Source organism: Lagenorhynchus albirostris, chromosome 1 (assembly GCF_949774975.1).
Source record: "Lagenorhynchus albirostris chromosome 1, mLagAlb1.1, whole genome shotgun sequence".
In the NCBI taxonomy this organism is placed as follows: domain Eukaryota; kingdom Metazoa; phylum Chordata; class Mammalia; order Artiodactyla; family Delphinidae; genus Lagenorhynchus; species Lagenorhynchus albirostris.
In genome coordinates this window covers 116,666,317-116,810,495 of record NC_083095.1, presented here as the reverse complement: position 1 = coordinate 116,810,495, position 144,179 = coordinate 116,666,317, and the positions used below count along the sequence as shown (strand labels likewise).

Genomic DNA, 144,179 nt, shown 5'->3' with positions numbered 1-144,179 from the left:
TTAGTTTTTTAAGGAACCTCCATACTGTTCTCCATAGTGGCTGTATCAATTTCCATTCCCACCAACAGTGCAAGAGGGTTCCCTTTTCTCCACACCTTCTCCAGCATTTATTGTTTGTAGATGTTTTGATGATGGCCATTCTGACGGGTGTGAGATGATATCTCATTGTAATTTTGATTTGCATTTCTCGAATGATTAATGATGGTGAGCATTCGTTCCTGTGTTTGTTGGCAACCTGCATATCTTCTTTGGAGAAATATCTATTTAGATCTTCTGCCCATTTTTGGACTGGGTTTTGTTTCTTTTTTATATTGAGCTGCATGACCTGCTTGTAAATTTAGGAGGTTAATCCTTTGTAAGTTACTTCATTTGCAAATATTTTCTCCCATTCTGAGGGTTGTCTTTTCGTCTTGTTTTTGGTTTCCTTTGCTGTGCAAAAGCTTTTAAGTTTCATTAGGTCCCATTTGCTTATTTTTGTTATTCTTTCACTTTCTCTAGGAGGTGGGTCAAAAAGGATCTTGCTGATTTACGTCACAGAGTGTTCTGCCTATGTTTTCCACTAAGAGTTTTATACTGTCCAGTCTTACATTTAGGTCTCTAATCCATTCTGAGTTTATTTTTGTGTATGTTGTTAGGGAGTATTCTAATTTCATTCTTTTACATGTAGCTGTCCAGTTTTCCCAGCACCACTTATTGAAGAGGCTGTCTTTTCTCCATTGTTGTATTATTGCCCCTTTATCAAAGATAAGGTGACCATAAGTGTGTGGGTTTATCTTTCTTTGGGCTTTCTATCTGGTTCCATTGATCTATATTTCTTTTTTTGTGCCAGTACCATACTGTCTTGACTACTGTAGCTTTGTAGTATAGTCTGAAGTCAGGGAGCCTGATTTCTCCATTTCCGGTTTACTTTCTCAAGATTGCTTTGGCTATTGGGGTCTTTTGTGTTTCCATACGGATTGTGAAATATTTTATTCTAGTTATGTGAAAAATGCCAGTGGTAGTTTGATAGGGATTGCATTGAATCTGTAGATTGCTTTGGGTAGTGGAGTCATTTTCACAATGTTGATTTTTCCAATCCAAGAACATGGTATATCTCTCCATCTGTTTGTATCATCTTTGTTTCATCAGTGTCTTATAGTTTTCTGCATACAGGTCTTTTCTCTCCTTAGGTGGTTTATTCCTAGGTATTTTATTCTTTTTGTTGCAATGGTCAATGGGAGTGTTTCCTTAATTTCACTTTCAGGTTTTTCATCATTAGTGTATACGAATGCAAGAGATTTCGGTGCATTAATTTTGTATCCTGCTACTTTACCAAATTCATTGTTTAGCTCTAGTAGTTTTCTGGTAGCGTCTTTAGGATTCTCTATGTATAGTATCATGTCATCTGCAAACAGTGATAGCTTTACTTCTCTTCCAATTTGTATTCCTTTTATTTCTTTTTCTTCTCTGAATGCTGTGGCTAAAACTTCTGAAAGAATGTTGAATAATAGTGGTGAGAGTGGGTAACCTTGTCTTATTCCTGATCTTAGTGGAAATGTTTTCAGTTTTTCACCATTGAGGACGATGTTGCTGTGGGTTTGTCATATATGGCCTTTATTATGTTGAGATAAGTTCCTTCTTTGCCTACTTTCTGGAGGGTTTTTAGCATAAATGGGTGTTGAATTGTGTTGGATGCTTTTTCTGCATCTATTGAGATGATCATACGGTTTTTCTCCTTCAGTTTGTTAATATGGTGTATCACGTTGATTGATTTGTGTATATTTAAGAATCCTTGCATTCCTGGGATAAACCCCATTTGATCATGGTGTATGATCCTTTTGATATGCCGCTGGATTCTGTTTGTCAGTATTTTGTGGAGTAGTTTTGCATCTGTGTTCAAAAGTGATATTGACCTGTAGTATTCTCTCTTTTTTGCATCTTTGTCTGGTTTTGGTATCAGAGTGATGGTGGCCTCATAGAATGAGTTTGGGAGTGTTCCTCACTCTGCTATATTTTGGAAGAGTTTGAGAAGGATAGGTGTTAGCTATTCTCTAAATGTTTGATAGAATTCACCTGTGAAGCCATCTGGTCCTGGGCTTTTGTTTGTTGGAAGATTTTTAACCGCAGTCTCAATTTTAGTGCTTGTGATTGGTCTGTTTATATTTTCTATTTCTTCCTGTTTCAGTCTCAGAAGGTTGTGCTTTCCTAAGAATTTGTCCATTTCTTCCAGGTTGTCCATTTTATTGGCATATAGTTGCTTATAGTAATCTCTCATGATCCTTTGTATTTCTGCAGTGTCATTTTTTACATCTCCTTTTTCATTTCTAATTCTATTGATTTGAGTCTTCTCCCTTTTTTTCTTGATATGTCTGGCTAATGGTTTATCAATTTTGTTTATCTTCTCAAAGAACCAGCTTTTTGTTTTATTGATCTTTGCTATTTTTTCCTTCTTTTCTTTTTCATTTATTTCTGATCTGATCTTTATGATTTCTCTCCTTCTGCTATCTTTGGCATTTTTTTGTTCTCCTTCTCTGAATGCTTTAGGTGTAAGGTTAGGTTGTTTACTTGAGATGTTTCTTGTTTCTTGAGGTAGGATTCTTTTGCTATAAACTTTCCTCTTAGAACTGCTTTTGCTGCATCCCATAGGTTTTGGGTCATCGTGTTTTCATTGTCATTTGTTTCTAGGTATTTTTTGATTTCCTCTTTTATTTCTTCAGTGATCTCTTGGTTATTTAGTAGTATATTGTTTACCCTCCATTTGTTTGTATTTTTTACAGATTTTTCCCTCTTATTGATATCTAGTTTCATAGCGTTGTGGTCAGAAAAGATACTTGATACGATTTCAATTTTCTTAAATTTACCAAGGCTTGATTTGTTACCCAAGATACGATCTATCCTGGAGAATGTTCCATAAGCACTTTAGAAGTGTAATCTGTTTTTTTTTTGGATGGAATGTCCTATAAATATCAATGAAGTCCTTCTTGTTTAATGTATCATTTAAAGCTTGTGTTATTTATTTTCAGTTTATATGATCTGTCCATTGGTGAAAGTGGGATGTTAAATTCCCCTACTTTGATTGTGTTACTGTTGATTTCCCCTTTTATGGCTGTTAGTATTTGCCTTATGTATTGAGGTGCTCCTATGTTGGATGCATAGATATTTACAATTGTTGTATCTTCTTCTTGGATTGATCCCTTGATCATTATGAAGTGTTCTTCTTTGTCTCCTGTAATAGTCTTTGTTTTAACATCTATTTTGTCTGATGTGAGAGTTGCTACTCCAGCTTGTTTTTGATTTGCATTTGCGTGGAGTATCTTTTTCCATTCCCTCACTTTCACTCTGTATGTGAACCTAGATCTTAAGTGGGTCTCTTGTAGACAGCATATATACAGGTCTTGTTTTTGTATCCATTCAGCCAGTCTGTGTCTTTTGGTTGGAGCACTTAATCCATTTACATTTAAGGTAATTATCGATATGTATGTTCCTATTACCATTTTCTTATTTGTTTTGGGTTAGTTATTGTACGTCTTTTCCTTCTCTTGTGTTTCCTGCCTAGAGAAGTTCCTTTAGCATTTGTTGTAAAGCTGGTTTGGTGGTGCTGAATTCTCTTAGCTTCTGCTTGTCTGTAAAGGTTTTGATTTCTCCATCGAATCTGAATGAGATCCTTGCTGGGTAGAGTAATCTTGGTTGGAGGTTTTTCCCTTTCATCACTTTAAATATGTCCTGCCACTCCTTTCAGTCTTGCAGAGTTTCTGCTGAATGATCAGCTGTTAACCTTATGGGGATTCCCTTGTATGTTATTTGTTGTTTTTCCCTTGCTGCTTTTAATATGTTTTCTTTGTATTTAATTTTTGATAGTTTGATTAATATGTGTCTTGGCATGTTTCTCCTTGGATTTATCCTGTATGAGACTCTCTGTGCTTCCTGAAGTTGTTTAACTATTTCCTTTACCATATTAGGGAAATTTTCAACTATAATGTCCTCAAATTTTTTCTCAGTCCGTTTTTCTCTTCTTCCTATAATTCTCATGTTGGTGCATTTAATGTTGTCCCAGAGGTCTCTGAGACTGTCCTCAATTCTTTTCATTCTTTTTTCTTTATTCTGCTCTGCGATAGTTATGTCCACTATTTTATCTTCCAGGTCACTTATCCGTTCTTCTGCCTCAGTTATTCTGCTATTGATTCCTTCTAGAGAATTTTTAATTTTCTTTATTATGATTTTCATCATTGTTTGTTTGCTCTTTAGTTCTTCTAGGTCCTTTTTAAACATTTCTTGTATTTTCTCCTTTCTATTTCCATGATTTTGAATCATCTTTACTATCATTTTTCTGAATTCTTCTTCAGGTAGACTGCCTATTTCCTCCTCATTTTTTGGTCTCATGGGTTTTTACCTTGATTCTTCATCTGCTGTGTGTTTCTCTGTGTTCTCCTTTTGCTTAACTTACTGTGTTTGGCGTCTCCTTTTTGCAGGCTGCATGTTCATAGTTCCTGTTGTTTGTTTTTGTCTCTCCCCGGTGGCTAAGGGTGGTTCAGTGGGTTGTGTAGACTTTCTATTGGAGGGGACTGGTGCCTGTGTTCTGGTGGATGAGGCTGGATCTTGTCTTTCTGGTGGCTGCGTCTGGTGGTATGTTTTGTGGTGTCTGTGACCTTACTGTGAATTTAGGCAGCCTGTCTGCTAATGGGTGGGGTTGTGTTCCTCTCTTGCTTGTTGTTTGGCGTAAGGTGTTCAGCACTGTAGCTTGCTGGTTGTTGAGTGGAGCTGGGTCTTGGCGTTGAGATGGATATCTCTGGGAGATTTTTGCCGTTTGATATTACGTGGAGCTGGGACGTCTCTAGTGGACCAATATCCTGAACTAGGCTTTGCCACCTCAGAGGCACAGCCCCGATGTCCGGCCAGAGTACTAAGACCCTGTCATCCACACAGCTCAGAATAAAAAGGAGAAAAAAAGAAAGAAAGAAAGAGAAAAATAAAATAAAGTTGTTAAAATAAAAATTAATGATTAAAAATAAAAAAATATTTAAGGAATAAAAAAAGAAAGAATAGAGCAACCAAACCAAAAAAACAAATCCACCAGTGATAACAAGCGCTAAAAACTATACTAAAACAAAAAACGGACAGACAGAACCTTAGGACAAGTGGTAAAAGCAAAGCTATACAGATGAAATCGCACACAGAAGCATACACATACACACTCACAAAAGTGAAAAAGGGGAAAAAATATATATATGTCATTGCTCCCAAAATCCACCACCTCAATTTAGGACGATTCGTTGCCTCTTCAAGTATTCCACAGATGCAGGGTACATCAAGTTGATTGTGGAGATTTAATCCGCTGCTCCTGAGGCTGCTGGGAGAGATTTCCCTTTCTCTTCTTTGTTCGCACAGCTCCTGGGGTTCAGCTTTGGATTTGGCCCCTCCTCTTCATGAGGGTCACCTGAGGGCACCTTTGTTCCCGCTCGGACAGGGCGGGGTTAAAGGAGCAGCTGATTCGGGGGCTCTGGCTCACTCTGGCCGGGGGGAGGGAGGGGTACCGATAGCGGGGTGAGTCTGCAGCAGCAGAAGCCTGCGTGATGTTGCAACAGCCTGTGGCACTGTGTGTTCTCCTGGCGACTTTATCCCTGGATCACGGGACCCTGGCAGTGGTGAGTTGCACAGGCTCTCGGAAGGGGAGGTGTTGAGAGTGACCTGTGCTTCCACACAGGCTTCTTGCTGGCTGCAGCAGCTGCCTTAGTGATTCATGCCTGTCTCTGGGGGCCACGCTGATAGCCGCGGCTTGTGCCCATCTCTGGAGCTTGTTTAGGCGGTGCTCTTAATCCCCTCTCCTCGCATACCACAAAACAATGGTCTCTTGCCTCTTAGTCAGGTCCAGACGTTTTCCCAGGCACACTCCCAGCTAGCTCTGACCCACTAGCCCCCTTCAGGCTGTGTTCATGCAGCCAACCCTAGTACTCTCCCTGGGATCTGACCTCCTCCGAAGCTGGAGCCTCAGCTCCCAGCCCCTGCCCACCCCGGCGGGTGAGCAGACAAGCCTCTTGGGCTGGTCGGCACCGATCCTCTGTGCGGGAATCTCTCTGCTTTGCCTTGCGCACCCCTGTTGCTGTGCTCTCCTCTGTGGCTCTGAAGCTTCCCCCTTCCTCCACCCGCAATCTCCGCCCAAGAAGGGGCTTGCTAGTGTATGGAAACCTTTCCTTCTTCACAGCTCCCTCCTACTGGTGCAGGTCCTGTCCCTATTCTTTTGTCTCTGTTTTTCTTTTCCCCTACCCAGGTATGTGGGGAGTTTCTTGCCTTTTGGGATGTCTGAGGTCTTCTGCCAGCGTTCAGTAGGTGTTCTGTAGGGGTTGTTCCACATGTAGATGTATTTCTGATGTATTTGTGGGGAGAAAGTTGATCTCCACATCTTACTCTTCCACCATCTTGAATCTCCCCCCTCCTTGTTTTTTTATTTGTTTTTGTCATCCTTTGGTCACATCCGTACTTGCATGCCCCAAGAGTGTGTGAAACTCTCCACGCCCCAAACTGAGTTCAGTCTCTTCGCTGTAAAGTCTTTTCTCCCTCCTGTGTCCCTATGTCTATGAATGGTATTACCATCTACCCAGTCACTTCATCCAGAAACATCCTTCAACTCTCTCTCTCCTGAAAATCCTATTTGTAATCCATCATCATATTCACTGAATCCTATCTCTTTTATTCTTCTAGAATTTGTTCTCTTCTCTCCAGCCCCACTGACACAGATTTAATCCAGGCTGTCATACTTTCTTGTCTGGGTTACCCAAGAGTTTTCTAATGGATCCTGCTTTTCCTCTTGTCTTATTCTGCTCCAGCCCATCCTCCACATTGCTGCAAGAGTGGCTTCCGAAAATGCAGACTGGGTCATATAATTCTCCTACTGCCAGCCTTCCACTGGTTGAATCAGGCTGTGTCTCAGTTGAGGGATCAGGCCAAGTAGGTAGGAATGGAATCTCTGGGTGACTGTTTTCCAGCCCTTTCCAGGTGGAATGTATCACTTCCTCCATTATATGTCTTCTCACATATACCCTGTGTATTTTTGTGCCATAGCACATAACGCTGGCACATACAGTTTGTTCACATGCCTATCTCTTCCTATGCAAAGAAACCCTCTTGAAAGCCAGGACTGCACAGCAGATGATGTTAATGCCTTGCCACATGTCCCCTTTGCTGACTTTGAGCTCCCCTGCAGCTGCAGCTGACAGCTCTTGTACATACTGTTACCTTCTTAGCTCACATGTTATGTTGATCTACTTTGCTACCTGAGAGCTTTCTTCTATGCCATTTGCTCTGCATGGCTGCAAAGCAGCTCAAAAGTGCCAAAGATGTAATGCTTCTGGGGCAAACTTCAACCAATGAGGGACAGAAATCTGTGGATGAATGACCAAGCTTTGTGGCCCTTGATAGAACAATTCTGACATATGTTCTACAGGGTTCCAAAGAGAATCCCCAGAAGGATTGGGCCTCAATTGTCCAGAGTTATGACTCACTCATTAATGCACACTTTACTGGCTTTTATCCCTTCCCTGTCATGCTTTCCCCATTCCTCCCCTTTAACTTCCTGGGATCACCCCCCTAATTAACCAGCTGCACCCTAATCCTTGTCTCAGCATCTACGTTAGGAGAGGATTTCAAACTAACAGAATTTCTTATTCATCTTTTGGGCACATTTTAAGTACTTAACAAGTTTAATATATGAACAAAGGAATAAATTAGTAAGACCTGTAATGATTCCACTGGCCAGGTGGGAAGTTGTCCTAGAGTCAGGGCTGATGAGCAGGGATGGGACAGTGGGAAGTGAGCAGAGTTGTCCCAAATGGAAGCAGTGATCATAAAAAGGCTGGGGTCAGAGGGTGTGCAGAAGTCAGGGCAAAATCTGAAAAATGAACCCATAAACTAGTTTGATAGCCCATGACTAAGAGGGACCACAGGGGCTTATTTATTTAGACTTGGAAGTGGTGGGTAGGAGTCAGTGGTGGGGATCAGAGTTGGAGTGATTTCTCTGAGCAAAAAGGCAGAGCTGGGCATGCTATGAGACAATTACACACAGCTTAATCCTCTCCCACAGCTTACAACCTCAGCCTTCATAAACTGGCCCCATTTACTGTTCTAGGCTCAGATTTCATTATTTCCCCTGAGAACCATGCTCTCTATTTCTACACATCTGTAATTTAACATGTGATACCCAACTATACCATATCATCTCCAGCTTCCACACCTTTGCATGTATAATTTCCTTGATGTAGAACAGCTTCTCTGACTCCATCATCCTAGTTAACTTCCATTTGTCCTTCCAAGCTCAGTTCTAATGTTACCTCTTCAGAAGATTGTCCTTGATCTACTTCCCACTACTCCACAAAGCTAGGTGATTCTTCTTGCACACATGATACGTGTGCACAGAGCCATCAGCACCACACATACTGGTTGTGTTGGCTCCTTTGCCTACTTCATTGAACTGTGAGCTCTTTGATAGTAGAAGCTGCAACTTACTCCTCTCGATTCCCACCCCTCTCTTGGGACCCTGGCACAAAATCTAGCACATTTAAAGTAGCTCTGGCAGCATAGCTTTTATCTCCCCAATTCACCCTATAAAAACAGAGTGACTAGATAGCAAAACCAAAAATCCATGATCAGCGGTTATGACAGAAGTAAGTGACACAGTCCCACCATGACTTCCAAAATACAAACAGCTGAGAAGAAACCACTGACAGCTGTAAAACCTGAGTTTTTTAGGCTTCTGCAAAGGGAGAAGCAGAAAGAAGCAAGAAGATGTCTAACAGATCTGAGAACAGGAAAACCCTGAAACAGCCAATAAGTATTCAATCACTGGAAAGCATGGGGTGGGGGGGGAGGGGTGGGCAATGTAAAAACAGCTGCTAACACTAGGAGAGCTCTGGCTATCTCTAATAGCAAGTGAGTGCAAGGGGGGAGTGGTCCAGCCCAAAGGGACTAGAGGAGTGTAGCCCCTCATAAACTCTCCAAACCGACCCACGAGAGCTCCGTTTCTGTTCAAGGTCAGACTCCCAGGAGTGAAATCAAAATGGAGATGAAGGGAAGAGAAGGTACAGCTAAAAATGGGGGAGGGGAACTGAGTCAGTATTTCAGAAAGCAAATCTCCTTATCTTTTAACACCAACTGAAAACAACAGAAGAGGGAGCTCTGTGGAGTTTGAAGAGCTACTTGAACATCTGAATCAAACTTCCTTCTAAAAATTCAGGAAAACAAAATTGGAAAACTGCATTCTCATATGAAAATTAGTAACAGAAAACTATCAAGGTCGAATTTTACACAAAATTACAATAAGAAAAAGAGCTGCCTGTTTATTACAAGGAGAAGACAGTAGCTCTGCAGTGGAGAAATCTGCTTTGAATCAAGTGATCAAAGTTAACATAACCAGTAATAAGACATATCAACAGCACATATTCCCTGATACGATGCACTAAGAAGGACACAACATCACTTCTCTGATATTCTTACCAAAAATGCATAACCTTAGTTTAAGCTGAAAGAACATCAGGCTAACCCAAATTGAGGGAAAATAGAAAATAGCTATCTCTTCAAAAGTGTCAAGGTCATGAAAAATGTGAAAGAGTGAAAGAGGAGACAAAGGAGAGAAGACAACTAAATGCAATGTGGGGTCATGAACTGGATCTTGGACCAGAAAAAGGCATTAGAGAGGAAGCTAGCAGAATTTGAATGAGGTCTGTATTACTGGTTAATAATATTGCACTAGTGTCAATTTCCTAGTTTCTATAGTAATACTATGGTTTGTAAGATGTTAGCATCAGAGAAAGGTGAGTGAAGTGTATACGGGACTCTCTGTACTACTCTTGTAACTTTTCTGCAAGTCTAATACTGTTTCCCAAAAAAAGTTTTTAAAAATTGTATGTTAGGAGAGGGGGAAGATGGCAGAAGAGTAAGACGTGGAGATCATCTCCCTCCCCACAGATACATCAGAAATACATCTACATGTGGAACAACTCCTACAGAACACCTACTGAACGCTGGCAGAAGACCTCAGACATCCCAAAAGGCAAGAAACCCCCCACGTACCTGGGTAGGGCAAAAGAAAAAAGAAAAAGCAGAGACAAAAGAATAGGGATGGGACCTGCACCAGTGGGAGGGAGCTGTGAAGGAGGAAAGGTTTCCACACACTAGGAAGCCCCTTTACGGGCGGAGACTGCGGGTGGCGGAGGGGGGAAGCTTCGGAGCCAGAGGAGAGCACACCAACAGGGGTGCAGAGGGCAAAGCGGAGAGATTCCTGCACAGAGGATCGGTGCCTGTGCCTTTCCAATCGGTGCCTTGCCTTTTCACTTACAGGAAAAGATCTGTAAAAAATACAAACACATGGAGGCTAAACAATACACTACTTAATAATGAAATGATCACTGAAGAAATCAAAGAGGAAATCAAAAATTATCTGGAAACAAATGACAATGGAGACACGATGACCCAAAACCTATGGGATGCAGCAAAAGCAGTTCTAAGATTGAAGTTTATTGCAATACAATCCTACCTTAAGAAACAGGAAACATCTCTAATAAACAACCTAACCTTGCACCTAAAGCAATTAGAGAAAGAAGAACAAAAAAACCCCCAAAGCTAGCAGAAGGAAAGAAATCATAAAGATTGGATCAGAAATAAATGAAAAAGAAATGAAGGAAACGATAGCAAAGATCAATAAAACTAAAAGCTGGTTCTTTGAGAAGATAAACAAAATTGATAAGCTGTTAGCCACACTCATCAAGAAAAAAAGGGAGAAGACTCAAATCAATAGAATTAGAAATGAAAAAGGAGAAGTAACAACTGACACTGCAGAAATACAAAGGATCATGAGAGATTACTACAAACTCTATGCCAATAACATGGACAACCTGGAAGAAATGGACAAATTCTTAGAAATGCACAATCTTCCAAGACTGAAGCAGGAAGAAATAGAAAATATGAACAGACCAGTCACAAGCACTGAAATTGAAACTGTGATTAAAAATCTTCCAACAAACAAAAGCCCAGGACCAGATGGCTTCACAGGCAAATTCTATCAAACATTTAGCGAAGAGCTAACACCTATCCTTCTCAAACTCTTCCAAAATATAGCAGAGGGAGGAACACTCCCAAACTCATTCTACGAGGCCACCATCACCCTGATACCAAAACCAGACAAGGATGTCACAAAGAAAACTAAAGGCCAATATCACTGATGAACATAGATGCAAACATCCTCAACAAAATACTAGCAAATAGAATCCAACAGCACATTAAAAGGATCATACACCATGATCAAGTGGGGTTTATTCCAGGATGCAAGGATTCTTCAATATATGCAAATCAGTCATTGTGATACACCATATTAACAAACTGAAGGAGAAAAACCATATGGTCATCTCAATAGATGCAGAGAAAGCTTTTGACAAAATTCAAGACCTATTTATGATAAAAACCCTCCAGAAAGTAGGAATAGAGGGAATTTTCCTCCACATAATAAAGGCCATATAAGACAAACCCACAGCCAACATTTTCCTCAATGGTGAAAAACTGAAAGCATTTCCACTAAGATCAGGAACAAGACAAGGTTGCTCACTCTCACCACTATTATTCAACATACATCTGGAAGTTTTAGCCACAGCAATCAAAGAAGAAAAAGAAATACAAGGAATCCAAATCGGAAAAGAAGTAAAGCTGTCACTGTTTGCGGATGACATGATACTATACATAGAGAATCCTAAAGATGCTACCAGAAAACTGCTAGAGCTAATCAATGAATCTGGTAAATTTGCAGGATACAAAATTAATGCACAGAAATTTCTGGCATTCCTGTACACTAATGGTGAAAAATCTGAAAGTGAAATCAAGAAAACACTCCCATTTACCATTGCAACAAAAAGAATAAAACATCTAGGAATAAATCTACCTAAAGAGACAAAAGACCTGTATGCAGAAAATTATTAGACACTGTTGAAAGAAATTAAAGATGATACAAATAGATGGAGAGATATACCATGTTCTTGGATTGGAAGAATCAATATTGTGGAAATGACTCTACTACCCAAAGCAATCTACAGATTCAATGCAATCCCTATCAAACTACCACTGACTTTTTTCACAGAACTAGAACTAAAAATTTCACAATTTGTATGGAAACTCAAAAGTCCCTGAATAGCCAAAGCAATCTTGAGAATGAAAAATGGAGCTGGAGGAATCAGGCTCCCTGACTTCAGACTATACTAAAAATCTACAGTAATCAAGACAGTATGGTACTGGCACAAAAACAGAAAGATAGATCAATGGAACAGGATAGAAAGCCCAGAGATAAACCCACACACATATGGTCACCTTATCTTTGATAAAGGAGGCAGGAATGTACAGTGGAGAATGGACAGCCTCTTTAATAAGTGGTGCTGGGAAAACTGGGCAAGTACATGTAAAAGTATGAGATTAGAACACTCCCTATCACCATACACAAAAATAAGCTCAAAATGGATTAAAGACCTAAATGTAAGGCCAGACACTATCAAACTCTTAGAGGAAAATATAGGCAGAACACTTTATGACTTAAATCACAGCAAGATCCTTTTTTTAAAAAATATATTTTATTTATTTGTTTTTGGCTGTGTTGGGTCTTCATTGCTGCGCGTGGGCTTTCTCTAGTTGCAGAGAGGGCGGGCTACTCTTAGTTGCGGTGTGCGGGCTTCTCAATGTGGTGGCTTCCCTTGTTGTGGAGCAGGGGATCTAGGCACAAGGGCTTCAGTAGTTGTGGCACACAGGCTCAGTAGTTGTGGCTCACGGACTTAGTTGCTCCGTGGCATGTGGAATCTTCCCGGTCAGGGCTCGAACCCATGTCCCCTGCATTGGCAGGCGGATTCTTAACCACTGCACCACCAGGGAAGCCCCACAAGGTCCTTTTTGACCCACCTCCTAGAGAAATGGAAGTAAAAACAAAAATAAACAAATGGGACCTAATGAAACTTCAAAGCTTTTGCACAGCAAAGGAAACCATAAACAAGACCAAAAGACAACCCTCAGAATGGGAGAAAATATTTGCAAATGAAACAACTGACAAAGGATTAATCTCCAAAATTTACAAGCAGCTCATGCAGCTCAATAACAAAAAAACAAACAACCCAGTCCAAAAATGGGCAGAAGACCTAAATAGACATTTCTCCAAAGAAGATATACAGATTGCCAACAAACACATGGAAGAATGGTCAACATCATTAATCATTAGAGAAATGCAAGTCAAAACTACAATGAGATATCATCTCTCACCAGTCAGAATGGCCATCATCAAAAAATCTAGAAACAATAAATGCTGGAGAGAGTGTGTAGAAAAGGGAACACTCTTGCACTGCTGGTGGGAATGTGAATTGGTACAGCCACTATGGAGAACAGTATGGAAGTTCCTTAAAAAACTACAAATAGAACTACCATATGACCCAGCAATCCCACTACTGGGCATATACCCTGAGAAAACCATAATTCAAAAAGAGTCATGTACCAAAATGTTCAAAGCTCGGTGCTTTGTGACCACCTAGAGGGGTGGGATAGGGAGGGTGGGAGGGAGGGAGACGCAAGAGGGAAGAGATATGGGATCATATGTATATGTATAACTGATTCACTTTGTTATAAAGCAGAAACTAACACACCATTGTAAAGCAATTATACTCCAATAAAGATGTAAAAAAAAAAATTGTATGTTATTCCAGTGGAGAGAGGGAAAGGGGAAGGGGCAACACAGGGGTAGGGGATTAAAAGGTACAAACTATTATGTGTAAAATAAACTACAAGGATATATTGTACAACAGAGGGAATATAGCCAATATTTTATAATAACTATAAATGGCATAAACCTTTAAAATTGTGAATCACTATATTGTATACCTGTAACTTATATAATATTGTAGATCAGCTATCCTTCAATTAAAAAATTGCATGTTACTTATAAAGGAAATAGAATGCAATTATCACAGACTTTTGCAACAATGATGCTTAATGCCAGGAAGAAATGGAGTAACATTTAAGATACTGAAGAAAAGCGAATATGAACCAAGGATTTTATATCCTTATTAAAACTCACCTTAAAATATAAAGAACACATGATAATATGCAAGAACTCAGGAAATATTGTTCCCATGAGCCCTTCTTAAGGAATGTACTCAAGAACAAACTTCAGACAACCAGAGTAATTATGGAGACATCGGCATAAGGACTGGTGGTAAGCATTAAGTATATAGTTCTTATAGAACTAAGATTAAGAGGAAGAGATGATGGTATATAACAGATATATATTTCAGTGTACGACATATATATATATATATATAAAACCATAAACATGGGGAAAGAATGGTGATAGCATATGCCCACCATTCCTTTGGTAACTATTTTCAGTAATCATAATTAGTAGTGGTAGTATCAGACTATAGAGTTGTAAATCAGGATAAAGTAAATGAGTGGTTATAGGATATTGTAACTTTAATTCTATCATCGCCTGTGTCCTTGAAAACCAAAATTCTCAGTGTGAAAGAAAGGGGATACAGATTAAATAGAAAGGGGTTAAGTAAAAATTCTGTAGTCTTGAATCTGAATTGGAAACACCAGTATGAATGTGTGTATGTGCATGTGTATATATATGTATACTCTCTACTCACTGAAAAGGCCTAGAAATAATGACCACTTCTTGGAGAAGTGGCTGATTCCAGATCTGGAACAGGAACTGTACCAGAGAAGCATAGAACATCTTGACACACCAAATAGCAAGGATGCTATCAAAGAGTTCTAGAATTTATCAGAAGGACTTAGGCGTAAACTTGAAAAGGTTCCTATCAGCAAAGATTGGAAAAGTTGAGCCTCAGCAAAGATAAGAATTGTAATGGATTGAACTCTATCAAATATGTTTAAATCCATGAATGCAAAACAACTTCAAAAAAACTAATTTACCATCTTCCGAATTTGTTCATTATCTTTAAACCTGGTTAAATAAAAGAAAAAAAATTCAAGAATTTATCCTTCTCACCAATATGAACTACACCACAGGGTAGATAATATATGAGGTGAGTGTCTCCCTATAAGTTTAATCCAGTTAATACATGAAAATAAAGTGATAGAATTAGACTATCACCACTCTGCAACCCCCAGTGAATTAATGGATCTAGGCATAGAGGAACAATGGCTGCTAACATGAAAAAAAAAAGAGTAAAAACTAGACATTATGTGCCTCTTAATGAAAGAACACAATGTCACATGTAACTTTGCCAAAGAGATTCAACTTGGATCTGGTCCAGTTTCTGGATCCAGCAATTTGCAGAAAACACAGAGGACAGAAACAAACTGAACTGCACTGTGAGGATGAGGTTAGCAAAACCCAGACTTTGCGAAACTGCAGGTTGAATGACCCAGGTTCTTTAAAAGATAAATTATAAGGAAAAGAAAGGCATTAAGGGAGAATTTGTAGATTAAAAGAGACCTAAAGTACATAACAGATTTTAAAAATGAGCAAGATTACATGGTACTATCTAGGAACACACAAGTCACAAAATCAAAAGCAAACACAAGGAAGAGATTACTTGTAAAAGTCAAGACAGAGAGAGGGACAGATTGTCATCAGGATGGGCACCTGGAGGGGCTTCTAGGCTAGCTACAAAGGTTCTCTTTCTTGATCTGGGTAATGGTTTAAGAAGTGTTCTGCACTTTGTGTGGTTTTGTGTTCTGTATCTGTGTGGGTTTTTGTAAATTGTTAAAAAATAAATGTTTAACGTGTTCATTTCAATGAGTAAGTGTAAGAATGCCTGCATGAATGAAGAGATGAGAAGTCTAACAAGCTGAGGCCCTAAGAATAGCTTTCATTTCTTTGAGCTTTGGTTCCCAGATTTGTGAAATGAACTGCTTAAACAATAAACTTGAGGCCCTTCCAGTTGTCACGCTAATAGCTAACGCTTCTAATAGCAGACATCTGTTGATTACTTACCAAGTGCTAACTGCCTTATGTATGTTGTCACTGAATCTTCATAAGAGCCAAGGCTTAGAGAGTATGTAACTTGCCCAAAGACACACTGCTGGTAATTGGCTTGAATTCAGGGCCAGCAGATCCCCAAACTTACCTTGCTATGCTGAGATGCTGTGATAGTGGTAGTTGTTTCTGAAATAAGGTATTCTTCCTAGCTATCAAAGTGAAATGGTTAAGAGATCAGATTCTAGAGATTGATCTTGTGAGTTGAAATCCCATCTTCACCACTTAGCAATTGCATGACTTCGGGCAAATAATTTATACTTGCTGTGCCTCAGTTTCTTTGTCTGTAAAATGGAGGTAATTATGGTATCTACCTCAGAGGGATGTTGTGATGATTAAGTAAAGTGCTTAGCATAATGCCTGGCACATCGTAAGCATTAACTGTTTACTATTTTCATTAAATAATCCATTCTTATTAACTGGGCTCACATGTAATTGCTGTTAAGTATGTCAAATTAGACCAGGGCTAAACTTTTCACTTTTAAAAATATCTAATAATTTTATTCTTTACCCAGGTTCACAGATACAAAGTTTTGAAGTAAGTTTTGTATTAGACAGGGTGACTTTAATAGCAACAAGATACTACTTTTGGTTCCACTAGCTGTTTCTTTATGGAAAAAATATTCAACTGGACAGATAAATGCATAAATTGTCCTTTTGCCCCTCTGTTTAATTTTGAACCTTGTATTTTGTAATGCTACTTGGATAGTAAATATTAGCATGATTTACTTAGGCTTTGATCCATTTTGCCTAGCACCTAGATAAGACTTCTGATTGCTTTAGGAGTTTTTCAAAATTTTTTTAATTTTTAAATTTAAATTTTTAAACATTTTATTGAAGTATTGTTGATTTACAATGTTGTGTTAATTTCTTCTATACAGCAAAGTGGCTCAGTTATACACACACATATATATATATGTATATATTCTTTTTCATATTCTTTTTCCATTATGGTTTGTCATAGGATATTGAATATAGTCCCCTGTGCTATACAGTAGGACGTTGTTGTTTATCCATCCTATATATACTAGTTTGCTTCTGCTAATCCCAAACTCCCAATCCTTCCCTCCCCTGCCCCCCTCCCCCTTTGGCAAGAACAAGTCTGTTCTCTATATCTGTGAGTCTGTTTTTGTTCTGTAGATATGTTGATTTGTATCATATTTTAGATTCCACATATAAGTGATATCATATGGTATTTGTCTTTCTCTTTCTGACTTACTTAGTATGATAATATCTAGGTCCATCCATGTTGCTGCAAATGGCATTATTTCATTCTTTTTGATGGCTGAGTAATATGCCATTGTATATACATATCACATCGAGATTTTTTTAAAATGGAATCTACTGATTTATTAACTGTTTACTTATTAACTAATTTATTAACTATTTATAATTTATTAACTATTTACTTATTAACTAATAAGTAAAAAGCAAATGAAACCAGTTTTCTAATTAGAAGAAGCAAATACAAAGCATTTAATTAGCAACACACAAAAAATTGTTCAACTACTAATCAAGAACCTAATTTTATTAGCTTCTGCTTTATACTGAATATAAAAGACCTGTCTCCTTGCTGCTGCCACTGCTGTCAATGTAGACACTTCATGGGGACTCCGCTTCTCTGAGCTAGAGTAGAACTGTCCCCACCAAGCAATTACAACTCTTTTGACCAATTTTAGACTGTCAAACCTTTGAATGACCAGAGAGTTCACTGCTGTTTTACATGAGGAAAGTCAGAGTTTGGCCCCTGCTTTAATCCAGTACTATATAAACTATGATCAGGAGAAATTCTTCTACAATAACTAATATCTGAACATCACCCTTTACAAGTTTCTAGTGCTGAATCACATTTATTTTTTAATGTTTATATCCCATTGATGATCCAATCAGCATCTTACCAGGAGTTCATTTTTATCTTCATATTATTTTTGCCCAGCATAAAGCCAGGCTCTTAGGCCTATAAATGTTGAATGAATAAATGAATGAGTGAATGAATGAATGATGTTTGTAAGTAAATTTGAGGAGTTAACAGGAAGAGAAGAAATGAAAATTATTGTGGGTACTCACTTTTCATTGTTTCTCATTGCTTCATGCCTGTTTTTGTGGAAATTCCACTCAGTCTTAAAGGTGCAGGGAACTTCTAAGTTTCTCAGAAGGATAAATTACTAGACTAAAAAGGGCACTTTGATGGAAATCCATAAAATACTTATTCAGCAGCAAGAGCTGTCGGTGAGGGTATATTAGGGATCAGCTTGAGAAACATAAGATAGTCTGCCTCCTGCTACAAGGAAACATTGGGAGGGGTAGGTGTCAGCACTTTTTCTTAACTTACCCTCCAAACAGAGGCCCTGGCCTGGTTAACTCCTGGCTGCCCTAGCAAAGCTTTCTTCTGCAGTGCATCAGGCACCGGGTCTCTTCCTCTCTTCCCCAGGCTGCTGTATATTTAGAGTAATAAATAGAAACTATGAACATTTAAAATTCTTTATTCTTCCTTTATCTGGGCCTTGAACATTTGTTTGGAGATCCCATACCAATCTCTGCCCAACATATCTCATCTTAATTGTTTGGACCAATATAGGCATCTTTAAAAATAAGTAAATAGAAAGCAATCAAAATAAAATCATCAGGCATATGAAAAGATTTTGCTTTTAAAAAAATTAAAAACACTTTGTGTAATAGGAGCACATTTTTCTTATGAAAAAATTTCCTTCTTATTTTTAAAAAGATAATTTTGGATAATTTTTTTTTAAGCATCATGCTTAATCACCAGTTCAGTTCTGCTTAAGACAGAATTTTTTTTCTCAGTATTTTAGAGCATATTTTTCACTGTAATGGAAGATTTCCCCTACCTTATGCCACCGTAATAATGGGGATTCTAGTCTTTTTAGAAATTCAGATAAATTGTCTCACCAAAGCTCAAGCACTTTTCACAGACTCATTTACTTATGCTTGGCTTTCATAGATAATGTTTTCTCCTATGTCTGACCGCTCCTTTCTGATGGTGACTGAAAAGCCCATCTTGTGAGTAGGCAGGTCCTTATTATAGGATTTCAGGGGTATCTAAAAGTCTTTCTATCTCAAATATATAGTTTGCCTGCTCAGTGATGCCAAAATTCTTTTAAACAAAAAGGGAAAAACATCTTCCCACGGTTGTAATTAAGATTGTGGGAGAATATAACACTGACAAGTCACAGTCACTACAGATTTGTTAGAGGAGGAGGTTTAAACAAAAGCCTGAGGAGTGGGGGTGAAGAAGAAGGATTATCAGGGGAAAGGAAAGGTACAGACATCCACTCAATACTGCCCTGGTCCTTAGGAGAAGGAGAAGTGAATCACCAGGTGTGGCTGAGAAGGAGAAATGGCTACCTGACTGGACCATCTGTGTTTCCATTTCCTATTTTTCCTTCATTTGCTGCTTTCTACCAAAAAAAAAAAAAAAAAAATCAGATTTGGGCCTGGAAACCATGTTGTGGAAATTGACCATATTTTGGGATTTGTGCAAAAAAAAGAAATTCTAGGAAAAAAATGTTCTGAACCTCAGACTTGTAATTCAACATGATATATACATTGGGTTGGCCAAAAAGTTCATTCGGTTTTTGTTGGTTTTTCTTTTTTTTCTTTTAATTAACTTTTATTGGAGTATGGTTGCTTTACAATGTTGTGTTAGTCTCCACTGCACAACAAAGTGAATCAGCCATACACATACAGATATACCCTCCCTTTTGGACTTCCCTCCCATTTAGGTTACCACAGTGCATTAGGTAGAGTTCCCTGTGCTATACAGTATGTTCCCATCAGTTGTGTATTTTATACGTAGTATCAATAATGTATATGTGTCAATCCCCATCTCCCAATTCCTCCCACCCCACCCCTTTCCCCTTGGTATCCATACATTTGTTCTCTACGTCTGTGTCTATTTCTGCTTTGCAAATAAGATCATCTATACCATTTTTCTAGTTTCCACATATATGCATTATCGTAAGATATTTCCTTTTCTCTTTCTGACTTATTTCACTCCGTATGACACTCTCTAGGTCCGTCCATGTCTCTACAAATTACCCAATTTCATTCCCTTTTATGGCTGAGTAATATTCTAGTGTATATATGTAGCACATCTTCTTTATCCATTCCTCTGCTGACAGACATTTAGGTTGCTTCCATGTCCTGGCTATTGTAAATAGTGAAGCTATGAACATTAGGGTGCCTGTGTTTTTTTTGAATTATGATTTTCTCTGGGTATATGCCCAGTAGTGGGATTTTTGGGTCATATGGTAGTTCTATTTTCAGTTTTTTAAGGAACGTCCGTACTGTTTTCCATAGTGGCTGTATCAATTTACATTCCCACCAACAGTGCAAAAGGGTTCCCTTTTCTCCACACTCTCTCCAGCATTTATTATTTGTAGATTTTTTGATGATGGCCATTCTGACTGGTGTTAGGTGATACTTCATTGTAGTTTTGATTTGCATTTCTCTAATAATTAGTGATGTTGAGCAGCTTTTCATGTGCGTCTTGGCCATCCGTTATGTCTTCTTTGGAGAAATGCCTGTTTAGCTCTTCTGCCCATTTTTTTTTATTGCATTGTTTATTTTTTGATACTGAGCCACATGAGCTCTTTGTAAATTTTGGAGACTAATCCCTTGTCGATTGCATCATTTGAAAATATTTTCTCCCATTCTGTGGGTTGTCTTTTTGTTTTCTTTATTGTTTCCTTTGCTGTGCAAAAGCTTTTGAGTTTAATTAGGTCTCATTTGTTTATTTTTGTTTTTATTTCCATTGGGCTAGGAGGTGGGTCACAAAAGATCTTGCTGCAATTTATGTCAAAAAGTGTTCTGCCTACGTTTTCCTCTAAGAGTTTTATAGTGTCTCGCCTTATATTCAGGTCTTTAATCCATTTTGAGTTTATTTTTGTGCATGGTGTTAGGGAGTGTTCTAATTTCATTCTTTTACATGTAGCTGTCTAGTTTTCCCAGCACCATTTATTGAAGAGACTGTCTTTTCTCCATTGTATATTTTTGTCTCCTTTGTCATAGATTAGGTGACCATAGGTACATGGGTTTATCTCTGGACTTTCTATCCTTTAACATCGATCTCTATTTCTGTTTTTGTGCCAGTACCATAGTGTCTTGATTACGGTAGCTTTGTAGTATAGTCTGAAGTCAGGGAGCCTGATTCATCCAGCTCCATTTTTCTTTCTCAAGATTGCTTTGACTATTTGGGGTCTTTTGTGTTTCCATACAAATTTTAAGATTTTTTGCTCTAGTTCTGTGAAAAATGTCAAGGGTAATTTGATAGGGATTGCATTGAATCTGTAGATTGCTTTGGGCAGTATAGTCATTTTCATAGTATTGATTCTTCCAATCCAAGAACATGGTATGTCTCTCCATCTGTTTGTGGCATCTTTGATTTCTTTCATCAGTGTCTTTGTACTTTTCTGAGTACAGGTCTTTTAACTCCTTAGATAGGTTTATTCCGAGGTATTTTATTCTTTTTGTTGCAATGGTGAATGGGATTGTTTCCTTAATTTCTCTTTCTGATCTTTCGTTATTAGTGTATAGGAATGCAAGAGATTTTGGTGCATTAATTTTGTATCCTGCAAATTTACCGGATTCATTGATTAGCTCTAGTAGTTTTCTGGTGGCATCTTTAGGATTCTCTATGTAGAGTGTCATGTCATCTGCAAACTGTGACAGTTTTACTTCTTCTTTTCCAATTTGTATTCCTTTTAGTTCTTTTTCTTTTCTGACTGCTGTAGCTAGGACTTCCAAAACTATGTTGAATAATAGTGGCGAGAATGGACATCCTTGTCTTGTTCCTGATCTTAGAGGAAATACTTTCAGTTTTTCACCATTGAGAATGATGTCTGCTGTAGGTCTGTCATATATGGCCTTTATTATTTTGAGATAGGTTCACTCTGTGCCCACTTATGATAATTTTTATTATAAATGGATGTTGAATTTTGTCAAAAGTGTGTTCTGCATCTATTGAGATGATCATATAGTTTTTATTCTTCAATTTGTTAATATGGTGTATCACATTGATTGATTTGCATATATTGAAGAATCCTTGCATTCCCAGGATAAATCCCACTTGATCGTGGTGTATGATCTTTTTAATGTGTTGTTGGATTCAGTTTGCTAGTGTTTTGTTGAGGATTTTTGCATCTATAGTTCATATCACTATATTGGCCTGTAATTCTTTTTGTGTGTGGTATCCTTGTCCGGTTTTGGTATCAGGGTGATGGTGGGATCATAGAATGTGTTTGGGAGTGTGCCTTCCTCTGCACTTTTAGAATAGTTTCAGAAGGATAGGTGTTAACTCTTCTCTAAATGTTTGATAGAATTCACCTCTGACGCCTTCTGATCTTGCACTTTTGTTTGTTGGAAGATTTTTAATTACAGTTTCAACTTTATTACTTGTGATTGATCTGTTTATATTGTCTAATACGTCCTGGATCAGTCTGGGAAAGTTGTACCTTTCCAAGAATTTGTCCATTTCTTCCACGTTGTCTATTTTATTGGCATATAGCTGCTTGTAGTAGTCGCTTATGATCTCTTGTATTTCTGTGGTGTCCATTGTAACTTCTCCTTTATCATTTGAAATTTTATTGATTTGAGCCTTCTCCCTCTTTTTCTTGATGAGTCAGGCTAAAGGTTTATCAATTTTGTTTATCTTATCGAAGAACCAGCTTTTAATTTTATTGATCTTTGCTATTGTTTTCTTTGTTTCTATTTCATTTACTTCTGTCCTGATCTTTATGATTTCTTTCCTTCTGTTAACTTTAGGTGTTTTTTTTTGTTGTTGTTGTAGTTCTTCTTTTTCTAGCTCCTTTAGATATAAGGTTAGATTGTTAGATTGTTTATTGGGGATTGTTCTTGAGGTAGGATTGTATTGCTATAAACTTCCCTTTTAGAACTGCTTTTGCTGCATCCCATAGATTTTGGGTTGTCCTGTTTTCATTGTCATTTGTTTCTATGGGTTTTTTGTTTTTGGTTTGTTTGGGGTTTTTTTGCGGTACGTGGGCCTCTCACTGCTGTGGCCTCTACCGCTGCAGAGCACAGGCTCCGTACACACAGGCCCAGTGGCCACGGCTCACAGGCCCAGCTGCTCCGCGGCATGTGGGATCCTCCCAGACTGGGGCACAAACCCGCATCCCTTGCATCGGCAGGCGGACTCTCAACCACTGCACCACCAGGGAAGCCCTGTTTCTATTTATTTAGTTTTATTTCCTCTTTGATTTCTCTGGGCTACTTAGTAGCATATTGTTTAGCCTCCGTGTGTTTGTGTTTTTTATGTTTTTTTTTTTTTTTGCTGTAATTGATTCCTAATCTCATAGTGTCAGAAGAGTTGCTTGATATGATTTCAATTTTCTTGAATTTATTGAGGCTTGATTTGTGACCCAAGATGTGATCTATCCTGGAGAATGTTCCGTATGCACTCGAGAAGCAAATGTATTCTGCTGCTTTAGGGTGGAATGTCCTATAAATACCAATTAAGTCTATCTGGTCTAATATGTCATTTAAGGCTTGTGTTTCCATATTAATTTTCTGTCTGGAAGATCTGTCCATTGGTTTAAGTGGAGTGTTAAAGTCCCCCACTATTATAGTGTTACTGTCGATTTCCTCCTTTATAGCTGTTAGCATTTGCTTTATGTATTGAGGTACTCCTGTGCTGGGTTCATGAATATTTACAATTGTTATATCTTCTTCCTGGATTGATCCTTTGATCATTATGTAGTGTCCTTCCTTGTCTCTTGTAACAGTCTTTATTTTAAAGTCTATTTTATCTGATATGAGTATTGCTACTCCAGCTTTCTTTTGATTTCCATTTTCATAGAATATCTTTTTCCATCCCCTCACTTTCAGTCTGTATGTGTCCCTAGGTCTGAAGTGGGTCTCTTGTAGACAGCATATGTACAGGTTTTGTTTTTGTATCCATTCTGCCAGCTTGTATCTTTTGTTTGGCGCATTTAATCCATATTACCATTTCCTTAATTGTTTTGGATTTGTTATTGTAGGTCTTTTCCTTCTCTTGTGTTTCCTGCCTAGAGAAGTTCCTTTAGCATTTGTCATAAAGCTGGTTTGGGGGTGCTGAATTCTGTTAGCATTTGCTTGTCTGTAAAGCTTTTGATTTTGCTATCGAATCTGAATGAGATCCTTGCTAGGTAGAATAATCTTGGTTGTAGGTTTTTCCCTTCCATCATTTTAAACGTATCCTGCCACTCCCTTCTGGCATGCAGAATTTCTGTTGAAAAATCAAGTGATAACCTTATGGAGATTCCCTTGTATGTTATTTGTTGCTTTTCTCTTGCTGCTTTTAATATTTTTTCTTTGTATTTAATTTTAGTTAGTGTGATTAATTTGTGTCTCTGTGTGTTTCTACTTGGGTTTTTCCGGTATGGGAGTCTCTGTGCTTCCTGGACTTGATTGACTATTTCCTTTTCCATTTTAGGGAAGTTTTTGACTATAATCTCTTCAAATATTTTCTCAGACTCTTTGCCTTTCTCTTCTTCTGAGACCCCTATAATTCGAATGTTGGTGCATTTGATGTTGTCCCAGAGGTCTCTGAAACTGTGCTCAATTCTTTTCATTCTTTTTTCTTTATTCTGCTCCATGGCAGTTATTTCCACTGTTCTGTCTTCTAGCTCAATTATCCGTTCTTCTGCCTCAGTTATTCTGCTATTGATTTCTTCTAGTATATTTTTAATTTCAGTTATTGTGTTGTTCATCATTGTTTGTTTGTTCTTTAGTTCTTCTAGGTCCTTGTTAAATGTTTCTTGTATAGTCTCCATTCTATTTCCAATATTTTGGATCATCTTTATTATTATTACTCTGAATTCTTTTTCAGGTAGATTGCCTATTTCCTCTTCATTTATTTGGTCTTGTGGGTTTTTACCTTGCTCCTTCATCTGTAACATAGTTCTCTGTCTTCTCATTTTGTTTAACTTACTGTATTTGGGGTCTCCTTTCTGCAGGCTGCCATGTCATAGTTCCTCTTGCTTCTGGTGTCTGCCCCCAATGGGTCAGGTTGGTCCAATGGCTGTGTAAGCTTCCTGATGGGGGGGACTAGTGCCTGCATTCTGGTGGATAGAGCTGGATCTTGTTCTTCTGATGGGCAGGCCCACATCAGTTGGTGTGTTTTGGGATGTCTGTGAGCTTAGTATGACTTTAGGCAGCTTGTCTGCTAATGGGTGGGGCTGGGTTACTCTTGCTAGTTGTTTGGCATGAGGTGTCCAGCACTGGAGCTTGCTGGCTGTTGGGTGGAACTGGGTCTTTGTGTTGAGACGGAGACCTCTGGGAGAGCTCTTGCTGATTAATATTCCCTGGGGCCAGGAGTTCTCTGCTGGTCCAGCATCCTGGACTTTGCTCTCCCACCTCAGAGGCTCAGGCCTGATCCCTGGTTAGAGAACCAAGACCCCGCAAGCTGCATGGCATGGAATTTTTTTAAAAAAGGAAAACAAACAGACAAACAAAACTCCCAAGACAAATGGTAACAGCAAAATCAAACAGAGAAAAACCCACAAAGAAACACACACACACACACACACACACACACACACACAAAGAGAGAAAACAAGAGAAGAGAGCAACCAAACAAATAAATGAATCCAAAAACAGAACAAACAATAAAAACTAAACTAACAAAAACAAAAAACAAATCAAAAGCAGAAAGCAAACTACAAAAAAAGGCAAAGAAAGCATAAAACACACACACAAAAGTGATACAAAAAAAGATAAAAACGAAAGAAGAAAAAAGGAAAAAACATGAAACAGCAAAAAAGTAATGTAAAATAGAAAATTTAGTTAAAAAAGCGATAGAAACAAAGCAAAACAAAAGAAAAAACAAAAATAAGGAAAAAACACAATATCACAAAACAGTAAAGTAAAAACAGAAAAAGAATAAAATAAAAAATATATTAAAAATAAAAAAACAAATAAAAATAACAAAAGACTAATTTAAAAAGAACAACAATGGAACAAAATGAAACAAAAAAATTATAGTAATAATAATATTTTCCTGGGGCCTCAGGTGTCAGTGTCCTTGCCCCCAATCCCCGCCTCCCCAGGAAGTCCTCCAATACCTCCAGGTAGGTCTCTGGACTTGATGTTGGCACTGTGGGGCCAGCTCAGACTCTGACCTGGCCCAAGTTCCCTCATGTACTTTCCCCCAATGTCTACAGTTGTTAAGGCTAGACCAGCCTCAATTGTGGGAACACTCATTGACTATTCAGATACTCCACAGATGCAGGGTTTCCCAAGCCAGCTGCCAGGAGTTAATCCTCTGCTCCTGCAGCTGCACAGAGAGATTTCCGTTCCTCTTCTTTTGTCACAGCGCCCCTGGGGCTCAGCTTTGGTTTTGACCCCACCTCTGCATGTGGGCCACCCTCAGGCATCTGTTCCCCACCCAGGAGAGAGGGGGCAAAAGCAGTGACTGATTAGGGCTCACTTGCTCTCTCAGGCCGGGGAGAGGGATGGATGTGGCAGCCACAAATGTGATGTGCAGGGAGTGCCTGAGGTGGCAGAGCTCAGCAGGAAGTTGCAACAGCCTGAGGTGCGCCATGCAATCTCCCGGGGTAGTTGGGCCCAGATCGCGGGACCCTCGGCAGTGGCGGGCTGCGCAGGCTCCCAGGAATGTGTGGGCAGTTACCTGCACTTGTTCACAGGACCCTTGGTGGTAGTGGCGGCAGTGGTAGTGGTCTGCGCCCACCTCTGGATCTCATGTAAGCAGTGCCTGGTTGCCTGTGAACACACGGAGTAAGAAGCTCTTATAGTGGGCCCGCCCCTCTCCTTGTGCACCCCCCAACAATGGTCCCTTGTCTCTCTGGTGAGCCCAGGCTTCTTCCTGGACTCCCTCAGCTGTGACACACTAGCCCCCTCAGGCTGTCTTCAAGCAGCCAAACCCAGTCCTCTCCTTGGGGTCTGACCTCCAAAGCCCAAGCCTCAGCACCCAACCCCCACCTGCCCCGGCGGGCGAGCAGACAAGTGTCTCAGGCTGGGAAGTGCCAGTCAGCACCGACCCTCTGTGCAGGACTCTCTGCTTTGCTGTATGCACACCTGTTGCTGCACTCTCCTCTAAGGCTCCAAATCTACCGCCATCCCTGCAAGTGTGGGGGCTTCCTAGTGGAAAACTCACCCTTTTTTTCTTGATGAGTTCTGGCTAAAGGTTTATCAATTTTGTTTATCCTTTCAAAGAACCAGCTTTTAGTTTCATTGATCTTTTCTACTGTTTTCTTTGTTTTCTATTTCACTTATTTCTGCTCTGATCTTTATGTTCTTTCCTTCTACTAACTTTGGGCTTTGTTTGTTCTTCTTTCTGTAGTTGCTTTAGGTGTAAGGTTAGGTTGTTTGAGATTTTCCTTGTTTCCTGAGGTAAACTTGTATCACTATAAACGTCCCTCTTAGAACTGCTTTTGCTGCATCCCATAGGTTTTGGATTGTTGTGCTTTCATTTTCATTTGTCCCTACGTATTTTTTGATTTCTTCAGTGATCCATTGGTTGCTTAGTATCATATTGTTTAGCCTCCATGTGTTTGCATTTTTTACAGTTTTTTTCTTGTAGTTGATTTCTAATCTCATAGCACTGTGGTCAGAAAAGATGCTTCATATGATTTCAGTTTTTAAAAATTTACTGAGGCTAGCTTTGTGGCCCAGCTTGTGATCAATCCTGGAGAATGTTCCTTGTGCACTTGAGAAGAATTTATATTCTGCTGCTTTTGGATGGAATGCTCTATAAATATCAATTAAGTCTATCTGGTCTAATCTGTCATTTAAAGCCTGTGTTTCCTTATTGATCTTCCATCTGGATGATCTTTCCATTGATGAAAGTGGGGTGTAAAAGACCCCAATATTATTGTGTTACTGTCTATTTCTCCTTTTATGACTGTTAGTATTTGCCTTATATATTGAGGTGCTCCTAGTTTGGGTGCGTATAAATTTACAGTTATTATATCTTCTTTCCTTGATCATTATGTAGTGTCCTTCTTTGTCTCTTGTAACAGTTTTTATTTCAAATTCTATTTTATTTGATATAAGTATTGCTACTCCAGCTTTCTTTTGATTTCCATTTGCATGGAGTACCTTTTTCCATCCCTTCATTTTCAGTCTGTATGTGTCCCTAGATCTGAAGTGGGTCTCTTGTAGACAGCATACATATGGGTCTTGCTTTTGTATCCATTCACCCAATCTATGTCTTTTGGCTGGAGCATTTAATCCATTTACATTTAAGGTAATTATCAATATGTATGTTCCTATTGCCACTTTCTTAATTGTTTTGGATTTGTTTCTGTAGGTCTTTTTTCTTCCCTTCCTCTTTTGTTCTCTTCTCTTGTGATTTGATGACTAACTTTAGTGTTGTGTTTGGATTCCTTTTTCTTTTTGTGTGTGTGTGTATTTACTGTAGATTTTAGGTTTGCAGTTACCATGAGGTTTTGATGTAGCAGTCTATATATATACAAGGTTGTTTTAAGTTGCTGGTGTCTTAATTTCAAATGCATTTACAGTATCCTCCGTTTGTGCTCTCCTCTTCTCACAGTTGCTCGTTTTGGTATCATATTTGTGTGCAGATGATTTTCTACCTTTACTTTATGTTTGCCTTTACCTGTGAGCTTTTCCGTTCATAATTTCCTTGTTTCTAGTAGTGGCCTTTTCTTTTCTGCTTAGAGAAGTTCCTTTAGCGTTTGGTGCAAAGCTGGTCTGGTGGTGCTAAATTTCCTTAGCTTATTTTTGTCTGTAAAGCTTTTGATTTTGCTGTTGAATCTGAATGAGAGCCTTGCTGGGTAGAGTATTCTTCACTGTAGGTTCTTCCCTTTCATCACTTTAAATATATCATGCCACTACCTTCTGGCCTATAGAGTTTCTTCTGAGAAATCAGCTGATAACCTTATGAGAATTCCCTTGTATATTATTTTTTGCTTTTTCCTTGTTGCTTTTAATATTTTTTCTTTGTCTTTAATTTTTGTCAGTTTGATTACTATATGTCTTGGCATGTTCCTCCTTGGCTTTATTATATCTGGAACTCTCTGTGCTTCCTGGACTAGGGTGACTCTTTCCTTTCCCATGTTAGGGAAGTTTTCAGCCATTATCTCTTCAAATACTTTCTCAGGTCTTTTCTCTCTCTTCTTCTTCTGGGACCCCCTATAATGTGAATGTTGGTGCATTTAATGTTGTCCTAGAGGTCTCTTAGACTGTCTTCATTTCTATTTGTTCTTTTTTCTTTATTCTGTTCCATGTCAGTGATTTCCACCATTTTGTCTTCCAGCTCACTTATCCATTCTTCTGCCTCAGTTACTCTTCTATTGATTCCTTCTAGTGTATTTTTTCATTTCAGTTGTTTTATTGTTCATCTCCGTTTGTTTGTTCTTTAGTTCTTCCAGGTCTTTGTTAAACATTTCTTGCATCTTCTTGATCTGTGTCTCCATCCTTTTTCCGAGATCTTAGATCATCTTCACTGTCATTACTATGAATTCTTTTTCTGATAGATTGCCTATCTCCACTTCACTTAGTTGTTCTTCTGGGATTTTATCTTGTTCCTTCATCTGGGACATATTCCTCTGCCATCTCATTTTGTCTAAATTTCTATGATTGTGGTTTCTGTTCTGCAGGCTGCAGGATTGTAGTTCTTCTAGCTTCTGCTCTCTGCTCTCTGGTGGATGAGTCTGTCTCAGAGGCTTGTGCAGGCTTCCTGGTGGGAGAGTTCCTGCCCAGTGGTGGGTGGAGTGGGTCTTGTCCCTCTGGTGGGCAGGGCCATGCTCAGGAAGACTTTAAGTAGCCTGTCTGCTGATGGGTGGAGCTGTGTTCTTGCCCTATTGTTTGTTTGGCTTGAGGCATCCCAGCACTGAAGCCTACAGGCTGTTGGGGGGGTTTAGGTCTTGGTGTCTGGGGGTGGGGGGGGGGCGGGGAATGGCAACCTCTGGGAGAGCTCACACTACTGAGTATTCACCAGAACTGTTGCTGCCAGTGTCTTTGTCCCTGCAGTGAGCCACAGCCATGCCCCACCTACACAGGAGACCCTCCAGTACTAACAGGTAGATCTGGCCCAGTCTCTTATGAGGTCATTGCTTTCTTCCCTAGGTCCTAGTGTGAATGGGACCTTGTGTGCGCCCTCCAAGGTGGAGTTTCTGTTTCCCCTAGTCCTGTGGAATTCCTGTGATCAAACTCCACTGGCCTTTACAGCTATATTCCTTGGGGGTTCCTCCTCCTGTTGCCAGACCCCAAGGCTGGGAAGCCTGATGTGGGCCTCAGGACTTTCACTACTGTGGGAAAACTAATGTGGTATAAATATTTTCCATTTTGTGGGTTGCCCACCTGGTGTGTATGGGATTTGATTTTTACACAGTTGTGCCCCTCCTACCATCTTGTTGTGGCTTCTTCTTTGTCTTTGGGTGTAGGGTATCTTTTTGGTAGCTTCCAGCATTTTTTTTTGGTCGATGGTTGTTCAGCAATTAGTTATGATTTTAGTGTTTTTGTAAGAAGGAAGGAGTGAGTTCACATCCTTCTACTCTGCCATCCTGCTGGCCAATCTCCTCCCTTTTCTTTCTGTTCAGGTCCTCTATTGACTTCCTGGAAAAGGCCAAGTATAGCTATTTTTAAGTTTTAACTTTATTTTCAAGTTTATCAAAAACTTTTGAAGTTAACCCACAGAAAATGTTCTGATCAACATTAGCATTTTTCAGCAGATCCACTTTCTGGGTCCCACAGGGTTCTGTGTTGCAAATATGCACAGCAGCCCCTGGCAGGTTGATGACTGGTTGCACATGGGGCCCTCAGAGGTGGCTTTCGTCTCATGTATCTTCGTTTAGAACTCGGCAATCCAACTGAAAGCCCAAGAGGATTTTATAAGCTACCATATTTAAACCACATGTCTATATATGTCTCCTATTACCTGGGACAATATCCTTGGAAATCGTTGGGATTTACATAACTCTAGTGGGGGGACCACAGCTCCTACCCAGTAGACATGTAAATATAATCTAAATAATCACATTAAGGGCTGAATTGTGTCCCCCACATATTAAAGTTTTAAACCTAACCCACCTCCCTCAGAATGTAGCCAATATTTGGAGATAAGGCCTTTAAATGAGGTTATTAAGTTAAAACTGACACCTTGATCTTGAACTTCTAGCATCCAAAAGTGTGAGAAAAGTAAATTTCTGTGTGTAAGCTCCTCAGTCTGTGATATTTTGCTATGGCAGCTCTAGCAAACTAATACAAGACAGCACTTATTTTGATAAGTTATCATTATGATCAAAGAGAGAAAGGGATTTTTCAAGTACCAGACAATGGGAACCCTTAAATCTTGTTTGGAAAATTAGGGGAAAAAAGCAGCTATACACACATCCCCACATACATATACACATAAATGTGTATTGTTAAACTGCCATACTGATTTCATAATTATTTATCGATTGCCTTTAGGTTCCTGGAATTGTGGTAATAATAATAACGATAGTGATAAAAATAATGGCTAATGCTTACATAGCATTTAGCATGTTTCAGGTAATGTTTTAAGTACTTTGTCTATATTAACTCATTTAATCCTAACAACAAACTCACAAGATAGACACTGTTATTATCTGTATTTCAAAGGTGAAGGAACTAAGGCCCAGGGAGGAAGAATAATTGATAAGGATCACAGAACTCACAAGAGACCGATTTAGGATCTGAATCCAAATAGCTTGCTCCAGAATCTGAGATTTTTAAGCACCATGACTGCCTGCCAGATTCTGACAATGTGATAGAGAATGATGGAGATGCTAGGGAAGATGTTCATACAAGGCTAGTGAAAACTTCTACACATGAAAAGGCTTAGCAGTTAAGATTGGAGCATCCACCCACCCTTGTGAGTATCATCTGTCAGTTTGTCACTGTGTGGATAAAAAAAAGTTATATGGCTATAACCAACAAATGCAGTTCGCCTTCAGTTACTGCTGTTGTAAAGATACGGCGTGAGTCCTCCATACTTTCTGGCCCACAGTGAAAAGAATTCTGAATTTGAGCATCAGAATACCTAGCTTCAAGGTCCCACTTTATCACTGTGAGCTATTTAACCTTCAGCATGTCAAATCAGAAAAGTTTTCCTAACTAAAATAGAGGTAAAATACTACTTTGTGGATTTATGTGAGGATTGAGTAAGACAATGAATATTGCTCAATAAAGTAATTCTGAAAAAGCTGAGTCAAAAATCTTACCAAGGTGAATAAAAATCCATGACAGTACATGTAAGATATTATTGCCAACTCCTCCTAGATAGATCTAGAGATGAGCCTAATATTTAGTAGGAAGAATGAAGCAGAGATGAAGTGAAGGAAGAATTTTAATTCACTTTATTTTTAGCTTACATTGCTTTCCTAAATATCTCTTAGACTTTTACATTCTACTATATATGCTAGACAGTGGATAACAGAGAGTCTTGCTCTAAGTGGTGAATGATATTATGCATTTAACACTATACAATCAAACCATCTGTATTAATAAACATGTTACTCCTTCAGTATTTACTATCGTCTTTGGTGGCAAAATAGTATGAAATAGTATACGTCATATAAATCTCATGATTATTTCACTTACCTATGTTAAAAAGGCTAGGATCTACCTCCCCAACGGTTGAGATCATCTTTTCCTCAAACATCTCCTCCCACACCCCCTGTAAGACCCTAAATACTGATGAGCTAGAGGCAAAAGAAACTCTAGGTTATGAGACTGGCACCAGGACCTTCATACTTGGAGAGAAGGCAAGGAGAAGACTCCAGCTAGGAGTGTACTGTTAGCCAGTGGACATCAATAGGGAAGGATGAGGGCACCATGAAAACTGACTCTAAAAGTCCAGGGCCTGGAGATAAGGGAGCAGAGGAAAAGGTTGTGGTAAGGGAGGGTGGGAAAGAATCAGCTCAAGAATTTTGCTGTTCTTACTGGCTCTCACCTTTTGGGTACATAAAAGTAAAAGAGTTCATAAACCAAACTCAGAGTTTTCCTAAGAAATCACAGATACTCTCCTGCCCTATGGTTCCCACTGGCCTGGACAACTGGCATAGCCTTGTTTTCCCAGCCTCTAAGCCACCCTTCCCCCACCGTCCTATTTCCATATTGACACCAGGGCTATCTTTCTAATTCGAAATTCTTTTGCCACTTCCCTGATGAAATACCTTCACTGGTTCCCTGGTGGTGTTTTGTTTTGTTTTTTTAAACATCTTCACTGGAGTATAACTGCCCCACAATGGCGTGTTGGCCCCCGCTCCACAACAAAGTGAATCAGCTATACATATCCACACATCCCCACATCTCCTCCCTCCTGCGTCTCCCCACCATCCCACCCTCCCCAGGGGGTCACAAAACACCGAGCCAATCTCCCCGCGCCACGCGGCTGCCTCCCACCAGCTATCCACCCCACGTTTGGTAGTGTACACACATCCATGCCACTCCCCCACTCCATCCCAGCCCACCCCTCCCCCTCCCCGCATCCCTAAGTCCATTCCCTAGTAGGTCTGCATCCCCACTCCCATCCTGCCCCTAGGCTCTTCACGACCATCCCTTTTTAGATTCCACACACACGTGCCAGCATACGGTACCTGTCTTTCCCTCTCTGACCCACTTCACCCTGCACGACAGACTCTAGGTCCATCCACCTCACCACAAACAACTCAACGTTGCCTCTTTCCATGGCTGAGCAACATTCCATTGCATATATGTGCCACATCCTCTTCATCCATCCGTTGATGGACACTTAGGTTGCTTCCATGTCCTGGCTATTGTAAATAGAGCTGCAATGAACATTTTGGTACATGACTCTTTTTGAATTATGGTTTTCTTATTCCCTGGTGTTTTTAAGATAGAATGCAATTCCTTGGCATGACTGTATCCGTTATCTACTGCTGCATAAAAAATTACCCCCAAACCTAGTGGCTTAAAACAACAATAATCACTAATTGTCTCTCATTGTTACTGTGGGTATAAATTCAGGCAGAATATAGCAAGAGTGGTCTGTTCTGCAGTATCCAGGGCCCTGCAAAGAGACTCACTGGCTAAAATCATCTGAAGTCCTGTTCATCCCACGTCTGATGGCTGATGCTGGGGCCAGGAGCCAGAACATCTACACCAGGCCTCTCCTTTTGACCTGGCTTTCCTCACAACATGCTGACTTCTAAAGACAAGGGTCCAGAGAGAGAGGGAGAGAGGCAGGAGGAGAAGGGGAGGAGGAGGAAGAAGAAGAAGAAGCACACTGGACAGAAGCCATATTGTCTTTTATGACCCAGCCTTGGGAGTCATGCAGCATCACTCCTGCCATGTCCTGTTGGTCAAGAGGTTATAGAGGCAGCCCAGGTTCACAAAGAGGGAACAGAGACCCTGCTTCCAGATGGAGGAAAGCAAGATCCTGTGGAATGGGATATATAATTGTGAGGTCACCTTTGAAAAATACAATCTGCCATATGGCTTAACCTGACCCTTCGTCTCCAGCTTACCTTTCCAGCCTCATTTCCCTCTACTCCTTGCCACTCACCCTACACTTTCCATACTGATTTATTTTGTTTAGTTTTTTTCTTTGATGATGACAAAATTTTCCATGCCTCTGAACCCTTGTATATGGTACTCCTTATGCTTGGAATGTCCTTCCTTCTCCCTGTTAACTCCCTAGTGAAAACCTTCTCATGATTCAAGTCCAAGTTCAAGTTCAAGCTGTATCCCTGTAAAGCCTTCTTGTTCCGCCCAAAGAAGGTTAACTATTCTCTTCCCTAGGCTTCTATATATGGTATGTACCTCTCTGTCTTACAGTATTATCTGGTTGAATTTTTATCCTCAACAGACTATGAGCAACTCAGAGAAAAGGACCAAGACTTGTTCTTTTCCTTTTGTTGTTCTTTTTTTTTTTTTCACATTTCCCTTGTTCTCTCCTGAATGCCAGATATTTAACACGGTGCTTAACACAAGGTCCTCGCTCATTAAATGTGACTTGAATGGCAGAACAAAACTTTAAGGCAAACTTTAGAAAATTGCCATTTCAAGGGCAAGGTGGCTCCCTTGAACTTCTATTGCAAATATTTTTTTCCATTTCTACTATTGCCTGAAATAGTTTACTTTTTTTTTTTTTCCAATAACAAAAGAGTTTATTCATGGGATCTTAAGAATTCCAATTGGGAAGACACAGATTTGGGAAACCCCAAAGGAGTGTTTGGGGGAAGAGAAAGAATTAGGGGCTTATAAGAGAAAACGTCACAAAGTTGTTAAAAGTTGCCTAGTGATGAAATAGTTTACTTTTTTAAGCTTTACATTTATGAACGAGAGAGAGAGAGAGAGAGAGAGAGAGAGAGAGAGAGGAGGGGGAGAGAGAAAGCTGAGTAGAAAGTAGAGAATGCTGTTCAAGGCAAAACACTGTCTCAGTCAAAGTGTGAATGAAGACAACAAAGCCATTTCTATGCATCTAGGGAAGAAAGAGTTTAGAACAAGAACACACTGGCAGGATGAAGGAGTGAGGACACCAACAAGGAGGGCAAGAAAGCAAAAAAGAAAGGCCGTGAACACCACAGCAAATTCTGCTTCACTCACAATTTTGCTGTCAAGCAAATCTTGCTCTTCTTCAGCTGTTTCTGGAGGACTAGAAGCCTGGGGCAAAAGTACTCCATGTTCTGCCTGGTTCCTCAGCAGGAACATAGCCCAGGACTTTTCACCCTCTCTCGCCCTTCCACTGCCCCCTCCAGCCCTGCTGTTGTGCCCACAGGGCTGATGAGGGTGGCGGGGAGGCCCTCCCTGCATGATCACTTACCCCCAGGAGCCCCCAGGTGGCCCTTAATATCTGGCTCTAGCATGAGATTGCCATGAGGTCTGCAGTCCCATTTACAGCTACCTTCCTTTCTGGTCCCTCCATTCTGGTCCTGGCCCTCATTTTCTGGGCTTCTGCAACCAATGTGTCTCTTTGGACTTAAGTTTCTTCATCAGGCCCCCAAACCACCTGAACACGATAATGCTCTGGGGAAGCCCAAGTTTTTAATCACACAGACTCTGGACCCTTCCTTGGGAGACAATCCAGCAAGCCTGGGAGGAAACTAGGAATCTCTTATATTTACAACTGATGAGAAGAGTTTAGAAAAGCCTAGACTAGATGACCGCCAATTCCCTTGTTGGGCTTCAATAAATGGTCTTCATCTAAATTATCTCTTCTGTAACACATGGTTATACGATTAACCCTCCAAAGTCACAGCTCTGATCAAGGAGTTTGGGCTTCATCCTGTAGGCATTGGGAAGTCACTATGAGAAGAGTACCATGATCAGACTTAAGATGTGGAAAGGCCACTCTATGTAATGTAAAGGGTGTTACAAAAGGAGAAGCAGTAAGGACAAAAGCATTACAATAGTCCAGAAATCCTCTTTTCCAATTAGTGGCTTGGAGCAATCCTGCTTCCCTTATACCACAGGAACTCATCTGGTATCACTTAATTTTAACTGAAATTCTTTGTTATCATGCACAGCTACATATGCTATTCAAGAGGTGGGGAGGACTGGGACCAAAGCAGCAGCACTAGAGGTGGAGAGAAGGGGCAGGACAGGGGAATGATAGTGAGATAGAAGATATAGAACTTGGTGAAGAAAGGATTAACACAGAGACCAGTCTGTGCCTTGTAAGGTATTGTAGCCAGTGGAGTGAGAGTGAGAGCTTACCTCTTTTTTAGTAGCACCTTCAGGCATCTCACCACTCTTTCTTTTTCATCATCTTGTTTCCTCCTGCAATGGCCCTAGGAATTTCTCCCATTCCTGGGAATCCTTTGATTCATGCATAGACCTTTTGGACCTTTCTCTCCTTTTTCCTGGCTATTTTCAATGTTGAATAGCAATAACTTGCATATCACATTTCTCTAGGGCTTGCTACCACCTAACCCGTATAATATCCCACAGTAAAAAGGCAAGATAGAAAGCTGGTTTATTCTAGCTCCCCATTCTACTAAATCAATTTCTTAGCTTATCATCTAGGCTATGTCCTAAGCCTTCCTTTACAGGCATGTTAGACTTTTCTTTTCCACGATTTACTTCATTCTTCCTGCCACCGTGCTAGTCTAGGTACAGCTCAAATGCCATCCTTCTGATTCCCGTGGAGACATAACCACTCTCTCTTCTGATCTCTATAGCTCTGTACACCTGTTAGAGCATAATGCCTCAACTATGCTCCCTGCTGGCCTGAACATAGAGCTCCTTGTTGTGAGACACTGGTTTATGTACTTTTATAGTCCTCAGTTCCTAGGAGTTCTATGCTTGTTTTTGTTGGATTATGAAGATGTAATGACCACATTTTACTGAAACCACAACTTGTTTAGCTCAACCGTGCCCTAGTTCTTTATTCCACAGTTGTGAGAATAGCTTTGTAACATAGATTAAAAATTGGAATTGTTTTCCTTTTGTAGTTAAAAAAATAACAATGCAGATCTCCTAATTCGAAGTTTGGCACTTTTCATGAGGATACAGTCACATTAGCATGGACATTTTCTATTGGAGGAAGTAGGGGACATTTCAGTGGCTCAACACAGTGAGTAAGGGAATAATCAGGACTAGAATTTGGGTTTCCTGAATCCGGATCCAGTGCCTTTTTCATATTGAAATAAGGTAACCAAACAGAAAATTATTACAGTATAGAGAAGACTCTAACAACCTCGACTCAACCTGTTAACAGTACATGAAAACCACTTTACAATGAACAGCCAATTAATGTATTGAGTTCAAATTAAAACAGTGTTTCTGGAAATAATTTACATACCTTTTTCAGAGAAAACTTTAAAAATATGCAGGAGGATTATCATAGCACAATGAACAATAAGAGAGCAGTGCAAACCAACCAAGTGTCTCTGCAAAGTCCCATAGAATCAGAACAGAAAGAAACAGTGATCTCATAAGCCCATAGAGAAAAGCAGCTCCCTGTATCTGGACCCACCCCTAACATTTGTGGGGTCCATATAAAGAAGAGAAATGAAGACCCAACCACTGTACATTTAAATATTTTACAATTTTTAACTAGACTTATAAATCCTTAAATATAAGGTTCTCTTCTGCTTTAACCAATAGACCTTCATGATGGCAAAATGTTTAAATATGTAAAGTTATACTTTTTATTTGACTGAAAGTCAGCAAAATATCAAGACTACTGAATTTCATTATTATTGGATATGTCTTAGTGTTCTGTTGATGTGCCAGCAGTGTTTGGGTAAGTAATACAATAAAGACATACATGACTCATAATTATATATTTATTCCACAAAAATGCACCTTTTGCCTTTATTTCATCAAAATCACTATATTGTTATAACCAAGATTTTCACGTAATTTGGTGATGTTGACAGAAATAATTTAAAAGTTTCTTTTAAAAAAGAATTTGAAGTCTACACATTTGAATATATTTCATCAAAAATGTTAATTAAATGAAAATAGAAACATTAAAGTATTTCTTATATTTTCAAAAAAGTTATTTTTTCTAAAATATTTAAATTTTTTAATTAAAATTAAAAGGCAAAATAGAAATTAAAATTAATGAGTATCAAACAGTAAAATTATTGTTTTAAAATATATAATTATATCTCATAAAATATTTTTATAGAAATAAAACTATTAGAAATTCTAGAGTATAATGTCCGTCTAGTTGCCAAGTTAAAGCAGCACTATCATACTTAATGCATGTTATGTCTAGACCTACATATTATACAAATTTTAGAGTATTATAAATTATTTAATGTTGCAAAATATTCCTCAGTTCATAGAACTGTTAAGAATACCTACCATGTTCATTTGTGACAACCTTAAAAACCAACAATTGGAGCACAAAGAGAAGCAAGAAAACGGACACTTGGCACTCTTGGGAAACAATACTTCCACTTTCAAAGAATCTACTGCATTCATGCTCTCTGAGAGAAAGGATCTGGTAAGTGAATTCATTTGTCTTTGCTCTCATCTCTGTGTTGCACTGATCAAATCTGCCTGCACTCTAATGATGACAGCCACTTAACACACTAATCTTCCAGCATGCGAATGCTGTCTTTTGTAAGAGATGAGGAAGAGCATTTCCTCGGGACCTGAATGGTGTTAGTTGTGATTGTGGGTATTTAGGTTTATGAACACTGAGAGTCAGATCCTGAATGACAGAGCTGCTCGTGTATTCTTTACTGAATTTGTTTTTTGTGTATTCGTAACTGCGGCCCCTCTACAGCATGAGTACCAGGGCAGACATTCCTCTTACTCAGATATTGCTTATATGGTCTCCTCTCAGTCCCGCTGAGCACATGAGGTGAACTTTTTCCCCCTTCTGTCTTTTTTTGTGCTCCTTACATCACTGAGAATAGTGTAGGGAAGAGTTACTCACATTGGCACTGTTTTTCAGATACTGAAAAGTGTTAACTGCCCTTGAAACACATTAAATCTTGTGGACCTAAGTACATTTGTTGTCAGTTTTGAAGATTTTCTTTACAAGGATCAAGTTGTGAATTTCTTGAGGTGTGACCTTATTATGGTTTTCTTTTTCATACTCCCAGGGAGTCTTGCCAGTGCTGGGTACATAAGAGGCCATCAATATTAGACATGCGAATATTGCAGCGGCTCATTTTTAGAATATTTGATTAGTGTGCACTTGATACTCTAACAGGGATATCGGGACTTTGCATTTGTATAATTGAAAGTAAGAAATAAGGTCCTTTAATAGTCCAAGTGTCAGCTTGAATATAAGGAGTAAAATGGAAGGAAAAAAAAAAGACTTTTAAGGCTCCAGTAGAGTAGCACACACATGTCTTGAAATACTCTTACCTGCAGACATAGGTCCAAAGTCACTTGTTTAATTCTTGCTTTGACATGGAAGATATCACATGCTTTAGAAGTGATTTCTGATTATTTTCCTCACATTCTTGCCACCTCTAATTCAAGTGAATTCTAGCTCTCACCCACCTTTCCTGAAACTCACGTTTTTTTAAAAAATTACTAAAAATGCCTATTCCTGCATAGCCAGAGAAGTAAAAACCGAATTTTAATAACTGGAAATATTGTGGAAATTCATTTTAGATTTCTGAATCATCTAGAATCCAAATATAACGGACAGGGACTTCCCTGGCGGTCCAGTGGTTAAGACTTAGCCTTCCAATGCGGGGGATGTGAGTTCAATCCCTGGTCAGGGAGCTAAGATCCCACGTGCCTTGCAGCCAAAAAACCAAAACATAAAAAAAAAAAAAAAAGCAATATCATAACAAATTCAATAAAGACAAAAAAAAAAAAAGGTCCATATCAAAAGCAACAATTACAACAACAAATATAACTGACTATTGGAACATCTAGTTCCCAAAATAATGTCTGGCCATATCTTTAAATATATAAAATCACATGAATTTGGGATGATCCTAAAGTATATTATAGTAAATTAAAGGTTTTGTTTAATTTGCAATATTAATTTTCTCATTGAGATCATTATCTTAGGCATTTTTAATGAAAAACACAGGTTAGAAAAACAATAATTTGAGATTACAATCTAGACATGTAATTTTCATATTGAAACGTATATTTGGATATGTATTTCTTTTGCAATTCTGATTTCCATATTTCTCTGGAAAGGCAGCTATCTCTGGACAGCATATTGCTTTTGGTAGGTTAGCAGGCCCATAAAACTCCTTAAGAGCATTATAGTATGCAGAAATGTTAAAACTGAAAGCTCCAGCTGTTTTAGTTATATAACAGACACTTTTCTTTTTTCGTAGTAGAAAAGTTTGCATCTTTTCAACTGGCAAGCAGATGTTACCCTGGTGCTGCCTCCATATTCATTAGCCTGTAATGAATCTATTAATTGAATATGTAAGTTTGGCTAATTAGATGTAAGACATTTCTTCAGATTTAAAGGGTAGTAATAAAAAATTTAAACTGCAACACCAGATCAAGCATTTAAGGGTTGATAAATGTGAACTGGAAAGTGCACAGTTCCAATATAAATTAGTTAATTGCCTCTGTTAATTTAGGTGAATTACATTAGCAGAAATGTCAATCCATTTGAGGCTTGATGTGTTTTTCAAATAGTAAATTAAAAATAGCAAATCAAAGAGCACTACAAAGTGAGAAGCATGGAGTCCACTTTTCCAATCCAGGGGCTGCAGAGTGGACTCAAGTAACCCCACAGAGTTAACATTCTGTGGGTTAACCAGTGGTTCTCTAGCTGGGCTGTGTCTTATAGACACCAGAAAGCTTTGTTAAAGATATCAATGCCTTGGGCCCCACCTCAGACTAATTGAAATCTCTGGAGATTGGACCGGGCATTCGTATTTTTAAAAGCTCCCTAAATTATTATAATTGGAAACTGGGCTGAAAACCATTCGACTATTCCATGAATGTAATAGCAGGAGTAAAGTGGCAGGTCGATGGCAGGTATGTAAGCATTAGTAGTGTCAAACTTAATGCTCTTTTGTTCTTAAGTGGGGAAAAAAATAAACTGCCCTTAGTCCCTAGTGTGTTTTCTCTTCTGGCTAGGCCTGTGCCAGTCTCTTACTTGAGAACATATAACTAGGATTTGGGAAGTGGGAGGCAATCCAGGTATTTGCTTTTGGGAGTTCCAGTTCTACAAGTAGTTACTTACTGGATAACATTAGTTATCTTCACACTAAAAAATGTCAAAGGAGTTCTTTGTTGGGCCATGTTTTGGAAAATGTTACCTTTATCACTTGTGTCTTATGTCCCTCATAGCACCTGGAAGAGTATTAGGCCTATGGAAAGCCCCAGCAAAATTATTTGTAATAGGTTGTCTCCTTTCTGATATCACTTTCTTTCACTCTCATTCTGCACTGCATATTCTCACTTCTTTCCTGTCTCATATGGCCCTTGAATTATTTCACATATGCAGTTACTGTCATTCCACACACTTCTTTTTTGTTCTTCACAGACTCTATGTCAGTGCTTGGCTCATAATGTATCATCAATGAATATTTGTGCAATTGAAGCTATTTGATTGATAGGGGGAGAAAAAAAGTCCTGGTTTAGCAATGTAGTCAAGGAGTCACAGATGCTCTGAAAGGGGGAGTATGTATATCTGAAGCAAGAGACCCTTCCTTTGTAGTCTGGGGCTCCATGTCCAAATTGGATGTCTATATCCTGGCTCTGAATGCCTCCCATTCTTGCCCTGTGCCTTTCACAGATTGAACTGTGGGGTTGAGAAGAAAGATGCTGGCATTCCCCCTCTATTGTCAAGACATCTAAAGTGTTCCTCATTATCTTTTCAATGGCTCATTCCAGCAAGTAAAGGAGAACAATGACTGTTCATTTAGCCTCGTTTTCTAATGAACCTGAACATGGATCCCTGCCCCAAGTATCACCAAAGTTCATATGAGGATTACTTATGCCCAAAGACCCTCTGGGTAAATGACTGTGTAAGGGCAGAGAGAGTTGGGGAAGAAGTTTATATTTTAGAACGGGAGAGTCTTAAAGTGAGTAGTAGTAATGGTTAAGAATTAGTTATGTGTAGACTTGAAGAATTTTTAAAGTAAAAAGAAAAATGCAAACTAAGGAACACAAAAGAGAAACAGAAGAGCAAACTTAGTTACATGCCAACGACTTATCTGGGTGAGGAAAAAAATAAATTCTGGGGCTTGCCTATTAGTAACTCTTCCTCACTCATGATGATAAAAATAGTTGTTTCCAATCTGAGACACACCCATGTGACTTGCTCTGTGATATTACCTTCTCTTAACTATAATGTGAACGGGACTGTAGGGTTCTAAGTACTGCACCTTTTATGGTAAATTTGGCTAATGAACCCTATCTTTTCTTAAAAGTCACAAAGTCTTTTAATGAAAGTCCCTCTCCTAAACTAACTGCAGTGTAAAATTTGTCTGGATCTTGAGGGGTTTTTTTCCTCTAAAGTAATTCAGACTAAAACTGTAACATCTAACAAAGATTTATCAGTATTAGACATGTACATTGAATCCAAGCTGTTGCTTTTTAAATGACAATATTCACTTGCACATACATACCATCAACTGCAGAGGGAGCTAATGCCTTTTTCCTCAGGCTCATAAGAAAAGGTTGCAGAGCTGGGATTTTAATTTCTCCCTACGCCTGTTAAGCGTGATTATTGATAATGTACTGAGCTCATCTCTGCACCCAAAATTAAGCCTCTAAAACATATATGAGGTGGAACTGGGCTTTACAACAAAGAGGAATCTAGTTTCCACTTTTAAAATAGTCTCCCGAGGCTCTGAAAAGATGGAGGATATATTTTAAAAGGAAAGAATTGTGTTTTGTAACAAAACATGATTTTTGGAGTCATGACCAATTAGGAATCTACTCCCTGCAACCATAAATACTCTTTTTCATAGAATATAGTGACCAGAGGCCACATTGGGCATGGGTACTTAATATGTAGAGAATTTTTATGGTTAATAAATGCCACAATCTCAGCCTCTTTTCTTCTAGATATTGGAAGGAAAAGAATAATTAAGTGAGCATTTAGATCCCAATAAAAAGTTAACATTCACATTAAATTAAAAATATAAGTGAATTTATTTTATAGAAGTTTTCATAATGGGTCGAAAATACTTCGTTAAGCATTTCTGGATAAAAATATGTAAAGCTCTTATAAGCTTTTGTTAATATATTAAATACCATTTCTCTATAAATATACCTTACATTAAGCTTTCCTGTTAGAGTTTTCAGGAAACATTTCAAATAAAGTAGCCAGGCATATCCCATTTGAGATGAATGAGATCGTTAGGAAACACTTATATCTGAAATAAGCACTGAGATCATTCTGCATACAACCCAAGGGCCCTAATTTTTAAAATATGTCAAACACCATGCCTCTTTCAAATCATTAGACTTAGAGACATTTAAGGAACTGGTTCAATTAACTCAGAAGAAGGCAATGCTATAATGTGTGATTTATTTTTGCAGATAAATTAAAATGCAAGTGTATCTGTTAGAAAAGGTAGGCTGTCATCATGGTTAGTGATGGGAACAGGATGGCAATTAAGCAGGGCCACCTGAGGCTGAAATAGCCCCTAAACACGAAAGATTGAAGTTCAAGCTGGACATTCAGTTATTGTCAAAACCAAAAGTGTTCCTTCGTTGGAAGGAGTCTTTGTGCTCTACTTAGTTTCCCTCATTGACTTCTAAAACATGTTCCTCAGTTTAACAAATACTTTTCCCCTTTAACTGTAATCTGAAGAGAAGCCTAAATTTCTATGGTTTCATACCTAAAGTCAAGCTTCATCACATAAAGCTGATGCCTGAAAATTACAACTTTGCAATTCTACTATTTAGGTGAGGAAATATGAAGCAAGAATTTATTTTTCTCCCTACAACCCCAAGATATTGGCTCCACCAGGCCTAATAAAATATTTTCACAAGGAAATAAATAAAGCATGCTGTAGCTTATGTTCCCTTGTGCAGGGGGTTTTAAACAAATGTATCCTAAAAAATAGATAATTACAAGTGGGGGAGGGTGGGAGAAGGAAACATTATAAGGGTGGGCAAAAAATACGTTTCTTGGCCAAATCACGGAAAAGACTGAAATTCAAAATGTTAGAAACCTGAAGATAAAGACTGCTACTTCAACCATTGTTGAAATCTATGGAGGAAATGAGAGGACAACAAAACAGGATGATAAAAGAGAGAGAAAAGGAAAGAAGAATGTGAGAAGAGATTTTAAGGCAGCTTTGAAAGTAACAGCAGAATAAATTCTACTAATAGAAACCAAGAAGACTGAAGTAGTTATAATTCACTATTCTTTTCTGCTAAATCTTGTCCTGCATCTTGAATTAGAGTTTGCACAAAAAAATGGCCACAATCATGAGCTGAAGATAGGGGGAAAAGAGAATGATCATGCAAAGAAAAAAAATCTTAGAAATCTATGAACAGAAAAGCTTATAGTAAAAGATGGGGAAAAGTGAAACAAAACTTAAGATCAGGAAGAGAAAATGTCCCTCAGTCAGAGAGCTTAGGAAAGTTACATTCATTTACGGTTGAAGTAGTCAGCGGAAATGGAAATGTTTAGGAGAAGAAATGTTTTGGATATGTTTAGGAGAAGAAGCCAAGAGGTCCTCACTTTCTTGCCTGAACAAGAAGGGAATCTCTTATTATTCTTCCTCACTGTGTAAAAAACGCTAATAATTCTATCATCCTATTCCTTCCAGCCATGGTGATGGAACTGGAGTTAGCACACCAGAGTTAGGTCAAGGGTGAACACACCCTGTCATATACTTTGTGGAGAATATAAATCAATGGTTTCTGGTTTGTGATAGTCTTCCTTTTTTTTTTTTTTTAGTTTGTTTTAAACTTTATTCTATAAATTTATTTATTTATGACTGCGTTGGGTCTTCGTTGCTGTGCACAGGCTTTCTCTAGTTGTGGTGAATGGGGGTTACTCTTTGCTGCAGTGCGTGGCCTTCTCATTGCGGTGGCTTCTCTTGCTGTGGAGCAAGGGCTCTAGGCGCGCGGGCTTCAGTAGCTGTGGCACACAGGCTCAGTAGTTGTGCTACACAAGCTTAGTTGCTCTGTGCCATGTGGGATCTTCCCAGACCAGGGCTCGAACTCATGTCCCCTGCATTGGCAGGCGGATTCTTAACCACTGCGCCACCAGGGAAGTCCCTGTGATAGTCTTTCTTGACAATATTCATTTATCAGTTTAATTTATACAGGTTTCCCTTTTCTCTTCCTCAGACTCTTTTGATGACTTGTCCTTCTCAGTGCCTCAAGAATAAAGGCCCTTACAACCTTGAGTCATCTGCCTTGCCAGCCTCATCTGCTGCTCCCCCAGCACCACTGATGTCCTGTAAAAAGCATTCTCACATCTCTGCACCTTTGCTTTTGTGGACTCTTCTTCCTATACTGTCCTTCTCTCCCTTGTTGAAGCCTGACCTTTTAAGGCCTAGCTCAAAGATCAGCGTCCCCAGAGAGCTGGCCTCTTCCTTGATGGGGCACCCAGATCATGTTGTTGATGCTCTTTTGTAACTTTTCCCCACAGCCTCTCATAGTCAGTGATCTCCCTCTCCATGGGGAAGGGCTTAAGCTCACTAACGTCCAGGGCTGTCCATCTTGTTTGTAAACAAGTCTCTAGCACCTTGCCTTGCATTGGAAGGTGCAAGCATGTTTGTAGAATTGTTCCACAAGCATCACTGATTTCCCTTGCTATAGACTTCTCCCTCTCCTCACCTAACCTTACTTTTTATCTCTCAGTTGTATCTCTAACCCTATAAGGTTTTCATCTATTTCATGAACATATTAAGGCATAATTTTTGGCCATAGAGATCCCCTGTGAATTGAAATCTTGTAACTGCCTAAGCTAAGGTTCCTAGTTTCTCAAGAAAAACCAAAACAAAACAAAACAAAAACCCAATTCACTCTGGTAACCTTGTGTAGATACTCTGGGTTCTGAGAGGCTGAAAGTTATTTCTTTAGACTTAATACTAAAATGAAATATTTAGGTCTATTTCTACTGTTGTTTAGTATCCAAGCAATGAGCATAGGGCAGTTTTAGTTACTGAAAGTATCTAAGGCAGGATCTTTTCTGGCTGACACTTAACATCCAAAGAATCAGTAGGCCTCCACCAGGCTTACATTGAGAGTTAGGAAGGGAAGCGACCTATCAAGGTCTTTTTATCTGGACCCCAGATTTAGCGCATGGAGCCCAAAGCCCATTCTGACATGGGGTGTCTGTGTTCTTGACGTAGACCTACATACTGACCTCTAGCGTCCCACAAACTAGAAGATCTGTTAGAGCTACAGAAACGCTTAAATTAGGGGGGGTATAGGTATGGGAGCTCAACCCCAAAGGGGCAATTAAGTGAGAAGCCCAGTGTCTGGCGGGATGATAGCTGTTAGCGTGAAGAACAACAGAAAAGCAAAACTGGTGTGTCCTTATGTGTTTGGGGGCGAGGAGAGTACGGGCTGGAAAGAGGGATGCGAGAAAGACCAGAGGGGTCAGTGCAACTTGCAATTCCCCAGAGCGTACCAGGACCAAGGCTCCATCCTCCCAGCGCAGCCCAAACCGCCCGGGGTGGTCCCGGCCAGCAGAGGGCAGCAGCTGGGCGGGAGAGTCCTGGCGAGGGCCGCGCGGCGTCGACAGGCTCGCGGGGATACTTATTTTGAGTGTGGGGCGAGAGACTCGCGCCCATCACTACTCGTACCCTACCCTGTGGCCACTGCGCGCTTCAGCCCGCGTTTCGGGAAGTGCGTGTGCGCGGGGACTGGGGTCGCTGCGGAGGGCCGGGCGCACATGCCCGGGGAAGGAGAGCGGAGGGTGTCCCGCGGGTCCCCGGGAGAGAAGGGGAGACGGGCTTCCGCGGGCGCCGGGCGGTAGGGGATCTCCGCGTCCGCTGCAGCTTCGCTCGCCCCATCCTTTGCCGGGCCCCCTCAGCGCCCCAGGCTTCTCCCGCCGACACCGCGACCCGCTCTCGGGGCCGCGTCCGCACCGGGCCGCTCGGGTCCCCCGCCAGACCCCGCTCTGCTTCCGGGACCCGCGCCCCATATCCACCAAGGTGTGCTTTCCGCTGACACTGCCCCGGCCGGAGCGAGGCCAGTCCACCCAGCTGAGACCCGCGCGGTCGCGGCGCAGGGCGCAGGTTTGCGCTCCCGCCGTCGAGGACTGCGGCGGCCGCGTGGGCGTAGGCCGGTCCCTGCGGCCAGGGGGGCCAGGGGTACGGCAGGCGCACTTGACCGTGGGCCCCAAGCGTCCGAGCCGCGCTGCTCCGGCGGCGGGCTTTATGTAAATCGGGGCTGAGCCGGGGCGTCCTAGGTAGGATGGACCAGCCCCCCGCGCCTCGGCCCTCACGTCCAATAAGAAGAGCCCCAGCTTGACACCTGCCTATATACAGGCGAGCGCGCCCCTGGCTCGCGGACCGAGCGCACATCCCGCACAAACCACGCCGCGGGTGAGCGAGACCTCGGCCCGCCTTCATGACTTCCAGTAAGATCGAGATGCCCGGCGAGGTGAAGGCCGACCCCGCCGCCCTCATGGCGTCCCTGCACCTCCTGCCGTCGCCCACGCCCAACCTCGAGATCAAGTACACCAAGGTAAGGCGCCGAGAGGGTCTGCCGTCCACGGAGACTTTCTAGAACCTTCCTTCCTCTCCATGGTCTGTTAGGGGGAGAGGGTGGCGTGACGGGGTCTGGGGCCCGGGTCTCCCGGGCCAGTGTGTCGTCCCCGCGCAGCAGAGGGACAACACCCCATCCTCGGCGTTGGGGCTTCTGAAGTCCTGCTGGGATCTTGGGACGCGTCGGGAACTCGCCCCAGCCTGCCGCGCGGCGCTGAGGGTCGCCGTCAACGGCTCCTTCCCAAACCGCATTTGCCGCTGCCTTCTGGTCGGATTCTCAGCGTCCCGACTGCTGCAGGGAAGGCGTCGGCACCGCTTCCACTCCTCAAAGGGGTAAGAAGGGTTCCCCGCCAGGTCGGCTACGCAGCCTGGCCGTCTCTTCTTGGCCGTCCACCTTCAGGGGCCGCAGGGCTGCTGGCCGCGCTCGGGTCCTCGGCAGTCCGCACGGTGCGCCGCGAGTGGCTTTCGCGTAGGATCGTCCGGCACGCAGCACTCTGGCCGCCTTTGCAGATTTCATGGAAACCTGGCTGCTGAGTACAGTAGATCCGATGTCAGCATTTCATTCGAATTCTGTAGGCAGTGGCAGTTTTCCTGGAAAACTTGAGAAGTCTTTAAATTCGTGCAAATTAACGGGTTCGCTTTTGAACTGAAAAAAAAAATTACTTTTTATAATGAACTCTGACATCTCGGGTTGACCAAGCAGGAATTTTTTGTTGCACCACAACATAAAAAGGAAATGAGTTCGCTACCTTAATGTAAATAGAATTTACTTCCCACAAATTCGACATGGAAAAAAATGCATTGATTACACACACGGTGGGGGGGGGTGCGGTTATGTTATGGCATTGGGGTGGGAGAGAGAGAGAAATAGATGCGATTTAAAATAATGTTTCTTGGAGTTCCTTTTACAGTTGTCCTGTTTGATTTTCTATTCCTTTTAGTTGATTTCTACTACAGACATCGCCCAGTCAACTTAAACACATACTGCACACACACGGTTAAAGTTGTTTTCCATCATGCTTATTACGAGATAAACTAAATTTTGTCCAGAAGTAAATAGTTTGGTTTTGGCTTAAGGGTTGAAAGTGAAATTTATAAAAAATCCATCGGAATATTGAAATTTTACCTGCTAAGTTTTAGGATGAAAATCAGGGTGACTTGTGTTTTGAATGCCAACTTAGATGGATTTAATGTACCTGTTAGCTTTTTAGATGGTGTGACAAATTCTTGAAAGCCATTTTAAGGAGAGGTCGTTAATGGTTACAACCATTTAGGCATTGTTTGCATAACAATGGTGCCAATGTGTGGCAATTCTCCGGGTTTAGGAACAAGCAGGGAAAGCATGCAGCAAAAGAGTTTTGTTTTATGAGGGTCCCTAACCTCTTCAGGCTCTCTTTAAAGGTCTTAGGAGGCAAGAGCTATGCTGGAGAGAGGACTTCAGATTTGGGAGGGTTTGATTTTAGTCTTACTTTGGATTGGATTTTCCTCACAGCCCCTGAAAGGAGTTTTAGGTATCTAGGAATTTAATTTTGAAACTCTTCCAGTTCTCTTTTACTCTGACAACCCTCGCTCTCTTTTTTTCTCTTGTTCTTCCCCAGTAGGAAAGACAACTGATTTATAGCTAATTGAAGCCTTTAATGTGGAGTCTTTTAGCTCAGGGGAGACTTTTATCCAGTATCCACTTTCCCACTTATTACAAAGAAAAACAATCAAAAATGAAATAATGGATTGTAACTTGATTCTTTAATTTGTGGGGAGGAGGCACCTTATTTTAGGCTTGGCAAACAACCCTCGTAAACACTGAGTATTACTAATCTAAAGGCAAGCTCTTTTCACAAAACCTTGTAAAATCAGGTATCTGCGAACATTCCCAGCAGTTTTCCTCCTCAGCTCTTTAGTGAGACTTCTGAATTTTCTGAGACAAGCGGCATGGGCAAGCAGCATCTTTAACATGAAGAGCAGAAGCTGCTCTTTTGGTAGCTGAGGGTAATGGGTAATGATTTTTTTTTACTTAAAAGGAAAGTAAGATTAATGGAGAGTTTAAAAAAATTCACTTATGATCATGAAATTATATTAGTGAGTTTAAGCAGAAGAATGAAGAAGGTACAGTGCACAGTCCTTTAGAGCAGTGATACCACATTCATTAGGAATTTTAAAAAGGGTAATAGCTAAAACATTATTATGCTAGCGTGATTGTTGAATAACATGTAGGAAAGAAATACAGTTATTTGTGTCAGAAAATGGTACAAGACAAATACAGATGGATCCTTAATAATTTTTGTCTTGTTAAATAAAAACTCTTTAGTGAAGGATATATAATGACAGGACTTTAAAATATGACTTGAGGACCAGTATAAAGTCACTACTTTTATGTAAGTGGTGATACTTTGAGTATTTCAAGTAGCATGCATTCAGAAAACTTTGCACTTGTGATGTTGTATTTTTCTGTATTTTTTCACCATTTTCTTTCTTCTTCTAAAAGTATTTTACATTTTTTATAAAAGGGGAATAGGGGAGATCATAAGAAATAAAAGTTACTGCTATTGTCCGTCCATGGAAATGCTCCAAAATTAAAGTTCAATCCCAAAGAACGCTGAAAGGGCTGAACTCGTGGTTTTGTATTGACTCTCGGGCAATTACATTTAGTTTTTCAAATAAGCCTTCCTCTCTGAAGTTCCAACACCCATTTAGAACTGATCATCAATAGCAATATCATTTTTTGGAATATATCTATTTTTATTTTCCTAATACAGCAAGCTAGACCCCAAGTTTTAAAAGTGATTCTTTTTTTAAATAATATGTTTAAACAAAACAAAACAAAAAACTGCAGACTGCCTTAGTCAAGAAAGACTGATAACTCCACCAACATCAAGTAGCGAGGGGACCACTTTGGGGCCGGGAGAATGTGCACTCTCCTCTTTGTATCCTAAGGAGACTGCTTAACAGCTAGCACAGGAGTGTTACTGTTTTTAGCTGTGCTTTTATGAATTAAAGATTTTCTGAGTTGTTCCTATTTTATCAGTCTGGTTTTTAAATTTTTGTATATCTGAATATATTATAGGAGTACACATACTATAAAATCAAGGCTTGCTCTTTGCTGACTGCCCCTAACTACAGGGGAGATCTCTTCCAGATTCCCAGAAGATCTTTGAAAACTTACCGACTTTATCCCACCCCTACCTTCTCTATTGTCTCTATCATCTTTTCTGACTCTACTAGTCCCTCCTCCCCCCACCCCCTATACACACATGCATTGTGCTGTCTCTCTGTTGATCACTCTGTTGATCTCTCTGTTAGTTTATGCCCATAACTAACACTAACATAAAGGATTTTGTTTTCCTCTAGCATTTGATACTGTGAGGAGCTAAGACATAGGGAAGAAGGGGGTAATGGAGAGCTGACCCACTAAACTAGAAGAAAAAAAAATAAAAGGCAATTAACTGAAAATTAGAGCTAATGTGCATTGGGTAACTACCATTTATTCTTTTATTTATTCATTTAACAACCTTTTATTGAACACCTACTGTTTTCTGGGATCAATTTCAGTTCAGTTCGAAGGATTTTTAAGTGGCATCTTCCTAACAACAGTGCTTTTCGTTAAGCTGGTTGGGCTGAGGAAGCATGGGCCTCCTAGGAGCTTAAGGTCTTTTTAGAAAGATGGAATGCCAAAATTTGGTTACCAGTATGGCAGTAATTCAGTTGATCAATGTAATAATAACAATAATGATAATACTTATAATGCCACTTACATTGTGTATGGGACCTAATGGCTTACCTAGCACTTTCATATGTATCTTATTTGATCCTTGCAAAACCTTTTGAAGGAGACAGAGTAGGAAGAAGTAAGAATAATTGATAAGGAAGACCTTGGCCTTGACTTATAAAAAATTGATAAGAGGTTTCTTCACCATACACTTTACTTTTCCTAACAGTCACATACTTTTTTTTGAGAGAGAAAGAGTTTTAAATCTTTATTTTTGTATATTGTTTCTGTTGCAAACATGGAGAGAATATGAACTGGTCTACTTCTTTTAAGAAGGAGCTACGTTTTGTGACTTCTGATTCCCTGGCTTTAAATTACTATATTTGCTATTTCTATGAGTTAGTGGGGGGGGGTTTATAGGTCTGAGGCAAGATTCTTGCCTATACCAGGGATTATTTCTTAAAAGATGGTACAGGTTTGGTTACTTCCAAAGCTCTAATCAAGATTGTCTGCTTGATCATTAGTTGTTAATCAAATTTCACGTTTAATGGGGACCTCAGGTTTTCAAAACTATACTTTTTCATAATTGGACAGCTTTTTGATGTTTGTATCATCTCCATTTAACCCAGGAAAGCTAAACAACTTCACTGTAGGATTTGAATTAGATAACTTTTCGGGGGTCCTGCCTGATGCCTTCTACTATACAGGCAAGAATCATATGGAATCATTTGCTGAGGTGCTTTTGTCCTTTATTTCTATAAAATGAGGAATTATAGTTTCTCTATGTAAGGGTAGAAGCTTCTCTGAGGTGCGTGTTCTGTGAGGTCTGATTTCCTTGCAGCCTGGCTTAAGAGAAGCCAGGCATGCACAAGTTCTCTGTTGCATTAGACGATGATTAGCGTGATGATCAAACCATGACCAAAACAAAAACATCTCAAATATCAACATAGTTCTGTCTCAAGTCTTTCTCAGTTGGATAATAAAATACAAATACTAATGTCTATTTTTATCTTTTTAGTTATTTTAGTGACAGCTTGTAGGGGTCAGCAAACTACAGACTGTCTCTTTGATTTTGTAAATAAAGCTTTATTGTAACACAGCCACACCAATTCACTTACATATTGTCTGTAGCTGTTACTACAGTGGCAGAGTCAGGTAGTTACAACAGGACTGTATGACCCACATTTCAGAAAAGGTTTATAAGCCCTTGACTTACTTAGAAAAAAGAAAGGCTCTGAATAAAAATAGGCCTTTGTTCAAATCTTGGTCAGATTTGTACTTATTAGCTGTGTGCGCAGATAACATTTATTCACCACACAATGCCAGGTATGGTGCCAGATTCTGGAGATGCAATAGTAAGTAAGGTATGGACAGTGTCTCTTCTCAGGGAGTTTCTTCACTGAGTATCAGTTTCTACATCTGTCAAAATTAAAGGTAATAGTAGTACCTACCTTACATGATGGTTATTGTCAGGACTAGGCGAGCAGGTGTGTGAAAGTAAGTGGCATATAATGATAATCAGCTAAGGGCTAGATCCATTTCATTTTTAGGAAGTGATGAATACATTTGTTGTTTCAAATTAATGGGTGCCCATTTTAAGAAAGATCAGAAATGTATGACCAATAAAGTTTTCTGAAACAGGCCATTGTTTACAATTTTAATTAAGTATAAGAGTTTAATATTCTGGGTAGCTGTGGAATCCTTATATGTTTACACTGGATTTTCATCAAATGGGATCCCTTGGAGGTTTCCCTACCAAGGACTTCTCTTTACTAAAAAGTTACTAAAACAATTTCCCAGCCAGTATTTTAATAATCAAATTAGATGTCTGACACTTGTGCCAAAATTGCACATCCATATGCCTCAGTATACCCAATTGGCTGGGCCTAAATGTCAGATGGCAAAGAGTCATTTCTGGTATTTTAAGTAGTTTGAAGAAAGATCTTGCCAAGTCATTGGTGCAAAAATCTGGGAAGTATGGCAGCACAGGAGGACATTTTCAGAAGATACCTTTTGGAAATGGGAAGGTATCTTAGTTTATGAAATTGAAAATTGAAGAGTCTTTCAGTGCCCAATCTGGGGGCACTTCACCCTCCAAAAAGTAAAAGCACGCACGTAGTGACTATTTTGAAAGTTCTCCTAGCGTTTCTTTAATTTCTTTGTTTGCTGTGACAGGTAATTTCAAAGCCAGTCCTTTCCCCTCAAACACCAAACCATTGCAGAGAAATGATTGCCATAGTGTCACCTTGGTTAATTTTTAATTGCCTTTTCAGACATGTCTTTGAGCTTTATTCCATTTTACCTTTCAGATATATGAGATAACCCAAATTGGGAATTTCTTATCTCTGGCATTTCTCTATTGCTAGTCTGTCTGCTTGTAAGATGATGGAGTTATGTGTAAGTTGTTTCCCTTCAAAATCTTAATGAGTTTATTTACAGTAAGTCTCTGTTTTGTCACATGATTTGAAAACACTTCCAGCCTTTGAAAATTCCAGTTGGAATAATAATTGAGTGCTTTCACCATCTAGACTTTTTCGGGGCTCTCAACAAAACTTCCCTGGGGCTAAACATGGGGATTTATTGACTTTTGTAGAATGTGGTTAAAAATTAGAATGTCTGTGAGTGAACATTCTAATTTTTATTATAGAAGGAATCTTTCCTTTTACTGCAGTTCAGCTCTGTTACCTCCAGAAGTAGATACCTGCTCTATTTCCTTTCCTTACCACAATCTGACCTTTGGAGAGCCAAAGTAGCAGTTTCTTTATCCCTAGATCTCTGGAAAGATAAAACCTATTGTCCAGTTGAAACTGGAAACACCTTATTTAGACAGAATTTAGGATATCATGGGTACCAAAACACTTTCCAATATTGATTATCGGGGGGAAATTCAAAATAATTAAAGATTATATTTTTATATATTTTCTTATACATAATTTTAATTTGTCTAGCCTGTCTTCAGATTTCAAGTCCAATGACTCTTAGGATATTTTGCCCTGGGTCATTTCTAGGGATTTCTAAGAGATTAAGCTGAGTCAGAAAATGGTATAAGATGTATGGTTCTTCCCTCAGTAAGGATGGAGCCTACCTCTAGGTAAGTGGATCTACCAAAGTAGTGTGAATTTAGTAAAACCCACTAACAGGCAGAAATCACCTATTTCCCTCCTCCTCCAACCCCCACCATTGACACACACCAAATATATGGATTGAGGTGTGTGTAATGATGGAGGGTGTAGGGTGAAGGAAGAGGGGAAATAAGAAGACCTTCCCTGGGAAGACAAAATGATGAAATGTCTCTACAGATCTGCAGAGGATAACTTAAAGTCTTATTTCCCCAGGTGTGAAAATTGGACTCTCTCACTGAATCCTTTTTGGGAGGAAATTAGGAAATAGTATGAGACTGATTGGTTGAACATGAAACCAGTGAATTCTGCCTTATCTATATTTTAGAGTCTGATAACCAGCATACCAATATAACTTGATTTTCACAGGGAAGGTTATCTAATTGTATTATCTCAGGGTTATTTTTATCTTTAACTTCAGTCAGAGCTACCCTTTTGCTCCCCTGAATTTATTTGCTTGTTTCTTCATCTGATGTTTATTAGAGCCTCTTGTGTACAAAGCATTGTTAATCACTGTCTGGCACAAAAAGATACATAGATGTGTACCCTGTCCTGAAGAGGCTGGAGAGGATTCCTATTTGGGTGTGGGATGAGAACATACACACAGATAACTATGGTGCATGATAGAAGATGCTAAATTCTTGACATGAATGCACTTAAAGCACCATGATGATTCAGAAGGTAAAGAGATGTTTCAGCCTCAGCACAGCAACAGCACATTGTATTGTTAGACATACTTGAGACGAAATCAAATATTTCGATCATACAGCAGAGTATAGACAATATAACAAGCATGCATACATATACCCAGATTTGTTTGTTCTTAACTGTTTGCCCTATTTGCTTCTAATCTTTTTAAAGAAATACACTGTCACTTCCCCTATGAACTTCTCCAGTTCCCCTCTCTCCTCTCCTTCCTTTCTCAGAGGTATTTGGCATTTATCTTTCCCATTGGTGTACGTATTCATACATGTATATGCATTCATAAATGATATATGTTATTTATTTATTTTTACTTAGTAAATATTTATTGAATTAATTCATGCTTTCTTATATTGTCCACGGAGGTTATTCTGCTGGATCCCATTAATAAATAAAATAACCATTTAAACAATTTGTACTTAATAATCACATATTTCCTGGCAAAATAATGAGTCCAGCAGCCAGGCAGCCTGGACTTCAACATTGACTCTGTCACTTGCCTAACTGTGTAACCGTGGGCGAGCAAAAGTGTGCCTCACTTTTACTATCTGTGAGATAAGGAAGGTGTTGTGAAGATTAAATGATTTAATACATGGAAAGCACTTAGAAAAGTACCAGACGGTAATGCCTCAATAAGTTATTATTATTACTACTAGTGCAACTATCAATATTATTATTCCAGAAATAAAACACTCTTTTAAAACAATACTAAATATGCTATATTACTCAGTTTTTTGTTTTTGTTTTTTTTCGAGTTTCTATGTGTTTCTTTTTTAACATCTTTATTGGAGTATAATTGCTTTACAATAGTGTGTTAGTTTCTGCTTTATAACAAAGTGAATCACTTATACATATGTTTCCATATCTCTTCCCTCTTGCGTCTCCCTCCCTCCCACCCTCCCTATCCCACCCCTCTAGGTGGTCACAAACCACCGAGCTGATCTCCCTGTGCTATGCTGCTGCTTCCCACTAGCTATCTACCTGACATTTGGTAGTGTATATATGTCCATGCCACTCTCTTGCTTTGTCACAGCTTACCCTTCCCCCTCCCCATATCCTCAAGTCCATGCTCTAGTAGGTCTGTGTCTTTATTCCCATCTTACCCCTAGGTTCTTCATGACCTTTTTTTTTTCCTTAGATTCCATATATATGTGTTAGCAATGATATATGTTATTGTCTCGCATGCTAAACCTTTTAATATAAATGGTACCATTTATATCTTGGCTAACTAATTCAGTACTATACTTCATCCTGTTAGTTTAGAGAATTTAAATTATTCCTTAGCACCAGGCTTGAAAATAGCATTACTTTGTTTTTTGTTAATATTTGAACTTATTGTGTTTTAAACTCAAAGCTGATGTTATACATTCACCTTCGTATTTGGATTTCGTAAGTTATTTGATATGTGCATGTGTGCCTCTAATTCTAAAGAACCTACCAAAGAATGAAATTCTCCAACCTTAAAACTGAATCTAGCCCTTCTGTGGATGTTACTTATGTAATACCTAACAGATGAACATATTCTCTGAAAGCCCTTGTTACTTGTTTGCACTACTACTAAAATGTGCAATTTTTGCCTTGTATTATATTTTTCTGCGTAATCTTCTACTCCTAAACTGTACTAGATTATAAACTTTCATTCATGTTAGTATTTTGGAAGCATCTAGTTCAGTGTCTTACAGTGTAAATGCTTAGGGCATATTTGTTGAATGAATACTTGTTATATTTTATCATTAATAGCTACTAATAGCAGTGAATTATCTTTTTATTAATACTTTATTAATTAATATATTATCCTTTCATTATTAATGCTATGGTTTCCAAAGTACTTTTCACATATGATTGCTTTTAATAATTGTGGCAGTCCTATTATGTGAATATTATATTAATATCCCCATTTTATAAGTGATACAATCAAGCATATTAAAGTTAATTAATTTTTCCAGGATCAGTAGCTATAGGTGACAATTCCAAGACTCAAATAATCCTTTTCCTTCTCTCCTCATAACAATAAGAACAAGCACAAAAACCACAACAAAGACAAAACATTTTGGATTATTAGCCTAAAGCTCTGCTAAATGTTTTGCAGGATAATCCCAAACCCAGTTCTCTGACTACAAATCCCAACCTTAAGTCCAGTTGGTATTGTAGCTATCATTAGCAACAATTTCAGCCTGACATAAAGATGAGAGTGTGTGTTCAAACAAAAAAAAAAAAGTTGATATAATCAACACTTTAGGTATGAATCACCTGGGTAGGTGTGATTCTTTAGGCTATGGGAAAGAACTGTATTTTTGGATTCTCACTGGTTGGGTAGTCACACATGGCCCTTAATAACACCTGCTTGTTTGTTTTTTCAGTCAAAAAGTGCTTTTCTTTGGTATGGTTATTCAGATTCACTTGGGAGTGAGGATTAATGAGACTGTTGAAAGCGAATATATTTCATAGTCTTTCAGATCTTCCTCTCTCCCCATAGGCCATCATTTTGTGTTATTTGACTATAAATTGTGTGGGAGAGGCACTTGCCAGAAAGAGTTGGGTGGATATGTTCTATCTTGCCTTTATGAGCAACCGTTTCTCACTAAGGCTTAACTACTGTTAGATCCATCTATGACATGTAACCTCAGCGGGGATGCAGAATAGAGAAACAGTGGTCCGCAGGAGTTCATGCAATAACCAAACTTTAACAGAGTTAAAGTGACAGAGCGTGGTGGTGATTGGGATGCACAATTAATGTTTCATTGTAAATGGCTCAAAAATCCTGTCTAAAGAAACTACTGTCAGGTTATTGCCTTTAAGCCAGATTTTATAATCTCCAGATTTCTGTCTTCACTTTTAGAGAGAACACATTGCTCTTTCTCCTCTACTTCCCAGTCAAACATCCCTTCTTCTCACCTTTCCCATCTCCTTTTAAATTTTTACGCACTTGTGCTTCTCTTCTCCTTCCCTAAGTATTTCTCTCAGACAGGCCCTTCCTTGATGACCCTCATTCCTTGGTTAGACTCATTTACCTGTTTTCATAAAGTGGTTAGCTGTGCCTGGGAACCTTTGTAGTCAGCTCTTCCAGCTGTTGGCCCGAATGGTCCCTAGGGAGACCAGAAGCAATGAACCTGGAATAACCACATTTGACTTCTGTGAGCCCTCTTGAGAATTTAGTAATTACTTAATGGATCGAATTGGTGACATATACTATTCCAGATAACAGCCTAGGTTGCATTAAATTAACCTTCACAAATGGGTATTTATTGGGTACTCTTAAAAGACTACATGTGTTGGCTGTAATTGCTCTTCCATGTTTCTCCATGCTGATAGGTATTTGTACCGAGTGAAAAATTTCTCAGATTAAAGCCTGGGTGGTGGTTGTAGCCATTTAGTGATGTGTGTCATTGTGTTCAGCACATTGAGCATAAATCCTGTCTTGTAAACAGCAGGGAGACTAATGAGGTTTGCCCACATTCTGGTATCATTACCAGGAATTCCAACAGAGAAAAAGAGAAGAAAGAAAGAAAATAAGTTTTTTTTTTTCAGAGTGATTTTTGGAACTCCTGATGATCCAAATTAAGGAGAGAGATGATTGCTCAACATTAAGTATAGTCACGTATGTATAAATATGAGTACGTAAACTACATTTAGCTAAAACAGAAACCAAACATTCTGCTTTTATGAACACTGGCAAAGTCAGTGACTTAGTTCTATAGAGAGCTAATGAAGGGCTTATTTATGAGTGTCTTTAATTGTGAGGGTGTAGTGGGACGGCTATTGAAATAATGCAGCTGTTAACATGATAGCACACTTTTTGCTTTCTCAGAATTCCTTATCATTACAGCCAACTAAAATTTCACATTATTTTTTGTCTTACAATTTTTGGAGTGATTCTGCTGTTATTTTTATAGTCACAAATGACTTCTGAACAAACCAACTGTCTTGTGAGGAATCTTTCAAATGTGTTTTTTTAGGTTTATCTAAGGTCTTTCTTATTACTGCTAAATAACTTGTGTGTTTTGATAATGTCACATCAAGGGATTCAATTATTGCTTAATGCCTGGGCTACTTATCTTCCTGGATTCAAACTTTCATGAAAGCTGGTATCATCGCACCTTTGGCACAAAGTGTTTTCCGCACATTTTTGTGTTTGAATAAATGAGTAAATGGATGAATACTAGAAAATAATATTGTCTGATCCATTTGCAGAGTTACTAATAGAATGCTGGGACTAGAAAATGAATTCCAGGGTAAAGTGTTTTGAAATAAATAGCTTTCTCTCTTTAAAGAAAGCGCATGCATATTCTCTCTCTGTCTCTCTCAAGGAGAACTCCCTTCCTCCACTCCCACTTACCCCTTCCTTTGAAATAGAAGCCCTCAGGGTACATTGTAGAGTAGTGAGCAAGGCAGTGGCCTGTGCATTAGAAGACCTGTGTTCTGGTCCCAGCTCTGCCAGGGATGTATGCTCATTTAGCAGTTCCTTGTACATGTAGGCACACGATAAATAGTCACTGAATTAATGAATGAACAAATTACTCGATTGCTTATTTAGTACTTCCTCGTACGCTAGGCTCTCAGGATATGAAAATGCTTTGTGATATTGGGTAACTTACTTAAATTCCTTAGACGTCACTTTTATTACTTATAAAGTGATAGGACAGAGCGAGTTGCTTATTTACTAACCCACCTAGTACTTATAAAAATGACTGGATTAGAAGAGTTGTAAGATTTCTTTATCCCACCCTGACTCGGCAGAACTCTTTAATTTCCTGGGTCCCGACCTGGGATCATGAGATCAGAAGGACAATACCAAACTTGTTTGTATATCTAGTTACAGTTTTTCTGGGACCCAAAATTTTCACTCAGAACAGGGTTTTTTAAAAATATTTTCCCAAGGATGTCCTTATAATTACCAAAAAGTAGTCCACAGAAATCTCTGTTAATGATTCTCCTTATGTAAATGAGTGCTTAGCAGTGTCATAAAGACCCACTGGAAATAAAAATTTTTGTGTTCACTGAACACTTAGAGTACTAGAAATTAGAGCAGTGACTCCCAAGAGAATTCCTCCTTTAAGTCTTAGGGAACATTGATTTTAATACTTGGTGATAGTGGTAGAAAGAAAAGGTTTGTTGGCACTTTTCCTCCAAACCATTTTGGCAGCTTCTTTGTCAACCTAAGCTCATGAAAACCACGGTGGGTCGGGTAAACTCTGTGGAGAGGGAACTTGTCAGAAGCTACGGCTTTTCACTTGAGTCTAATAGAGACTTAGCACTTTGCAGGTCAGTGCCACTGCTATTTGTCTCTGACCCAAGAGATCTGGAGTTCTTCACATCAAAACCACATCTTGCTGAGCAGAGATCAAACGTAGGAAGGTAAGGATTCTGCCAGTGATTTATCATGCCAAGGAGAGTGATCAGGCCATATGGGGCTGCTGCAAATGAAGTTGACATTCCGGCAGTTTCTCTTATAAGTCTCACATATAGTTATGGCTAGTTTTTCTTGTAGAGGAATTCCGGGTCAAGTGGCAGCTTTCAGTGGCATTTCTTAGCAAGCCTTACCCCCAACATGAGGTTTACTTCAAAATCACGTCCTAGCAAGATATTTTCTTATGGTTTATGTAAATAGCAAAAAAGGATTTCTTAACCAAATATTTGAAGGTTAATTTGAGCTTTTCATTTGATGTCTCCTTTTTTTCCCTTTTCTGGGAAGGTAACTATTAAAAAACAAAAGAAAAAGAAGAAAGAAAGAAAGAAAGAAAGGAAAAGAAAAATTAAGGTGATTTGAGGTCTACAAAAAAACACTTTCTTCCTAAATATTAGATGTGACTTTAAGGTAATGAAATTGACTCTATAAGCTATGCTTAATTAGGCTCATTAGTTCATCACATTTTACTAACTCAGGGCTTTAGGAATGAATGACTACGAATATTACAATCCAATTCCTGGGGTAAGGAAGGTATCACGTAGACCTTTCTGTATATTTGTAATGGCCAAGAGCAAAGAGGAAGGATTTAATTATTTAAGTACAAAATAGGTATAATTATGTTTGAAAGTATTTGCTAACATTTAAGTCAAGGACAAAAATTTTAATTTTAATTGATAGAAAAAATTCAATAACCCCCCTGTTCTTTTAACTATTTATATCAACAGATACATGAAAATAGTTGTGCAACATAAAATTCAGCTTGTTGTTTGTTTACTGTCACAAGGAAATGTTTAGTCTCCTGTGGAGAAATCACTCATTTATTGGTTCAAAGGCCTCTTCAACCTTAGGATATGCACTGGGGTGTTTCAGCCCCTCTTTGCACAGGATATTTGCTTTGTAACATCAATGAAAGATGATATTGGCCTTTAAATGTAGTAGTTCATGACATTAACTTCTAATTCAACTGAAGATATCAGTTGTCCCTTTTGTGTTTTACTTTTTCTTAATGAAAAAAATTACTATAAATGGAATGGGCTTCGGTAGTTAGAACTGGGTCTCATCCAGTAGTCAAAATTCACTTGATTTCCTGAGGTGTCAGTATATCTGTTTACTAACTGGGAATTATTATTCTGACTGATGAAGTACTTCAAATCTGCAGGAAGCAAGTTTAAATATAGTAATAAAATGGACTTTCTCCCAGTTTTCAGCCTTGGCATCCTTGGAGTGTGTACAACATCCACAAAAACCTGGTAGGGTTGCCAGGTAAAACATAGGGTGCCTGGTTAAACTTGAATTTTAGGTGAATAATGAATACTTTTTAAATATAAGTATGCCCCATGAGTTGCCAGTGATTTAGGACATACTTATTCTGAAATTTAATTAGCTGTTTTTCTGAAATTCATATTTAACTGGGCATCCTGTATTCTTACTTGCTAAAACTGGCAACCCTAAACTGTTACACACATGGTTTGTGATTTTTATCTGTGACCAGCAAATAAACATCATTTTAATGGAAAATTAATTGGCAATAAAATCAAAGACCAAAGGAATCCTTTAAAATTATTGCACTTGAATAATGAAAAGGCATGTTGTAGAAAGATTTTTTTTTAACCCTATCAGTACTAGTAAATAAATAGGGCAACTAGGCCCATTGTAAGACAGCTTAATCTCCTAAATGAATTGCCCCAACCTTTTAATTCAAAATCATACAAACAAAAACATTGAGATAAGCTGGGTGCTTTTTCAAATGGGGACCCCTGTGGCTTTGAAAATAAACACTTCAGTCTCCTCCCCACCACCAACGCCCACACCCACACTCACTAGCCTTTCTGATGTCTTCCATTTGCAAATGAACAGGCTGAATTCTGAGCAAGAAGACTAATTAAACCTGGGAAAGATAGGCAAAGGAACATTTGTTTCCAAGCAGAAGTCAAAAAGAAATCAAGTCACATTCTGCTTTCTCAAGACTGACAGGAGGGCCTTAAAGTCCTTCCTGAAGTTCCTTCTTCTCCAAGCGTATTTCCCACACCACTGCTCAGACCCTCTCAGGGCCAGGCTACAGTAGTGTGTTTGAACCGACCCGCATTAGTCTGTCTTCATGGCCGAATCAGGCAAGGGTCACAATCAGAAATTCTGAGAGACTTAGTCAGAGTGTGGGATGACCTTCACCATCTTTACCTTCTTTTCCCATCCTTTTGCCCTATGTGTCTCGTGGTTTAGCAAAGGGGTCTTACTGGCAATAGAGAGAAGAATAAATGGAACAAATAAACACAGAACAAGGAGTGTCTAGCTTTTTAAGAGCACTAATAAATTGCCTTGAATTGATGGTTTACATTCAGAATCAGAATCAATTAAGAGTTTGAGTGCACACTATACCAGACTTTTCAGTAATCCAATACTTTAATCCTTACAACCACTGGATGAGGTGATTTTCTTATTTTAGAGTTGAGAAAATTGAGCCACAGAAAGATTAAATGACACACCTAAGTCACACCATTTAGTAATCTTTATACATGTAGAAATTTGATCCGTAAAGAAATAGTTTGAGAGCAATGGGGAGGCAGAATTTGATCTTAGGACACCTAAGAAGACCGAAAAGACCTCCATGATATTCAACATAGGTGCTAGTCAAACCTGGTGATGTGACTGAGGCTGGGAAAGTCACACAGTTTAGGTCTGTGGTAGAGATACCTGCCGTAACCCTTGGGATCCTGAATCACTAGGTCTGCTCTAATCTGTGTCACAGGTTCTTGGAATTACCCCCAGAGCCCTTTAATCTCAGTAATCCTAGCTGCCTCATTCTGGGAAAGAAGGCAGCCCCCTACCCCCCATACTTCGCCTCCTAGTTCATTTGGATGGAGCCTCGTCCCCTGAAGTCTGGCCAAACTGAACTGTCCTCTGGGGGACGTGACTAATGATCTTTTGTCTCTGTACTCTCATCAGTGTCCTTTCACTTTCAGAAACAGACCTTGAGGTTAGATGGATATGTGAGAAGCTGGGTGGATCTTGGCTACCTAACTGCTAATATCCTAACTTATTTCTGTTTACAGCGTTAACACAGTTTGTGTAATCATGGCATGTTAGTGTAATTTGTTGGGCATACAGCATTTATTTTAAAATACTGTGGCACAATCAATTTAGATTAATATTTTAAAGCTATTTTAAAATGTTGCCTCTAGTTTCTCATTTCTTTGACTTTGTGCTATTTTACATACTTTCAAAGTCTAGTTTGCAGTCTTTTCTGTTGAAGGCTTTTCCTTTCTCCTGCCTTTCAGCCTAAGACTCAGGATGAGTGGGATTCAAGGCATACAATATTGAGTCTATTATTTAAAACTGTTAATTGATTAAAATTAAGATTGATAAACTAGTCCTTGTCAAAGCAGGCTTTGTAAAACCATGCTTTTTGCCAGGAAACAATTACACCTATTGAACAAAGGCCACGTCTCGATAATATCAAAACATTGACTTTAAAGCGAAAAATGCAATCAATCATCTAGGTGTTTTCCTATACAATACCATTTGGGTGTTTTTTCACTTTTTAGCCAGATGTTTTGGCGTGAAGCAAAGCGAAGAATGGAAGGCAACAGAACCACTGTTGCTCTCACTACCTTAGATATTTCAATAGGAAGCTTCTCCTCTCACCCCATAAGTGATCTGGACATTTGCTTCTTTGTTTTATTTTATATAGGTGGTCTCTTAATTAGAAGTAAAATAAGGTGGGGATTTTTGTTCATTAAAGTTAAAAATACCTTTATTGCCTTTGATTATAATATTTAAAGGCTACCAGCTTTGCAAGGTAGCATACTGAGGTGATCATCAATATAATTTTTTATAACAGTAGAAATTTAATTTTATATAGGTAGATGATAGTGCTGTCTGTACTTTGTTGTCTGTAAATCTCTTTAAAGTACATCAGCAGAAACAATGGAACAGTCATGTAAAAGGATATAACTAAGGTATGACAAGTCCTCAAACTACTTCTTTCCTTTCTTAATTAAAAGTAATTGAACTTTTCCCTATAAATAGATCAGTCTGGTTATTGATTTGCTGTCTGGTACTCTCCTTTGATGAACCAAAAGCAGTTTAGCGGCAAGCCGAGTAAAATTCAACTCTCCAAGGCATAATCTACTGCAGGATTTAATACAAATCATTTGAAGCATTTACTATTAAAAAAACAAAACATTTTATTACTGAAATAAAACATGGCAGCTTTATGTCAAAGATTCATTGAGGATAGGAAGTTATTTACACCTAACTCCTATTAATGCCTGCTGCTTTGAGAACTCCTCAGGGGTTTAGATTCTCCAATTAGAAAATTCATGGCAGCCTCTCTGTATTGTCACAGCCACTTTGCTGTGGGCTGGAAGTGTGGTGAGCCTGATTTGTCCTTGACTGTTTTCCTGCTGCAGAAGTGGCCAAGTGATGTGGCTTGGCTTGCATGGCTAAGCTTCACTGTTTTGAATCTTTATCCAAGTAACTGCTGAGATTTATAAAACAAATTAAAGCAATTTTTAGAAGAATCAAATTCCTGTTGACAGCCAGTCTGAATTCCTTATCCCACCTTCGCTTCTTTCCCCAGTAACATGATTTATTAAATCTTTTGAAAACTGTCTGCATGTTAAGTGCTGTGTTAGAATGTGGGGGGAATCCAAATGATGCCGGGAGACCTTTCTTCAAGGAACTTAGAAAAGGCAGAAACTTCCGTTTTAGCCAACTAAGCCTTACGCACATTCACATTTTATCTCACCTAATTGTACAATAGCCCCGCAAGGAACAGGCCTTATTTCTGCTTTTATAGAAAAGGAAACAAAGCTCAAAGAGTTTCAAAGTCTATTTTAGATGGCTCAGGATTTACACAAGTGGTAAAAGGAAGACTGATTTTAAATGGAGATTCAACTCTAGTACTTCCATTCTAGTTTGTTCTATAAGGAAGATAAAGAAGTACATGCAAGATTAATCACCTCAGTGCTCAATGAATTTCCTACTTTGTTTTACATACATAGACATGACCCTCATATGACATCTTACCATGACTGTTGAATAATTAAGCAACTTCAGTCTCTCTAGTTGTCTTGGGGAGAACAGACTTGCATGTTACTTTGTTATCCTGGTGGTATGTTTTGAAAAAAATTGTATAAACCAACCTAGTCATCTTGAATTGGCTTTCAAAAAGCCTGCCTTTATCATCTTTACTGTTTAAAGCCAGGGACACAACCATATATTTCATTCATACTTCAGGCCACCTTTCTTGAATGCTATGAGATGTCTGTTCCTTTCAGGTTCGGGAAGGGACACTTCTGTTTGGCAGAAGGCATGTGGAGTATTGTCCTTGTTAGAGTTCTTAAAAGCATTCCACCAGGGAGGGAATAAAATTTGTGAGATGGGGAAATAGATGACATTTCCTGACCAGGTTCTCAGAATTCTAGGATGCTATGAAGTAATTACAGAAGGAAATTGTACTTACAGATTTTTTCCAAATGCCTGTGTGGCATGTCCCTAATTAACTGCCATTATGAATTTTAATTTTAATTCCTTTAGCTGGGTGAGGTAACTGAGAGCCAGGTAGCTGTGATCGTTTCATAAAGACTGGCATTTGATGCCTGTTTTGGTAACTAGATTCTTCAGAGAAAGGAACATATGAAAAAGGAAGCACTTTGATGCAGTGAATTTGTAACCAGCTCCTAAATCAGGCAAGGTTGGCCATTCCCTTTTTCTTCTGCGCATCCAAAACCAACCCTTCTGTGGAAGGTCGTTAGGATAGGGATTGGTTTTGAAGTCCCCTTCCTGGACCCTCAAATATAGCCCTGTGGTTGTAAGAGCACAAAACTTTTCTTTAATAAGCCTAGGAAAATAATTTTCTCTCTGAGGATCACAATATTGTGGCTGCTGTCCTCTGGCAGAAGTTCTTGCTTCTGCATGTGAGGAGAATGCAGAAAATGTCCCAGGACCTCACCTCTGAGTGGAATCCACTAGGAATGTAAATCACTACTGTTTCCATAACACATTTTGCCTTCTAGAAAGAAAATGAAAAAGTATTTTGCTGTCACCCGTGTTGATTGTGCTGAAGGAAAAAAGGACTCAAACAGAATTCCTTGTGCTGAATAATTTTAAAGAGACATTGTGAAAGAGGTGCTCATATTTCCTGGTCGACCATCAAATCTTCTTTCTAAAGAAACATCAACAAAATTTAAATTTAGAAAAAGCCCTGGGATGGGAATCAGGATATTGGGTTCCAGTCCCTATTCAGCCACTAATGGGCTGTATGACCATGGGCAAGTCATTGGACTTCTTTTGACAAGTTTATTTATATAACACTTTCCTTCTGCATAGATTGTATCTAAAGCCCTTTCCAGCTCTTTGAATCTAGCTCTTCTTGATTAAAGCAGGCTTTACTATATTTAGACCAAGAAAAAAGTTATTCATTCATTAGTGCATTTAAAAATAGTACTTTAATAAGGCTTAGCTGTTAAAGTATGAGCTTGGCATCCTGCATAGTTTCAGAATAAGAAACTAAAACCAATTTGGGGGGAGGTGAGCTGTTTCCAGTTGTTCTTGGTGATCACTTTGCATAAGTTTAAACATGTTTGTTCTAGGACTTTTTTCCACCTAAATTTCACTTTTTTCAAATGGTATATTTCTAGCACATTAGTTGCATGTTCAAGTATAAGACATAATTGGAAAAGGAGGCAGTAACTTTTGAACCTGGAGGATGGAGTAGGCTATGGGCATGGAGATATATGATTCAAGTAGTTATGAAACATCAACCTGCACTTAGAAAAGGAACAAAACAAATCTACAGTGTCACAGAACCTCTGATAAACTCTCTTATTGAGCGCCCACTGGTGGTCACATGTGTTCTATACCCAGTACCTCAGACAGGCAGAGTATTAGAACTAGGAAGTCCTTAGAGATGCCATCTTCCATTCAATTGGTAGTAGCTTTCTAACGTGCCATGTTGAGAAGTATTCAAGAGTTTAACTGGAAAGTGTCATGATCAATTATCAATGTCTGTCAAGGGACTGGAAGGAAGATTTGTATCACAGGTGCCATCGATGAGCCTGTCTTCAGCTGCCAAGTCTGGTATTGATATAGATGAAAGAGGGACGGTGGGAGACTTGCCGAACATTTAGTGTGAAACCAAGACCGGAACACAAGCACTTCACCTCCTCCTCCTCCTTTCGCTGTGGAAGAAAATAGAACTGTTAAAGTGGTATCCTCTTATAAATAACCCCCCAGGCATAATCAGCCTAAATAATGAACTATAAAATGGCCAAACTACATAATTGGTAGTGGTCAAAGAAGGACCACTGCCATGCTCCAGTTCCTTTACATAGCTGAGCTTCCACTTCCTCGCCTATGACGTGGAAATGATGACAGTGCCTACCTCATGTGGTAATTTTGAGGATTAAACGAGTTAATACATGTAAAGTGTCTGGAACAGTGCCTGGAACATAGTAAGCACTCACATGTTAACTTTCATCATTATTCTCTTGATCCATTTGGTTTTCAATTCTGACTTTACAGTAAATTTCCTAATTATGTTCTTTCTACTGCCTTTGGCCTAACTGAACACAGATCTTTAACTTACTGTTACAGTTCAGCAGAGAAGAGGGGGGGGAACCAGTAATGTTAAGAGGAATGGAAAAGCTCTATACGTAACTTTGGGAGACCTAGGCTCAAACTTTTGCTCTGTAAGTTATTTGCAGTGTAAATTTGGACTTGTAACATAAATCTTAGTTTACTCATCTGGAAGGAAAATACCTACATCACAGATTTGTTATATAGATTAAGTGAAATAGTGAAAATGCTCAGGAAATGGTGGGTACCTAATAATGTTAATAATCAGAATTATTTTTTGAATGTGTATTATCCATATACTTGGGGTTAAAACGAATTTGGTCTTCATGGTATAGTTGGGCCAGTGTAGATGTGCTCTGATAACACAGCTCTTGGAGAAGGACTTACTTATCAAACAATTCTGTTTTTTCATCTGTGGGTTCAGAGATGTGGTGCTTTCTTTGATGAACCCCAAGTCCTCTCCTCAGAAGGATATTCTCTTGGCTTCTATCAGGCAGGTGTGGTTCTTTGGTTGGATTTCTCCGAGGCACACAAATTACTTGTCTAGTGTTTGATAAAATTAGAATTTAAAATCTATTATCCTTAAAGCATATTCATAGTAGGTATTCAATAATACTTTTGAATGTTGTTACCCCATCATACCATTGGAGCTGTTCCTATGTTGGTCTTTCCCCACTACAGTGCTGAACACTTAGTTCGAGGGCAGGGGCTGACCCTATTTATTTCTGTATCCCTAGTGCCTTGCATAGTGCCTACCATATAGTGATTGTGAATAACAGAAAAATTAATAACTTTATGGGAGACAGGACAAAGACACTCCCTTTCACACAGGACTGTCCTTTTTCTTCTTTTCCCTCTCTTTTCAGCTCCTCCCTTCCTCCCAGTAACTAGTGTCATGAGTCATTTACTAGCCTTAATTCACCTTTTTAGAAGATAATATTTCCTTCATTTCCCCTTTTCACAAAAGTGAAAGGTGACATGTCTTCATATAAGGAAATGGCCTCGGCCAATTCTGGAAAAACTCTGTGGTTAATCAGTTACTTTTAATTTAAATATATATGTTTAATGCTGTATTACATTGTAAACTCCCAGGCTGATTTATGGTCTCAGTCTGCCTTAATTAACATCGATTCTAGGGGAATAGTAAATGGGAATGGCCTTCACAATTGAGGCTGAACAATGAACTCTCTGGGTGTTGTCCAATTTGTAACATGATTTACATGGAAGCCAGCCCTTCCTTTCCTGGGGTTATCCCTTTTTCATCTAGTGTTTAGAACGGGTTATATATAATCCATAGATAGGAACATTTGCTGTCAAATACTTTTGCTGATTTAGAGCTAGGCCACAAAATGGTCACTATTAATAAAGGAGGAGAAAAAAACCTAATCTGAGGCTTTGCAGGGATTCCAGGTTCTTGCTATGTGTCATCGCTTGTCCAGTCTGTGGCATTTTTATGAAGTGACCATAATGAAAGTCAGATTAAACGCACAGGATATATACATTTAATCAACAGCCATTGGAGTCTGTGGTGCTGGAACAGTTATAAGAGCCCCATGAATGCAAATTTATTGCAAAAGAATCCAAGGGGTGGGGAATGAATGTCTGCTGAATGGTACTACCTGACACGGGACACCAAAAAACTTTCCAGAGTGAGTGATTTAAGTGTAAGGTTTGGCTTGTAAAGCTGCCAGCTGCTTGGTTTCAAAACTTGAAACATTTCCAAAACATTGGATGAGGCACTTTATATGTGCACTAGAGTAAATACTCTGGTTTTACTGCCAATTTAAATGTGCTCAGTTTACAGTAATGAGCTTGTATAGGCATTACCTTGTTTATAGAAAGTGGAACAGGAAGAAATGAACATTAACCATTACCAGTAGCAATTCCCGTTGCCTTCTGCCATATCACTGATGGCAAGCAAAGTTTCTTCCAATTTGAGAATATGTCACAACTGACATTGGTGTGTACTTGGCTTTAACGCCGTGTTGCTTCAACATGTAACAGAGTAACAAATGCTGTAATCCACTGTGGCTCTGATAAGGCTGCTCAGACCAGTTGACTGTTGCCTTACTATTTTTCCTAGAACAGATGTGAAAAGCATTCCCAGATACGGGAATCATGGGACAGTAGAGTAGGTAGGTACCCTGACTATACACAATTGAGTTTATTTTAGCCAGGTCTGTTTTCTACAAGCAAAGCAGTAATGTGAGTCATTTATTTTCTCCTAAACAAATTATTTGGATGTGTTTTGGTGCTCTACATGGAAGCATTGGCCTTTGTCTTTTGGGATGACTGGCACAGGAACCCCTTTAGCCCTCTCGTACTCTTGAGGTCATATACTGGAGACAGACAGATATATTTAGCCTGAAAGACATAATTTGCTCAGCCTGGAAAAGAAAGAAAGTATAGAAATCTAAGGAGATGTTAGTGAGCACAGTGCCTAGAAGGGAGTAGGCACTCAATAAACATTGTTGAAGGAGATAAGAAAAGAAGGGAAGAAGGGAAGGGAGGGTGTTCAATAGGAAGAGACCATGGAAACCCATATTTTAAGAGACATATCCTCATGAGTTCAGCTGTGTTTAGAATCGACTTTTTAAAACAAAAAAGTCCCTACTGATCGCCAGAGACTCCTTGTCTTTATTTCTGCGTTTCTTTGCGTGGCTTCTGAGAACCTTTTGGCCCAAGTACGCATACTTATGAATATCTGGATTATGCTACCCAAGGAATACCACACTTCCCCTACAGTATAATTCCTTTTCCATTGTGTGGGATACTAGCGAAATGCAGAAATTGACCAGAACCACGAGCACGGTATATGTCTGCAAATAGTAGGATTCTGATGATGCAAGTATATGGCTATGAAATTGATCTTATGACACAGACTATGCATGTTTTCTAGCTGGTCTTGCCTTAAATGCTTTTTCTAACAGTATTTTCATGGTGCAAAAAGAAAAGAAAGCTAGTCATTCAGCACTGAATAGTTCAAAATATTGAATACCTGAACTTTCATGACAGGTGAGCTCTACCTCTGTCTATTTTCCCTGTCGTACCCTCTACCTTTTCCTCCATCCCCACCTCCCTTCATCCTTGGTTCCCTTCTCAGTTCATTGTTTCTCAGTATGAAATCAATAAGGCTTATTTTTCTTAGTCTCTTCTATTCAAACAGAACTGTATTTTTAAAAATAAATATGTTTTCTAACACTATTTTTCAATATGCATTTCCTTATCTTTTAAAAGTCTCCTCTTCTTGTCTCCTCTACAGTATTTTTCACTCCTTTAATTGCTGCTATTAAATGTGATTAGTTTATATTTTAAAAATTCTTCTCTCTCTTCTCGTGTCTTCCTTCTTTATATGACTCTGTTTGACTAGGTTTATGTTTTTCTGACCTATTTACTCTGACTGAGTTTTCATGGCTTTTTTGGCCCTGCTTGCCTGAAGGTACCCTGCTCACTCTGAAGACAGTGCTGTGGTAGAGGCCAGTACTGAGAGTGCTGGGGTCCTCAGCCACTGGAGCTACTTGTAGCGTCCGGGGACTTTAGGTGGGAAGGAGAGAAGCTACACTTGTATTTCTTCCTTCTCTGTCACACATCTTCAACCCGGGTATCAGATAATCTTTGAGAGGAGCTGAAGTCAAGGAGGAGGGACTGATGAGGCCAGCTGAATAATTTTATTAGGGATAGAGTTTCTTTCTTCTACCTTATCCGTTCCCTACCCCAGGTCATACTCCCTCATTATTTCTTGTTTCCCTGAAGTGTTCTTCTAACATGTCAGCCCACACCAATATCTCCCTTCTCTGAAGCAAACTCCTGCAGTGCTTATCTCTACCATTCATCTTGGCACTAAATCATAGAGTGTCTTAACATTATTTAACTTTCCTGAAAGTAATCTTGTCTTTGAAGCATGATTATAAGCTCAAGGACAGCAGAGTACACATCTTCTGTAGATTTTCAGTGGTACCTATAAACAGCTCCCTGTTTAGAATAGGCCTTTAATGAACATTTTGCAGTTGTTTTCTGTGAAATCAAATTTCTGCTCAGCTATTCCTTTCCCACTTAATTTGAACTCAGGCTGTTTTTGTTCTATCAAACCTGTTTCACAGAGGAGGATTGATAGGGTTTAGCAGCTCCCTCAATTTTATGAAGTGGTTGCATTGCAACTTAGAGCCATTAACTCTTTTTTAGGCTCTTCTTTAGATTATTATTTTTTAATTTACATCATTTAAAAGATTAATAGTTGCTGCCCAGGATTTCCACCTTGGGCATTAAACTATCATACTCTAAAGGATCCTTCAATCTCAATGCAACTAGCTCATGTATGAATTAACGTGTGTGAGTAAATACATGTACTTGAATTTCAGTTTCCAATGATTTGTTGATAGTATATTGATCTTGTATCCTGGGACTTTGCTAAATTATACTTCTAGTACTTTTTTGGTAGATTTCTTAGGAATTTCTACACAATCATGTCGTCTGAAAATAAAAACTTATTTTATTTTCAATCTTTTGGCCTCATAACATCAAATATTATTACAATATTAAATAGAAATAGTGGGAGCAGCTATCCTTGCATATATTATTTTTAATGTATTGCTTACTTAAAAGAACAATGATCTGAAAACAAATCAAGGGGCTGAAGGAAAATGCAAAGGCTGAGTTTTCTCTAGAAGCAAAATGCCAATACAAGTTCTAGGAATAGTAAACTAAACCTCCATCCAGCAACAGCAGAATACACATTCTTCTCAAGTTCACATGAAGCATTCAACCAAGTTAGATCACATTCTGGGCCATAAAGCACACTTTGGCAAAATTGAAAGCATAGAAATCATATAAAAAATATACTCTCAGATTACAGTGAAATTAAGCCATAAATTAATAACAGAAAGATAACCTGGAAAAATCCCAAAATATTTGGAGATTAAACAACACATTTCTAAATAACACATGGATCAAGGAATAAGTCTCAAGATAAATTAAAAATATTTTGAAATAAATGAAAATACAACTTATCAAAATTGGTGAGATGCAATGACAGAAGTATTTAGAGGGGAAGTTATAGCACTGAGTACATATATTAGAAAATAAATATTCTAAGCTTCTACCTTAACAAACGAGAAAAAGAAGAGCAATATAAACCTAAGTCAAGCAGAAGAAAAATAATAATAAATTACACCAGGAATCAGTGAAATTGAAAACAGGAAAACAATAGAGAAAATAAATGAAACCATAGGCTGGTTCTTTGAAAAGATCAATAAAAGTGATAAACATCTAGCCTGGCTAATAAAGAGAAAAAGAGAGAAGACACAAATTACTAATATCAGAAATGAGAGAGAAGTCATCATGGACGTTAAAAGGATAACAGAGGAATATTATGAGCAACTCCATGCTCACAAATTTGATAGCTAATGGACAAATTTTTTAAAAGACATTCTACTAAAACTCACACAAGAAGAAATAGATAATTTGAATAGCTCCGTATTTATTAAAGAAATAGAGTTTGTTGCTAAAAAACTTTCTCACAAAGAAAACTCCAGGCCCAGATGCCTTTGCTGGTGAATTCTACCAAATGTTTAAGGAAAAAATAATGCCACTACTACATAAACTCTTCCAGAAAATTAAAGAGGAGAGAATACTTCCCAGCTTATTCTTTGAGACCAGCATTACCCTGACAGCAAAACCAAAGACATTACCAATATATATTTAAAATCCCAACATCTACCAAATTGGCACCCAGTCCTGAAATAGTCATCACTTCTTGCCTGCCCCTCCATGGTTCTTTTGATTGTAAGTTATCCTGACCCAGGACTTAGAGTTTAAATGGCCTCAAACCATACTGCATGACTTTCTGCTTCCTGGTTCCAGGTGTTTGGACCCAAGGGCAGTCATTTAATTTACATCTGAAGACTGGCTTGAAAAGATGTACTGGAACCCAATCAACTGCTGTTCTCCTGAGATTGACCTAAGAGACACAAAAGGAAGGAATAGTTGATGGTGAGAGCTGAGGATGGAGACTCATGCTGGCTAAGCCTGGATAGACCTATACCTGTTTAAGAAATTGAATCATCCCCCATTAAACATCCATCAGTCCACATGGTTTCAGTGGTGACTTCTACCAAGCATACCAATCCCTATAATCTCTTCCAGAAAATAGAAGCAGAAGAAACACTTTCTAATTCATTTTATAAGGCCGGCATTACTCTAATACTAAAACCAGAAAGACATTACAGGAAAGGAAAACAACAAACTGATGTCTCTCGTTAACATAAATACAAAATCCTCAAAAATAAAATCTAACAATGTTTAAAAAGTATTATATACCACAGCCAACTGGAATTCATTCCATGTGTACAAGACTGGTTCAGTAGTCAAAAATCAACTACTGTAATCTGTCACATCAACAGGCGAATGAAGAAAAATCATGTGGTAATATCTATACATACAAAAATAGCATTTGACAAAATCCAACAACCATTCATGTTAAAACCTCTCAGTAAACCAGGAATAGAAGGGAACTCCTTAACTTGATGAAGAACATCTATATGAAACCTATAGCTAATATCATACTTAATGGTGAGGAACTAGATGCTTTCCCTCTATGACTGGGAACAAGGCAAAATATTCTCTCTTCAATGTTGAGTTCCTATTCAACATTGTACCGGAAGTCCTAGCTAATACAGTTAAGATAAGAAAAAGAAATAAAAGGTATACAGATTGGGAAGGAAGAAATAAAACTGTCTTTGCTTATGACATGGTTTCTATGTAGAAAATCCCTAGAATTGACCAAAAAAAAAAAAAACCCCAGAAAAACAAAAATAGCCTCTGGAATTAATAAGTGATTATAACAAGGTTGCATGACACAAAGTTAATATACAAAAGTCATTTGCTTTCCTATACACCAACAATGAATACTTGGAATTTGAAATAAGAAAAACAGTGCCATTTGTATTGCCACAAAAATGAGAAATACTTAGGTACAAACCTAACAAAATATGTACAAGATCTTTATGAGGAAAAATGTAGAACTCTGATGGAATTAATTAAAGGAAATCTAGATAAATGGGGAGATATCCCATGGATAGGACAACTCAGTATTGTCAAGATGTCAGTTCTTTCCAACTTGATCTGTAGATTAAATGCAATCCCAATCACAATCCTGATAAGTTATTTTGTAGATATCAATAAACAGATTCTAAGGTTTATATGGAAAGGCAGAAGAGCCAATAATATTGAAGCAGAAGAAAAAAGTTGTAGAATCGACAGTACCCAACTTCAAGACTCACTGTGAAGCTACAGTAATCAAGACAATGTACTATTGGTAAAAGAACAGACAAATAGGTCAATGGAATAGAATAGAGAGCCCAGAAGTAAATCCACACAAATATAGTCAATGATCTTTAACAAAGGAGTAAAGGCAGTAATTGAGAAAGGATAGTCTTTTTGACATGGTGCTAGAACTAGACATCCACATGCAAAAATGAATCGAGACACTGACCTTGCACCTTTCACAAAAATTAGCTCAAAATGGATCATAGACCTAATGTAAAATGCAAAACTATAAAAATCTTAGAAGATAGTGTAGGAGAAAATATAGATGACCTTGGGTTTGGCAATGAGTTTTTAGATACAACACTAAAAGCATGATCCATGGAAGGAAAAAATGATATGTTGGACTTCCTTAAAATGAAAAACTGATCTGCAAAACGTACTGCAAAAGAGAAAAGACAAGCCACAAGCTGACAGAAAATATTTGCAAATCACATGTTAGATGAAGGACTTGTGTCCGAATTATATCAAGAACTCTAAAATTCAGCACTAAGAAAACAACTCAATTAAATAATGGGCAAGAGATCTAAGATTCCTCACCCAGGAATATACACAGAGAGCAAATAAGCATATGAAAAAATTCTTAACACCATATGTCAGTGGGGAATTTCAAACTAAAATGAGGTGCCATTGAACATCTATTAAAATGACTAAGATCCAAACAAAGCGAAACAAAACAAACCTGACAACACCAAATGCTGACAAGGATGTGAAGCAACAAGAGCTCTCATTCATTGCTGGTAGGAATGCAAAATGGTACAGTCACTTTGGAAGACAGTTTGGCACTTTCTAACAAAGCTAAGAATAGTCTTGCTATGTGATCCAGCACTCTCCTAGACATTTACCCAAATGAGTTGATAATTTATGTTCACACAAAAACCTGCATATGGCTGTTAATAGCAAATTTATTCTTAATTCCTCCAAACTGGAAGCAACCAAGATGTCCTTTAAAAAGTGAATGGATAAACAGACTGTGGCACATCCATAAATGGAATATTATTCAGCATTAAGAAATAATGAGCTAGTAAGCCATGAAAAAACATGAAGGATGCAATATTTTTTATGCATTGCATCCTTAATGCAAATTACTAAGTGAAAGAAACCAGTCTGAAAAGGCTACCTCCTATATGATTCTAGCTATATGATGTTCTGGAAAAGGCAAAATGAAGGAGACAGTAGAAAGATCAGTGTTTGTCAGGAGTTTAGGGGGAACAGGGAGGGATAAATTGGTGGAGCACAGGATATTTAGGGCAGTGAAGAAACTATTCTGTGCTAAGTGATGGTGGATACATGACATTATGCATTTTTAAAAACCCATAGAACTGTATAACACAAAGAGTGAAGCCTGATATAATCTATGGACTTTATCAATACTGGTCCATCAGTTGTAACAAATGTACAACACTAAAGCAAGATATTAAAAACAGAAGAAACTGAGGAGGGGAATAGCAGGTATATGGAACCTCTCTGTACTGTCTGCTCAGTTTTCTGTAAACCTAAAACTGTTTTAAAAATTAAAGTATTAAGTTTTAATACAAAAACAAAAAGACCACGCAGATTTGAAAAAGAACAAAGCAGAACTTTTAGAAATAAAAATATAAACATTGAAATTAGCAGATTAGACCCTAGTAAAGAGAGCTGAATGATAGATCTGAATAAATTATTCAACTGCCGCACAGAGGAAAAAGGAGAACAGAAACAACTTAAATGTCTTTCAGTAGAGGGCTGATTGAATACATTAAGCTACACCCATGCACACACATGCATGCGTGCACACACGCACCTATATACATACACACAGAAATACGCATTGGAGTCCAAAGAAACCATTAAAAACGTCTATAGCGTATTGTTAACTTTTAAAAAAGCAAATTCTAAAGCTCATGTACAATTGATCTTGTTTCGTAAAATTGTGTGTGTGTGTATATCTGCCTAAAGACATGTCTAGAAGGATGGTCATGAATATGTGAACTTTAGTTATTTCTGGATGATGAAATTTGAGGTGATTTTTTACCTTCTCTTTGCTTTCCTTTATAGTTTGAATTGTTTAGAAGAGTATATTTTCACACATTTACAAACACAACAAAGCTATGTTTACAGAAAATATTTTTAAAAAGAGATGGAAAATATGAATGGTTAAAGACACTGAGGATGGACTAAAAAGGTATAACACTTGGAGTTCCAGAGCAGAGAATAGAAAGAGTGATATTCAAGGAAATGATGATAGTGATTAAGAATATCCAGAAATTATAAGAGACAAAAACTCAGAGATGCTGCAAGCACAATGCTTAACTATCAAAATAAAAAAGAAATTGATACATAGACATATTGTGATGAATCTTAAAACACTGAGACAAAGACAAGATCTGAAAAGCAACCAGACAGAAGAGGCAAATCATCAGCAAAGAAATGATAACCAGAGACTTACAGCAGAGATTTCTTGTAAACACCATTGCAAGATAGAAAATATTGGAATAATATACTTATTATAATAATACTTATTATATCACAATAATAAGTATTGTGAGAAAATGATTGTCTTCCTAGAATTGAGTAACCTTCTGGGAGTATCTTTTGAGTATGAGGGTGCAATAAATATATGTTCAGAATTGAGTCTTTACCCCCAACAAATATTTACTAAATGATATTCTAAGAAATCATGAGGATAAAAATTTTTAAATCTTATTAAATATAAGAAATCCTTCTCTGTATAAAATAATAATTTTATAACATGCCCCTGGAGAAGGGTGATTAGATTTTGTGTTCTAAGGCCCTTGTAATTGTTTGGGAGGAATGTTAAGATATATATTAACTTTATACTTAATTTTCTTAGATATGCATGATAAAATATCATGGATAATCAGTGAAAGAACATGAAAGATGTTCATGTTCTTGAAAGATGTACGTGTTCATGTACATGAAAGATCATGTACAATTTCCAAACCAATAAAAGAGGGAAATTATAAAACAAACAACAAACATTAATCAAGTTGAAAAAAGAGGCAAGATGGGAGAAGACAGGAAGTAAAGTAAAGCAAGACAAATAAAAAGCATTAAGTCCAAATATCACACGGTACATTATTTAACACAAAATATGATCACAATAAATATAAATATATTAAACTTGCCAGTTAAAAGACAGAGATTTTCATATTGAATAAAATAAAACATAGCCATACATCATTTAAAGGGACACATGAAAATAATAAAGATGTAATTGAGAGAGAGTAATATGATGGGAAAAGATCTATCAGGAAAATACTAAAGAAAAGCTTACGTGGCTTTACTAATATTAAACAAAATAGTCTTTAAGACACAAAGCTTCATTAGTAATAAAGAGGGTCACTTCATATTGATAAATGGTTTTGTTTTATCAGAGAATCTTAATAGTTCCATTTAAATTCACTAATAAAATAACCTAAAATTTATAAGTATAAAAATGATAGAGCTAAGGGATCTATTGACAAATCTACCACCAAAGTGGGAGATTTCAACACAGCTTTCTAATTATCAGTAGGACAAGCAGATGAAATGTTAAGAAAGATCAGTTTCTCCCATTACTGGTGATGTTAGCTTTGATCACTTGATTAAGGTGCTGCCTGCCAAGTTTCTCCAATGGTAAGTTACTATTTTCTACTTTGTCATTAGTAAGCATCTTGAGGGGAGATACTTCGAGACTACAAAAACATCCAGTTTTTCATTATACTTTTACCCACTAATTTTACCATCCATTGATGATATTTGCCTGAAGCAATTACAATTGTGGGGTTTGACACATTGGTGGTAATCTAATTCCGTCATTCTTTGTCAGCTATTAGTTTGAATTCTACTGTTAAGAACAGCTTTTCCTTATCCCCCATTTATTTATTCATATCATTTTGGACTCTTGGATGCCTTTTTTATTCTTTGGGTAATAATCCATTACTATCACTATTTGTTTTGTTGCTTAAATTGTCCCAGTATTGGCCATTGGGAGCCCCTTCATGTTGGCTCCTGTGTCCTTTTGATATGTCCCCATCAGTTTCTGAGCATGTACTTGATTTCTGGCACCAAAGTATTCCAGGATCATCTTGTCCTTTCCCTCTAGAGCCTTGAGATATATTGTTTTTTAAGGAGCCCTGGTCAGAGAAGAACACTTTAGACAGCATTCAAAACTTTTGAAATTGCTCAGAGAAGATGAAAACCTTCAAGTATTTTGGAGGAATTTGCTTTCCTTTGTTTTTTAAGTGTCATAAGGCTAGGTCTATAAGAAATAATAGTATAGTAAAACTATCAAATATTTTAATGTTTGGCATACCAGGAAAAATAGTCATCACATTTACCATCTGGGTCCAATGGAGGCTATAAAGTTTTAAAATTAAGTTATTTTATGAAAAATTTAGAAAAGTGAAAGTAAAGAGACAGTGAAAACAACAAAACAAGAATTTAAACATAACAAAACCAATTTTTCTTCCATATTTTCCTGGTATTGGAGGTATATGTACATGAAGTGAGCAATGGCCTTTGAATACAACTAACTACTCATCAGCCATCATGTTTGAAACTGGAAGTATTTATGCCATAAATACTGATTGCAGATTTTAAACACATCTCTTATAGGTTATATCTTACTGTTACTTCTGGTTCTTCTTGCATTTGCATTATCATAATGTAATACTGTTGAAAAGTTTGAAGGCTCATAATTTTGTAAAGGGAGCATGGCCATTTTTGCTCCATAATTACAAAAGCATTTTCATTTTTAGTTTTATAAATGTAAATTAGATTGATCAATCCAATGAACTTTTTTATTTCTACATAATATCTGTACTCCAGTCACCTTGGTGTATACACCTACCTTCAGCATTTGTCCATTTTTGAATCACATCAAGTAAATTTTTACCCACAAATATCATGAAAGATAAAAGAATTCTTACATGTTCTCTTATCAAAACAGGATGGTTTTAAATTATTAAGTCCTTCCTATTAATGACTAGTTGGATTAGACTGTCATATTTCCTTTTTGTGTTGATAAGTATCTTGTTTGATCTCTGATTATTAATTTGGAGAAAATGCATTTATTTATCCTAAAGACTCATAGGCCAAGATTTTGCTTATACAGTCAATTTCACCCTCATCAGCAGTCTCTAGTGTTTCTGTCTCTTTGCCTTCAGCTTCTGACTCATCTAACGGTTATGAAATGTCTTTTTCTATTAGTTTTCTTCTCTTTCTCATTATGGACAGAAATGAAAAATTCTGAATTCTTAACTGTGTTCAGTGAAAGGTAAAAAGAATATGACAAAGATGGTGTCTCCACACTTCTTTATTTATACCCTTTTGAGACATAATGCATTATTTTGGATAGTACAATAATAAAACCAAAGGATGATGAAATAGTGGGGATGTGTTTATTTATTCATTTCTAGACAGTTCCATAATGTTTTTGTTTCCTTATTATTTTAGGGTTTTTTTAAGCATACTTGGAAATAATTGATGAGTGATGAAATAATTCCGAGAATGATGAAATTAGCAATATGTTTCAAGACACAGGAAAAGCTCACTAAGATCCCATAAGGTATTTTAGATTGATAAAATGATCAGTGTATTTAAATGATAACAGTAAGAGAATGAATTTTATTCTATTAAAAAATAAGTAATTTTTCTCTTTGATCTTTGGAAGACCTCTAAGAAACAATAAAAGTCATGAAATATCAATCCTTACATACATTTAGAACTGTTCAACAAAGAAGCTTAAAACTATAATTGGATCTGATGATGTTCCAAGGGTTAAGAAGTTTCAGTCAAATAGTGAATAAAAGGAATAAGGAATATTGGCAAGACCCATTCTCCTTTAAACCTGATAATCTCTAGAAGTGAATCTTTAATGAAACTAACCTCTTAATTTTTTTCTTTTGCTACCTTTGAGATCATATTGTATTTCAAAGGAGTGTGCAGATTTGATGAGCTGTGAAATGATAGGAAATTTGTTAAATGGAGTGAAAAGAGAACTAGATCAGGAGTCCAAGAACTATAGATCTAATTTAGGCTTGGACATAACTAGTTGTGTTTCTTTGGGCTGAGCAGTCCTGGAAACCACGGTGTAGTGGAAAGAGCAGCAGACTTTGAATCAGAGCCACGATGAGAACCTGCTTCTTAGGACTTTTAACCTCTCAATTTTTTCATCTTCAGTTGAGATAATAAAATCCTGCCATTAGGGTTGTTGTGAGTATTTAATGAACTACTAGAGACTGTTGACCCTGGAAGGCTGGAACTCTTAATCATCTTTGCCTCTCCTGTGTCTAGAAATATCTATGCATTTATTGAATACATTATACAAATGAATACAGTATGTTAAGCATGTTTAGACATTCATAGTAAAAACTTTAAAAAATCGTTACTCAATTACAAGGTCACTGTGTTTGTGCTCAATACATTTGTATTAAGTGCTTTACAGGTTTAAGGTCTTCCCCCCCGCCCCGCCTTTATCTTAAAAAGCCTTCAGGAAAAGAAGACTCCTTCAACACAGACTCATTGTTTTATCAAATCAAGGAATAAGCAAAGCTTTGGCATAATCTAGAACTTAATTTTTAAAATTGTAGATCTACACTCAGCCTCGTCTGTGATTATTAAAATGCCAGGCAGTAGCAAATCAGTTTATCATTGTGTTTGTTCTAAACTGACTGACTACTGAATGGTTCATAGGTTCAGAAATTTTCACTGTTGTGCCATAATTTTTTAATTTTATTATTATTATTTTTTTTGCGGTACGCGGGCCTCTCACTGTTGTGGCTTCTCCTGTTGCGGAGCACAGGCTCCGGACGCGCAGGCCGTGGCTCACGGGCCCAGCCGCTCCGCAGCATGTGGGATCTTCCCGGACCGGGGCACGAACCCGTGTCCCCTGCATCGGCAGGCGGACTCTCAACCACTGTGCCACCAGGGAAGCCCCATAAATTTTATAGAGTAAAATATCTTTGTGTATTCTTTGGGCTTTCATAGTCCAAAAATATTAGTTTGGATTTCTCTCTTAATATCAATAAAAATTTTTTAATGTTTTTGCCTATATTCTCCCTCCTTTGTTAATGCATATCTTACAAATCTTTTGAGAAATTGACTTGAATAATTTCTTAAACCATTTCTTTGCCATTTTAATATAATCTTTATTTTCTATATAAAGAAACCAAGGCTCTTAAGAAATCCTAGAGAGACCCATTTGAAAGTTATAGGCCTTTTCCCTTTGCTGAGCCACATAGCCTACCCAGCAAAAGGAAAGAAATCTAACTTGGATTTACACATGTAAGTTGTTTAACTCACCAGTTGGTTTGGTCAGAGTCATTGCTCAGTTCAGGATCTGACTATAAATTAGGCAAATGCTTATTCCAGCACCCTTCAGATTCCCTGTGAAGTCACTTATTTCTCTGACAGAGAAACTAGTAGCTAAGGCCGGATGACTGTCAGTTTGATCCACGATCTACCCTTTTGGGATACTGGCCAGAGCTTGGATTATAGTAAATACTTTCTCAATCTCAGTGTGTGGTTTGTAGGTATGTGAGACGGTCTATCCTTCCTTCCTTGTTTGACTCTCTGAGTAGTTGACAGGTTCACTAAAGGTAAGAATTATATTTAATCTTTGGCTGATGTTGAGTTAAAAATATCACAAAGGAAATTTCTGAATTGGGGGTGAGGCTGGACTGCATAATGGTCTAGGGTTTCTTGTAACACTTCAAATTCTATACTTTAATTATATAGCAGCAAGCATACAGAGCCAGTATTACTACTATGGTACTTCCATATAATACGGCACCATTGACTGACTTCCTGTCACCTGTCTCATGGATCCCATTCTGTTGTCTACTCCCTTAGATTTTTATTAACAACGAGTGGCAGAACTCAGAGAGTGGGAGAGTGTTCCCTGTCTATAATCCAGCCACAGGAGAACAGGTGTGTGAAGTTCAAGAAGCAGACAAGGTATGTTTGTCTTAGAAAAAAATTTCGTATGAAATAACTACCTTCAGACAACAAAGCAATAAACTTATGCTCTCCAGACATCACCACTGACGTTCATTCATCACCTTTTTTGTGAAAGCAGATGGTTCTTCCTTTATTTGTAGCGATCCCTCTCTTCACTTGTGCCTCTTCCTCTCTAACAGGCAGATATAGACAAAGCAGTGCAGGCAGCCCGCCTGGCTTTCTCTCTTGGCTCAGTGTGGAGAAGGATGGATGCTTCAGAAAGAGGACGTCTGTTGGATAAGCTTGCAGACTTGGTGGAACGAGACAGGGCAGTCCTTGCAGTAAGTGACCTAAGAAAGCATCACGTCTTTACCCCAAATTTACCATTCCATTGAAATTTAGATTCCTCAGTCTTTCTGAAAGTATGATGTGAAGCAGACCTGGGGAACAAGCTAAGGAGTACGTAATACACATGAAAAATGGGAGAGGTTTGGCTTTTGGGATCAGATGGGGAAGTGGAGGACCAGCTGAGTGTCTCTTCTTATTGAATTTTGAAGAACAAAACCATAGCTTCCCATGACTGGTAAGGACCTTCCTGCTTTCCTCGTCCCCCTTCCTCCCACCCTCAACAAAAAGAACAAAAACAGTCAAGCAACAGGAGAGTCGCCATGCTCCTTGCAGGAAACCAATACCAAATTACTGTTGGCAGTCAAAAGAGTTTTACCTCTCCAGAGTTAGCTCCTCTTGGCTAAAGAGAATCCTTCAGAAGCAGAGAGCATGATATGGACCTCTCATATCCTTCTGCTCCCTTTGTTCTTTTAGAACTAATAGGAGAGACAGAAGGAGACAGCAACTTTCTTTCACTAAAACAATCATTTTCTCACGTAAGGAATGTCCCCTCTCCTAGTGGTTTATTGTTGTTATTGTTGTTGCTATTTTAAAAATAAAAGTCAGTTTCTTAGAGAATACCAACTTTTTTGGAAATTGGAACCATTTAGGAATGCCTATGCAGTATACCTGTCTTGCAGGGATCTCCACCTGCATGACCCATAGTTGATCATTTAATATTTAGGGCATCCTCGTTGAGTCAGGGCATTAAAGCCATGAATACTATATTCTACCCTCTGCTTGGGAAATCAGATCACTATTGGGTTCGCTTTGGGAGAGGGAAGCATTAGTACTCTTCCTCGGTGTCGTTTCTACCATGACTCTCCCTCCTACCATCCCTTTCGTGCGTCTGTTCATAGTGTGGAAACAAAAATGAATCCTTTATGGAGATGGTTTAGAACTCTTGCTATATATAACATTTATTTATCTATAAAAATATTTTCTAGTTTGGTACTTCAAGGCATACTGTTTCCAATGAGGTGTTTATATATATTGGGAAAAGGTGTTCCATGGAAATTCATAAGACACTTAGCATATTAAAGATTCTGACAAGCCCTACTCAGTGTTTCTCAAACCTGTCGGAGCCTCAACACTATTTTTCTGGCTAACCGGTCAATATCGTACAAAACAGAATTCTTTGGAGTACCTTGGGGGAATGCTGGTCTATATGCTGTCTCTTTGCTGGATTATGATTTCTTTGAGAGTGAAAATTATATTTTACTCCATTTTTTGTAATCCTGGCATAGTTTGTGACACATAAACGGTGAATGGGGGCACATTGGTGGTCTGTAAGTATCTGTTTAATTGAGTTAAATCCATACAATATTTATAACATTAGATTAGCAGTACTTACTAGATGATGATATAGTTAATTTCTGCTGTTATATTTTCATGTCATAAAATTCATATGCCATCCTGTTTCTGACATATGTCTCACTGTGGTCAAGTCCTTTTTCCCATCACACTTAAATGTGATTTCTACTTTTAAACACTCCCAAGCCATGAGGGGAGTGACTTTTGTTAAGAGGTAGCCTCTCGAATATAGGGGGAGCTCCTGACCAGAATACTGAAGTTAATACTGCACCCAGGTAAACACAATTGAAAATAAACTTAGGGCTGGCAACTCTCAGGTAAGTTTAGCTGGTGTCAACAGCTCATAGGGATGGACCATTTAGGTGGCCCAATTCTGGTTATTGACTCTACTTCAGTCTATGCTGTCAGGACCTTGGCTCTCTGCCTGCTGTGTGGAGAATGTAATGCTCATCTCACAGACATATACAAGAACTGGGAAATAACTTGATTTCCTTTAATAAAGGTGAGCCAATATACACTGAATAGGTCAATGATATTTTAAAATGATTTCCATCTTATACACATGGTAAGTGGAAAAATTGCACTGTAAATAATATTTTCATGTCATTGAATGGAAAATATTTCAATTTTAGTTTTGTCAGCACTCAAATAATTTTCGTACCAGTATGTGTTGTAAAATGTCCTTGAAGAGAAGGACATGAGATTACAAACATGTTTTTTTTATTTTATTTGTTAAATATGTAACACCTTTACTATTTCTCAGGTCGAAATACTCTTCTCATTTCATTGTGTTCATTTGTAATTCTTTATGTTACAGATTTACCCTATTTAGGAATGTGTCATTAAAATAATAACATTTATCATCTAAAACTGCCTAATAACTCTAACTCTATTTTTATTAAATGGACCAGATACTTCTCTCTTAATAGATAATGGTTATTAACATAAATATTTATGAAAAAACAGCCCTCAAGTTGTTATAGTATGTGCTTCCCTAGAGGAGATCTTGTTTACTTGGTGGTAATAAATAAACTTGCTGTACACCGTGGCTATTCCATTTCTCAGCAGGGGTCTTGGCAGTGTGGAGAATGTTTTATAGTCTCATCAACTGCATAAAAGCCCATGTCCCTGCCCCTCATTTTGGATTCAGAATACTGGTGTAGACTCCGAAAAATCCCCACGCAGCTCTGATCGTTAATACAACAGAAGCTGGTTTGACAAGCAGAACACTTCTTTATCACCAGTTGTGTTTATATATTGGGATAGTAGTTACTGGAAACACACAGGCACAAGAACACACACATATAAGTTCATTGTGGTTTTTACTGGAAACTAAACTAAACAGATGGTACTAAAAATCTTTTCATTTGGGAAATCAGAGTTGACCAGGTATGCATCATTGTTCAGATTCATTTGTACTCTCTCTATTCCTGTTTTCTTCTGCTGTAGAAGTTACTTAGTGTATCATTGGAAAGTTCTCTCCATTTCTTTTCCTACAGACCATGGAATCCCTAAATGGTGGCAAACCGTTCATGCAAGCTTTTTACGTCGATTTGCAAGGAGTCATCAAAACCCTTCGGTATTACGCAGGCTGGGCTGATAAAATTCACGGGATGACCATTCCTGTAGGTATGTGTAATCTGAGTATGTTGAAAAGGGAAACATGAGGCTTCACCAGAAACACACTTTCACCACCAAACACAAACAGCAGTCACATGGAGTACAGATCTGAGCACACTTTTACAGCAGCTTGAATCGAACAAAGAACTAAACAGATTATGTCACTAATTCTGACAATGTCCTTATTTCAGTATGCAGACAGTCCACACACAGGTGTGGGGGCAAGCCACATCAGTACGTCTCTCAGCTAAGGAACAGGCCTGTGTTTTTCAGCTGCAAAGTGCTTAGCACTGTGGTAGGTTAGGTGCTGGGGGTGTGGAGAGGCGCTAGGTGTGTGGGGAAGCCAGGGAGGATTCTGAGAAGATTAAGACTTGGCCCTTGCTCTCCTGAAACTAAGATCTTGTTTGGAAGGAAATCCTCTAAAATGTTAACAGTTGTTTTTTCCTAGTGGTGAGATTATGGATTATTTATTATTTCTTTTTCATATTTTTCTATATTTTCTGTATTTCCTGTAAGTTACTTTCACAGCCTGTAAAAACAACCACCATCCTGACACTTTGTTTTAAGATCCAGGTTTGGAGACAAAACCAGTAACACAAAACAAAGATCTCTACAGGAGAGTTACAGTTAGGTGCTAAGTCGTGTGGCTTGGCCCGTCAGTGCTGTAGCCCTTTAAAGGAGAGGGAAAGTATCCAAACTACGTTGGGGGAAAGGTCTCGGTCTGAGCATGAATACGAGCTGAGCTGTAGCTAAGGTCAAATGAAATGCTTTCACAGCAGCCCCAAGGGGAAGGCACTGTTATTATTAACATCTTCATTGACAGAGGAGAAAACTGAGGCCTAGAAAGGTTAGTTTTCCTGATTCACCCAGCAAATAAATTGTAGAGCTGAAACTTTGACGTTAGAGCCTGGTGAATCACTTCACTAGAAGATCCATTTTAGATACTGGGTAGAAGAGATATCACGACAGGAAAGGGACCAACTGGAAGAGATAGGATGATATTGGCAGTGGTGAATACATATAAAGAAAGAAAATACATGTCTTTGAGTGGCTTCTGGATGCTGCTGAGTCACGTGCCAGGTACTCTACCCGTGTTCTCTGGAAAACAGCCTGCTTTCCATGTACACACTAGGAAGAGTGGAAAGTGATGCTGGGGGCTCTGGAGTGCCCAGTTCGGGCCTTCCTAGGCTCAGGAGGATTGGTTTACCAGACAAGGGGATGATTGGCTGATACTGTAGCTGACTTAGAGCAGTGCTTCTCAAACTTGAATGTGCATATGTGTCACCTGGAATCTTCTTCAAGTGCAGGTCTAGGACAGGGCCTGAGATTCTGTATTCCTAACAAGCTGCCAGGTGATGCCTATGCTGCCGGGTTCTCTGCCTTGCGTAGTGAGGAGACAATACAGAGACCAGCACCAACCATGTGGCCATTGCGATGCCTCATTTAGCAAGAAGAGAAGAAGTCACAGTGAGACGGGAGAAGGGACAGAGATGAGGCTTCAAAGGACTATTTTAAAATTACCTCTGTGAATGATGGTGACACGTGGAATGTTAGTCTTTAGAAAACGTGTTTCTGGCTATAGGGACTCTTCCCTGCCGTCCAGAAGTTTCCCACGTTCAGCAGACTCAGAAGGATGGAGAAGACTCTTCTTAAGGAACGTCAGAATCTTACTTCACTCCTGCCTCTGGGATATTGCAGACCACTGTTCTCTGGCCTCATTTGTAGGAATGAGGAATGGCCTAAGTGAGGCAGAGTCATTGCCTGGCATAAGCATACCTGTGGGAGGGCCTGGGAACGAAAACCGTTGTCAAGAGCAGGACATGCGCCAGCCTTTTCAGGTTGACCTCTTCTGTTTCAGTGCAGAAAGGAAATTATCAGGATCAAAGGTCCTGGTTGTTTTGCACCCCACCCCACCTGCCATTTCACTAGACAACAAATATGTTTCAGGTATTTAAACATCTTTTCAAATGACTTAGAGATATCTTAGAAATAAGGCGAAGCAGAAGGCTGTACACATTTGACCTGGTATTTCACCTAACGGTATCTTGGTTTTCTTTTGCCTCCTTAGGAGAGAAGACCTTGATTGATTAGATAAAGATTTATTGGAGTTCCTGATAATGTTTGATACTTCACTGTAACTTTATCTGGCAGAGGTGGTTGGTCTATAAGTCTCACTGTTTTCATCTGATGCTCTTTGGGGATTCTGAGTTAGAAATACAGGGCTTAGAAAAGTCTTTCACAGTAGTCTCTCCCACCTTTGCTCATAAACTGGTGTCCAGCCTGTGAAGGAAAAAAAGTGAGGAATTCCCTTAAATGGCAAGTAATTTTTGTTTCCCCAGTTTTTCCTAAAGTGCGTTTAGAGGGATACCAGGATGAGGGACTCTCCAGAGATTCAGGTCATTAAGCAGAGCTCCTAGAAAGCTGAGGGTCTGGGATGTAAGACCTTTTTGCTGTGGTGTCTCAAGCAGTTGAAAGGAAGGATGACAGCAAACGTGAACTTGGCCGCTTTCCCTTCTGTTGCAGTTTTAGATACATTTGGACATGCCTGTAGGCTCCTGAGAATTCATCTCACAACCCCTTTGGCTAGTTCAGTGCTTAGGGAATCTAGTTGGCTAAGCCAGAGGGGTGATAGTGGAGGATCAGGGACAGGGAGCGTCATTATTATTTACTTATTTATTCTCAAATTTGTTCAATCAATCCATTTGTGCTTTATTTGTCATTTGTAACTTTATAACTTAACATCAGCTTGATTTTTGTGTCTGTGTTCTTGGCTTTTTTCAATGAAATCTGGAATATAGGAAAGCCGTTAGCCTTTATCCATGAGGTCTTTATTGTGTTACATACATTTCCCTGTGAAACACCCTAATTTTGTTTGAAATTATAATATAAAGGGATAATGTACTTTATGTTTGCAAAGCACTTGAGCATGTGAAAGTTTCCTTCACATACAGGATCTATGTGATTCTGTGTATGATCCTGTGAAACGGGTCAGACTTTAAAAGGTATTGTACCCATTTTGCAGGTGAGAAAATGAGACGGCGAGGGTTTAGTGTCTTGAACAAGGTCACATGTGAGTAAGTGGCAGGCCTGAGATTTAAACCCAAGTCTCTTTCTGCCTAAGCCATTGTAGACCCTCTTGTGGAGACCTGTACAGCAGGGCGGGAAAAGGAAGAGGCCAGTCACCCTCTTCCGATTTTTAGATTAACATCCAGTTGATTCTCATTATTCATGGTAGTTATGTTCTATAAAGTTGGTGTGGACACTGGGTTAGTAAATACTGAACCATTGCTCCTAGGAGAAATACAAGGACGGAAAGCACAGTTCTGCCTGGTCACCCATAAAAATAAACCTGAAAGGTTTTTTTAATATGAGGCTGCTTTGTTACATTGAATCGTACTCCATAGTTCATCCAGCTTAGTATCCCTGACACTAAAGGATAAGAACCAGAAAGAGTGGGAAGAATTATGCTATTGTCTCTTCGACCCCTTCCCATTTAGGAAGCCTGGGCGTTCTGCCTTGTAATGGGAAGAGCTCTTCCTTCACCTGCTCTACCAGGCTTCAACCTCGGTCTCTCAGGCATCCCCTCATTCCTTCATACATTCATTCATTCAGCAGATTTTTTTTTTTTTTTGAGCACCTGTGTTAAGCACTGGAGTTGCAAAGGTGAACAAGTAAGATGTCCATAGTATAGTAAAGAAAACAAACAGGTAGACAGCCAAGTGCAATACAGAGTGGCTTATTCACATATGGAAGTACAAAGTACAATGGTACTCCATAGAAAAGGCATCTCACCCAGTATTAAGGCTACCTGGAGAAGGAAGTGGGATGTACAAGGTGATGCCTGTACAAGGGCAGGTAAGTGAAGATGGAGATAGGGCCATCACCAGCAGTGATAATAACCTGTGCGAAGTATGGAGAGAGGAGAGTACAGTGTGCTAGTGGATCTGAAAGTATAGCCAGATTTACAAGACAGAGGGGCTCTGGGCCTGGGGAAACCGTGCTGCAAGTTTTAGTCCACAGTAATGGTGAGTCACTGAATTATTTTAAGTAAATGAATGCATTGATCAGAATTGTGTTTTAGAAAGAGATTTTGATTACATAATGGATAATCAGTTGGAGAGAGCAAGTATGTACTTTTTCCCCTCCCCCTGAAGGGTAGCCTCCCTCTAGAATATTTGGGAGGAGGAGAAAAGGGTTATGGCCTGACCACTTTTCAGCCATCCACTGGACAGCTGTTTCTCCCTCTGAATTGAAAGATCCTCCCATCCCTTTCTGTCACATCCCCCTCAAGGCCCACAGTTGGATGTTATCACAGAATCATGCAGTATTAGTTTGATTCACAAGGGTCTTGACGTTCTTCCCTTTACAACATTGTCTATTATTTCCTGCCATGGTACTCGATGGAGCCATTCTTTCTGACCATAAATCCTGTGCTTTGACCCTTCTGTAATAACATCTGCTAATTATGATGATAAATAATTATTATTATGATTTATTGTACACCTTCTTTGTGCCCATTACAATATCTCTAATCTCATAGAAGCCCTCCAGGGGAAGTAGTTTTATCCCCATTTTGATTATTTTTAATCTCTCATGGCCACAAACTCCTTGTGATGGGGGAAGGAACAAAGATTGTTTTTAGTTCACTGAAGGAAAAATAGAGGATAATTGATTTACATTACTTAGATTTTTCTCTTTAACAGTATTGATTTTATTTATTTTGTGATACGTAAGCAGAGAAAATGTGGTCCAGCTTTAAGCTGAATTCTGACATAAAAATGACCTTATGATACATTAGCGTATAGAAAAGTTTAAAAAGCTACTCAGGCCATCTGTAATTATTTATCTACTTCACCTCCTTTCAGTTTTACCTGTTGAACTAAATAGGCTAAAAATGTGCAGAAATTGACTCATATCCTAAGGTTTTGCCTTTAACAGCTCGATCTAATTTAGCGTTGTCAGCAGATAACCCATATGGTGAGATCTTACTGTTCACTCAGAATGAGAATGAGGAGCTATTTGCTGTGCCCACCTAAGAACCCAGGGTAGGTAGTTACCTGAATTGGTGGTGACAGGAGATCGCAAAGTCTGCTTCACATGTAACCTCTTTGAGAGGTTAAGGCTGAAGAAGAACTCAGGGATCACGAAGGCCAGTCTCCTCATTTTTCAGACAGAGAAACTGAGGTCCGGAGAAGTAAAGTAACTTTCCGAGATGATGTAATGGAGTAGTAGTAGAGCTAAGATATCTTCGTAACTGACTCGGGAGCATGTAGTTTAACTTCTGAGATGCTACCAGCAGCCTCTTGGGAGAAATAGTGTTAGCACCACTGTATGCTAATGTCATCTCCCGTGTCTGTATAAGCATTTATAGAGTTTATCCTTATAGCTGTAAAATGTTCAGTGAGGTCTGTTCAGTCTCAGAATACACAGGAATCTGCTAGAGGACAAAATGAACTAGTTCAATGTAGTTGGTCTAATTGTTTAATACTGGGGTCACCAAAAGGGTTGCTAGCTCCTTGAAAGGTAATTCTGTATACAAATTAGAGATTAGAAGATGGCCATCCGTTCATTGAATTCTGTAACAGATTTTGATGCTGTTAAGTAAACTCATTTTTAGTGTTACCTGATATATAAGATTTGTAGCAATTCTTGAAATACTCTTCATATTGTAGTTGGGAGCCATTTCTTTGGGGGTTTTTTAACATCTTTATTGGAGTATAATTGCTTTACAATAGTGTGTTAGTTTCTGCTGTATAACAAAGTGAATCAGCTGTACATATACATATATCCCCATGTCCCCTCCCTCTTGCGTCTCCCTCCTACCCTCCCTATCCAGCCCTCTAGGTGGACAGAAAGCACCGGGCTGATCTCCCTGTGCCATGCGGGTGCTTCCCACTAGCTATCTATTTTACATTTGGTAGTGTATATATGTCCATGCCACACCCTCACTTCGTCCCAGCTTACTTTTCCCCCTCCCTGTGTCCTCAAGTCCATTCTCTACATCTGCGTCTTTATTCCTGTCCTGCCCCCAGGTTCTTCAGAACCATTTTTTTTTTTTAGATTCCATATATATGTGTTAGCATACAGTTACTTCACTCTGTAGGACAGACTCTATCCATCCACCTCACTACAAATAACTCAATTTCGTTTCTTTTTATAGCTGAGTAATATTGCATTGTATATATGCGCCACATCTTCTTTATCCATTCATCTGTCGATGGACACTTAGGTTGCTTCCATGTCCTGGCTATTGTAAATAGAGCTGCAATGAACATTGTGGTATATGACTCTTTTTGAATTATGATTTTCTCAGGGTATATGCCCAGTAGTGGGATGGCTGGGTCATATGGTAGTTCTATTTTTAGTTTTTTTAAGGAACCTCCATACTGTTCTCCATAGTGACTGTATCAATTTACATTCCCACCAACAGTGCAAGAGTGTTCCCTTTTCTCCACACCTTCTCCAGCATTTATTGTTTGTAGACTTTTTTTGTTTGTTTGTTTTTTTGCGGTATGTGGGCCTCTCACTGTTGTGGCCTCTCCTGTTGTGGAGCACAGGCTCCGGACACGCAGGCTCAGCGGCCATGGCTCACAGGCCCAGCCGCTCTACAGCATGCGGGATCCTCCCAGACCGGGGCATGAACCCGTGTCCCCTGCATCTGCAGGCGGACTCTCAACCACCGCGCCATCAGGGAAGCCCCTATTGGTTTTTTATGGGGTTTTTTTGGGTTTTTTTTGTTTGTTTGTTTTGTGTAGACTTTTTGATGATGGCCATTCTGACCGGTGTGAAGTGATACCTCATTGTAGTTTTGATTTGCGTTTCTCTAATGATTAGTGATGTTGAGCATCCTTTCATGTGTTTGTTGGCAATCTGTATATCTTCTTCGGAGAAATGTCTGTTTAGGTCTTTCGCCCATTTTTGGATTGGGTTGTTTGTTTTTTTGATACTGAGCAGCATGAGCCACTTGTATATTTTGGAGGTTAATCCTTTGTCAGTTGCTTCGTTTGCAAATATTTTCTGCCATTCTGAGGCCTGTCTTTTCGTCTTGATTATGGTTTCCTTTCCTGTGCAAAAGTTTTTAAGTTTCATTAGGTCCCATTTGTTTATTTTTGTTTTTATTTCCATTTCTCTAGGAGATGGGTCAAAAAGGATCTTGCTGATTGATGTCATAGAGTGTTCTGCCTATGTTTTCCTCTAAGAGTTTTATAGTGTCTGGCCTTACATTTAGATCTTTAATCCATTTTGAGTTTATTTTTGTGTATGGTGTTAGGAAGTGTTCTAACTTCATTCTTTTACATGTAGCTGTTCAGTTTTCCCAGCACCACTTATTGAAAAGGCTGTCTTTTCTCCATTGTATATTATTGCCTCCTTAATCAAAGATAAGGTGACTATAAGTGCATGGACTTATCTCTGGGCTTTCTATCCTGTTCGATTGATCTAGATTTCTTTTTTTGTGCCAGTACCATACTCTCTTGATCACTGTAGCTTTGTAGTATAGTCTGAATTCTGGGAGCCTGATTCCTCCAACTCCGTTATTCTTTCTCAAGATTGCTTTGGCTATTTGGGGTCTTCTGTGTTTCCATACAAATTATGAAATTTTTAGTTCTAGTTCTGTGAAAAATGCCAGTGGTAGTTTGACAGGGATTGCATTGAATCTGTAGATTGCTTTGGGTAGTAGAGTCATTTTCACAATGTTGATTCTTCCAATCCAAGAACATGGTATATCTCTCCATCTGTTTGTATCATCTTTTAATTTCCTTCATCAGTGTCTTATAGTTTTCTGCATACAGGTCTTTTGTCTCCTTAGGTAGGTTTATTCCTAGGTATTTTATTCTTTTTGTTGCAATGGTAAATAGGAGTGTTTCCTTAATTTCTCTTTCAGATTTTCCATCATTAGGCCCACAAATGGCCCTAAGTGTGTTCACTTTAGCTGGCCAGAGTTTTACTATATAGATCACAATACATTATCCTTAATGGAAGAACTATTTGGTAGCATTTAATAGTTAATGTTTACCTTCATCTTGGAGCCATTCATGTAAAAAATGAAAGATTTCACATTTAGATGGCCCAAACAAAGTCCTGAGAGCTTGCATCAGAAATCAAATGGCAATTCAGTGTAAGTGAACCCTAAACTTTGATGAGAACTTTGGCAAAATTTCATCAGTTCTATGAAAATACTTCTGCATTGCTGAGTAAATGATATGAGGAAGTAAAATGGGAAGAGGACTAAGTAAATAGCTCCAAAAAGGGAAAACTTTTTTAAATAGAAAAAAAAAAAAAGTCCCTGTCTTTAATTTTTTTCCCCATTACAACCACCCGCTTTCCTTGGCCTAGCTGGAATGCACAGTAACATTGTGTATAGGAATGCAAGAGATTTCTGTGCATTAATTTTGTATCCTGCTACTTTACCCAATTCATTGATTAGCTCTAGTAGTTTTCTGGTAGCATCTTTAGGATTCTCTATGTATAGTATCATGTCATCCGCAAACAGTGACAGCTTTACTTCTTCTTTTCCGATTTGGATTCCTTTTATTTCCTTTTCTTCTCTGATTGTTGTGGCTAAAACTTGCAAAACTATGTTGAATAAGAGTGGTGAGAGTGGGCAACCTTGTCTTGTTCCTGATCTTAGTAGAAATGGTTTCAGTGTTTCACCACTGCGACTGATGCTAGCTGTGGGTTTGTCATATATGGCCGTTACTATGTTGAGGTAAGTTCCCTCTATGCCTACTTTCTGGAGGGCTTTTATCATAAATGGGTGTTGAGTTTTGTTGAAAGCTTTTTCTGCATCTATTGAGATGATCATATGGTATCCTTCAATTTGTTAATGTGGTGTATCCCATTGATTGATTTGCATATATTGAAGAATCCATGCATTCCTGGGAGCCATTTCTTGGGGTCCATATTTGATAAATTTCTTCTCAATTTCTGGCACATTTCAGATTCTTCTGATTTCATTGACCATAGGTATTACCTTATCATACTCTGTCTAGTTTATATGTAGATTATGTCAATGCCAGATATCCTTATGAGAATAATAATTCTGTCAAATTTTTTTTTCAAACAACTATAAAATCTGCTTTAAGAAGTAACGTTTACCCTGAAGGAATAATCCAAATATTTAAATTGTTCTAAATAACTAAGTAATTGCTATATTGCTTGTGTAACTTAATGAGCCCCCATCAAAGAACATAGAATAGTGCCTCGACATTCACAAATGTGGAAGAGGTTTTTCTATTACTCATCTCTAGAGACAAAGACTCTTCTTAGTTTAATTCTAGAAATGGCTCAATCTATACATACTCAGTAAAATTTGATCCATAGTTCAACCAAATTCATGGTAAAATAGAGTTTTTAATTGTAAGATTTTTATATTCTTCCTAAAGGGTACAACATTCAGGTATGAAAACACATAAGAGAAGTTGTCTCTGGGTGTGTCTTAAACTCCTTTTAAGAACAGTATATTTTACTTGAGTGAAATGGAAAAGAGGCTGAGAGATAAAACGTTCTAAACGTGAATTAGTATCTCTGTTTTGGTGTGTCATCACTTCTTTAGTTTTCTCTACCATAGTTATATATGCTAACTTGTTGTCTCAGAATGTGATATTCAGAACATTTATTTAGTATTTTCATCACATGCAGTCCTTTCTTGCTGAGTCTGAACTCTCTCTGTAATGCCTCATATTTCGTAAGAAGACCTAAGATCATCATAACCTAAAATGGAGTATCAGAGTTTGGATGGAGATTTTTTCTATGTCAGGCTGATTTATAGCACAAAGGTAGAGAAATGAAGGGAACAATCTTTTTAATCATCTTGCCATATTTAGAGAGCATTATTAATGTAAAAGATGGGGAAAAATGGGCTGCAATTTTTCTTCTAGGCAGAGAGCAGTACTCATTATACATCATCTTAGGTGTAGAAGAGAGGGAGAAGTAACACTCCGCACCCTCTTGGAGTCGACTCACCCCAGATGCAGAGAGGTGCTCAGCCTTCGGCTCCCCCACCTGAGGAGAGGGCTGTTGCTCTGTAGCGTTCCCTTTATAACTTTAGATACAAGAGTCTATGTGAGTTCTCTGTCCACACTCCACATCCTCAAAGAATCATCTTCACCCTTCGTAAAAGGGTTGTCTTTCCCCCCCATTTGCACTCCGTGACGTTACACTCTGATTCCATGGTTTGTGATAGCCACCTAAATCCAATACCTTTTTCACAAAAGAGCCTTTAATATGTTTCTAAGGGAAGTGAACTTGGAGTCTGGTGATGCAGATGCAAGTGCAGGAGCCACAACTTAACCAGTGATACCACTTTAGACTTAACCTCTCTGTGCCATATTTTCTCTAATTGTAAATTTCTAATAATAGTACTTGCCCTAATTTTCCATAGTGTTGTTTTGACCATGAAATGAGGCAAGAATGTAAAAATATTTTGTAAGGTTCTGTAGAAGTATATATGTTTTTGTTCTTATCTTCCTATTTTAAAAGTGTTAAAAACATTGTTTAGATTCTCCTACACTTCAAACTCCTTTCGGGCAAATTAGTTATCAGAGAGGCAAAAAGTAAATAGAAATGAAGTCAGCAGCTGTAGGTCATCACAGTACACATGGACTACCCTTTACCTGCTTGGTTCCTCTGAACCTCACTACTTGGAGTGTGGTCTGTGGATCAGAAGCATTGGCATAATGTGGGAGCTTATAGAAATGCCAACCCTTAGGTCCCACCCTAGATTTACAGATTCATAATCTGCATTTTAACAAGAACTCTAGGTGCTTTGTGTACACATTTAAATTCGAGAAGCACAATATGGCATAACATGTGGCACCAGTAGCCTGCAAGGTGATTCTGTAGAAATGCAAATCGGAACCACAGTGAGGTATCACCTCACCCCGGTCAGAATGGCCATCATCAAAAAGTCTACAAACAATAAATGCTGGAGAGGGTGTGGAGAAAAGGGAATCCTCCTACACTGTTGGTGGGAATGTAAATTGATGCAGCCACTATGGAGAACAGTATGGAGGTTCCTCAAAAAACTAAAAATAGAGCTATCATATGATCCAGCAATCCTACTCCTGGGCATAGGTCCGGAGGAAACTCTAACTCAGAAAGAATCATGCACCCAGTGTTCATAGCAGCACTATTCACAATAGCCAAGACATGGAAGCAATCTAAATGTCCATTGACAGATGAATGGATAAAGAAGATGTGAGATATATATATATATATATATATATATATATATATACACACACACACACACACACACACATACACACACACACACATATACACACACGTGTGTGTGTATATACACAATGGAATATTACTCAGCCATATAAAGAAAGAAAGAATGCCATTTGCACCAATGTGGATGGGCCTAGAGATTATCATACTAAGTGAAGTAAATCAGACAGAGAAAGGCAAATATCATATGATATCACTTATATGTAGAATCTTAAAAAAATGATACAAATGAACTTATTTACAAAACAGAAATAGACTCACAGACATAGAAAACATACCAAAGGGGAAAGGTGGGGGAGGGATAAACTTGGAATTTGGGATTAACAGATACAGACTACTATATATAAAATAGACAAACAACAAGGATCTACTGTATAGCACAGGGAACTATATTCAATATCTTGTAATAACCTATAATGGGAAAGAATCTCAAAAAGAATATATATATATCTATAACTGAATCACTTTGCTGTGTACCTGAAACATAAATCAACTATACTTCAATAAAAAATAAAAATTAAAGATGATTCTTTACAGTAATGCAGTAAGCATGTTTTATTTTAATCATTAGGTTTGAAGAATATTAGAAGAAAATATTGCTAGCTCATGAAATCTGTTATTTCATAGATTTTCCCTAAGGTGAGGCTAACAAATAGCTGACAGATAGCTTTTAAAAGACGAGTTAATTTAAGAAATTATAAGTAATAGGGTTAAGTGATACTTGAACATGGCAAAAATTAAGAAGGTGGCTCTTGAGTGATTGGCCTTTGGGTAACCTTAGCCTAGAAGCTTGGTGAGATCCAGAGCAGGGTCATAGTAGCTGTGTGGGACCTCTGAGGTGCCTCCAGCCCTGGCCAAGGGTGCACGTAGGAGGTATAGTTCTCGTGTGTTCTGGGCACCCTGTTCAGACTAAGGGTGTTCAGAATCCTCTTCCACTAACCAGATGAGAATACGGACTGAGTACAAGGTCTGGGACCCTTTCTTTATCTCTTTCACTCAGCGGTGTTTTGGGAAGAGCTCAAGCACCAAAATACCCTTTACTTATCTACTGCTTAGAGGAACTTAGATGGAAGATTCTTCGATTTCTTTCACTGTGCCAGCCATTGTCAAATCTGTGAACAGTTTATGCAAGAAAGTTTTCATTCCCCATGACTCAAGTTTCTCTTGGGATCAATTATGGAGTTGAGTTCAATTTCTTATGAGGTCAGCTTTTTAAGATTTTCCTATATTTTTTCTTCTCTTTCATTCCTTCAGTAACTTTCAAAATTATAAAAGTAATACAACTGAATTCTTCAGCATTTAGAATGTAGAGGGGGGAAACGCTTCATGAATTACAATGCTGTGCTTGTGCAAGTGCCCTGTGAATTCTCTCTGAACCATTCTAGTGCTGCTAAAATAAACACCTGTGTGGTTCTTCAGTTCATATTCCCATTTTTTTCCTCAGGTCATTTCTACTCCATCTTGACATTACACTCTCTTTCTATGGTCTTTGATTAATACCCGAATCCATCACCTTAGCCAGATTACGGAGTTTACTTGAGAACGATTTCCTTGCAAATGACACTCTCTAGCCTGTTGATCAGTGTTTTTGCTCCCCGTGAAAAACCTTCCCAGGAAGAGGAGCCTAATATTGCATTTATATCTTCTGGGGAAAAAATGTGAAACATTAAAACGTATTAATAGGAAAAAACTTTTTCAGAGATTTATAAATTGAAGAAGGGTGGTAACTTGCACTATTGTAAACAAAGATATCTATGAAAGTTCTTGAATTGTCTGCATACAAAGCTGAGATAGTTAAACTTGATTTTTAAAATATTAATCAGACTCCTTATTGTCATCCTGTGGACAGTTTCCACATTTTGGCTATTTTTTTTGTTGTAGTGGAGATACATTCTAAAATAATAGTGGAGATACATTCTAAAATAATACATTCTAAAATAATCCTTCCTGCAGTTGCTGAGCTTACCTATTACCTACTTCCTAAATTCTTCCATTTAAAGTAATACACATGAAACAAAATTAGGAGACAAGTAGCAGACTAGGGTAAAACTTCGCATATACACATGACAAAGGCCTAATTTTCTTAATATACACAGAGTTCTGTAAATGATTAAAAAAGAATAACCTAGTAGAAAAATGAGAAAGGATATAAACCTGAAGAAAAAATTTTAAATGACCATTAAACATGAAAAAATATTCAATCCATATATCATCAAAACAGGTTGTCATTTTCTTACCTATCAGGTTGACCAAAATTAAAATGTTTGAAAAACCCCAGTGTTAAAGGGTAGGGAAAAAAACATGTTGTTTTGGAATTATGAATTGTGTAATTTTTCTGAAGAGTGATTTGGCAATATTGATCAAAATGTGAAATGCATGTACACTCTGACCATGAAATTTCACAGATACACAGAGATATAAAATGATAGTGTTACAGCATTACTTATAATAGCTTGAACTGAAAGCAACCTCTGTCGTCCTTCAGGACAGTTTACAGTGGTACCATTATTTACTGAGCCAGTGGAATAACATTCAGCAGCTTAAAAAATGTGTTAGATTTATATGAAAAAAGTGGGAAAAACCAAAGTATAGAAGACTGTGAATAATATGACCCCATTTGTATTTTTTTTTAAAAAAAGAGAGGGGATAAAAGGATGCTAATGTATGTGGGAAGAAAAAGTTCTTTGAAAAGATGTACCAGCAACAGATAGCTGTTAATTCTAGGAAGAATTAGCATCTCCTCCTGTCCCCACTTTCAGTCCCATCCCTAATAGTAATGCTCTTCCTGAGTATTAACTAAGGGTCTTCACTTTCCCTAGTGAATGGCTTTTGAGAGAGAAAACAAGTATCAGTGAAGCAGCCAAAGGGTTGGCAACTGAGGGAAAAACAAAGACCCAATATCAGAAATGAAAAGCTTTATGCTAAGAAAAACAAGCCATTCTTTGGCTTGTTTAAGTGGCTCAATTAGCCACTTAAAATAATTCAGATAAACATAATGGTATTTTCCTAAAGAAGAATTTGGTTTGGATTTCCTGGGTATTTATTCCAATTTCCCATTGCTCCTATAGGGAAAACAAGGTTATTAAATTGTCCTCATTTCCATGGCTGGTTTGAGGGGGAAGGCTTTGGGTTATTGATGTAATCTTCTTTGAAGTGAACTTTTGCCTTCTTGAAATAGACCTAGATGTGCCTGGGTTCCCCCAGTGCCTGGAAGTGCATTTGGACACCAGGATTGAGTTATGAAATAGATCCTACTTTTACACCTCACCTTTTCCAGTTACCTAGCATTTTAAATTTATCCAATAGCATTTTACTTCATTTCTTTTTTTTAGTACTTTCAGAAAACTATTTAAAATTTTGAGGTACCTCAGTTTTTAACTCAACTGTTCTATATATAAATATCATTTTAATATTTAATACAATATTTAATATTTTCCAGTTCTCTGGCCCGCCTGCCCCCGTCCCTGCCCCACCCTTCACCCCCAGGACTGCATCTAGTGCCATAAACTTGTCTTTTGTTTTGCCTTTGAGGGCCTCTTACCAGTACTCTGTTTGGGTGTCTGGGCACCATATCTGGAGAAACCCTTTGCCAAGTGACAGCTCTTCTACCAGCTTTCATACACAGTTGAGTAGGAACCATGGAAAAAAAGTTTTCTCAACTTTATTTCTGCTTTTTGCTGCCACCCAAGTTCTCCCTCTGCAGTTTTTCTTCTAGTCTGAACTCTGTGGTAGTGACGGTGCTCGTTTCTTTCAGATGGAGACTATTTTACCTTTACAAGACACGAACCTGTTGGAGTGTGTGGACAGATCATCCCAGTGAGTGTATCTCCTCACGCCTCGTATTTATTTTCATTTGAACCAGTTCTCTTAAAGATACATAAAACATGGACCTCAGCAATGTGTGTTTTCCATTACTGGGGGAAAAAAAAACTGAGTTCATGTTGTTGACATATCTTTAACAGCCTCCCTGCAAATGCTTATTTGAACAGGTTAATAGGGTTTCAGCTTTGTTACCAGGAGTTGAGTTCTCAAGTCATGGAATTCTCATGATTAAAATAAGCAAAGCAAAGTCTAGTGTATTAATAACCTGCCCTTGGTTATGGATGTCCATTCTGCTTATGGAAAATTAATACTTTGTTATATTTGCTTGTTTATTTTTTAGAACTGTGACTCACCATTTTTCCAGGCATATTGTTTTATATGATCTTTTAATCCCATTCTTTCCCACTGTTTCTTTTCATAAGAATCTAGATAGAAGACTCTACAGAAGACACAGCAGTACAATTAACGTCACAGTCATAATTGAAACCATGCCGGGCTGTTGTGTATCTTGTACAGGGAAATATATGTAGTGCTTAGTGTTTGGATTGGAACATTAAACATTTTTTTTTCTCTCTGTCTCATACACAGCCTTGGCACTATACAAAACATCATCGAATCTGCCAACAGAAGATTCTAGCTAATCGTTCTGGCAAGGGTTTCAGGGAAGGCTCAATTTAAATTCTTACAGTATAGAGAAGAAGTTTTCTCTTCTCAAAATATAGGAGAACAATTCAAGATAATCTTTTGCTTTGGAAACCACAGATTTTTGAGGAGTATTAATATATTATTTTAGTGGTCCATAAGCTCTAGGTTACTGTGAGATTTATTAGAGAATGAAAAGGGAAGATGAGAGATTTGGTTTAACTTCTTCTGCTCCTAAACCACCCAGGGAAATCCTACTCAGCTCAGAGCAGGGTTGAGGTCTGTCACCTTAATTGCAGGAACTCAAACCTGCTTTTCCTGCCCTTCCCCAGACTCTTGGAGCTGCAGCTTTCACTGACAGGACAAGAGCCGCTTGTCAGCCAGCTCGGCTCAATTACTGCACTCCAAGATTTATATACTGTAGATGGAATTAAAACATCACTGTGTACTCCCAAGTTTATAAACAACTAAGGGGAAAAGAAATTGGGTGTTTGGTGAAGGCAAGACACTTGTATATTTTTGCAAGCTTGCCAGGGCCAGTGAGAATCTTTCAAGGATGGCAGCTGAGATGCTTCAGGCAGAAACACATTGTGGTCAGGGGCTGAAGCCAGGGGACCAGGATTTTTGTTTTCTTTCTTAATGAAATTATCAACGACACCTGATAGTACTGAGGCTCATGCCTGCACTTATAACAATACAAGCTTAATATCCTTTTAAAATCAGTTTAAACCATTTTAGGCTGCAGACTCAGATACTCACAATATATTTTTTAGTCTCCATTAGCTTTTTTTTGCAGTGCCAAAGAGACAAACTAAAACTTTTGCATACTCATCAGCAGATGCACTTTATTTTTTGTAATCATTTGTTTTGTGACAATACATGTAGGTAAAGAAAAAGGTGCTGCCTGGAAATATACACTGACTTCTAGTTCTTCCACACTGAAGAGCTTTCATACCAGCCTGAAATCCTGGTGTAAAAATCACAAATGCAAGAAAAAGTTTTCATCCGCAAGAACTTACTGGAACCAAAGGCTAATTTTAAAAACATATAAAGTAACACCAATGAAAAACCAAAACAAAACAAAGAAAAAACAAAGACTCCCTTTTTACCATGAGATTTCTTTTTGTGGGTAGCTGGAAATAGTAATTTGCTGACCAGAGAGAACAGGAGAGATTTTCACGGTTAATCCTATTCTGTTCTTGATGAAGTAATTAAAAAATCCAAACATCTATACTCTGGTGGGACAAGATTTATGTTGAGGACTAGTCTGAGACATCTGAGAAGTCACAGCTTGAAAACAAAGTAATGGAGGAATATTGTGCATCTATCAACCTGGAGTTTTTGCCTTTCAGTGGAACTTCCCCCTGCTGATGTTTGCCTGGAAAATTGCTCCAGCTCTGTGCTGTGGCAATACAGTAGTTATTAAACCAGCAGAACAAACACCACTCAGCGCGCTCTACATGGGAGCCCTCATCAAGGAGGTAAGAGAAACTGACTTCAGGAGCGGCTCCCACTCTCCTTACAGTTGGGGCCTACTGGAGCATATCCGATTTAACGTGCTTCATCAGCTTTCACAAGCCACGTTTCCTCCAATTCTGTTTTGTTAGGCTGGCTTTCCACCGGGAGTCATCAATATTTTGCCAGGATACGGGCCAACGGCCGGGGCAGCAATAGCTTCTCACGTTGGCATAGACAAGATTGCGTTCACAGGGTCTACTGAGGTAGGTGCCTGAGAAACCATAGCTTGAAGAACAGTTCTGCAAATGAGTAGAGGGTTTAAGAGAAAATTGAAAATGTTACCCATAGGCTGAACACCTAAAGAGCAGTGAATGCCCAAGGTCTCAAGGAGCAGCATTGGTATCATAGCCAGAAGACTGATGAATGTCAAAGTAAAGGTGTACATTGACTATTTGATGCCGCAGATCTCTGAGGTCTTTTGGTATGCCATTTGTGGGACTGAGACCAGTCCCAGAAAAACAAACAAAACCCTATTATATTTTGAAATAAAAGGAACACATATCAGAGGCAAAAACAAACTAACAAACTGTCCCACAAAAGTGTCCCAGAAGCTGGGATTCTGAACACTTTCTTAAATCAAGATCATAAGATAAGAACTGGAGATCTAGGGACTTCCCTGGCGGTCCAGTGGTTAAGACTTCACCTTCCAATGCAGGGGGGTGCGGGTTTGATCCCTGGTTGGGGAGCTGAGATCCCACATGCCTCGCGGACATAAAATGGAAGCAGAATTGTAACAAATTCAATAAAGACTTTAAAAATGGTCCACATCAAAAAAATCTTAAAAAAAAAATATAAAGAACTGGAGATCTAAATTAATCTCTGGTCTTATTATATCACCAAATCCTGTAGATGCAGTTTGCAGCTTACTATGGCCATGAGCCATAAGGGGTGATATAGAGTAGAGGTCAGCAAACTTTTTCTGTAAAAGGCCAGATGGCAAATATTGTAGACTTTGCCGGCAATATGGTCTATTTAACTGCAACTATTTAACTCTGCAACTATTTAACTCTGCCCCTGGAGCACGAAGTAGCCATAGGTAATGTATAAGCTGAACAAGGCTACAGGCCAGCACTTCAGGTCCTGTGCTGGCTTTGCTCTGGGGGCAGTCAGCTCTGCTTGCCTGCCTCTTGGCTCAAGCACTACCGAGCCACACAGCTTTCACGAGTTATCAGCCCTTCTGGTCACATGGGGCCGGAAGACACTCTACAGTGGGTGGTGCCGATTCAGCTCCTTGTCTGGGCAGGGCAAACTGGGCTCTAGGGCTAGCAAAAGTCCTTATTTGAGTAGCTGAATCAGGCAGATCTGCCACCCTCTGTGTTCCCTGATCAGAGTGTGCCCCCAGTTTGGTTCTGCAGATGAGCGAAGCCACTGGTTGGGATTACTGCTTGGTCACCGCAGGTAGGAATTCAGCCTGCCAAGATTTGTGTGCTGCAAGCCCCTACCCGCTTCACTGTCACAGTCACGTTCCCAGTGCTTGAGCTCCGCAGAGTCCCCTGCGATCCCTGTGGTACGAGATCAGAGTAGTGGCTCCCACAAATTAACTCACAATTCTGGCTTCTCTTTTCCCACTGGAGGAACCAGAGGGTCAAGAGAGATCTCTTCACATGGTGCTGCAATGGCCTGGGGGAGGGGCAATGCGGTCACAGTGTAGGCCGCTTTTCATAACCCTCCTAATGGAGTCTGTCTGGGTCTCTATGGTGCAGGGGAGTGCTTCAGGCTTAACCTTGTGTTCTAGGATTCTCTCAGTGATGTCTTGTTTTTTTTAATAGTTGTTAGTTATGCTTCTCGTGAAGGGAAGCAAAGTCTGGAACAACCTATGTTGCCATCTCTGTAACATCAGTCCTCAGTATTTTCACTAGTACCAGGTTGCATTAATTATTAGGTTTTAAAAGATGTGTTGTAATATGGTAGGCAAGATGCCCTCTTATTTGATTTTTCAGAACCTTTTGGCTATTCTTTCCCATTCTTTCAGATAAAATATCAAATTAGTTTTCCAAGTATCTTACCTTCCTCTACAAAACTCTCATTGGAATTTTGATTGGTGTCATATTACCTGTCTATATTAAATTGAGGGATAAGTGCTCTCTCTAGAAGATTGACTTCTCATCTAGGAACATAATATAAATCTCTTCATTTATTTGTCCTATAATGTTCATCACTGATATCATCATTTACGTGTCAGGCTTTTCTTGATAAATTAATTTCTGGGGATTTAACTTTTTGTTCCAAGGATATTTCAGTTTAAAAACTGAGCACTTTTTTTTTTTAAGTCACAGTACCATGTATTGGAAAGTTATATTGAAATGATGACTTAATCTTTCAGGCCAGACAAGAAGTGACATAGTGAATCAATAAGAACATAAGTGCTTGTTGCCAAGTTGCCTGGGTTTAAATCTCTGTTTTACCATTTAAAAAGTTTTTTAAACTTTTAAAAAGACTTTATTGAAGTATAATTTACACACAGTAAAATGCACCCATTTAAGTACCAAGTGTACACAGTCATGTAACCATCACTCAAATTAAGATATAGAATATTTCCATACCCTAAAAAGATTTGTCATACCTTTGGCCCCAGGTAACCACTGACCCTTTTTATTAATTTTTCTTATTCTATTAGTTCACATAAATGGACTGATACAATATGTACTCTCCTGTGCCTGATTTTTTTTTTTTTGGTGAGGGGGTTGTTGTTCAGTATTTAACGAATTTTTTTTTTTAACGAATTTTTGATATGATTGGGTTTGAATCTCCCATTTTGATTTTATTTTCTACTTGTCCCATTTGCTTTTTGTTCTTTTTCTCCTCTTTTTCTGCCTTATTTTGGATGAATTTAGTACTCCATTTTATCTTTTATTTTGGATTATTAGCTAAGCCTCTTTTTTATATAAATTTATTTATTTTATTTAGTTTTATTTTTGGCTGTGTTGTGTCTTTGTTGCTGTGTGCAGGCTTTTCTCTAGTTGCGGTGAGTGGGTGCCACTCTTTGCTGCAGTGCGCAGGCTTCTCATTGCAGTAGCTTCTCTTGTTGTGGAGCATGGGCTCTAGGTGTGTGGGCCTCAGTAGTTGTGGCATGCGGGCTCAGTAGTTGTGGCTCACGGGCTCCAGAGCACAGGCTGAGTAGTTGTGGTGCATAGGCTCAGTAGTTGTGGCTTGTGGGCTCTAGAGTGCAGGCTCAGTAGTTGTGGCTCACAGGCTTAGTTGCTTTGCGGCATGTGGAATCTCCCCGGACCAGGGCTCGAACCTGTCCCCTGCATTGGCAGACGGATTCCCAACCACTGCGCCACCAGGGGTGCCCCAGCTAAGCCTCTTTTTAAAGTGCTTGCTTTAGTAATTACAACATGCATCTTAATCACAGTCTATTATTTAAAAGTATTATGTTACTTCATATATAATGTAATAACAGTACAACAGAATTCTTATATTTCTCATTCCATCCTTCATGCTACTGTTGTTCTATAATTCACTACTGATGTATGTTATATAGCCCATAGTACATTGCTACACTTTTTGTTTTAAAAAGTCAACTATCTTTTCAAAAAAATTTTTAAATGAGAAAACAAAATTATTTTACATTTACTCACATACTTGCCTTTTCTGACCCTCTTCTTTTTTTGGGGGGGGGGGTTTGGTCCATGTTTCTTTCTGATATCATTTTCCTTCTATATAAAGATCTTTCTTTAGCATTTCTTATAGTGCCGGTCCGTTAGTGAAAAATTCTCTCAGCTTCTGTTTGTCTGAAAATGTCTTTATTTTGTTTTCATTTTTTATGACTTTTTCCTGAATATAAAATTCTGATTCAACAGTTTTTATTTTATTTTATTTTACTTTCAACACTTGAAAGATGTCATTCTGTTTTTTTATGACTTGCTCTGTTTCTGATAAGAAGTTAGCAGTCATTCTTATCTTTGTTTTACTGTATATAACTTTTTTTCTCTGGGGGCTTTAAAAATGTTTTCTTTTTACTCATTTTCAACAATTTGATTATGATGTGCTTCTGTGTAGTTTTCTTTGTTTTTCTTCCCATTTGAGGTTCATTGGAAATTCTTGATCTATGAGTTTATATTTTCATCAAATTTGGAAAACTTTGGCAGTTATTTTTCAAATATATATGCTTTTTTCATGTCTGTTAATTTTTTTTTTTTTTTTTGCAGTACGCGGGCCTCTCACTGTTGTGGCCTCTCCCGTTGCGGAGCACAGGCTCCGGACGCGCAGGCTCAGCGGCCATGGGTCACGGGCCTAGCCGCTCCGCGGCATATGGGAGCTTCCCAGACCGGGGTACGAACTTGCGTCCCCTGCATCGGCAGGCGGACTCTCAACCACTGTGCCACCAGGGAAGCCCCCATGTCTGTTAATTTTTGAAAGAATGCTGAACATTGTGACCATTACCTTATTGAACATGTGGATTTTGTTTTCTTTCTTTAAAGAGTGCTGGACTTTCTTCTGTAAAGTGGTTAAGTCGCTTGCAGTACAGCTTGACCCTTTTGACACTTAATTTTAAGCTTTGTTAAGTACTAGCTTATCTTTTACTAAGATACTAAACTTTATTAAGATTACTAAGTTGGGATCCTTCTGGAGTTTCTGCTGAATGTTCTCAGTGTTCAGCTAGGTCTTTCCACTCTGGCTAGTCAGAACTCAAATGTCCCCAACTCTGTATGAGCTCTGGGGATTATTCAGCATACAAATTACCTGGTCTTTGTTCTTTATCCAGTCTTGTGGAGTTTCACCATATGTATACCCAGTTTAGCCTTCAGCCAAAGACTTGGTGGGACCCCCATAAGGTTTCTTGACTGCATTGTCTCCCTCTGGTACTAAGCCCCTCACATTTTAACCACCTTATTCTCTCTAAACTCTGATCTATTTCATCAATTCAGTGAGACCACCGTGTTCTACTTTGGTCTCCCCATCCCATGTTGCAATCTAGAAAGTCTTTTGGCAGAAAGGTCTTCCCTTGTTTGTTTCTTTTATCTCTAGAATCACAGTCCCATACTGCCTGATATCTCATTTAAAGAAAGCAATTCCTTGTACCTTTCTAGTTTACCATGAGAGGGCAAGTCCAGTGACAGTTTTTGACAAATAGACTGCCAGTTATTCTTACAGCCAAAATGGGTTTATTCAGAATCAGCAAAGAATTGCAGCTTGGGGTCTCCAACCATGGCAAACCACATGCAAGTCCTTCCACAGCAAGGAGAGGACTCTTAAAGAAGGGAAAGGGAAATTCGAGGGCTATAGTAAACAGAGTCCATTGGAGAAATTGACAGTTTGAAGTATAGTGGCTTTTCATTGGCTGAGGTTGTGACAGTCTCCTCTAATTGGATGAGCTCTTGCCAGGCAAGAAGAGGAAGTCTTTCTTTTTCCTGTTAGGCTCTACTCTTGTCATAGGTGTTAGAGCTCCCCTTTCTGGTCTCCCAACTCTATCTTAATTGAGGTTTCTGTTTATTAATTTTTACACTTCCCCCGTTTGATCAAGAGCTTTCTCTGAAAGCATTGCTGATCAAGAGTCCAGTTTTCTGGTTTCAGCAGCTTTTTGTCTCTCAATGCACGGAAGGACCTTGGGTGTAGTTTCCCATGTCAGAGGGAAAGTACACAGATTGAAAACCTATTGAGGTCGCATTCTAGTAACAAGGAGGGATAGGAGGGAGAACTCTCAGGCACTTTTTGTGTAAAATCCATGTGTTATCAAGATCGTAGACATAGGAGATCTTCTGAAGTGTTATGTCATCATTAAAGGTCTGGCAGGCAAGCTTCCAACAGGACTGGTCCAGATTATCTTGAGAAAGCTATCTCATCAGGTGTTGTCTGCTTCAATTCTAGAAAATTTTTACTTTCAGGACCCCAGATGATATGCAGGTCCAGTCAGGGTTTGGTGCTTTCTTTTAGTGTATCACGTGAATCCAAAAGTCTATTCCCTGGAGTTCAGTGGCACAGGGGTTGGTTAGCAGCACCAGATAGGGGATCTTTCCAGCAAGGTTGGAGAAAGTCTTTCTGGAGGTCTTTTCCAATTAGATAAAATCTCCAGGGTGTAAGGTGTGATGCTGAACGTCTTTGTCTCCCAAGAGCACACTGTAAAAAAGATTGCTCTAACAAAACATGGTTATTTTTAATAGAAGCAATTAGGCCTTTGCAATATTGCAGTATCTCTCTTATCAGTGAGTCAAAAGGGGCAGGAGCCAAGTTCATTGGGTATTCTATGACTGTTTCAAAGTATGAGAGTTTATGAGTTCCAAAAGGGATGGATCTAAGATTTAGAAGGACCTATGGCAATGCTTTTGGCCAAGGTGTTTTTAGGGACTCTACAAATTTGCCGTTTGAGTCTTAATAATATCATTAGTGCATTTGACTAAACTAGAGGGTTAACAGTGGTACACATGGTGAAAGCGTTGTAAAACTGGCCAAATAGTGCACAGTTGTCAAAGTACTGACTAGTAAGATGAGTTCCTTGATCACTATGAAGTTCAAGAGGAGTTACCCAGGTAAGGATAATCTTTTTCAAAGGGACTTCAGCCACAGAAGAGGCAGTAGCCTGTCTGCAAGAGATGCCTTCAGCCCAGTGTGAAAACAGACAGACCAGGACTAAAACATATTTATATTCATGAGACAGAGGAAGTTGTATGAAATGCTTTTTCCAGACCTCAAATGGTTATTAGGCAGTTTGAAATGTCCGGGAGCAGTGCAAACAGGCTTCTCTGGGTTATATTTCAGACGCGTGGGATAAGTGAGGTAGGAACTTCTTGCAGCCTTCTTAATGTTTCTTCACCAATATTGATTCATGAATGCTATCATTATGTTAGTAGACCAATGGTTTAATGTATGTACAGTGGTTAGGATTGGGAATTCTAGAATCACTGCTAGGACTGAGTTGTTATTTGGTCCAAACCAGAGCTTTCTCTTTTTGTCAAACCAAGAATTGTTGAACTTCCAGTCTTGTTTTTCCTTCTCTGAGGCCAATTGTGTTCGGCTTCTCTAACCAGTTTTTCTAAGTTATAATTTGGGGAAATATCTCTTTGGACCATGCCAGAGGTTTGGCTGTTGTTGGTTCCTTTAAGGACAGCATTCCTTGTGGAAATGTCAACAAGGTGATTTCTTTTAGCTTCCAGAAAGTCAACTTTAGAATCTTAATAATAGCTAAAGCAGCAGATGAAAGTATTGCATCTAGCAATTCCTGAATATAAGGGCCATTTTAAATTTTATTTCCACTACAAGTAAGGAAGCCATACTGCTTCCACAACATTCCAAAAGTATGAGCTACTCTGAAAGCACATCTACTATCAGTGGCACTTTTGTCCTTGGCTGAAGTACAAGCCTGTGTAAGAGCACATAATTCAGCCTGTTACGCCAAAGTAGCCATAAGTAAAGATGCTGCTTCAACAACATTACAAGGAGTTGTAATAGCATGTCCAGCACAATATTTGTCATTGTCACTTTTTAAATAGAAACCATCAGTGAACCATGAGAAATCAGTGTTACCCAAAGCATTTTCCTGCAGATCATCTCAAGGAGTCGCGAGGTGATCTATCAGCGTTAAGCAGTCATGAGGGACTTCATCAGTGACAGAGGGGAGAAGAGTAGCAGGGTTACCGTCACTCTGTAAAAGAGTGATGTGAGGAGCAGTTAACAAAAAGACTTCAGAGGAGGTGAGGCAGCTGACTGAGAATTGTTGAATATGATGAGAATTCAGGTGAGCTTTTACTGCATGAGGTACAAAAATGGTTAAAGGGGATCCCATAATAGTTTTCTTGGTGGCTTTCACCAAACGGGCAGTGGCAGTAATGAATTTTTGTCCTGTTTTGGGAGAAAGAAATTCTGGCATGATACTTCCCTAAGAAGTCTTAGCTAAAAATGGATAGGGGTGGAGGAACTAAGGAGAAAAGAGTATGTATTTCTCAAAGGGTCTAAACAAAAGGGTATAGGTTCAAAGACAGGAACCTCTTGTGGTTCAGTAGAGATCCCTGATATTTGAACTGTTCAGTACTCCAAGGCAGGGGCTGCTTTATAGTAGCAGAGTTGAGCACCGGGTGTGTTGGCTTTGGTGTCAGTTAGGACTGGAGGAGATTCAGCCCCAATCTGGAGAAACATTTCCCTAAGGTGGTTAAGAGGGAGCATTGGGAAGATCCCCTGTAGTTCCTCAGAGCCACTTCCTTGAGGACTGGGAGAGCAATGGAAAAACTGGTTAGAGGCCTCAAGGTGCCGGAAGTGCTCGAATTTATAACAATCTCTTTTCCAGTGTCCCGGCTGTTTTGCAAAGATAGCAGAAACTTAGGAGCGTTTTGGTTTCATTTAGGGACCTTCATTTGCTGGAGTTGAAGATTAAGAATTTTGTTGGTCTTCCTTTTAGGTGACTGCTCTGGAGTGCGAGAGAGCTGGTTTACCAGATTACCTAAATCTGAAGTGGACATAGTTTCCCATTCCATCCTGGTCCTTTTTACCAGAAGGGAAAGGTCCCGGTTCAGCCTATTGATAAACATAAAATTAGAGGCTCCCCAGGTGGGATCAACATTTGAAGGAAGACCAGAATTTTCCTTAACAATCTGGAGTTAATTATAATAGTCATGAACAGATTCATCAGATTTGCGTGCAAGCTTGAATTTTGTCCCAGTCAACAGGCTTTGGAAAAGTCCTAGGAATTGCTTGATGAAGTTGTCTAGCAGTTGCCTGAGCCTGATCACATAACTTAGCGGGCTGGTCTCTAGCTTTAATTCTAGAGACCTTTCAGGATTTTCCCAATTAGCAGCTTTCATTCCAATGCTGGGCCTAGCCTTCACCAGCAAGCATATGAACTAGCAGAGATGAATCAGAGAAACCAGGTTGATAAGTTTTGTTTTGTGTATCCCTTAACTACTTATTGTGGATATAGATGATTTTACTACTTTTGTCTTTTAATTTTCCTACTAGCTTTATAAGTGGTTGATCTGCTCTCTTTATCATATATTTGCCTTTACCAATGAGGTTTTTCCCTCTCATACTTTTCATATTTCCAATTGTGGCCTTTTCTTTTCTGCTTAGAGAAGTCCCTTTAACATTTCTTATAAAGCCTGTTTTGTGCCACTGAACACTTTTAGCTTTTACTTGTCGGTAAGACTCTTGATCTCCCCTTCAACTATGAATGATAGTCTTGCTGGGTATTCTTGGTTTTTTCCTTTCATCATTTTAAACATATCATGCCACTCCCTTCTGGCCTGCAGAGTTTGTGCTGAAAAGTCAGCTCATAGCCTTACGGGAATTCCCTTGTATATAACTAGTTGTTTTTCCTTTGCTGTTTTTAATATTCTCTCTTTATCTTCAATTTTTGTCATTTTAATTACAATGTGCCTTGGTATGTTCCTCTTTGCATTAACCCTGTATGGGACTCTCTGTGCTTCCTTTCCCAGGTTAGGGGAGTTTTCAGCTATTATGTCTTCAAATATGTTCTCTGCCCCTTTCTCTCTTTATTTTTCTGGGACCACCGGCACATTTGATGTTGTCCCAGAGGGCTCTTAAACTGTCCTTATTTTTAAAAAGTCTTTTTTCTTTTTTTGCTTGGGTGATATCCCCTCCTCTGTCTTCTAGTTCACTGATCTGTTCCTCTGTATCATACAATCTACTGTTGATGCCTTCCAGTGTATTTTTTATTTCAGTTATTGTATTCTTCAGCTCTGTTTGGTTCTTCTTTATATTTTCTAACTCTTTGTCAAAATTCTCATTGTGTTCATCTATTCTTCTTCTAAGTTCTTTGAGCATCTTTATGATTATTACCTTGAACTCTTTATTGGGTAGATTGCTTACCTCCAGTTCACTTAGTTCTTCTGGTGTTTTATCTTGTTCTTTCATTTGGAACATATTCCTTTGTCACCTCATTTTGCCTAATTTTCTATTTTTATTTCTATGTATTTGGTATGTTGGTTATGTTTCCTGATCTTGGCAAAGTGGCCTTATGTAGGAGACATCCTATGGGACCCAGCAGCACATTCCCCTTTGTTCAGCAGAGCTACCTGCCCTAGGGGGCCCTCTGTGTGGGTTTTGTGGGCCCTTCTGTTGTGGCGAGCTGACTACTGCTAGCCTACTTGTAGGCATGGCTGCCCCCTGGCCTGGTTGGTTGATAGGCTCTGCCTAATGTGGAGGCTGCTGGCTGCTGGTGGGCAGGGTGAGGTCCTGGCATAACTGGCTACGCAGGGCCTGGGATTTGTGGTCCTGGTGCTGGCCCATTGGTGGGCAGGACTGGGTCACAGGGCACCTTGCTGCAGAGCTTCAGAGGTTCTGGGGCTAGTGCTGGGCCACTGGTGGGCAGAGCTGGGTCCCAGGGGAGGGGGTGGCAGGTTGCAGGGGCAGGAGTCTCGGAGCTAGTGTCAGCCTGCTGGTGAGTGGTCTGGGTCTTGACCAGTGCTGGGTGTGGCTGGGCCCAAGGGATCCCAGAGCTGGTACCCACCCACTGGTGCATGAGGCTGGGTCCTGGGGCTAGTGCCAGCCCACTGATGGATTGGGCCAGTCCCGACAGCTGGCTGCAAGGTCCTGGGGGCCTGGGGCTAGTGCTGGCCCACTGGTGGGTATCGCAGGGCCCTGGGCCCTCTGGTGGCTGGGGCCAGTTCCAGGGCATCTTGGGGCTCAGGGTGTCCTATGGCAACAGCCCTGCTAGTAGGTGGGACTGTGTCCCTGCACCACTATGTGCTAGGACTGGGGTGTCCCAGGACTGGTGGTTACTGGTTGGTGGGCAGGGCCAGGTCTTGGTGCTAATAAGCTAGAGGGTGAATTCCAAAATGGCAGTTGCCAATAGCAGTGCCCCCGTGGTAGAATGAGCTCCCCAAAATGGTTGTTGCCAGCGTTGGTGTCCCCAGCGTGAGCCCCAGTTGCCCCCTTCCTCTCTGGTAGGCTCTCTAAGATCAGCAGGTGGGTATGACCCAGGCTCCTTTCAAATTACTGCTGCTGCCTTTGGTCTCAGAACATGTGTTGTGTGTGCCCTTTAAGAGTGGAGTTTCTATTTCCCACAGCTCTTTGGGTCTCCTGAAAGTAAGCTCTGTTAATGTTTGGAAGCATCAAATTACCAATTGAAATAGGTGTTCCATTCAGTTTGGGAAATTTTAGAGCTGTGTAAGTTTGAGGATTTCAAAAGTTTCCTATAATCACCATTGATATTCTAAATTGCCTTTGGTTAGGTAGGTGTCAGGTAGGTCACCGATTCTCATAGTTTATCATTGTCTCAAATTGAATATATTATACTCAATGAGGTTACAAATTTATATACTTCTGTTGATACAACTAAAGTCTTAAGAATACAACCCTAACGATGTTTGGATTTAAAAGTCATTGGTTTCTTCAGTGTAGAATATTTTTAAAGTATTTTAATCCCATAAATGACTAATTTCTAATCTTTTAAAAAATTAATTTTATTTATTATACAAATGATAACATTTCTATGCAAGATTTGCCTATAAAACACTAATTTCTAATCTTTTGGGGTGAGATAATTTGCTTATCAGTTTAGTGGTGATTTTTTAGCATTAATTTGAAGATTACAGTTTCTGGTCAAACATACCGATTTTGGGGTGGTGGTGGTTTGCATTCTCTTTGGAGTCTATCCTTTAGTCATTCTTCTCACTACCCCTTGTAGCATCTGATGTGTAGTCAGCATGAATTATAAGTATTTGTTAGGTACACGAAGGAGGAAAGACTGAATTTGAGAAATAAAAGCTTAATCTCAGAGCTAGAAGGTGATATATCAGTGGAACACTTTCTTCAAAATGTTACTAATAGCTTAGGGTTTAATGTTTTTTACTTTGTAGCTATATAATTATGGACCACTTAATTCTGTACAAAATTTGCTTAATAGTAAGCACACATTTCTCAGGGTTGTGAGAATTAAATGCACAATGAGTTTTATAAGTTGTAAGCAACAAGCAAATGTTAGTTTGTAATATGTCATTAGCATTCTAAAAAATGAGAGAGCTCTGTGAGTTGGATGATCTGTCAAGGCTTCAAGAGAAAGAGGGATTTGATACAGGTTTTGTAAGATATGGGTAAGTAGAGTGAATGGAGAAGAAGTAGAATTAGTCAACAATTAGAGGCTGGAGTGTACAGAAAGTCTTAGTGGAGTAGAATAGGGATAGGGAAAGGGTTGGAGAGAAAGGTTGGGAGGCAGATGAACTAGAAAGTAATATTCTGCAAATCAAGCCATTGAAAATAATTCTCAGTTTAAAAATTGAGGCCAGATAGTAGAAGACCTTTCAGACAAAGACATCCCATGGAAACTATACACCAGTATCCTTTATGAATATAGGTGCAAGAATCCTCAACAAAATACTAGCAAACAGAAATCAGCAACTTAAAGGATTATATACCATGACCAAGTGGGATTTATCCCAGGAATGGAAGGTTAGTTTAATACCCAAAAAATCAGTCAATGTAATATTCCATATGGATAGAATAAAGGACAAAACCACACCATCATCTCCATAGACATGGAAAAAAGCATTTGACAAAATCAAACACCACACAGAAACATACAGAAATAATATTCCTAATTCCCAAAAAGTGGAAACAATCAAGATAGCCATCAAATGATGAGTTGATAAGCAAAATGTGGGTGTATCCATATCCATACAGTGGAATATTATTCAGTCACAGAAAAGAAGGAAGTACCAATAGAGGCCGACATGGGTGAACCTTAAAAACATGCTGAATGAAAGAAGCCAGTCACAAAAGGCCACATGTCGTGCGATCCTATTTCTATGAAGTCTCAAGGATAGGCAGATCTATAGACAGAAAGTAGATTAGTAGTTTCCAGGGGCAGGAAAAAGGGGAGAATGGGGAATGACTACTAATAGATATGAAATGTTCTGGAATTAGATACTAGTAATCATTGAGATGATTGCACAATTGTCTGAATATACTAAAATTGAATTTTAAAGTTCAAAAGGTAGATTTTATGGTATATGAATTATATCTCAATAAAGCTGTTAAAAATGGATGTTTTTAAAGAAGAATATAAGGCTTAAAATTGTGGATATTAATAGCCAACATCGATTGAGCACTTACTGTATGCCAGGTACCTGCTAAGTGCTTTGCATATATCATCTCACTACATCTTTACAGTAGCTCTAGGAGATACACAGTTGAGCAAGTGTGGCTAGGAGAGGTTAAATTACCTGCCCGTAGTCACGTGCTAGTAAGCTGTGGGTCTGAGAATCATACCCAGAGCTTATACTTCAAATGACAGTGCTATGCTGCTAAGGGGCTGTACTCGGTACCATAGAAGGAGGGAGCCATTAAAATCAGGAATGACATATCAAAGGGGACACTTAGGAAGGATAATATCAGTGGAACATATTCTGTTCAAAGCATGGTCAAACGTATGTAATTCTGAAAGGTCATAGACACTATGCTAGCTCAACTTTTTTTCCTTTTTTCTAAAATTTACTTTAAAATCGCATCTTTAGCCTCTTGAAATCTTATTCGATACATTATAGGGCTTCCAGTGGATGATCTCTGGCATAGAACTTACAATTTTAAACCTAAGCTGTCTTGTCCACTCCGCAAATATTTATTGAGCACTTACTAAATATCAGCTACAATGTTAGACCTTAGAGAAATTGTGCAATTCAGTCTAACCCAGTGATAGTCTGCGAATATGTAACTAGTATAATGTGGTGTGTATGGGAGCATGGAGAAAGAGAAGAATAATTCTGCACCATTTCTCTTAATACTTCCTTATTGAAGATGCCTTCTAAGACCAAGGCTAGAACTAAAATTCTTTTGCTCAACATGGTTTTCAAATGTATCTATATCTGTGCATTAAGGAGAAATATAATTTATTCAAGATGCTTAAATTCAAACGAAAAGCTATTTCATTCAAAGGTAACACCATTTAAGAAAAAGATAATTCTACATCTTAATTCCACAGTTGTTAATACTCACAACTGTGGAAAATATAGGTCTATCTTCCTTTTCTCTTTGGAGAAAATGAAATTATGGTGGTATGGTATGGGAGCCAAAGTACGAAAAGGACTTGTGGGAAAGGAACCCCAGCTGTGGGGACCCTTGTGAGTAATGTATTGCTTGATATTGGCGAAGAATCATCAAACACTGGTATCTTTCAATTCTCCGAATCATTTCCCATGCCTGATAGTCCAGCACTTTCAAAAGGCTTGATACATATTTTGCTGGAATGTAAAATGGGATGTTAGGTTTCACTGTTGCCTCAATAGCAAATGCAGTTTTTGTTTTTTGCATTTTAGTCAGCTCTGCTTTTAACAGGCATTTTAACTCCAGAGCTGTAGATTTTATACTAATTCAGTATATCCTTAAAATCTCTTCTAAAGTGAAAAGCCTAATAGAGATGGGGGAAAAAATAGCCCTATGAATCTATATCACAACAGATGGAACTTGTTGAGGAGTTAGTGGGTGTCTGATTTCCTCGTGCCCGGAACACTTGGTAGAGTGATCTAGTGCTGGACACCAGATGTTCAGTCAGTGACTGCTAAACACATAATTCCAGTGTTCTGGTGGAAGTATTTTTATATTTAAGGGACACACAAGTGTGCAAAAGCTAGGAAAAATATTAGGTTTTCCCGTATACCCATTTTCCGTAAATCATCTTTCTAATGCTCAGATTATATTACTCTCACCTACATTCAGGCCAAGTTAATTTCCATCTACAAAACTCTCCAGTGGTTTATGATAAGCAAAGGTAATAACTGAGCCGAAGGGTTAACAATCAGTCTGATCCATCTCACGATCAACAAAGACCTCCTCACAGAATTTTATATTAGGGAGTTTAGAGCTTCAATGTAGTTCACCTTGAGTTTATTTCTTTCAATCCTTTATTTAGAGTCTCTTAAAGAAAAATAAAGTACTCCTCATGGCTCTGCTAAAATGAAAGCTTGAAAGAATGCTGCATCACACTACCTCTAAAAAAGCTAGAGGAAGGTATTTTTTCAGTAAGAAATGCCAAGCATAGTCTTCAAATCATACTAAAAGCAATCAAGATCAAATATCAGATCTAGATGAGAAAACTAGACATAATTTAAACCTCTCTCGTGGTAGTGTGCATTTGTTCACAGTACGTGTTAATATGTAATCTTTCCCACCCTCAGATTCCGTCTGTAGATAAGGGATGACTGACTGTACCTGACTCATCGAGTGGGAGGAGGAAGTAAGCTAGTGTATCTAAAGTATTCAGCACAGGGCCTGGCCCTTAGCAAAGTGTCAATAAATAGTAGCTGTTACTGTTTTCTATTTATTGTTAAATGAGATTTGTATAACAATGTAGTCTTGGGAAAATGTGGTGTAATATAGAAGGGGGCTGGTTTCAACCAAGCTTGGATCAGATCCCAGCTCTCTTTGGCATATTATTTAGTCTTTCTGATCTCTCATTTCTTCATCTATTAAGAGGGGTTATGAAGAACTGCTTACATGTTTACTTGTGGATTAATGGAGATAGTGTATTTGAAAGTTCCAGTCCTATTGCTGTCACATTGTAAGAATTCAGTGAATATTAGTTGAATCTCTGATTGATTCTAGTTGAATCTATTTGCAAAGGATATGTCTGTCGAAAACTAATTCCTGCTTTCCTCTAGAAATTTTACTTTCCTTTTGTTTTATGACTTTTATAAATATTTTACAAATACTTTTGTCTTCTAATAAATGTTTATTTTTGTTTTGTTTTGCTTTTCTATTTCACTTTTTTGGAAGATTGCCTGGGTGCTTGCTTGAATAAACTGATTTTTAATTTTTTTTTTTTTGGCTGCATTGGGTCTTCATTGTTGTGCATGGGCTTTCTCTTGTTGTGGTGAGTGGGGCTACTCTTCCTTGCAGTGCATGGGCTTCTCATTGTGGTGGCCTCTCGTTGCGGAGCATGGGCTCTAGACGCATGGGCTTCAGTAGTTGCGGCACGTGGGCTCAGTAGATGCGGCACGTGGGCCCTAGGGCACGTGAGCTTCAGTAGTTGCAGCACACGGGCTCAGTAGTTGTGGCTTGAGGGCTCTAGAGCACAGGCTCAGTATTGTGGCTCACGGGCTGAGTTGCTCCGTGGCATGTGGGATCTTCCCGGACCAGGGATTGAACCCGTGTCCCCTGCATTGGCAGGTGGATTCTTAACCACTGCAATGCCAGGGAAGTCCCCACAGTTCTGTGACTTTGCACATGTCATTTCTTCTGACAAAAATGGCCACCCTTCCCTTGTCTACCCAATGAGATCTTAGCTCAACGATTTTGTTCTATCTGTGCAGATAACTGAGAACTGGTCAATTTCTATAATGAGTATGATGCTTTATTCTTATTTAGATTGATGATCTCAAATTTTACCACCCTTTTACTTCCAATAATTTCTTTTATTGGCTTCTAATCTGTTCTTTGTTTTCACCACCTTTTGCTTTCCCTTAAGTTTAGTTTTTTTTCCTCTTCACTTGTTCTCTTTCCCTTTCAGGCTTTAATTATTTTAAAATTTAATTAACCTATTCTAATGCATTTAACTTTAATTAAAACCATTAAATCATATTTTAAATAGTCATGTGGATTCAATATCATTTCCCCACCAATAATTCACAAAGGTCAACAAAAAGAAGTGTGGCATAATTACTCTAATAAAGTAACATTTTTATTGCTTAATATATCTTTATTAACAGCTTTATTGAGGTATAATTGATATACAATAAATTTCACATAAAGTGTACAGTTTGGTAAGTTTTGACATATGTATCCACCTGTGAAACCATCACCACAGTTCACATAGTACATACATCCATCAGCCTCAAACGTTTCCTACTGCGCCTTTGTAATCTCGCTTGCGTCTTTCACTCTGCTCCTCCCCCCATTCCCATTCCCAGGCACTGATCTGCTTTATGCCACTGTAGGTCATTTGCATTTTCTAGAATTTTATGTAAATAGAAACATACAGTATGTACTGTTTTGTCTGACTGTTTTTACTCAGCACAATGATTTTCAGATCCATGCACATTTTTGCATATATATCAAAAATTAATTCCTCTTTATTGCTGAGTAGTGTTCGATTTTATGGATACATCACAGTTTGTTCATCTGCCTGTTGATGGACATTTAGGTTGTTTCCAGTTTGGAACTACTATACATAAAAGCTCTTGTGAACATTTTATGTGCCAGTCCTTGTGTGTGTGTGTGTGTGTGTGTGTGTGTGTGTGTGTGTGTGTGTGTGTGTGTGTGTGTGTGTGTGTGTGTGTGTGTGTGTGTGTGTGTGTGTGTGTGTGTGTATGTGTGTGTATGTGTGTGTGTGCGCGCGCGCGCGCATGTAGGTGGATAGTTAGATAGATTGATTGATTCTTTTTTTCTCTTGGGTAAATGCCTAGCAGTGGAATGGCTGGATCTTATTAGGTTCAGAAACTACTAAATTGTTTTCCAAGGTGGGTGTATCATCTTACCAGCAATGTATTAGACTTCTAGCTCCTTCACATCCTCAGCAGCATTTGGTATGGTCAGTCTTTATAATTTTAGCCATTCTAATAGGGGTATAGTGCTATCTCACTGTTGCTTTATATAACACAGGAAATTCTTTATCTTCACAGGAAGAATATTAACAACTAAATATGTTATCTTCAACAATGCAGATATCCAATGGGGGAGCTGAGAGAGAAGGGAGAGTTGGGGAAGGAGAATAAGACGGAAGGTGGCCCCATGAAGTATTTTGCTGTTAGGAACATTCACACAGTGAGATAGCTTATAGCAGTGTGCATAGAGCAAGTTTTACCTAAAGTTTTCTGGTGGAGTCTATTGATATTTCTCTCTCTAGAGGGGTTTACATTCACTAGGAGGGAAACAAATCCTGTGGCATCTTGAGTATCTCCAAGTTTCTTCTCTAGGATGATATCATTGACAGATAACAGAGGGCCAGAGGGAGAAGTATTTGACTAGACTACAAAAGCCACCTTATAATTATATTAATGGTGGCAGGTGGAGAACTTTCACAGGCAAATCTAATGATCATGTAATCACCAAACCCCTTTACAGCTTGTAGTTTTTTACTTCTTTATTTATCTACCCTCTCTTAATTTTGTAGGTTACTTGGGAAACCGTATAGGTTCTTCCAGAGGGTACATGCCACTTAAATATGGATTTGAATGTGGCTCCAGTAATGATTATCCTAGTAGAGGGGACCTGTTTATACATCACAAAATGTCTGGAACAGTCAGCAACAAGAAGCTTATTTGAGGTGGCTGCTTTCCATTTTACTTTAGCAAAAGGCCTTTAAAAAGAAAACAAAGTTACTCAAAGATAGGATTAATTTCTCCTTATGCAGCTAAATACATAAGCAATGAATGTAAATATTTGATAAGTGAATATAAAAGGGCTCTTATAAGCACAGAGTAAATAAACAACCTCAATAAAGTACAGGAAAACAGTTTGCATTTTGCTTGGTATGATGTTTTCTTTATTCAGTTAAATTAACAAACCATGATTTCATCATTAGTCAACAAGATAGTAGAGGGACCATCAAAGCAAACTACAGGAGTGTCCGGATTGATCTGTGCCAAACAAATGTTTGTAGCTAACAGCTGTATTATCACTGATTCTAATTTACGCAGCCAGGGTTCTCCTTTCATTTCCTAAGTGAGATGAATGTCATCTTACATGATACAGACACCCTCTCTGCTGCTTGAGTAATGAATCAGGTCAGCTCTCCCCTCTGGGTAGCCTCACCCCTCTTTGTAGGTGGGGAGAAGTGGCCTGCTAGAGTTTTTTTGTTATTTTTTTTAAAACAACTTATAAGCCTCTTTCTAAGGTTGTATGAGTCCATTAGTAAACTATCCAGCATTTGAATGAAAAATACCAGTTTGTTGTGTCAAAACCTTTGGATGTACAGGTTTTAAATTATGTGCTTTCTTCCTTTTCTTGTTTAATACTTAAATAAAACCTTGAGTGCTGAAGAATAGGAAACAGTATGCTGTAGTCTTTGCCTGCTAGCTGAGATTCTTTGATTCATTCTGCAGTAGATTTATCTCCTCAGAGCTCAGGCTGAGAATGAACCGATCCTAAGAAGCCCATCCGTTTAGTCCACCTGGTTAGTGGGACATGTAGTACCTTTGACTTGAGGATTCCAGGCTTCTTCCCATCAAAGCAGAGCCCCTCCCCCAAAATCAAAATCTTGATTTTTTAAATTTATTTGAGATTAAAAGGGAGAGTCTTATGTATCAGAAGGAGGGCTAAGGGTACAGGGCAGTCGCTCTGGAATATGTGTTAGCTGTGGATGGTGTGTTTAGCCATCAGAATTCTGCTCATTAGCAGAGGGTATATAACCCCAGGAGAACATCTGGAGAAGAGAAGCAGTCCTGGCTCTGCCACTCAGTGGGTGCCTGTCAGCAAGTCATTTCTTGACCTGAGTCATGCTTTTTTTCAACTCTAAAATGGGGTAATAATTCTTACCTCACAGGATCACCATGAGGATTAAATAATGTTTGTGAGAACAAGCAGCACAAAATAGGTGCTCAATAAATGATAATGTTCGACAATTGGAAAACAGAACCAACAATGAAAGGTTAGAGACAGTATGAGAGAAACGCCCTTAAGGATTCTTTAATTCCATGGTTCTTAACCCTAGCAGCACATTAAACTACCCATGCCCACGGGCTCCACTGCAGACGAAGATGATCAGAATCTCTGGGGGCAGAGCCCAGACAAAGAAAACGATTTTAAGTGCTCCGGGAGCTCCAACATGCAGTCATGTCAGAACCATGAAGCCATCCCCTTCATTAAAGATGTGGAAATTTCAGCCAAAGATAAGTAAGAAGAGGAAAGCTCAAAATCATTCTGCCAGTGGTGTCAAGGCAAAAGCCTTGGACATAGGCATTCCGTGTTCTAATCGCTCACCTCTGTTTCCTTGAAGACTTCATAGTCTCTGATTTCCAGAGACTTCAAGAGCAGCTGTCCTGTTCTGGCCCATTGGCTCATCAAATGTTGCTGACAATCTGTGTGTGTGTGTGCGCGTGCATGTGCGTGCACAGGAGTCCCTCTGCTGACGGTCAGTCTGGTAGGGAAGACAGCTATTAAGCAAGGGCAGTATGAGAGTTATGTGGGATCAGAAAAGTGGGAAAACCAAACCCTATAGCCAGGGTGGATCTAGAAAGCTAGCTTCTCAGAGGAAGTGGCAAAGGTAGGGCTGAAAAATGAGTAAGCAAGGAGAGGAAAGACATTTCAGGCAGAGGAAACAGCTACTACAGAGACATGGTCATATTCCAGGAAGGGCAAGTGGTTTCATGTGCTGTAGTGATGAGTGTGTGGTGGTGAGGATGGTGGTGGAGGAGAGGGGCTGGAAGCATAGTCAGAGGCTGCATTGTTTTTCACAATCTGAATTTCACAAAGTTTTGAAATTGCTATTATCCCTTAAATTAAAGGAACTGCTTAGATGCCTTGGTCCTGTGACTTTCTGGTGCAGATCTGCGAAGACTGATTTGGTCTGTTATTTCTGGATATTTCAGAAAGACAAGAAATGTCCAATTATACATATTTTGGGCATTTCTATTTCTATCATAGAACCAGTAGCACAATGAAAATCAAGAAAGGAGAGGAGGAAAGAAGCACAGAGTCAATCTGTTTGGGGTTTAAGAAAGGAAAATATATTGGAAAAAGCATTCATCTTCAACCTGTTTACTGAGATCTCTACTAGAGAGTTTTCCATCTTTTAAAAAAGGTGGCATATCTCTGAGAAGGAATCCACCCCAATATGTATACTTAACTGATCAAGAAAAAGAAATATCTCTGAGAAGAAGCCCATCCTAGAAATATGGGTAATTAACTAATGAATAAAAAGAAAAATTTTACCAGACTTTAGAAACTCTGTTCAGGGAGCAACAGCCTTGAATAAAGAGGGCACGGAAAGCCTTCCATGGTCTTTTTTGTCCTGTATAACAAATTATTTTCCATGCAAAGCTCCAAATTGCATTTCCTACCCTGCTGCATTGCTGTGAGCATGATTCTGGTACATTGTGGCTCTTCCAGGGATACTCCTGATATCAATCGTGAAGACTATTCAGAATGAGGATGGGAGTCAGAGTTGATTTGTGCCAACATTCCTGCTGAGAATTAGCCCAGTTCCATTATGTGTGGGCGAGCCCCTGGTTCCTCGCCCTTGCCTGTTTGAGGTACACAGATACAGCTGAGAGACTCTGCAGGGAGTGCCAAGTTAAGACACCCCATGATAGGAACATTATCACTTACTCTTTCATAATGAGCTCTTTGTGGGAAACCGAAAAAGATCAGGTTTATCTACCATTCAGTGCAGCTGTGGTGCCTCTATGAAAAGCGAGGTCTGCTTAGTAAGACAAGAAGAATCCAGAAGAATTGGATTCTTCTGGACAGACTCTCAGAATGAGCAGGGGCCCTGAGTCTTTTTTAACTCTTCCAACTAACTGGGGTACTAAGGGCCAGCGTAACTGCTTGGTTTGTGTCTTCGTTCATCAGTTGGAGAAACTGAGGCCCAAGGAGGTGAAGTGGCTTCCCCAAATCAAAGGTTAGTTAGAGGCCAAGCCAGAACCTATAGTAACTAGGTCTTCTCCCTCCTGTGGGCCGAACTGTCATCCATAAACCTGGTTATGATTATAATTAGCTAGGTTGTTAGAGATAGGACAGGATGTATATAATAAGAGTATATTGTGAAATCTTTTCTGATTTGAAAAAAAAGATAATGATGAACTTGGTCAAAATTTGTTCTCTGTGCCTTATTCTATTTAATCTGTGTTCACATACAAGAGTTAATTTCTCAAACTGTGTATTTCTCTGTTTTATCTCACAGGTTGCCTATTTATCAGAATAGGGCTTGGTGTTACGAAGTCCACCCCTGTTGACTTGAACCACTCAGAAGACCTGTGCATCCTGGCAGCCTCATTTACCTCACCTCATGCTCCCACCTTGTAGTCGTGTATAAATATGACTGGCGTAGCACATACATATCCCCGCGGAACTTACTACTTTTCTATCTAAGATGGGTCACGTAATCCCAGGCCTTTCTTCGATGTCTGTACTTCATTCTTTCCTGGACTTTCCTACCCCATAGATTTTAACTTTGGAAACCTTTGCATGGGATTTGTACAAGTAATATTTTAGGTTGGTTTGCACAGGACCTATCATATTTTGTAAGAGTTGGCTCTCACATGAGCTCTTTATTTTTAAACATTACTCTTTCCTGTTAAGAATTCCCTGCTTTGGAGTTGCATCTATTCTTCCTATTGTCTCTTTCCCCCTTATGGTAATAACAGTGAGGAGTGCCTCCCTTCAGGGTCACTTAACCTCTTTCCACGCGCAGGGAGAATTCATGAGTAGTAATATGTTCTCCAAAGAGAGTCTGACCTGCAAACTGAGAGTATTATGGGAAGGCAGATGATGATGCCCAATCACATAATTAATGAAGATTTTTACACCTAGCCCATTTCTGTGGGTGAGGCCCAGAGGAGCCTGACTCTGGGTTATAACAAAATGCTGCACAACCATAATTTCACTGTTCAGATCTAATATTAAATCAGGCCCAGATTTTTCTGTACTTATTGAACACCTGTTAGGTTTACATGGGAATCCTCTTAGCTGTGAGCTCCTTGTGGATGAGGAACTGTGCCTAGCATTGCACTTGGCACATAGTAGGAGAACCAGGAATAAGTGTGGAATGAAGGGGATTGGTGAACAACTGGGGTTTTTCAGAGTATCCTGTCCTGAGGCCACTGCAGATGGAAGTGGTTCTCCTGTAGCGTAACACATCCAGTTCTTTCTTGAGGTTGGGCTGCAACTTGACCTTCTTCCAAAGATGAAAAGGAAAATCATTATTCATCTGAGATTTGCCTTTCAGTGTTTAGCACAAATTTGGTTTCTAAGGAAAAAATGGCAAAGCATTCATGCAGGAAAAATTATTCTTTAGGTATTCTTCTCTGATGACCATAGACTGAGCAAGATTTTTGTATAGTTACTGTAGCCATGAAAATACTAATCGTTGGACAACATTCCCAATGCAACAAATATCAACCCATAGAGCACTTTGATGAATGTCAGGGAGCAGAGCTAACAGAAATGTAATGCTAGTGAGTCAGCACTCTCTTTACCAACTCCACACGTTTATTCAGCATCTTCCTATGTGTAAAATCCGTGATTTCTCCTTGCTTTTGTTTTTCAAATGTCAGTCTGAAGGCAGAATATACCTTTTGTAACTGATGAACTGTGATCATTATTTGTGTCTATAAAAAGTGATATTCCTCCTCACTTTTAAATTAATTTGGAGTTTCAGGGATAAGGTTTTGGTGGTATGTGGCATGCATTAGGTGCTCAGTAAATATAGAAGGGAAGGCAGAGTGCTGGGAGGAGGTTACGGGAAGGAGAGGAAGTGATCCACACTTGGGCCCTGGAGTCAACCTGCACAGAGTCCAGCAGACTCTGCGTGTAACTGCCAGGTAACCTGGTAACGTCCATTGACTTCTAACCTGAGTTTAATATTCTTTAAAATGAGATAATACCTACTTCGTAGGGTTTTTGAGAGGCTTAAATGCATGAATACATGTAAATGTCTGATATAAACCAACTCAATAAATGCTAGTTTTTTAAATATAATTAATAATAATGTTCATGACGTCCAGTGATTATCTTCTTTGAGAAAGCACTTGTCTCTTTATCTTCCTGGACTTTGAAGTGAGTCCCCTTCAGTTGATATGGATTCCTCAGGGCAGAGAGAGACAAGCACAGTAGAATTGCTCAGAACAGGCAGCTGCAGGCGACAGCCTCCTCAGGGACGCCCCATGGTGCTACTGCCCTGCTGCCCTCGTGTGGGTTCCCCTCTGCTAGGGTCTCAGGCTTCAGTCCTAATCTTACCTGACTGCTGTTCTCTTGCCAGGATGGAGGGCCAGATTCTCGTTTCCTTTGTGTATCCATACTTTCCTCTTGCAGGAGAGCATGTTTGCCTGAGAATGGGACCTTTATTAGCCCATCTTCCTAGGGGGTTTACCTTGAGGTCGAAGAGAGACAAGCCGGCCCGGTGGGGAAGGGCCGTCTGGCTGTGGGCTGACGTCTGCCCATTAATCCTTAGGGCCAGATGTTGGTGTTTCTTAAACCTTTGATGAGTAACAGTGTTCTGCATCTAAGAGACTCTAATTTTACCTCTTTCAGAGACATCACTGTTTTTTCACCAAAGTTAGATTTCCTCAGAACGAGAGTATATTTTCTAAAAATGTTTTGGCACGAGGTAGAGTAACAATAAAAACGTGTAAAGCATTTAGCCCAGCTAATGAGCAATACTGGAGACTGGTGGCAAGTCAGAGGGCTTCCTCGGGGTTTTCCTGAGGTAATTGACACGCACAGAGAGTGGAGGGGCCCTGGGAGGAGACCTGCTCTGGAAGGTTCTGCCCCCTACAGCCACCTCCATTTCTCTGCGCCCAGCGTGGAAGAAGGGGCCCTGGCCTCTCATACCTGCGCGCGGCTAACTGGTGCAGGCGCTTGCCGCGTGCCAGTCTGGGTTCTGAGGGCCGTCGACCCTAAATCACTTCATCCTCAGGACACCTAAGTTCTGAGGTGGATACTGTTTCTAGCTCCATTTACAGAGGAGGGGACGGAGGCTCAGAGAAGATAAAAAATTTCCCAAGGTCAAACAGTCGTTAAGTGATATAATCAATAAAAAAAAAAAAAAAAAACACCCAGGCTCCAGAGCCTTTTCTCTTAACCACTGCTCTACTACACTGCTTGAGGAGTTACCCGTCCTTCCTGAGGATCGCAGGCAGGGACCAGAGGGGTCCAGCATATATTTAGCATTTTTCTTCCCCAGCTTTTTAAAATACTTTATTTTCAGTAGGATTCCAGGCATAAGTAGCAGTCTTCATCTCAACAAGGGCAAACTGCCTATAAGAGCTATAGGGTGGCCCAGCACTTTCCGTAGAGTGACCTCTGCCCTCCAATAGGGCAGCACCCTGTCGCAGGCCAGGTGCCCTGGAAGGGGTTTCTGAGATGGAGTTTGCCATGCAGGTTATTTATTAGGGGTCCCAGCCAAAGGGCAGTTGACCCGACGGGAAGTTGAGCTGCAGTGCAGGCCTGATGGCCTCAGCCAAGCACCTGGCTGTGGTGGAGCAGACGTGGTCTCTCAGAGCTGCCTGGTGGTACCACCGCCACCATCCGGCGGTGGATGTGGGACACCTGAAGGAGGGCGTCCCCTTGGGCAAGGAAGCTCTTTTCCGCTGAGGTGACTCTGAAGGAGCTGACAGCATTCCTTGTCACTGAGGCAGTGCGTTCTTCCTTGAAAGGGGGCTCTAGGCGCTGCATCCGTGTTTCCATCTTGACGCTTTCAATTTTATTAGCATTGTGAGTCTACACAATGGGAAATGCTTTCTTCAAACTCAGCCTCTGTTTGCTTGGATTCTAGATAAATAGGCACTGCACAAATAAAGACAGATCCTCAGCTTTCTGGAATCCTTTTACTATAGCCCTAGGCAGAAGCAAAGGTATCACATCAATATATATATTTGGACCATGTGATTAAAGTCATACCTGGCATTTTTGGAGGCACTTCAAGAGTTTGTTTTACGCTCATCATGTCTTTCAAGTGGAGCCAGTTGGCTTTTTTCTGGAGGCCAGAGTCCAAAGCTAAAAGCCACAATGCAGTGATGGAAAATCTCTAGTTACATTTTGCTTGCTAGTTGTCTTTTAGAGAAATCTTTCAGTGATTAAGCTTCCAGGTTTAACTCCCTTTTCCTTGCTCCTTCCATCATGATACTAAAGCAGTCTTCCAGCTCACTTCAGAACAGACATTAACCTGCATCCCAACTGACTTATTTCTTGTCCACGCAAGTTGACCACAGATTCGTTCCTGTGTATCCGGTGGGTGCTTTGCCCTGCAGGATCCATTACTGCTGTGTCCCACTGTTGCCCACAGCTGGCTCTGGCCACTGACGGTCGCAACTGCAAGGTGCGCAAAACCTTTCTCCATTTCCCTTCTTTCAGGTTGGAAAGCTTATCCAAGAAGCAGCTGGAAGAAGTAATTTGAAACGAGTAACTCTGGAACTTGGAGGGAAAAGTCCCAATATTATTTTTGCAGATGCTGATTGTAAGTCAACCACAGATCTCTTACATGCCCTGGCATACTGGCCTGCGGTGCTCACTTTTATTATCTCCACTTTCAACGGGACACTAAGAAAAAGGTCTTTGAAGCTCAGTGGCATTCAAGGAGAAAAATCTAGACCCTTCCTTTTAAGGACAAAATAATATTGGTAAAGACCACTTATCAGTTGACAATCAGAGTTTGTTTTCTAGACATAATAAGCCATTTTGACTCTGTGTTGTTGTAAAATAGGGTAGAAGAGGTGAAGGCCTGGTTGGTATTGTATAGTGGAAAGAGCAGTGGTCTAAGCCTCTGAACACTGGAAATGTAACCTCTGCCTAGATTCGAGAAACCTGAAACGTCTCATGTATGCCTGGTGGCTTTGTAGATCATTAAAAATTTTTAGTTCACTAGCTCTACCAACATTGTCCCAAACCCACACCCCCTTCTCTGTTTAGCCATCCCCACGCCTTTCTGTTGCCCCCATGGCTTTTAGTCAGGATGACAACACACTATGGTCAGTTCTGTATGAATAGACCTAAATTGGAGGTGATTACACCTTGGCAGTAGGACTCTACAGAGGCCTAGAGCTATAACCTAGAAACCCCATGTCTCCAGGCAGGATGCTCTCTAGTCCACTCTGCACGGGTGTGCTCCTCATGTTTGGAAAAACTTGCCAGGGAATGAAATTACAAAACCTCTTTCAGTCATCCTTTTTCTTCTTCACATCCTGCCAGGCAGCACTGCTTCCTCAATTTCACTACTAGAGAGATCAGAGAACAGAAGGCAGATTGGCTGAATTTCAGCCCCAGCTTGGAATTTGCAAGTTCAGCTTCAGCTGTATACTAGTTGTCAAGAGGATCAGGATTCTGTACCTAAATTCCTATTAAGGTGTAGGCACTCCACCGACAGTACATTGATTCATTCAGTCAGTGAGTCATTTAGCAACTAGCAGACACCAGATTTATTAATACTATATTGAGTATTATTTAGTATCTCTTATTTTCACATGAGATGAAGACGAGTTACCATATGCTACTATACAATTCCATGTAAATATAGAGGAAATTGAGCGTCTTCAAAGACGATCATTGCTGTCACAGTTTAATTTGCCAAAATACTAATTAAAAGTATAGCTGCAAGGTCCTATAGATTAGGGATTGCAAATTGGCAGTCTATAGGCCAAATGCAAGGTATGGCTATGTTTACTTCTAAGTATTACACAAAATATTGGTTTCCGTTTTTTCTTAAAACTGGCAATCTGGCAACCCTGGGCTATGTTTATGCATAGCAACAGCCAAAGGTAGTACTTTCCTTCTGAGTCTCTGTCACATTGCTTTACTATTATCTACACAGCCCCTTTGGTTATTGGGGTTTGAGACTCCTGTTATAGATAACGTGGTCTAATCCCTCTTTTTACAGAAGAAAGGTTTTCCAAGAAGTGAAGACGTCCAAGTTAACACAGCCAATAACGTCAGGGTCTGGTTAGAACTAGAACCAAGTTGTGTTCTCAATCCAGTGCTTTTCACTGGGCTGCTCACAGTTCTGCTCTGTGGTGAGCATGACATTACACCTGGGGCTTTGGGGAGGGAAGAGGGTCGGTCCCTTAGGCCCCTCCACAGGCAAAGCAGTGTTGAGAGCATGGCTGTTTCCTCTTGTAGTGGACTATGCCGTGGAGCAGGCTCACCAGGGTGTGTTCTTCAACCAAGGCCAGTGCTGCACTGCAGGATCTCGCATCTTTGTGGAGGAGTCCATCTATGAAGAGTTTGTGAGAAGAAGCGTGGAGCGGGCTAAGAGGCGCATAGTGGGCAGCCCCTTTGACCCCACCACCGAGCAGGGACCCCAGGTAGAGAAATCACAGACATGCCCGTTCTTTTTTTTTTTTTTTAAACATCTTTATTGGAGTGTCATTGCTTTACAGTGGTGTGTTAGTTTCTGCTGTATAACAAAGTGAATCGGCTATACATGTACTTATATCCCCATATCTCCTGCCTCTTGTGTCTCCCTCCCTCCCACCTTCCCTTTCCCACCCCTCTAGGTGGTCACAAAGCACCGAGCTGATCTCCCTGTGCTATGCGGCTGCTTCCCACTAGCTATCTATTTTACATTTGGTAGTGTATATATGTCCATGCCACTCTCTCACTTCGTCCCAGCTTACCCTTCCCCCTCCCCGTGTCCTCAAGTCCATTCTCTACGTCTGTGTCTTTATTCCTGTCCTGCCCCTAGGTTCTTTGGAACCTGTTTTCTTTCTTTAGATTCCATACATATGTGTTAGCATACGGTATTTGTTTTTCTCTTTCTGACTTACTTCACTCTGTATGATGGACTCTAGGTCCATCCACCTCACTACAAATAACTCAATTTCGTTTCTTTTTATGTCTGAGTAATATTCCATTGCATGTATGTGCCACATCTTCTTTATCCATTCATCTGTCGATGGACACTTAGGTTGCTTCCATGTCCTGGACATGCCCTTTCTTTACTTAATCTCTTATGAACACAGAAACCAGACACCCTGGTGGAACCCGACAAAGCATCATCTTCCTTCTTCTGCTGACCCCTTACTCTTCTTCCTCATCTGTCTTCATGGCTGGAAATGTAGCCAGTGAGGCATTGCTTGCTTACGTCTTGTGCTTCTCTTTCTGTTTCTAAATTTTATCCTTGAAAAACCGAGAGATTAGGATTGCCTTAAGGATATCTTGAACTTTGGGGGTAGGTTGGAGTCTCTCAGCTCCAAAAAAGGACCCAGGCATGGCAAGGTGGGTCTTGACTAGAACCCAGTCCCAGTCCTTAACTGCTGGAGTCAAGACATCCCCACAGGTGCCACAGTCAAGGAGGGCAGGTATCTCTCATTCCCAGAAACCCATTTATACTTTTACCAGCTGCCAAGGATTCTCTCCACCAACCTGACCTACTCTGGGATGACCACGTGCAGTTTGTAATTGTGTAGGGAATGGAGAGCTGTCTGCTCTCTCTTCTGCCATATAGTTCTCTCTTACTCTGAATGCTTCATGCACTGTGGTGGATGAGGAGGGCCACAAAGGTCCCTGCTGGCTGCACTCTTGAGCTCTGCAGGTTCTCCGTGGTCATCAAGGTATATTTCCAGTTAGAACTCTGGTTTTGAACTGAGAATTTTTAAAGGAATATGTAGACCAGATCTCATCTGGATCACTAGAGCATGGGTTTTCCTGATAAGAAGCAATATCTCCTTAGTTTTGGGACCATTTGAGAGAAGATTGAAGTTGTAACAGCAATTCAAACTCAGGTGAATGTAGGTTTCTTTTTTATTTACCATAATAATTGAGTGATAAGTCTATAACTTGGGGGCTTGCGGGGGGCGAGAATGACCTTATTTTATGGACTAGGATGCTAGCTCTCACTCTTTAAACTTAATCCTTTCCTCTGACGGTATAACAGTAGTTCCATAAAAATATACCCCGATATTCATTTGTCTATAAGGTTAATTTTTACTTATGTAAACAGTGAATAATCAATTAGCCAGTATCTCCATCATTTAGAAATATTGCTTAACTCTTGAACTGGTACTTATGACTTGTCAGTATCATCAGAGCAGTGCATTCACTGGAATTCTTGATGTATTAGGTTGAACCATACAAAATTACCCTTTTTCATAGGTCAAAAATGGTTAATTAACAGCAGTTCCATATGATTTGACTAGGTATAATGAAGCTTTGGCCAAAAATCACAAATGAGAGACATTCTTGAGCACATGCTTATTTCCATTTTCATAGAAGATTTTACTTGGAGTCATCAGGCACTTTCTTCTGTAGATTGATAAGAAACAGTACAACAGGATCCTGGAACTCATCCAGAGTGGTGTGGCCGAAGGCGCCAAGCTGGAGTGTGGAGGCAAAGGGCTGGGCCGAAAGGGGTTTTTCATCGAGCCCACGGTGTTTTCCAACGTCACTGACGACATGCGGATCGCCAAGGAGGAGGTATCACATAGATTTTAACAGCAGCCACATCTTCCTTGGCATGGTTTCCAGGGCATTTCTAGTAGACAATATTAGAGGTTTAGTTCTTTGTATTTTATATACATTGTACAATAGCAATAAACATGGCTATGAAAATCCCCAGTTTCAAGAAAGAAGTTAGACAAAGAGGCAAGCAAGCTAGATGGAGGCCAGGTGATGTGCTTTATGATCTTAATTGTTATTAGCCAACAGAACCATCATAAAAGCCAATCACTGGTCTCAGTGATACATTGTCAACAGTTCAGTTCCCCCAAATATGGGTCATTAGGCTGTTAATCAGGAAATAGAAAGCACCCAAGCATCCTCACGCTTCTGCAGGAGAGGACCAGTTGCAGATCAGCCACCTCTCCAGAGCGGTAGTTCTCAGTTCTGGAGCAGTGCCTGGGGGATCATGGAGAACACAGCTTTAGAACACACTGTGGAATCAAGTGCTGCCAGGCAGGGTGGGGGAGCGGAGGAGTTAAACTCTAAGGGTAGACTTATGTAATCTTATTCTGGGAAAGTTTGGGATATTTTTACAGTTATGTTTTGCTAAAGCTAAACATCATTTAAATGATGAAGGCAGAATAAACTTGCCTTGAAACATAGAAAACAGGTGAAAGGATGGCGAAGCAACCATGTTGGGTCAACCTATTTTATTGCAGATCTTTGGGCCCGTTCAGGAAATTTTGAGGTTTAAGACTATGGATGAAGTTATTGAAAGAGCCAATAACTCAGACTTTGGACTTGTAGCAGCTGTCTTTACTAATGACATCAACAAGGCCCTCACGGTGTCTTCTGCAATGCAAGCTGGGACTGTTTGGTAAGACCAGAGTCAGTCTCGTTCTGGCCATAACACATTCCATGAGGGTGGGAGGGGGCTTGTAATTCTCCAGAGCCTGCGTGAAATAAAAGCATATGCTCTGGAAGGATGGGGGAGACCGAAGACTTCACCCTGAGAAGGGATACTTCCTATTGGTAGATCAGGAAGTCAAAGTCAATCTTAAATTATAAAACTTTCATGTGGGGAAAAAGGAATTAAAAAATAGAACTTATAAAAGAAATATCATGCCAGTGCTATTGTTTCTGTGTAAGCAGAATACACACTAACAGTACCATGTTTTCTTCTTTCAGGATCAATTGTTACAATGCCTTAAATGCCCAGAGTCCCTTTGGGGGATTCAAGATGTCTGGAAATGGGAGAGAAATGTAAGTGTCCAAAGTTGCTGGTGCCTGAAGAGAAACAGGGTTGCGAATAGCAGCATAGAGGGGCACTCAACAGCATCAGTGAATTCTCTTACTCTCATCCATTCACTAAACAAACACTTGGTTGAAAACATAAATGTATAAGCAAAGCACACATTACAAAGATGAATAAAACACAATAATACCCTTACCTTAAGTGGGAATGGAGAAAAATTCATGTACCAATAATTCCATGTAATAGGTGCTATTATGCAAGTATGTCAAATATCTTGTTAAGTACAGAGGAAAAATCAATCAATTTTGCCTGATGAGGTCACAGAAGACTTTACAGAGGAAATAACATTTCAGTTTCTTAGGAGCAGGCATTCCAGGTAGAGGGAATAGCAAGAACAAAGGCATGAAGGCATAGCAACTACAGAATAGTCCAGACACAAAACAGAGCTTGGCATGTTTAAAACAGACGTCACCAACTGCCCACCCAGGGACAAATCTGGCTTAGAGAAATGTTTTGGTTTTTTTTTTTTCCTTATAACATTTAAAAACCTTTACCTGACATTCAAAATGAGGAGACTTTCCATAAAAACCTAGATTTCTTGCTTATTTTCATTCCCCAAAGCAAAATTGCTGCAGCTGTGAGCTCTGCAGTTTTCCCTATTCCCCATCATGCCTGCTTCTGGGAACTGAATATTGGCTGTGTTAGTTTTACACATACCCAATTCACTCACCGTCACCTGCTCAGTGCCTATAGGATCTTTGAGTCTGGGGCTGCAGAGCCTAGGGCACAGGATGCACGGAGGAGACTTGCTGAAGATACAAGTGGAGAGGTTGCTTTAAACCCAATCTCAAAGGGTTTTTAAAGGGCATACTGTGGGAGCTGAGGGGATACCAACGTTCTTATGGCCAACATTCTTGGTGTATAGAGGATGTTTTGGCAGAGATCACAGGAAGATGACCCATTACAAGGATTTTGCAATAATAGGTATTAATTAAATGCCTGCTCTGCATATGGCTTTATTCTGCCTTCTTACCTAACATTGTCTCATTTGCTTTTCACAGTGATTCTATGGGATAGATACATTTATCTTTATCTTACGGATGGTTCAGATGAGGAACTAAGGGTTGGAGTGGTTAAGTAGCTTGCCCAAGTCTCACAGCCAGTAAGTGGCAGATCTGAGCTTTGAACCTAAATTTTAGTGGCTTAGTTTCTGTGATGTCTGGCCAAGGAAGCATGGGAACCAGGTATAAGGAGTCTTCCGGGTCAGAATCGGAGCTGGGCTGCCCTCTTGTGATGCTGAGGACCTGAAAAATGGGACTGTGGCAGAGGAAAACTAGAGTGATTGCATTTGCAACTTCACATACGAATGGATTTTTAGAATTGCTTTCGGAGAATGAATGGTAGCTAGGGTCTTCCTGAGCTGACATCTCCCCTCGTCCCAAAAAACTTTCATTTTCCCTCATTTCGAAAGGAGCTAGATCCATGTTTTCTAAATCCTGTGACTCATAAGAGGAAACATCTTCCATGCCTGTTCCCTCGGGCATTACTGAATGCATACTTTTTTGAACAAATGCTTAGTTCGCAATCAATCTGCTAAAAAGTATTGAGCACATTCATACTTTGTGCAAAGCATGATGCTTGGTCTGTAGGGGAAGGTGCAGCTCATTAAGTTACTTGAAATTTTGTTGGATAAATGAAATATACAACATTGAAAGAATCAAAAGAATTCCAGAAAAGCCTGTGGAGTGGTAGAGGAATGCAGGGGTGATAGAGATCGTTGTGAGCTGGAGAAGTCCAGGAAACCATTAGATGTGATCTCTTATACGGATTTGAATTGGCCTTTAAAGGAGAGGAACATTTGAGTAGATGAGGAGAGAGGAATAGTTTTTCATGGTTGGTGGGCAAAACAGGATAGCAGTGGGGGAAGAGTTAGCAGAGGCATTGTGGGAGAAATAAGTATGGTATTTGGGGGGAAGTGCAGTGAACCCATGACTAGCACAGGGGATTTACATCTTCAGATACTGTAGCTGGTAATCTCTAGTCCCGAGCCATTAAACCATGAAGTAGATACAGCTTTGAGGCTAAGAGCAGAGTTTCTAGAATCACGCTGCACAGATATGTACCCTGGCTCTACTGCTTAATACCTGTGCAGCCTTGGACAAACTATTTAATCTCACCGAGCCTCAGTTTCCTCATCTATAAAATGGGAATAATTATAGATAGTACTTACCCTACAGAGTTGCTGTTAGGATTAAATGTTAGAATCATGTATGCCAAACATCCAGCAAGGTATCTGGCAAACCTTCAGAAAATGTGAGCTACTATCATCATTATTGATCAAGTAGATGACTGTTACGTAGGCAGTCCTTCTTTTTCTTAATAAATGTATTAAGAAAGGGAGAAACTGCTCTTGCTTGAACCTTTGCTTCTGGCCTTCAGTACCTCCCACTTGCTTTATAGCCAGAACCCATACCCAGTCTGGATCCTATTTGCTAAGCTATTAGTATTCCTTCAGCTTTTATAAAGTCTTCATGTACTCTAAGTATCTCTTCTTAACTTGCACATGGCCTTAACTTTCTGCTTCCACTTTTGAAGATGCATTCAACTTCTTTCATTTCCTGCCCCTGTGTTTGTGCTCTCCCAGCCTCTGAAATGTTGGGGCCATCGCCGGCTCTGGGAATGCTGCTCACATTGACTGTTACAGATCATTAACAGGGTGCATCATGGGCATAAAATACACTTGAAATAACTAATTGCTGGTTGATGGTTTCTCATCTCAGGCTAGCCCTGGACTCTCATCACAGGCAAACCTCCTACCAGGATTCGGGCTTGGGACATTGTTCAGGCGCAGTCTCTTCCTGTCAGAAACATCGCCCTCGCCTAGAAAGAAGGTCCAAGAGACAGTTTGGCTGTGTCAGAACCACACAGAACAGTGGCCTTTCTCGACTCGTCTCATGGGCACAGTAGTGATTTGGTCTTCCCAGTGCAGTTAAAAAATAATTAGGAAGCAGTGCTCTTTGATGAGACTCACTTCATCTTATCTAAATTATATGAGTCTTTGTTCCTGTTTGCCCCCAAAACATGTTTTCTCTTCCTTAAATGACCTGGAGTGGTAGGAAATGCTTCAGATAAAAGAACCTGCCCTGTCCTGGTTCCCCACTCTTCTTCTCATTTAATACAGTCCTGGAAACTCTGCTTAGCCTTCCACTTGGACAGAATTGTTTATCTCACGGCCTGCAGGCTCCATGCAGCTTTGGTCCCTGACATCTCTTTGCCTACCTCTAAGAGGAACAGGGAAGGGAAGTAGCATTTTCTGGAAATGAGCTCCAAGGAAGGCTGTTAGAGCCCCTGAGTGCTACCCCACAGAGAGCTGTGGAGAGGGCTGCCCTCTACAGGTTATCTGATGGGCTGGCCTCTAATTCCCAGGGTCAGAGACTTGGGCTGAGTTTCTCTCCGTTCTGCTTGTCCAGCTAATTCCATCTATTTCAGCCTTCCCATCCTTTTCCGTCTCATTTAAGCTCTCCTGAGACAAGGGGTCATAGAGTCCAAGCTATAAAATATGTATCACAAACCTAGGGGATGGAAAGAACGCTGTGAACCTCAGCATTTTAAAAACTAAGGACACACGCTTTGAAGACGAGAAGTGTTGTTCGGATGCTCTGAGTCAGTGTGTGTGTGCACAGCATTGCGTATGCACAGAAAGTCACCTGTAGGCTGGGAGAGGGGCTTTCTAACCCTGCCTATCTGGCGATCCACTCTCAGAGATTCTGATTTAGTAGATCTGGGCTAGGGCCCAGGACCTAGATTCTTAACAAGCTTCTGGAATGATTCTCGTGCAGGTGGTCTGGGGATGCTGCTCTGAGAAATGCTGCTGTAAGTCAAAGAAAAGGGCAGGGAAATATACACCCTAAGCAGAAATCCTTATTTGTTTTATGCGTGAGTCTGAGTGACTTCCTAAAATGGCTGGCTGAGAGACACCCAGATCTAACGTCTTACCTTACCTTTACGTATGCCGAGTTTGGTTCATCTTTGGGAATATAACCTAGTCTGGCCAAGAAGCAGGAATACAGGCTTCTAAATGTGCTGTGCCCTGACACATGGCCCCGCTGGAAAGGTGACTATACAAAGAGATTGGGGCATGTCAATAACAATACGTCTGCCTTTTGTGCAGTAGTGGACTTCTTCCTTAACTATGGAACTATGTGCCACAGAATTTAACTGGATTGAGAAAAATTTTAGTAGATTTGAGAGAAAGACCCTAGAATGAGATGGCGAAATAGCTGAAGAATCCACATGTTAGGGACTGGATTCAGAGACCTTATAGCAGTGTTGCTCAAAGAGTGGGTCCAGTAGCCACCCATCTCATGGTCTCTTGGGCTCCTCCCTAGACCTACTGGAACAGAATCTTTGGTGGGAGATGGTCAGGAACCTACAGTTTAAGCAAGCTTCATGGGTGGTATGTGTATAATAAGGTTCAGGAACTGATGTCAGAGAGACGACTGGGTGCCAAGAGGAGGGAGAGAGTCAGCTGGAGTCATACAGCCAGTTTAATGCAGAGCTGAGTTGGCACTCCTGTCTGCCGATCCCCACCCTCAGTGTTCTGCTCCACGCGCTGCCCTGAGACTTCTCATTGGCTTTCCTTGAGGCCTGGGCCCATGGGCAGTCTTTCCTTTCATGGCAGATGTGAGTCCACTCCAACATCTCGGAGCAGGCTGTGTGCCGGCCATGCAGCAGATGGCCGCCTGGGACCCGAGAGAGGAGCACCTCCAGTCCAGAATTTTCCATTGCTTTGAGCACCCAGAGATTTGGGATCCGGCAGTCACACTCGAAAGCAAGGTTTCTAGCTCTGTAGACTTTCTTACATCCCTCACAACTTAGTTAGAGATCTGAGTGGGAGGAAAGTGGTTCAGGGTCTGCCCCACATGTGTGCACAAGCAAGGGAACAAGAAGGGAGTAGCCACACTTCACACAGGAGGCAGATGATGTCCGTGATGAAGAGACACATGCACAGTTGCCCAAGGGCAGGAGAAAGGCCAGCGAGAGCCAGAGCTGAGCTGGTAATAAAGAGACAGCCTGGACAGAGCCGGTGAGGGAGCCACATACTGAGTGGGGCAATCCCAAGCTTATTCTTCCCATTCCTGCAAGCAGAATGGCCAGTGCAGACGAGAGAGCAGCATGCTGCCTGAGTCGCTGATGTTCTGGGGGCTGTGGGGGAGGAGGGGGGCGCGACCACTCAGGTGCCCTGGTGCTCAGAGGAGCTGCTGGCGCAGCAAGGGCAGCTCTGTGTCGGGCCAGGGAAGCAGAATGAATCCTTTACAGCGGGCCTTCGCTGTAAAGCCCAGTTGCAGTAACTTTATACCTTTTATATAAGACTGTTTTTAAAAACGGCCTGTCTTAATCCTTTCTTATTCAAATATATCTCTAAGCGTTCTTTCATGTTTTTTTCTGGCAGAGATGGTCAGTCAGCAGGGTAGAACTGGGGAAGAGGGGGTAGGAAGAAGCCTGCCCCCCCTTCCTCGCTCCCACAGTTATCAAGTGCTTTCTTTCAGCCTGATGCTGTGGGCCGCATGCTAGGTTTGGGGGAGGACAGAAAGCAAGATCAGGAAGATGCAGATCGGTGGGCGAGACAGAGTACCCCCGCCCTCCCTCCTGGTATTACAGGGCTGTGGTAGAGGTGGGTACAAGGTGCTCTGAACACAGAGCAGGAGGGGCACTCCTTCTGCTGAGAACTTGAGGAGAAGCTTCACAGAGGAGTGACTTTGAAAAGAAAAGAAGAAGAAAATGTCAAGTATTTTGCAGAAAATAATTAAGAGAACATGCTTGATGTGACAATGAAATCGAGAAAAGAAAGAAAGACAAAGAGAGGTAGGAATAAGAAGGAACGAGAGAAGAGAAGTGAAGGGAAGGAGCACCTCACTGCACCGTAGCAGCGAGGCTTTTCCACGTGCCAGCGCCCTTCAGGCAGTGGTCGGAGGGGCTGTTTCTCCTAGGGCCGCTGAGGCAGGTGACCTGGCTCCCCCTCCCCCCTCTCAGGCCCGGCCACCTACAGGCCCCTCAGAGGCCGGGCCGATTACCTGGTTTCTCCTGCACCCGGCCCAGCACGGTGCTGCCCCATAGTAACAGTGCAATAAACGTTCGTTTGCCTGATGACAGAAATCCCTGATCAAGGCCCCAGAGGGTGCCATGAGCCAGGAGGGGAAGTGGCCGAGGGCAGGTCGCGGGAGACAGCTGACTCACACTTCCCAATTCCTTTCCCGTCCGTGGTTTTGATTTCCTCTTTCCCCTGACTCTGTGGAGGCCGCAGATGGTATTTGTTCAGGGTTCTGTCTTTAAGGCATTGCGTGTGATCTGTACTCTTCTGTGGTGGGCCTTTGGGTATTGTTGCCGCTTATTAAACCGAAGGACCAGTGAGAAGGAATGTAGAACATCAAGCCGAGAGGACCCTCGTGGTTTTCTTTCAGGTAAAGTGGACTGGGTCTCGAGGAGAGCCATTAGAGCACAGGCACATCCTGGGCGTCCAGTGGTTGGAACAGGGTTTTTGAAGAGGAAAGCCCATGCTGAGCTGCCTGGGCCTCTGGTACCTGATACAGCCCGTTTCTGTTTTTCAGGGGAGAATTTGGTTTGCGAGAGTACTCCGAAGTTAAGACCGTGACAGTAAAGATCCCCCAGAAGAACTCTTAAGATGGCCAAGAAGGAAGGTGAAGGCCAGCCTGCACGACTCTCCCCCTCTGCTTTCCCTGTGGGGCCCAGCTCTCAGGAACCCAAACTTGATACTCAGTCCTTACTTAAGATTTAAATGACAGCAGGTAGGCCAGGCCATTCGCTGCGTAAAGAAAGCAAACCAGTTGGGCGTGGTTTCTTGGCACCCTGTGAGGGATCACCTTAACAGTACCAAACATTGGGGAACGTGGGACAAAGGCACAAGGAGTAGCTGTGGGGCATACCCAGTATTTCTTTCTGGGGTGAGGGAGCTGTATTATTTGATGCCTTCTGTCACAAAGGACTTTGCTTGTGAGCAAAGGTAGCCTTTCCATTGTTTTCATTTCCCCCTTCCAGGCTCTCCCTGCTCACGCACCCCTCCCGCTCCTCCAAGGAGATCTCAGCTGAGCTCATCTGGGGCAGATGTTTGGGCCGGGAACAATTTTCCAAGGTTTTGCAGCCAAATTACCGTTTCATGTCATCCATTTCTTCAAAGCAAAACATGAAATGGTTTTAGTTAGAGCCAGACCAGACTGAAAATGCCAGGAGCTGGTACACTGCAGATGTCCTAAGGAGAAAGAACTTGGGATATTCCTGACCCAGTCTGGCTTTCTTACATCCACATATAACAGGAGTGAAAGATCAGGAGAAGGAGCTCCAGCGATCATTATGTGTAGTTCACAGCCTCGGAGCTCATCACCGCATGGTTTGAGAGGTTAAGAGAGAGGGGTGTGTGTGTGTGTGCGCGTTCACGCGCGCATCTGTGCATTTAATTCCTTCTTGAGTATTCTGGAATAAGTCAGGGGGTGGGTTGTTTTTCATGGATTGATCTTTTCCAAAGCTTGTCTTTAAAATCAACCAAAAACTGATCTGAGCAGGCTTGAGAATTTGGAAAAAGGTAATGCTGGGTGCCTTGTAGAAATAATTCCATTTCCAATACTGCTGACAATTCATACTAAATGAATTATCTCTGCAGTTGGAATCTATAGCTTCCTCCGCCTCCCACCCCCACCCCGTCCCTGTCCCTGTCCCTGGTGCACGCCACCTCCCAGTCCCAGTGCTGTGGGTGTGACTTCAGCTTCCCCTGCCCTAGGTCAACTGGCAGTAACCTTGGAAAATCTGGCCAGGCTCAGAGGTTTCCTTCTCCATTTGTAGAGTTCCGGTGTGCCACGGCTGCCACGCTGCACCAGATCTCCACTTGTCACGCCCGTGGCTCGTCCACACACCACTCTTGCTCTTGGCCTCCCAAGGGGGAAGCATGAAGCAAGCTGGCTCCCTTTCCTCTAGCCACACGTTCCTCTTCTGCTTTCCACTGAAGGCTCCATCTCTGACATGGGCAGTGTCAGCTTCCTTTCCTTTTTCCCTCTTTCCAGCTGCCAAATCCAATTCGTTCTCTAACCTAGATGAAGATCATTTATTTAAAAGTACCAAACATAACCTAGAATATATGAAATATGGGCAACACATATATAGCCTTCTGTATTTAACGGTTTTCTGCTTTCTAACCATACCGGTTTTCTATTTATAACCCTTGACTATTCATGATGTTTTAAAGAAACCTCTCCTTGCTGTTATTGACAAAGGACAGTGGCCAGATGCCTTGAGAGATGCCACATTTCTGAGTTCTTTCGTGTGAATGTCATGCTCTCCTCCTATAGCCTGTGTCCCAGTGAACATATCCATTAACCAGCTAGTTACCTTTGAACTGCAATATAGAATGTGAAAATGAAGATTTATTTCTTTTAATTTACTTAAAAAAGAAACCTCTGTGCTAGCAATAAAGCATTTATATTGTGTACTCCTCGGGATCATTTGGCTGTGTTTATCAGTGTCTTTGTGTCACACCGAGTCCATCTAGGTCCTTCTCTCAGCCGCTGGGCTTTTCAGGTATGTTGCTGCCTCTGGCTACTGAGCAGAATTTGGAGGGTATTCTTGCCATAAGGTAAACAAGACCTTTATTTCTGACACTGTTTAAAATCCAGGCGTACATACAGTTCTGTGTGGCAAACAAGTATAACCATGTATGAA

General features: G+C 39.6%; 1 protein-coding gene across 2 annotated transcripts; it reads left to right on the top strand.

Moving 5' to 3' along the window:
* The first annotated feature begins 47,071 nt into the window (after positions 1-47,071).
* Positions 47,072-143,949, top strand: ALDH1A2 (aldehyde dehydrogenase 1 family member A2). 2 transcript variants are annotated; one of them, XM_060150838.1, is made up of 13 exons: positions 47,072-47,980; positions 83,666-83,770; positions 83,953-84,093; positions 86,953-87,082; positions 102,063-102,124; positions 104,125-104,253; positions 104,380-104,493; positions 130,181-130,283; positions 131,939-132,123; positions 134,069-134,233; positions 134,917-135,074; positions 135,386-135,460; positions 142,061-143,949. In XM_060150838.1, exons 1-13 carry the CDS (start codon positions 47,864-47,866, stop codon positions 142,131-142,133), a joined length of 1,557 nt encoding a protein of 518 aa, XP_060006821.1. In that variant the 5' UTR covers positions 47,072-47,863; the 3' UTR covers positions 142,134-143,949. The 2 variants fall into 2 exon arrangements, with proteins under 2 accessions (XP_060006821.1, XP_060006830.1); XM_060150847.1 differs by lacking the exon at positions 47,072-47,980 and adding an exon at positions 48,138-48,333.
* The last annotated feature ends 230 nt before the right edge of the window (positions 143,950-144,179 follow it).

Coding starts and splice junctions, on each gene's coding strand:
- ALDH1A2 (XM_060150838.1), top strand. CDS start 47,864: ATGACTTCCAGTAAGATCGAGATGCCCGGCGAGGTGAAGGCCGACCCC. Junction 47,981..83,665: donor TCGAGATCAAGTACACCAAG/GTAAGGCGCCGA, acceptor CTACTCCCTTAG/ATTTTTATTAACAACGAGTG. Junction 84,094..86,952: donor GAGACAGGGCAGTCCTTGCA/GTAAGTGACCTA, acceptor CTTTTCCTACAG/ACCATGGAATCCCTAAATGG.